Here is a 144,179-nt window from a genome sequence, read left to right on the forward strand (position 1 = left end):
ACGTATTTATACATATACCCATAATGAATTACATAAACAAAGAATGATTAATGAAACAATATATTTACAAGTTTACTCAAACAGTACTGAAATATTAAACACACCACATTCCTCCATGCTTAGCTATGAACTCCAACTCAACAGAGAATGTGTCTCAACTATATACACAGTGTACTACATAATACAACTACTACTGCATTTGTCGTCGTTCAGTCATTTAGTCAAGTCCGACTCTCCACGACCTCGTGGACCACAGGGTCCATCGGGTTTTCATGGCAAGATACAGAAGTAGGTTGCCAGGCCTTTCTTCTACGCAGGTATCGCTGCTGCCCAGGTTGGGACCCTGCTGGGTTTGAACTCAGGACCATCTGCCTTGAAGTCCAGTGCTGATGTCACTACACCACCAGGTGGCTCTACAGCATAATGAATTTTAAATTGTCCCATTCTGCCTAAAGATTTAATTGTTGTGGATGCTTTCTTACTCTTGTGGGACAAAGTCTTTCCTTACAAGGGGGATCACTCTACTTGGCAGGTGAGAACGGTGGCTGTGAAACCATCTAAGGTTCTGGAGTTTCCTCCTTGGTGGTTGTAGGAGTTGACTCTGGGCCTGCAGGAACTGATTCTGATAGTAGTAGCCAACTTTCTTCTCTAACAATTAACTTTGCTCTCCTCAACTGATCAGTGTTGTCTCCAGATGATATCAGACACTATTTCCACTATGTAGGACAGTGGTCCAGTTCTGTCCTTTATCTTTTGAGTACCCACTTTTGATCATCTTTGTAGTCTCTTGCCAGAATTGCTTGCCCAGGAGTGAAACATCGAATCTCCTTGTCTGAGGAACCTTCAATGGGTCTTACATATTCCTTCAGAGATTAAGTTTGAGGTGATGCAAGCATGAGTGCAAGGGACGACCCAGGAACACCATAACTGGTGAGATGTTGGTTGTGGAACGTGTTGCATTGTAATATGCGAGGAGAATATTAGAAAGCTTCTGGTTTAGTGTTAGTGTAGTCTGTTCTGCTGACATTGATAGCAATGGGTTCTTTAGACTCTGGACAAACCTTCTGCCATTGGGTGGTACAGTGCAGATGTAATGTCTTATTCTATTCATTTTTAGGAATGCATGAAACCGTGGCCCATTGTCAGTGACTAAGTGTTCTGGAACACCAATCCTTGAGAAGAGGTTTTTCAACACACTAACAGTGTGCAAGGCTCAGTGAAGGCTATTGGGATCACTTCTGGCCACTTTGATGCTGCATCCACTACTACCAAGAGATTTGTGCCCATGAGTGGTCTGGCAAAATCCACATGAATCCTTTGCCAGGGCAATGCAGGTCAATCCCAGGGTGGAGAGGCACTGCTCTTGGCATCTTCTGGACATGTTGGCATCTCATACAAGCTGCTCGATCTGCTGATCTATCTCAGGCCACCACACAAAGCTTCGAGTAATGCTTTTATTTTCACCACACCTAGATGACCGGCAAATAGCACCTCCAACACTTTAGCTCCCAGCTTGGATGATACAACAACTCTCAATCCCCACATAAGGCAACACCCATCAAGAGCAAGTTCATCCCAGTGCTGGTAGAAATGGGGGAACTGGAGCTTCTATTGCACATTCCAGCTATTTTTGGTGGCCATGTAGACCTGAGATAGTGATGCACCATCAATAACTCACACTGAGACGTAAGGCGAGATATCGGCTTTTATTGACTGGAAGAAGGAACCAGGAGTGAGTGTCCATCATACTATGTCCTGGAGACTGAGGCCGAGCGTCAGGCCTCAGATCGCCTTTATACAGGGGCCTGTGGGAGGAGCCACAGGAGCAGTCAGCAGGGGGCGTGTCCAGACAGGCAGATAGTTCACCACAGATAGTATGGGGTCTTTTCTGGTTTCCATTTAGATAATTTCTGCCACAATAGGGAGACTTTTGATTTGTGTTAGGGAGAATACATCAAGAGGAGTGTCTTTTTTAGTAAATTTTTGGTACTTTCTTTCCCAAGGGTAAACAGGATAATCCTATCCCATTCTCACACAATATTATGTTTTGTTACTTCAAAATATTAAACTAATTCAAAGGAAGACATGTGAGTCCAAAATATGACTCCAACAATGTTTTACTTTAAGCAAGGCACCCATGTATCACATGGTAGTGTGATGATGTATGCAATTCACATGTTTTACATATAGCCATAATGAATTATATAAACAACAAAGAATGCTTAACGAAACTATATATCTACAAGATTACTCAAATATTAAATTATTAAATACACAACTATGTGTCTTGCCAAAGTCCTTTCTATAAAACTTTGAAAGTCAGCTGTGCATGGAAACATTTTCATCTCATCAGCATGCAGACCAGCTGGCAGATGTTTTCACTGACATCTTCAACATCTCCCTGAGCAGCGCCGTCGTTCCAACGTGCTTCAAGGCCACTATCATCGTACCCATGCCGAAGAAGTCCTCAATATCCTGCCTTAACAACTACCATCCCGTTGCACTCACATTCCATTGTCATGACGCTTTTCGAGAGGCTCGTCATGAGGCACACCAAGACCCTGCTGCCCCCCTCACTGGACCCCCTGCAGTTCGCCTATCGTCCAAAATGCTCAACAGACGATGCCATCGCCACCACCCTCCACCTGGACAAAAAAGACATGTACGTTTGAATGCTGTTCATAGATTTTAGTTCAGCATTCAACATAATCATTCCTCAGCACCTGTTTGGAAAGCTGAGCCTTGCTGGGCCTGAACACCTCTCTCTGCAAAATGGATTCTAGACTTCCTGACTGGGAGACCTCAGTCAGTCCGGATTGGGAACAGCATTTCCAACACCATCACACTGAGCATGGGGGCCCCCCAGGGCTGTGTGCTCAGTCCACTGCTGTTCACTCTGCTGACCCACAACTGTGCAGCAATACACAGCTTGAATTACATCATCAAGTTCGCCGATGACACGACCGTGGTGGGTCTCATCTGCAAGAACGACGAGTCAGCATACAGCAGTGGCTAACAGACTGGTGCGGAGCCAACAACCTGTATCTGAATTTGAACAAAACAAAAGAGATGGTTGTTGACTTCAGGAGAGCATGGAGCAACTGCTCTCTGCTGAACATCGACGGCTCCTCCGTAGAGATCGTTAAGAGCACCAAATTTCTTGGTGTTCATCTGGCAGAGAATCTCACCTGGTCCCTCAACACCAGCTCTATAGCCAAGAAAGCCCAGAAGAATCTCTACTTTCTGTGAAGGCTGAGAAAAGTCCATTTCCCACCCCCCTTCCTCACCATATTCTACAGAGGATGTATCAAGAGTATCCTGAGCAGCTGTATTACTGCCTAGTACAGAAATTGCACCGTCTCAGATTGTAAGACCCTGCAGAGTATAGTGATGTCAGCTGAAGGGCTCATCAGGATCTTTCTTCCCACCATTACAGACATTTTACACCACACACTGCATCTGCAAAGCTAACAGTATTGTGAAGGACCCTATGCATCCCTCATACAAACTCTTCTCCCTCCTGCCATCTGGCAAAAGGTACCGAAGCATTTGGGCTCTCAAGACCAGACTGTGCAACAGTTTCTTCCCCCAAGCCATTAGACTCCTGTCACGGAAAAGAGTACTCTGACCCAGAGGGAAGTTACTTCAGAAAATCTTTATTGATGCATGATATCATGGAGAGCCCAGACACCTAAAGCGGAGTTCTGAGAATCTGCTCAACAATGGATTACACTCTTATTTATACCCCAGGCGTACAGGACAAGAAGCACTTAAATCTGAAAAAGGAGAGAACTTTAATAGCGAAGTTGCACTATATGTCCTTGAGCGGTTATACATTTTCTTAAGTGTTAGTTCTCAGGACAGTATATCAGGCTTTCCCAAGCGCAGACATGTGATGATTCTTAGAACAAGGGAGCACAGACATAGTTATTTTCCCATCCCATCTACAAAACACATTTTAGTAACACAGTGTACATTAGTCACAGATAAGCGATTACAGACTTTGAATTCACATACTAGAAGGTCATTAAACCCTTAACTTTCATCACAATGTTTTACTATTTTTCTTCCACAACTCCTCAATTCCCAGAGTCCAGTCTCACACACACACACTCAACTGAACACCACCCTACTCCCTTTGCAATTTTTGTTCATTTCTTTCTCAATTTCTGCAAAAACATTGTTTACATTTACATAATTTATTATTATATTGTAATTTGCCCTTTACTGTGCCTATTGTCTTGTTTATTAGTTACTGTACTGTCTTGCACTGCTTTGTGCACTTTATGTAGTCCTGGGTAGGTCTGAAGTCTAACATAGTTTTGCGTTGTTTCATGTAGCACCATGGTCCTGGAGAAACGTTGCTTCGCTTTTACTGTGCACTGTACCAGCAGTTATGGTTGAAATGATAATAAAAGCGACATGACTTGAAAGCAACTTGATATGATGTAGCATATTTGTGAAGTGAAGGAGCAGTGTGCATTGATCATGGAAACTTCAAAACTGTGACAACGACATTACAGAATGGGGCAGAAAGGGCAAGCATTGATGCAGGAATGATGGACTGTTTAGCCTTATGCACTAATTCTGATGCTTCCACTGTGATTCTATTAATCTACCAATGGCATTTTATTGAAGAAACATTCAATCAGTATGTAATAGAGAGAAACAGCTATCTTTGAAATCTGGAGTCAGAAATGGGCCTTGGATCTACAGTCCTCTGGCTGAGAGACAAGCCACAGTTGACACAAGTATAGGGGATAGCAACAATGAGGATCAATCGCTGGTAAACCCCAATATTATTTTGATCTTCAGAAAAGCTCTCCAACTTAGTGTTTGCACATGATTTACCCGAACATTTAAAAAAACTCTGCCTTTTGTCCCAATCTTCCCAGCACAATAACGCTCTTCATCATTCAATTTACTTTTCTCTGTTTAGTACTAAGTCTATAAGTCCAGAAACATAGGAATAGAATCAGGCCATTCAGCCCATCACTTATGCTCTGCCATTCAATCATGGCTGATTTTTCCTGTCAATCCCATTCTTCTGCCTTCTGCTCATAACCTTTGATGCTCTTACTAATCAAAAACCTATCAACCGCCACTTTAAATATACCCTACAACTTGTCTTACACAACTGTCTCTGGTAATGAATTCCACAGATTCACCACTCGATGGCTAAAGGAATTTCTCTTCATCTCTGCTCTAAAGGGATATCATTTGTATTTTGAGGCTGTGCCCCCTGATTCTAGACTTCCTTGTTATTGGTAACATCCTCTTCACATCCACTCTATCTAGGTCTTTCAATATTCAATAGATTTCAATGAATGAGATGACCTCTCAGTCTTCCACACAGGCCCATAGCTAATCATTGCTCCTCATATATTAACCCTTTCATTCCCAGGATAATTCTCATGAATCTCTTCTGGAACCTTTTCAATGCCAGCACATCCTTTTTCAGATAAAACTGCTCACAATACTCCAAGTGATGTCTGACCATTGCCTTATAAAGGAAGTTGATGGCAATTATATACAGGCCTTCCAACAGTGCCTGGGAGGTGGATCACAGGTTACAACAGGAAATAGAAAAGGTGAGTCAAAAGGACAATGCTATGGTAGTCATGGGAGATTTCAACATACTGGTTGATTGGGAAAATCAGTTTGGTAATGGATCTCAAGGGATTGAATTTGTTGAATGCCTAAGAGATGGTTTTTTTAGAGCAGTTTGCCATTGAGCCTACTGGAGGATCAGCTATACTGGATTGGGTATTATGTAAAGAACCAGAAGCAATTAGGGAGCTTAAGGTCAAGGAACCCTTAGGAATCAATGATCACAATATGATTTTGTTCAACTTGAAATTTGATAGGGAGAAAGTAAAGTCAGATGTAGCAGTATTTCAGAGGAGTAAAGAAAATTACAGTGGTATGAGAGAGGAGTTGGTCAAAGTAAATTGGAAGCAGCTACTGGCAGGGATGTCAGCAGAGCAACAATAGCAAGCATTTTTGGAAAAATGAGGAAGGTGCAGGGCATGTGGATTTCAAAAATGAAGAAATACTCAAATGGTAAAATAGTACAACCATGGCCGACAAGGGAAGACAAAACAAAAGAGAGGGCAGATGACAAAGCAAAAATTGGTGGGAAGATAAAGGATTGAAAAGTTTTTAAAAACCTACTGAAAGCAACTAAAAAAAATCATTAGAAGGGAAAAGATGAAATATGAAAGCAAACTAGCAAATAATATTAAAGTGGAAGGTAAAGCTTTTCTCAAGTATATTAAAAATAAAAAAGAAATAAGTGTGGATATAGGACCACTAGCAAATGAGGCAGGACAGATAATAAAGGGGGTCAAGGAAATGTCTGATGAACTAAACAAGCATTTTGCGTCAGTCTTCACTGTGGAAGACACTAGCAGTATGCCTGATGTTGTAGTGTGTGAAGGAAGAGAAGTGGGTGCAGTTACTGTTACAAGAGAGAAGGTGCTTTAAAAGTTGAAAGACCTAAAGGTACACAAGTCATCTGGACCAGAGGAACTGCACTGAAAGAGGTAGTGTGAGAAACGATCCTTCAAATCTTTCAAAAATCATTGGACTGCAGCATGGTGACAGAGGACTGGAAAGTTGCACTCTTCCACTCTTTAAGAAAGGAGGAAGGTAGCAGAAAGGAAATTATAGACCAGTTAGCCTGATCTCAGTGGTTGGAGGATTAACATCCAACCTCAGTGGTTGGAAGATTGACTCTAACAATTGTTAATGATGAGGTGATGGAGTACTTGGTGACACAGGACAAGATAGTACAAAGTCAGCATGGTTTCCTTCAGGGAAAATCCTGCCTGACAAACCTGTTGGAACTCTTTGAGGAGATTACAGGGATAGATAAAGGGGATGCAGTGGATGTTGTATATTTGGACTTTCAGAAGGCCTTTGACAAGGTGCCATACATGAGGCTACTTATCAAGTTAAGAGCTCATGGTATTACAGGAAAGTTACTAACATGGTTAAAGCATTGGCTGATAGCTAGGAGGCAGTGAGTGGGAATAAAAAGATCCTTTTCTGGTTGGCTGCCAGAGACTAGTGGAGTTTCACAGGGGTCAGTGGTGGGACCACTTCTTTTTTATGCTGCATATTAATGATTTAGATGATGGAATAGGTGGCTTTGTTGCCAAGTTGCAGATAATACGAAGATTGGTGGGGCAGGTAGTGTTGATGAAACAGGTAGGATGCAGAAGGACTTGGACAGATTAGGAGAATGGGCAAGAAAGTGGCAAGTGAAATACGATGTTGCAAAATGGTAGCACTTTGGTAGCAGAAATAAATGTGTGGACTATTTTCTAAATGGGGAGAAAATCCTAAGATCTGAGATGCAAAGGGACTTGGGTAGAACACCCTAAAGGTTAACTTGCATGTAGAGTCAGAGGTGAGGAAGAGGAAGGCAAATGCCATGTTAGCATTCATTTCAAGAAGTCTAGAATACAACAGCAAAGATGTGATGCTGAAGCTTTATAAGGCACTGGTGAGGCCTCACCTTGAGTATTGTGAACAGTTTTGGCCCCCTCATCTTAGAAAAGATGTGCTGGCATTGGAGAGATTCCAGAAGAGGTTCACAAAGATGATTCCAAGAATAAAAGGGTTATCATATGAAGAATGTTTGATCGCTCCAGGTCTATACTCCCTGGAATTCAGAAGGATAAATGAATTTGTAGTGGTCAAAGAGAACTGGCCAGATACTTGAAAATAAATATGAAACAATTGAAATAATCAAAGCTTGAGGGGTCTGAATGGATTGGAAGTGGAGAAGATATTTTCTCCTGTGGAAGGTGTCATTATTAAAAATAAAGGGTTGCCCAAAGAAACTACAGAAGTATGGAAGTATATGTTACTGGCAGACATATAATTTACAAACACATAAATAAACATAATGAAAGCTAAAACTACAAGGACAAACACAAGAAAAACAATCTGGATTCTAATCTAACACTACCTTCCCAAGTGACCATAAATCCTACCCCTCCCCCAAGATTTTTTTCCAATAGTTGCCCTTCTATTGATATCAGTCTCATCAGCCTGTAATTTTCTGCTTCTTCCTACTGCCCTTCTTGTATGAGGAAAAAGCATTATCTACCCTCCAGCCTTCCTGTAGCTAACTCATGACTAAAGATAGTGCAAATATTGCTGTAAGATGCCCTACTATTTCCTCCTTTCTTTCTCATAGCAGGCTAGGTTAGGCTACATTAGGCCCTCAGGATTTGTCCACCTTAATATGTGTCAATATCTCTGACATTTACGCTTTTCGGATACATACATGTTCCAGATGATCAGTGTACTCCTCCCCAACCTTCTTTCAGGTGAATACTGACAGGAAGTATTCATTCAGGGCAGGACATATATCTACAAACTACATTCAAAGACCTCCATTACCACAGGTATCCGAAGTTGAGGTTACACAAGAGAGTGTAACTTGTTGAATCGTTTATTCCTGCTAATTCATAAATAATTGGAAGCATTATTGGGAGAGGGAGGGGGAATGGGATTAGCTTATACAATACTGAGGAAATGACTTTTTTCTATGTAGCAACCGTTCCCATGATTCTGTTGGGCAGTATTTGATTAGCTAATGCTCTGTTTATTCACCATATCTCTTTGCATGACTTGAGCAGGTATCTGACTGGAGCTGGAGAACTCATCATTGAGTGTTGTGGGGAACCTCAACATGGGACATCATGTTCTATGCCATCTGGAGCTTCAAACTTCAAAGTGAGGTGTGGTCCTGGTACATGCCCACTGTTAAGTCTAAAGAGCTAAGAGTAACTAAACTGCAGATGCTGGAAATCTTAATTAAAAACAAAGATGCTGGTAATACTCAGCAGAATCTGTGGAAGGACAGAGAGTTGATATTTCATATCTAAAACCCAGATCTTCTTTCTTGCCCATCAGTTTTGACTGTTGTGTGTGCCTCCTTTCTAGATAACTTTGCACATAAGTGAAGAATCAATGTGGTTGCATCGAGCTGTAAATGGCTCAAGGATCAAACTGAATCTCTGACCTGGATGAATTGATGATATTAAAGTGCAAATATCAGCAAGTGTTGTTGGCCAAATAAAGATGGTGATGAATCAGCATCTAGGACAGAGATTGAAAATCTGTTTGAATGGTGCCTTAACAACAATCTCTCACTCAACATCAGCAAAACCAAAGATTGACTACAGGAGGAAGAACCCAGAGGTCCATGAGGCAGTGCTCATCAGGGGATGGGAGGTGGGGTAGGTCAGTAATTTTAAATTCCTTGGTGTTACCATGTAAGAGGACCAACACAACAACAACTCTTTTAGAAGTTTGGCCTGTCATCTAAAAATTTGACAAATTTCCATAGATGCACAGTGGGAAGTATTCTGACTGGTTACATCATAGAAACACCAATGCCCATGAATAGAAAAATCGACAAGAAGTGGTGGGCCCAGCCCAGTCAATCACAGGTGAAGCCCTCCCCAATATTGAGCATATCAATAAGGAGCGCTGCCACAAGAAAGCAGAATTTCTCATCCAGGACATCTGTCATCCAGACCATGCTCTCTTCTCGCTGCTACCATTGGGAAAGAGGTATATGAGCCTTATGTCCTACAAACAAGTTTAGAAACAGTTATTACTCTTCATACATCAGACTCCTGATTCAGTTTGGATAATTTCACTCACATCAACTGAGCTGATTGCATAACCTTCGGAAATGGAAAGGAAGTGGAAGATGTCAGAATTAAAAGGCAGGGGATGAGGCAGGAGGATTGCAGAAAGTTGATCGGTGAAGCCAGGTGGGTAGGAAAGATCAAGTGCCGGAGAGGAAGGAAGTTGATAGGAGAGGAAAGTGGACCATCAGAGAAAGGGAGAGAGGAGGGACACCAGTAGGAGGTGATCGGCAGCTGAGAAGGGGTAAGGGGATAGAGTGGGGAATAGAAGAAGGGGGAGAGGGAGCGATTTTTTACTGGAAGGAAAAATTGATATTCATGCCATCGGGTTGAAGGCTACTCAATCTGATGGCATGAAGAGATTTGTTTATTTTTTTTCTAAAGTAGTTTAACCTTGTTGCTCTGGTAATATTCTAGGTGATAGTTGGAGAATGATCAAGCTGCACCATCCTTAAACCTTAATTCTGAATCAGTATCTGTCTGCTTTGTATTTCCAACTGTAATGTCTAAGGGATGCAGTAATCATGATGAAAAGTCTCATGGCACCAAAACTGTCAAATATGATTTTTTCTGGAACTCCACACCAGGCAGTTTCTGAAGACATCGTAGGAACTGATGTCTTAATAAGTCCATATTTTGTTCCTGCATTTTCAATTTACCAGGTGACACTGACAGAGCACCTCTCCAGTGAATTGAAACATTTTGTTGCTAGGTAGCATGAAAAATACTGTACATTTTGTCATGATTAGGGGAGATCTTTAGTATTTCAGTCCCTGCTATAGAGATCTGACTGTCACTTCACAGCAGAGATCCATCTACATCAACCAGTTAAATATTCCGCTCAACTTTTTCTCTGTGAAGATTAGACCATGTAAACGTTAGACATCGGAGCAGAATTAGGCCATTTAGCCCATCGAGACTGCTCCACCATTCCACCATGGCTGATCCCAGATCCCACTCAAGCCCACACACCTGCCTTCTCACCATATCCTTTGATGCCCTGATCAATCAGGAAACGATCAACTTGGGCTTTGTATACCCAGGGCCTTCACCGCAGTCTGTGGCAGAGCATTCCACGGATTTATACTCTCTGGCTAAAAATATTTCTCCTTACCTCTGTTCAAAAGGGTCACTCCTCAATTTTGAGGCTGTGCCCTCTAGTTCTAAATACCCCCACCACAGGAAACATCTGCTCCACATCCACCATATCTAGTCCTTTCAACATTCCAGAGGTTTCGATGAGATCCCCCCGCATTCTTCTAAATTCCAGTGAGTACAGGCTGAAAGCTGCCAAATGCTCCTTCATTCCCGTAATCATCTTCGTGAACCTCCTCTGGACACTCTCCAATGACAACAGATCCTTTCTGAGATATGGGGCCCAAAACTATTGGCAATACTTCAAGTGCAGCCTGAGTAGTGACTTATAAAGGCCTAGCATTTTCTCCTTGCTTTTATATTCTATTCCCCTGGAAATAAATGCCAGCATTGCATTTGCCTTCTTTGCCACAGACTCAACCTGTAAATTAACCTCTGGGAGTCTTGAATGAGAATTCCTAAGTCTTTCTGCACCTCTGATGTTTGAACTTTCTCCCCATTTATGTAATAGCCTGCACTATTGTTGCTTTTACCAAAATGGATTATCATACATTTCCCAACACTATTCCATCTGCCACTTTTTTGCCCATTTTTCTAAGTCCTGCTGCAATCACATTGCAATCACAACCTACCCCTCCAACTATCTTGGTAACATCTGCAAATTTTGCCACAAAGCCATCAATTTCGTTATCTAAATTATTGACAAACAATGTGAAAAGTAATGGTCCCAGTACTGACCCCTGAGGAACACTGCTAGTCACCGGCAGCCAACCAGTAAAGGCCCTTTTTATTCCCACTTACTGCTTCCTGCCTGTCAGCCATTCTATCAGGTCAACTCTCATCCTCCTTCGCTCCAAGGAGAAAAGACCAAGTTCGCGCAACCTTTTCTCATAAGGCATGCGCCCCAATAAATCAACACCCTTCTAAATCTCCTCTGCACCTTTTCTTATGGCTTCCACATCCTTCCTGTAGTGAGGCAACCAGAAATGAGCACAGTACTCCAGTCTGACCAGTTTCGCTGCAACATTACCTCTCGGCTCCTGAATTCAATTCCATGATTGATGAAGGCCAATACACCATATGCCTTCTTAACCACAGGGTCAACCTGCAAAGCTGCTTTGTGTTTTATGGACTTGAACCCCAAGATCCCTCTGATCCTCCACACTGCCAAGAGTCTTGCCATTAATACTATTTTCTGCCATCATATTTGACCTACCAAAATGAACCACTTCACACTTATCTGGGTTGAATCCCATCTGCCACTTCTCAGCCCAGTTTTGCATCCTATCAATGTCCCGCTGTAACCTCTGACAGCCCTCCACACTATCCACAACACCTCCAACCTTTGTGTCATCAGCAAACTTACTAACCCATCCCTCCATTTCTTTATCCAGGTCATTTATAAAAATCACGAAGAGTAAGGGTTCCAGAACAGATCCCTAAGGCACTCCATTGGTGACCTACCTCCATGCAGAATATGACCCATCTACAACCACACTTTGCCTTCTGTGGGCAAACCAGTTCTGGATCCACAAAGCAATGTCCCCTTGGATCCCATGCCTCCTTACTTTCTCAATTAGCCTTGCATAGAGTACCTTATCAAATTCTTCGCTGAAATCCATATACACTACATCTACTGTTCTTCCTTCAACAATGTGTTTATTCACATCCTCAAAAAATTCAATCAGGCTCGTAAGGCACGACCTGCCCTTGACAAAGCCATGCTGACTGCTCCTAACCATATTATACCTCTCCAAATGTTCATAAATCCTGCCTCTCAGGATCTTCTCCATCAACTTACCAACCACTGAGGTAAGACTCACTGGTCTATAATTTCCTGGGCTATCTTTACTCCTTTTCTTGAATAAAGGAATAACATCCGCAACCCTCCAATCCTCCGGAACCTCTCCCATCCCCATTGATGATGCAAAGATCATCGCCAGAGGCTCAGCAATCCCCTCCCTCACCTCCCACAGTAGCCTGGGGTACATTTCATCCGGTCCTGGTGACTTATCCAACTTGATGCTTTTCAAAAGCTCCAGCACATCCTCTTTCTTAATATCTACATGCTGAAGCTTTTCAGTCTGCTGCAAGTCATCACTAAGATCCTTTTCCATTTTCCATAGTGAATACTGAAAATGGCTCTTCTCTCTGCTTTGGAGTACCTCCACAACATCAAAACTTAAAAAGGCTGCTGTTTATTAATTATAGATTGAGTTCAATACCATTATTCTCTCACTACTAAATACCAAGCTTCTATGCCTGAGCCTCAGTACCTCCTCCTGCAACTGGATCCTTGAATTAATTACGGGGAAACAATGTACAGAATGGATCAATGATAACATCTCCTCCATGTTGACAATCAACACAGGCACTCCTCAAGGATGCATGTTTAGTCTACTGCTCTACACTCATGACTGTGTGACCAAACACAGCTTAACCACCATCTACAAATTCATTGCTTTTGATAAAATCTCACAGGGCAACAAGGCAGCATACAAGATGATACAGATCAGCTGGTTGAGTGGTGTCTCAACAACAACCACACACTCAGTGTGGCAAGACCAAGGACTTTAGAAAGAGGAAGTTGTGAGAAAATGCACCAGTCCTCATTGAAGGATCAGCAGTGGAAACGGTAAACAGCTTCAGGTTTCTTGGTGACATCATCTCGGAGGATCTGACTTGAGCTCAACATATTGATTGTAATCACAAAGAAGGCACATCAGATACTCTACTTCGTTAAGAGTGCACTCCCTACTTGTACATAGTTTCTCATTTTGCTTGTTCTTTCTTTCCTCTCTTTTCTATAAGTGTATACCTCAGATAAATATTATGTGGAGATTTGTGGCAAATATGACTATATGATATATATGTACAATATCTGAAATACATCTTATGGAAATGTTTGATGAACTTCAATAAAAACCAAATTACAAAAAAAGATTTTGAGGAGATTTGGTATGTCACAAATGCATAGTGGAGAGCATTTTAACTGGTTGCCTTACTGACTGATATTGGCTGCAGGCTGTTGTAGACCTAGCCATGGGCACAAACCTGCCCACCATCGAGGATATCTTCAGGAGGCAATGCCTTAAGAGAGGCAACATCGTTATTTAAGATCCTCGCCACCCAGAACATGCTTTCTTCTCATTACAACTATCAGGGAGGAGGTATAGGAGCCTGAAAAACAACAACCAATAATTCAGAAACAGCTTCTTCCTCTCCATCATTAGATTTCTGAACGGCCCAAAAGCCCATGAACGCCTTATTCCTTTCTTATTTGCACTATTTAATTACAAATTTTATAGTAATTTTGTCTTTACACTGTACTGCTGCTGCAAAACAAATTTCACGTCATGAGACAGTAATGAACCAGATTCTTATCTGACTTCTTAATCTGAAACCGTGCCCCTACTTCTCTTCCTCTCTATACTTGTAGATGCTATTACTGGTTTTATATCATTTGCTCGTTTCCTGTCATACTCTATCTTCTTTCTTTTTTATTGTTTTGTCATCCGTTAGCAGTTTCTACAAGTTTCACAAATCTCTTGCGTGAGAGATGAGTTGCTGTCCTTGATACTGGGGTTAATTCTCCTGCTTTTCTTATTGTAAGCATTTCTACCCTCCTTTCCCCCTTCAGAGTGAATGACTGACCAATCAGCAATTTTAACCTGTGACATCTAGTCCACAAACCGCAGACGGAGGAAACATCCCCGCTTCTGTTCCGCTTTGTAGGATACTAGACTGAGAAGCTTGGACAAGAAGAGCAAGAGTTCGCAGCTGATGCAGAAGAAAGTTGTTGGCCAATCCCGAAAAGATTAGTGGTCAGCGAGAAGAGGACACCCAGTTAACCGTCTGTCTTGCGATAAAAGTCACAGAGATTGCCGGTGACTATCACGTGAGCTACTCGCATAGCGTCACGATTACTCTGCGAGTCAGCTGACTGTTGTTGTGGCGTCACGGGAGGGGGGGAAGTAACTTGCGCAGAGGCGTGCACGCAACTGCGCGTGCCCTAGGTGGGGAGAAGAGAGTGCGCGAGCGCCGGCGCTCGTCACCGTGGAGACAGGAGCGGCAGAGAGGCAGAGCCGGGCGGGGTGAGCTTGACTAGTGGCAGAGAGCGAGGCCTTGGGCTTGTGCCCGCTGCCATGTAGGAGGGGTAGCTAGGAGCGGAGCCATGGGGTGGAAGGGCCGCTGATCGGCCGTAGTGAGGCTCAGGCCGCCGCCAGCGCCGCCCGCTGTTGGGGAGTATGCCCATGGATCCGAGTGTGGCCGACAGCCCGGTGACTCTAGTGATTAGAACGCCGAACCAGAAGTACGATGACCAGACGGTGCGTTGTTTCCTCGATTGGACCGTGGGACGCCTCAAGAGCCACCTGGCGTGTGTGTACCCCAGCCGCCCGGTGAGTACCGGGGTCTTGTGCCGTGCCGATACTAAAGTGTTCCCGTGTGATGATCCCAAGTTGAAGTCGTAGCTTACCGCAGGACACCTACTCTATCCCTCGGTACTGTCTCCACTCCTCCCCTTTGGGTACCGTCCCCTTGCCCCTTAGTTGTTTTTTTCTGTCTCTCTTCCCCCCCCCCCCCTCCAACTTTGGCGTTTATGCCTCCCATAAGTTTGGGTGGTTTCGTTCCACAGTTTTGCCATGGTGGTCCCACTAAGGCATTATTGATGGTTTGTCAGCAGGCAGTCTTAAGATCGATTGTATCATGCTTTCTTTCTGTAGTTTTCTTGCATCGTTCTTTTTTAGCTGTGCTGTGCTCTTTGTGCTGGTACTGATTGTGTTCTCGTAAACTGGACCCAGAGGGCAGATGAGTGGATTACAGGTGATTTAACTGATACTTGTGATCTTCTGTAGTTTGCATCTCTCCCCAATGAGGCTTGATGTGAGCTTGAATACGGATGCGTTGTTTCTTGCTCTGAGTTCATCCTTGTTAGCTTATTTGTTTATTGATGTTTCAGCAAGCAGGAGGTGATTTGTTCTGCTTTCAATAATGTGAGAACCTGAATTCCTTCAGTTTTTTTGGTGTCTGGGATGTCAATGCTGAGAAATTAAAATTGGGAGTTAAAAATAATTGGTTGCTGGAAGGCTGACTTTTTCCAAAGTCAGGTTACATACTTGAAAGAAGTGATTGAGTGGCAATGTGGGGGTAGATTACAAGTAATGAGATCTGTAAACTAGTACAGAGCTGATGAGCTGAAATAGGTTCCATGTATTTATTTAAAGATGCAGCATGGAATAGGCCCTTGGAGGCACACTGCCAGCAACCCACCAATTTAACCCCACCCTAATCACTGGACAGTTTTCTTTAACCTGCTAATTGTTGAGGAAACCGGATCACCCACAGGAAACCCACACCTTCCCCGGGAAGACAAAGGATGCCGGGATTGAACTCCAATTCCCCGAGCTGTAATAGTGTTGTGCTAACGGCACAACTGTGGTGCCGTGGTACATTGTAAGGAAATGTGGTGTATTGTTCTGTTGTTATGACGGGCTTAGCTGCTGTTTTGGTTCAGATTCTGGAAAAGTATCCACTGGTGTTCAGAAGAAAGGTTAAATTGTAAGATGTAAGGGGCTCAGGCGAAGTACAGAGAGGATATTTTCTCAGTAGGATGAATTTTGCTTGAGAGGTGATGGTCTAAAAGAAAATGTCTCGTATTTAAGCAGGAGATGAGGTGTGGACCATATGTACCATGGATATGAAAGTGATTGATGCCCCAGTGACTATTGCATTGAATAAAAGGTACATCGATTAGGCGGCCCACTGGCACTCTGCTGGGGAGGTGGAAGCATATTCTTTGAATATACTAAAGGTAGTTTTCAGTGAAAGTATACCAAGATCCAACATGCTTCATTTGCAAGTTGTATGGTCATGATTAATTTTTATTAGTACTGTATTTTATGGAATTTGCAGTGAATTATTATAATTTCTTGGAGGTGGATTAAATGTGTTGAAGAGCATATTTTAGGATTATCTCATTTCCAATTATGTAAGTAAAACTGTGGTTGTTACACTCTATTCTGGATAACATGTTCATGTCAAGGGAAAAAAAAAACAGTGTTTTATTCTATAATGTTGACTGGTTGTAGTGATTCACAAAAGTTTTGCAATCAAGGCAATGCTATTTTAATAAAACAAAATTGTGGCCATCTTGCGACTTCTGAACCAAGTTTTCCAACTGCCCAAATTTTACTTGGAATAAAATTTGTGCAACTTAAACGTGGTTGAGTATGTCTGACAATGGAAGGATTGTTTGAAGAGAACCTTGTTGCTGTTTTGTTCAGAATCTTTTAAAAACTGACAAGACATGTTCACTTCAAGCCTTGTTCTATGAAGAATGAAGTTTTATAGAAATACCAGTCCAATAGAAGGGTTCCTATTTGATATTTAATTCTTGAAGTATCCTTCTTGAAAGTGTTATCCACAGTGGTTCCGCGAACCACAGGTATCTGACTTAAAAGGCCATGTCCATGATGGTACATGCAAATATTTAGTCTGGTTGAACAAAATGTGGGAATCATTGTTTTTTACAGTGTTCATTATGTTGAAGTCCTCAAACAAAACTTTTCTCAACCTTGGCCTAAAGGCTTAAACCCAGAGAACCTGAAAATATGATCATTCAGTTCTTGATTGGCTCCATGTGCACAATCAAATTACAAATTAACTATTTCATTCAATATTGTTATAATTTGCAACTTATTTTAACACCAAATTGTATCTTGATTTGTTTCAACATTTTCCATGTAATTTCATTATTGCAATGATGGTGTGCTCTGTGGCTAATTTGCTGCCTGCAGCATTATCAGCAGTTTGAACTTGTTTAGATGTACATACAAACAAGCTGGATGAACTCAGCAGGTCAGGCAGCATCCGTTGAAAGAAGCAGTCAACATTTCGGGTCAAGACCCTTTGTCAGGACAAAAGAAGGGGGGGCAGGGGCCCTGTAAAGAAGGTGGGGGGAGGGTGGAAAACCAATCAGAGGAAAGATCAAGGGGTGGGGGAGGGGATAGGCAGGAGAGGTGAAGAAGGAATCTAAGGGGAAAGCACTATGGGTAGTAGAAGAAGGCAGAGTCATGAGAGGTGATTGGCAGCTAGAAGAGGAGACAGAGTGAAGGTGGGATGGGGGAAGGGAGAGGAAGGGAATTTCCGGAAGTTGAAGAATTCGATGTTCATACCAAAGGGCTGGAGACTACCCAGACGGTATATGAGATGGCATGTAGTCTCCAGCCCCTTGGTATGAACATTGAATTCTCCGACTTCCAGTAATTCCATTCCCCCATCCCACCTTCACACTGTCTCCTCTTCTAGCTGCCTGTCGCCTCTCATGACTCTGCCTTCTTCTACTACCCATAGTGCTTTCCCCTTCCATTCCTCCTTCACCTCTCCTGCCTATCCCCTCCCCCACCCCTTGATCTTTCCTCTGATTGGTTTTCCACCCCCCCCCACCTTCTTTACAGGGCTCTTGCCCCCCCTTCTTTAGTCCTGACGAAGGGTCTTGACCCAAAACGTTGACTGCTTCTTTCAATGGATGCTGCCTGACCTGCTGAATTCATCCAGCTTGTTTGTACGTCTTGACTTGACCACAGCATGTGCAGTGCACTTTGTATGAACTTGTTTAGGTATTTAAGTTGCCTGAGTCCTTGTATTTGTTATTAATGGCAGACTTGGCAAAATGTCTGTTCAGCTTTTTGCACCGTGCTATTAATGATGTACAAGTTGTTTTCATTCTATAAGTGTGTTTATATATAAATGTAATGCCCCAGTTCACTACTTTATTGTTATGCTGTAGGTATTTCATTTAGCAGCTCTAAGCTGCTATTCTGCTTTCAGGCTGTTTGGGTTATTGTTTTGAAGATGAAGGATAATGTGGAATGTGTGCCATCCAATTAGTGGGAGGATTTCTTGGTGAGGGGCAATAAGGCTTGAGGGTTTTTTGGTTCAAGAGGAGATGAGCAGAAGACACTGGGGGGAACTGGTCGTAGCATACAATCGGTGGGAGACCCATTTGTTTGAGATGGATTGCGAGCGACGTTCGGAAGGTGGTCTGTGCGTTTATGTGGACCGAGGGCCCAGCGCGTGAATGACAGAACTCCAACTTGTGCACATTTGACAGTCAAGTCACTTTTATTTGTCATTTCGACCATAACTGCTGGTACAGTACAAAGTAAAAACGAGAACGTTTTTCAGGACCATGGTGCTACATGAAACAGTATAAAAACTACACTGAACTACGTAAAAACAACACAGGAAAAAAACCACACGACAGACCTACCCAGGACTGTATAAAGTTCACAAAACAGTGCAAGCTTTACAATAAATAATAAACAAGACAATCACACACAGTAGATAGAGGGCAGTATGTTGGTGTTAGTCCAGGCTCTGGGTATGGAGAGCCTGGACTGTTTAATTGGAATGGGCCCTTTTCTTTTTATTCTTTACTAACCCTTTAGTTAAGATTCATAAATATAATTCCTTTAATTGTATGCAGTGTACTGTCTGTTATTTTGTGGCATTAATTTGTAACAGGGTAGCAAATGACACAGCAAACAGTCAAACAGAGGTTTGGGGTGGGATCAAGCACACCTTAATCTCAGGAGTTTGGCAGAGCTGGAGGTTATCTTCTGTAGACGTGCAGCCAAGGAAACCAGGATGTTTCATTAAAAACATAGTTGTGTCCCTTAGATACCTTGTCTGTATGTTTCTTGTCCAACAATGTTTACCTATCATTTTACAAATCCTGGATAGGCCCAGTATTTCCCTTGTTAAATGTTTCTTCTACATAGAATAATTCTGAAAGCCCACAACCATATCTGACATCATTCTTTGTTACTTTATTCTCAGCAGACTTCCTCAATCTAACTTTTTGTTTAGAACTGTTCTTAGAATTGCATGCTTAAATATATTTATTCTTAGTTGAATAGGTTTTTTTTTGTGTTTACACCAATGTGATGAAGCTGATAATTTCACATAGTGTACCTGTTGGGCTTTTTGAAACTATAGTGAATTCTGTCAGGCAACTCTTATTATTTGTTCTAGTTGAGTTGAATAATTAGTGTTAGAAGTAACTTTTAATCCTGGGCATTATTTGGCCATGTTCCATTACCACAGTTGAAAACCCAGTGGATTTTTCTGGCATCAGTTTAAAAAATCTTGTTTATCATGGGAGAGCAAACATAAATATTAGTCATCTGAAAACAGTGTAAATGAATTATTATTCTGTGCTGTTTGCTAAATCATAGTACAGTACAGCACAATACAGGCCCTTTGGTCCACAATGTTGTGCTGACCTTTTAACTTACTCCAAAATGAATCTAATACTTCCCCCCTGCAGAGCCCTCCATTTTTCTTTCATCCATGTTCCTATCTAAGTCTCTTCCTCCACTACCAGCCCTGGCCACAGCTGTAGCATTACCTCATGGTTCTTGAACTCAATCCTCTGACTAATGAAGCCAAATGCGCCTTCTAGCCACCCTATCAACTTGCATGGCAACTTTGAGGAAATTATGGATGTGGGCCCCAAGATAAGAATCTGCTAAGAATTGTGTTATTAACCATGTACTTTGCCTTTATGTTCAACCTTCCAAGGTGAATCATTTCACACTTTTCCAGATTGAACTCCATCTGCCACTCTTCAGCCCAGTTTTACATCTTATAGGTGTTTTGTAGTAACCTAAGACAACCTTCTACACTATGCACAACACTACCACCTTCATGTCATTTGCAAACTTACTAATCCACCCTTCCACTGTATTCACTCTTCAGGACCACATCCCTTTTCATACTTATGTGATTGATACCAGTATGTACCATGCCTTAAGTCTGATGACCCTCACTCTTAAGAATCATCTGGACTGAGACAACCCTGACCCTGGAATCTGAGAACCAACATATCATCCATCTATCATGTCTACAGAATATCCTCTATGTTCCCTTAACTATTGAATCCATTAACACCACAGCTCTGCTCTCCTCTCTCCTTCTCTTCCCTTGTAAGCACAGAGCCTGACTCTGTCAGAGATCTGGTCACTGTAGTTTTCTCCTGGTAGACAGTACTTCTCACTGTCTGGCTAGTCCCTTTTCCTCTCATGACAGCTACCTGCTTCCTGCAACTTTGGTGTGATTGCCATCCTCTAGCTCCTATCGATGAACTCCTCATTCTCCTGAATGATCTGCTAGTCCACCTTCAGTTCCCTAACAGCTTCTGTAAGAAGCTGCTCTCAGATGCATTTCTTGCAGATTTACTAATCAGGGAGACTAAAGATCTGTCAGATCTTTCACATATTTCAACAAAACATAACACTTTTCTGGGATCCATTCTTGCTACTCCAGCTAGGCACTAATAAACAAAATCTTGCCAAAACTCAACCTAGCCTCTGCTTCTCTCATTGAAGCCTTCAGTGCCAAGACCCTAGTTCCCCACTCTGACTTGGTCCACTCACACTATGGCCATTCTGCTTAAACCTAACTTTTTATTGTGGTATCTTTTGTTGTGACCTTGAGGATATTCAGACTCTGAAGGTTAAATATTGTCACCAAACAAGTGAAGGGGTACATTGTGCAAAATTATACGAGTATATGCTTGTGGAACACACACATCAACTGTTTATTTTGCATAGATGCTGCCTGATCTGCTGAATTTCTCCAGTGTTTTGTGTGTGTTCCTCTATCTCTTATACTTAAGTACAGGAGTCCCCCTCTTTTCGAACGTTTGCTTTACGACAGCTCGCTGTTACGAAAGACCTACATTAGTTACCTGTTTTCACTAACAGAAGGTGTTTTCACTGTTACGAAAAAAGGCAGTGCGTGCGCCGCGCAGCCAAGCTCCTTGCCCAGAACTGCATTCTAGCCGATGTTGCTTAAACATGTGCCCATGAGCATCTGTGCTTCATGTCAATTTATTTTGTGCATCCGTTAGCAAGATGAGTTCTAAGATATCAGAAGAGCCTAAAAGAGCAGGTAAGGGCGTTATACTTAGCGTGAAACTAGACATAATAAAGCGTTTCAATTGTGGTGAACGAAGTAAGGACATAGTGAGTTTGGCTGAGGGTTTGTGGAAGTTGATGAAGATGATGTTGAAGAGGTTTTCGCATCCCATGACCAAGAGCTGATGAAGTGGAAAGGATAACAATTGAAGCCGAACGCAGTAGCGAACAGCCTGAAAGTGAAGTCATCCAGGAACTGAACGGGAAGCAATTGTGTGAGATTTTCGCTGCAATGATTGCAGAAAAGTATGACTTTAATTTTGAAAGGGTGCATAGGTTTAGGGCATATTTGCAAGATGGTTTGAGTGCTTACAAAGAACTATGATAGAAAATCGCGCGAGGCTAAGCAATCAAGCATACTGTAGTTTTTCAAGCCTTCCACATCGGCCACAGCAGACGACGAACCTCGACCTTCGACATCGAGGCAGGCAGACATAGGTGACCTGCCTGCCCTGATGGAAACAGACGACGATGAGATGACACCCCAGTGTCCCACCACCCCAACCTTCCACGACTCAGCCTAACACACCATCAGTGTGCTCACTGTCTTTCCGATTCCAGTAAGTGAAACTACACTGTACCTACATTATTTCTACTTTATATAGGCTGTGTATTATTTTTATGTGTTCTTTGGTAGCTTCGTAGCTTAAAGGTTACTGGAAAGAGTGCTTCTGCCAGGAGTGCTGCTGAGAGTGCTTGCATGAGATTTTCGCTGTGGTGGACAGTACTGCAATAATTGCAGAAAACTATTCCTACATTATATAGGCTGTGTATTTATCAAATCATTCCTGCTTTTACTATATGTTCAGATTCAGTTTATTTGTCATTTAGAAGCCACAAATGCAATGCAGTTTTAAAAAAAAATGAGACAGCATTCCTCCAGAATGATATCACAAAAGCAAATGACAAAACAGACTACAACAGAAAATCCACATAACGTTTGGCAATCCCCAATCCAGAGTCCGGAGAGGCTGCTGCGTATTAATATCGTGCTACCGTCTTAGCGCGTTCCCCGGAAAGGAGCTCCGACCAAAAACTAAAGCTACAAGACCTGCACAAACCACATAGTTACAACAGTGCAAACAATAGCATAATTGATTTTAAAAAAACAGACCATGGGCGCAGTAAAAATAGTCCAAAGATGTTAAAAGACCATATTTTCAAAAGAAATCACTACACAGTTTCCACAAGTCCTTAGGGTCCCGACAGACTCGCCATCCCATGCCGGCGGTAGAAGGGAATACCCCCGCTATGGACTTCCACGGTGCCGCCCAAATCAGCCTCACTGACGCAGCACACAATGAAAGCTCCATCGAACCCAGCCTCGCAGATGCAGCACACACCGGAAGCGACCTGACCACAGCGGACTCCGAGTCCATCGAACCTCCGAGCTGACGACCATCCACTCCGGCACAGCTTCTCCGAGCACCAACCTCTGCCGAGTGTATTAAGACGGCCCCGCCAACGGCCATCGGCAATGCGACCCCGAGGACTGGTGGCACTATTCTTCCCAGCAGAGTCCCGGACCTCACAGCAACAGCAATGAAGGTGGTCTTCCTGGAGATTTCCCGATGTTCCTCCATGCTCCCATGTCCATTTTCAATCGATTATGATTGCGCACGGCACCCCACTTCACAAATAACAGGTAATTAGCTCCGGAGTGGCGGCTGCAAGCTGCGTCGCGCTGCCATCTTGGAATATGTTACTGTTATTTTAGGTTTTATGTGTTATTTGGCATGATTTGGTAGGTTATTTTTTGGATCTGCGAACGCTCACAAATTTTTCCAATATAAATAAATGGTAATTGCTTCTTCACTTTACTACATTCTGGCTTACAAACCATTTCATAGGAACGCTCTACCTTCGAATAGTGGGGGGAGCCTGAATATAAGATGGAAAACTAATGGTGAAATTGTCCGTCATTTGAACTTGACAGTTAGAAGGATGCTGCATTGTCACCTTTTAAAACTTTAATTTGTTCTATAATTCTAAATGTACCTTCAAACCATTTTGTTAAAATTTTTCATCGTAGCTGATGGGCAATGAATCCTATGCAAATAACTGTCATATTCCATCATTATCAACTATCTTTTGTTCATCAGCTACTGTATAAGTAAGTTTGTTCACCGTGTTAAAACCTGGGAAAAGTTTTGTTTAGCAAACAGCTTTTGAAATGTTAACTGTATGACTAGATTACTCCATATTTCTTGTCAATATCTCGGTTCGAACCAAACTATTAAGATTTGAGATCCCAATCTCTCAGACACACTATAATTCCTTTTCCAAATCTGTCTCTACTTTAGACAATCTGCAACTAACAATCTCATTTGTCTTCTTTGATGACAGCAGGATATTAAAGATCTCTGGAGAAGATTCCATGCTTAATTGCCAGAAGGTAAAGGAAATGTGGTCTTTTAAAACTTCCCTCTTTAAAATGCAAATTAAAGGGTGAATTTTAGGAAAAAAAAGTCAATCGAAAATATCAACTCATTTGATTAAATTTTTTTTTCCTAAAACTATATTTGATCTAATTCTGTCGAACTTAAAATGGCTACAAGCAAGAAATCGTCTAAGGAGCCTTTATCTATCGACGCAATTTCTAATCTTCTGGACGTTAAACTGGATACTAAACTTGCAAGTTTGGAAAACAAGCTGGAGAGTAAAATGGAAAGTAAAGCAACAAGTTTGGAAAGTAAATTGGCAAGTTTGGAAAACAAGCTTACCACGAAAATGTCTGAACTTGAAGGAGTTGTTAGATCGCTTGATAATAAGCTTCAATCGCAGGCATCGGATATTCAGCGGCATGAAGATAAGTTGGCGACTCTTGAAAAATTAATTGTTGAAAAAGTACGTACAATTGAAGCGTTGGATAAGAAGATACAATCGACTGTTAAAACTGTAGATCAGTATAAGTTTAAAATTACTGATCTCGAAAACCGATCTCGCAGACAGAACTTGCGAATCATCGGGTTTCCCGCGCACTCGAACGGGCTCACAAATAGCCAGCGCGCAGGCACAAAGGCCAGGTCCGCAACAAAGAGAAAAAGCCTGCGGGGGTTTGTGAGTACGTGTCCCTTGGAGCATTGGCGCCCGGGGAGGGCGGGATGCGGGAGGCTTTAAAGCAAGGCTGTGGAGTTCGAATAAGATAATCTTTAATTGCAGTTTACCGACTCCGTGTCGTTATTTTAGTGCTGCGTGTAGCACACCACTACAAATTGACAATTATGCATCAAGATGTGTAAGGATGGAGCCAGTTAAAAGCAGACTTCTAGTAGTTAAGGGTTCAGGAGCAAAGTTTTGGGTTAAAATGTAAAGGTAGGTGGCAAAAGAGTTGAAAGGCTTGGCCATTCAGTTCCAGGAACAAGACCTGAAACATTTAACAATTTGATTTCTTTAACACTGGATGAGAGAAATGAAAGATGGGCCAATAGGTGCTGGTGCTACAGAAAATGCATCCTAAAACTTCCGGTAATTACATGAATGTAGGTTGATAACTGGTTATTGTATCCCATAGAGTGGTAGGTGTAACAGCGAAACGGCATTGAAACAGTGTGAATAAATAGCCATTTTTCCTCCCAGAGATTAGCACCAAGTTGAGGTTGTGCGTAGATGCAAAGCAGTTCACTTGTTTTTGGCTGACTAGTTTGACAAACTGTCTCAGTATCAAGGTATGTTATAAGTAGATTTATAATGTACATGTGTAAGTTGCAGAATCCAGTTATAACTGAGTTCTCTAAGACAGATAATTAAATTCCTTTTACTTATCCATCTCACTGAGAGTCTTATAGTTGGTTACTTGATCCACGTGCTGAAAAACAGACTCCTGAAAGAGAAGTTGTCAAATTCAAGAATGTGTTCACAGAGGCCTTGGGGGAGGGGGGGGGGAGGAATGCAACATTCCCACTGATTCCTGGAAATCCCCTATCTTAGAAAAGATGTGCTGATGTTGGAGACAGTTCAGAGAAGATTCACTAGGATGATTCCTGGAATGCAAGGACTAACTTATGAGGAGCGTTTGTCGGCTCTTGGATTGTATTCATTAGAGTGTAGAAGAATGAGAGGAGATCTCATAGAAACATTTTGAATGTTGAAAGGGTTGGACAGAGTAGATGTGGAAAGGCTGTTTCCCTTGGTGGGTGAGTCCAGGACAAGAGGTCACAGTCTTAGAATTAGAGGGTACCCATTTAAAACAGATGAGGAGAATTTTTTTTAGCCAGAGGGTCGTGGATTTATGGAATTAGTTGCCACATGCAGCTGTGGAGGCCCAATCATTGACGGTGTTTAAGGAGGAGATTGATAGGTTTCTAATTAGTCAGGGTATCAAGGGATGTGGGGGAAAAGCCGGAAATTGGAACTAGATGGGAGAATAGTTTCGTTCATAGTGGAGTGGTGGACCAGACTCTATGGGCCGAATGGCCTACTTCTCCTTTATCTTGTGACTGCTCAGACTGGAAGAGGATTTCCTGAGATAAAATTGAACACCTGAAGACCATGTCAAGTCTGAAGCCAGTGAAGCGCTACGTAAGTAGCAGAAGGAGCACATCATCTCAGCCTACCAACCTGCTTGTCCAAACCTTGAAATCCATAAAATCGGAGTGAAGCAGGTCATCCTGCTTCCTTGATTTAATGGGTTTTGTATAAGTGCCACACAAGAAGGGTAATCTTGATTTTAGGCACCCTGAACAATTGGATTGCTGTGCTTTATTTCTAAAACTGCAGGTATGTAAACAGTCTGAGAAAATCCTTTGGCATCTGTCAGCTTTAAGGCTCTTGTTTTGCCAATCAGAATAGTATCTCATTTACTCAGTGGAGTAAAAGTTAACTAGTTAGCTGCTTATTAATTGAACCTGAGGGTAAAGGCTTTCACAAGGGAATCCACCTTTTTTTTTTGCTCTGCAATAACCCTACAAACAGATGGATACAGTGATCTGAGCAGAATGAGATTGGGAAGATTGCCAGTGCTCTGTACCGGTAAACATTTGCACTTAAACTACTTGGATTCATCATCTGCTTTGGGTAAATGTGGTGCATCACCATGAGGCAGATAATATGGGTGACTAGATAAGGTTTGTGTTGAGGCAGTTGGCTGTTCATTAACAGAAGTTTAAAATTTAAAATAACTACTTTTGAATTTCTGAGTGGTAAATGGTGTAGTTGAAGTATGTACAACACACACAAAATGCTGGTAGAACACAGCAGGCCAGGCAGCATCTATAAGGAGAAACACTGTCGACGTTTCGGGCCAAGACCCTTTGTCAGGACCTTCGCCTTGGCCCAAAACATCGACAGTGCTTCTCCTTATAGATGCTGCCTGGCCTGCTGTGTTCCACCAGCATATTGTGTGTGTTTGAATTTCCAGCATCTGCAGATTTCCTTGTGTTTGCTAGTTGAAGTATATGGTGTGTTAGCTTTTGTTAGCTGGGGGAAATTAAGTTCAAAAGTCACAACATAATGCTAACTCTTCATAAAAACTGTAGTTGGAACACATTTGCGTTCAGTTCTGGTTGCCTCCTTATAGGAAGGTTGGGGAAGCTGTGGGGAGGGTGCAGGGTGGATTTATCAGGATGCTGTTTGCATTCGAGGGCATGTTTTGTGAGGGAAGGTTGAGCAAACTGGGCTTTCTGTTAGGAGTGAAGGAGGATGAGAGGTGAATAGGATAAGAGCATAAATAGACTGGACAGTCAGCACCTCCTCCCCTCCCCCCCCCACCAAACCGCCGAGTGCCAGTAGCTAATATGAGAGGGCATAATTTCAAGGTGATTGGAGAAAATGATGGAAGGGCTGTTAGAGGTCAGTTCTTTTCACAATCAGAGTGGTAAGTGCATGGAAGTGCGCTGCAAGTTTGGTGGTAAAGATGAATTGGATACATTTAAGAGACTCTTAGATAGGCGTGGGATGGAAGGGTCTAACTGATCTTCGAGTAGGATAAAAGATCAGCACAGCATTGTGGACAAAGGCCCCCTACTGTGTTGTAATGTTCTAACTAATTTTAATTTAACCCTAGGCTGAAATTCTCATATAACTTGATATTACTTTAGTTCTTGATTTTTGGCTGTGCTATGTGAGAAGGCAAAGTTGGTCACTCTGCTCTGTGTGAGGGAACATTCTTGTCCAGCATCTACTCATGTTTTTGTTACTCTCCCAGCCAAGATTTGTGTTTGTGAAATGTCACTTGGGTATCAAAAAGCAAAAAAAGCATAAAGAAAAACGAGTTGCCTGACAAAATGATGGATTCTCCATTTCCTAACTTGGTTAATGGTGTGGGAGGTATTGATAGAGTGCCAGAGCTTGGAGAAATGAGACAATGAGTAAGTACATTTTATGACTGTTTCATAAAAGGGTTTCTTCCTATTCTCCTGTAATATTAATTAAAATATTTTATGTAAGAAAATTAAAACAGGAACTGTTAACATTCGGCAGTGTTTGTGGAGAAATGGCATTGCAGGTTGGCTTTTTCATGGTTAATGTGATTCTTTTTGTGAATTTTGGGCAGCAAGATGTTGGGGAAAGTGGAAAATCTAAGGGGCAAAAGAATACAAGAAAAATTCTGGAAATAATCCATGTCCAGCTGCATATGTGGTCAGATAACATTCCAATCGAAGAGGTTCAAACAGAGCCATGCTGCTGAAAAGCCATCAGCCTGAAACATTAACTCTGTTCTCTTCACAGGTTCTGCCTGATCTGTTGGAAATTCTGCTCATATTTTAGATTCTTATCATTTGCAATGATTGTCTGACAATCGAAAAGATTAAGTGGCAATAGAGAAGGTGCTGTCAAATAAAAAGCGTAGTAATGGGGCAAGTAAAAAAGCTAAAGGATATGTTACTAGGAATAGCAGAAACATGAACAGCTGCTCCCTAACTTAATAAATGGTGACAAGCATTGAAGTTGGAAATCTGTCACATGGTGTGCTGATGCTTAAGCTTTCATTGTGGGTTGAAACAGCACAAGGAAGGAAAGGTCAAACAGGGTGGCGAAGAGGATAATTAAAATAACAAGCAATCAGGAACTTGCTATTTGAAAATATTTCAAAGCATTTCTAGGCTTGTATCAGTAAGCATTGTATGACTTGAATTAAGAAACCAAAGACGTGTTATTCTGTTCGTATCTTCTGCAAACTCTTGCCAGGACATTAGATTTTTATTTAATTATGTGCTTTATTAAAGTAGTGTAAAATCTGCATCTAATATACTGAAGAAAGTCTATGCACCCTTTTAATTGTAACTTGCATGGTATGTGTTTGATTGCAGTGCAATTAATTAACTTAATTCAGAAATGGAAGACTTTCAGATGTCTGGGTAAAGCTCAACATGCCATTGAATTATCCTTTGCCATGAGCTTTGTCTAAATAGAGTGTTTCAGTTTTAGTCCCGTGCACATTATTTCAAATAGACAAAATAATTTATTAAAAAGGAATATTCTTGTAATTGATGCACCAAATGCTGGAGAACTCAGCAGCCCAGGCAGCATCTATGGAAAAGGGTACAGTTGAAGGCCTTTCGTCAGGATGGTCTTGGCGTGAAATGTCAACTGTAATCTTTTCTATAGATGCTGCCTGGCTTGCTGAGTCCCTCCAACATTTTGTGTAAGTTGCTTGGATTTCTAGCATCTGCAGATTTGATTCTTGCAATTGAACAAGATGCTTGGTCTGTCGGGACTGTGATCAACAATGAATCAGAATTGGGTATATTATTGACATGAAGTTTGTTTTTGTGGCAGCAGTACAAGACTTAATAAAATTTACTACACATTGAAATTTAAAATAAAGTACAAAAGGGGAATAATGAAATAGTGTTCATATACTGTTAAGAAATTGATGACAGAGAGGAAAGAGGTTCATAAAATTTGACTGAATTTTCAGGCTCCTCTACTTACTTCCTTCCTGATATTAGTAATGAGGAAAGGGCATGTCCCAGATGGTGAGAGAGTCCTTAATGATGAATGCTGTCTTCTTATGGCACCATCTTTTGAAGATGCCATTGACGATAGGGAGGCTTCTGCCCTTTATGGACCTGGCTGGGTCTACAATCCTCTGCCGCCTCTATCAGTTCTTTGCTTTAGAGCCTCGTAAGCAGGCTGTGAACCAAGCCATCAGAATGCTGTCCATGGTACACCTGCAGAAACTTGCTAGAGTCTTCGGTGACATGTCAGATCTCAAACTCTTAATGAACTATATCTGCTGGCATTCTTTGATTGTATCAATATGTTGGGTCCCTGATAAATCCTGAAATGTTGATATCTAAGAATTGTAAGCTGCTCATCCTTTCCACTGCTACACCCTCTTTCAGGACTGTTGTGTATTCCCTTGACTTCTCCTTGAAGTCCAAAATTAGTTCCTTGGTCTTACTGACATTGAGTACAAGTTTGAGATCAACCAATTAATCTGTCTCACTCCTGTACACCACCTTCTTGGCATCTTAGATTTTGCTGCCAACAGTGGTGTCACGGTGAATTACTGTGGTTCAAATTGGGTTTTCATTTATTTCTGTGAGGATGATTTACAACAAATGTTGCTTGTAAAAATGGATTTGTATGGATCTGAAAATGGTATCCTAGTGATGTATTTATTTTTGTAGGAATCATTTGGATTTTCATTTCTTTCATCATTTCAGAACACCTGAAAATACTCGTCAACCAATGAATTGACAAGTGTAATAGTCTTTGCACATTGTGCACAGTACTGTTGGATAAATGACTGATGGCTGATTTTAATGTTTATGGAAGAAGATTAAATTTTGGCTAGGCTATAGATCTTGTTTATCTTAATGAGATTTTTTATCTGTAATGAATAGTGGATTTGGAAAAGTATGACCTTGTACCTTTATTGTTCACTTACGCTGCAGTTTCTCCGTAGCTGTTGCACTTACTCTGAATCCTGTTGTATCACTTTGTTTTGCCTCATTGTAGGGTGTCATCATTCTGTCTGAATGAACAGTATGCAAGACAAGCTTTTCACTGTATCTTGGTACATATGACAATAATAAACCAATCCCATATTACTGTGCATCTGTGATACAGAAATATTGCCTTAGAATATGTGTTCCAGTCTACTCCAATTATCTGGGTTTCCAGGTGTCTTACAAGGGCCTCACATTCTACAGGCTGTCTCACATTAGGATGGGTGAGATATTTAGCATGTTGAGCATTTTCTTGACTATTTTTGCATGTGTTTGTCTTTTCCTGTGTAAAGGGTATAAGTTACTTAATGCCTTCTTGAATGCATCTTCTCCATTTTAAGGCAAGGAGAACATGACTTTTTTCCAAGACAGCTTTGAGAATGTCCTTGAAGTATTTTGTCTATTGGAGCTCTTGCCCTGACACGCTCTGAGTAGAGACTCTACTTTGTGTGTCTAAAAGTAGACTTTAGGGCTGTTCTGATATGAGTTGGGACTCAATGCAGGAGATGTTGGCCTCCAGGAGAGGACCCTGATATTTATTTCTTTTTCCTTTCCAAACATCGGAGATTTTGTGGCATTGCATTGGTGGTACCTATCCAGCATTGCGATTCATGCTGTAGGTTACAGGAGTCTTGCACTCTCTTTCAAAGATACAGCATTGTTGGTGCATTGGAAGCAATAGCAAATGTCTGTCTTGACTGAGTGATGACATTCAGGTAAATATTTTTAAAGTGTCACTAACTAACCAGAGATTAGTGTGGATGAAGCACTGTTCTTTAATAGGAGCATCTGCCTACTTTTTTGCCAGGGGCAAGAATAAGAGGGAGTGCCTCAATCTTGGGGCCCCCGGATCCCTTGGTTAATGGTAAGGCTCCATGGCATAAAAATAGGTTGGGAGCCTATCTAGAGAGTGAGGAAGTGGATGATAAGTAGATTCAAGAAAAGCAAGAGATATTTTCCTTAATTCTGCCCCTACAAGTACACACGTAGAAATACAATAACCCAATAACCCAATATCACATCCATTCATATTGAGAGTTAATGATGGTGTTGTGGCGGCTCATTTCCTAGCGTATTCGAACCGACTCACAATTAGATAGCCTACGGGGGTTTGCGAGCACAGAGCTTTGGAGCCTCTTCGCCATGGGGGGCCGGTTGACAGAGGCTTAAAAGTGAGGCTGAAGTTTTCGAATAAAGTTTTTTCCTTCGACTGCAGTTACCGACTCCATGTCGTAATTTTAGCGCTGCGTGTAGCACACCGCTACAGTGTTCTAAAAATACTGTGGTTTTCTCTAGCTCAAAGCTGCTTGCACTGCTGTAATTGAGTGCAGCAAATGGTAGTGTTCTCACCAAAAACTTGAATGATTCCTTTTAGTCAGAACAAAAAGTATACCTTTATTGTTTCAGTATAGAATTATGGAAGTTGTGTGCATTGATTTAAGGGCCTCATTAAGAAGCTATGATTCAATTATTGACTGGCTGCTCAGAGGGGAAAGAACAACTCATTTTTGAATTCAGTTTACTCCACACTTAATCTAATGCAATTTCTTTTCTCTCCATTTTTTGTTTTGAATGTTGTACTGACTAGCGCCCATAGAATATTACACTTAATTCTATTGTCTTTCCTAATCTGACAGATTTGCATGAGGAAGCTCTTATGGAGGATTAGTATAAATAGACCAATGCGTTTAAATGCTATTTTTCATATTTCACAATAAATTTATCAGCCTTGGATTATATTTATTTTCCAACTCTGAAGCAATCTGATCTAGTTCAGAATTAGTCATTTAATAATTTGACTAAACCGACATCAACCAATATTATTTATTACTGTTTGTATTAAAAGAATCGAGACTCAAGTCCCCAGGTTCAGCTAATGAGTGTAATATATGAAGTTAATATAGAAGTGAAGTGGGTATGCTGATTTTTTTCCATAATCTTTAAAGTTATTCATGCTATTATTCATCATTGCAGCAATCAAGCATCTGTTATCCTAATTGTAAATCAGATCAGAGCATTGTCAAATCACTTGAGAGTGAATTTGGCTTTACAATAGGGACTTATTTTCTTTCTCTTTGGAGATTTTTTTTAAAATGCATGCAACAAAGGAATTGGTATCTAATTGTTTTTCAGTTGCTCTATTTCTTTTTGGTTACGTGTAATCAAAAACCTGTTATGTAATATCTTTTGGCTGTTATGTAATGACACAAATATTTTAAACTTCAGATTTTTAAAAATAATTCCTTTCTTGTAATAATTTGTACTTGAAGCTATGAGTACCTCATTTGTTTAATTTTAACTATCCTGCATTTCCTGGCAAATTGCTAAATTTCTTACGGAAACTTTGACCACATACAGCAAACATTCACTCCTTCTACAGACTCTAGTGAGAGCTGAGTTCTGTTTGCCTTGTGTTTGAATGGTGAACACTGTGTAATACTGGCATCAATATAAATATTGCTGAGCAGTTTTTTAAATTCAGTTGTTTTTCCTGTAGATTGTAGAATGCAACAACGAAGTACATCTACTCCCAAAACTCATGCATGAATTTAGGGGGTGGAGGGAGGAGAGGTGAATGCAGCACTGATATACAGACATCTGAGCAGCCATCATTAAGTTATGGAAGAATTCAAAATGGTTAGGGTGCCTTGTTTTCTTTGACATTCAGGTCATTTGTATTGTTTACATTGCTGTATCTACTGCAAACTTAAAGGGAATGCTGAAAATGTTCAGAGAGCAGCAAACAGAGCCAGTGATAAAGACTGATCCTCTTTGATCAAGATACAGGCTGGAATTTTTTTTGATTTTCTTTGTTCTGATTTTTTTATAATTCAGCATTGGATTCTAAGTTAGTTACCTGGTTAGAAGGTGAAAGCATGATCTTGAGGGTTTGGTAAAGTGTCAGAGACCAAAGGCTGAGAGTTCACAATGGAAATAGGCTGATGGACTAAAGTGACAGTTAACTGGAAGCTCAGTTATAGCTGCAGACTAGAAGGAGATGTTTACCAAATGGTTATTAACTATCTTTGGTTTCTCTAATGTAGAGGAAAATCACTTCACAAATACTGACATAATGATTCACTTGTACCTTCCAGTTTGCTGTTCACGACTGAATGTTGGTCAGTTGGAGCACCTCCATTCACTTGTATCATACAGTCTCTTATTTTCCTTCCTGACAGTTATTTTTATTCTTCCTACTCCTACCCCTTGTGTGCAAGTTAAAATAAAATTTGTCTTTTTTTCTAGATTTTCCTAGTTCTGATGAAACATCATCAAGCTGAAATGGCTTCTTCCTCTAAGGATGTGCACTTTTCTAGCATTTCCAAATTTCTATTGTAATGAGTTATTAAGGAGGAAAGTGTCTGGACAACACCCAGGAGTTGACTGTTAAACCAGTTCTATGTGAAACCCCTTTTTACTGGGTGTCTCTGGAAATGCGGCTCATTAGCCCCTTGGTAACAGCCACTGGGATCCATGGCAAAAAGCCTATCTTTCTCGGGCTTTGTACGTATACGACTTCGGTCCCACCATATCTGGAAGTTGAGATGTCTTGCCCACCCAAATCCCAGTCTGTGTGATTTACTGCCCCCAGCAATCACTTGTCAGCAAGGAATAACAGATCATACACTGCATATAATTACCAAGAACTGAATAAAAAGAACACCAAAAAAAGACCCAATAACAGTCACATGGGCATAGTGGAGCTAAAATCTTCCAGAAGCTGTTGTTTTTGAAGTACACACTGCACCTTCTGAACGTTGCTCGAAATCCACCTCAAATAAGTAGGCTCTCCCTTGGGCGTATTGGCCCTTCCTCCTTAAGGCCATTCATCTGCACAAGCTACCTTTTGCAACCGGAATGGCATCCTCAACCATCTATCCTCCTGTCTTCTCCCAGCTCCTGCCAGCAAAGACCTCCACCCACACCAGTGTCCCTCATAAAACCTCTCTGCCCAGCATTCTCCAGAACCTTCTTCCAATTCCACCATCCTGACTGGCTGAGACCACATTCCGAAATTTAACAACAAAGTCTTTTATCTCAGCTCAAACCCAAACAGGCTGAAAGCAGAATAGACTGCTCTGACAGAACTGTTAAAATGAAATGCCTACAGCATAGCAGCAAAAGTCTTAACCACAACATTACATGTACCATAAGAATGTCAAACAGCACAATACTCCACATGTTCTCACCATTTCTATGCAGTCAAACAGAGACAGTCACATCTTCTGGAGATACCCCTGACATTGTTCCCTTGCTATTGAGTCTGTCCTTTCCCCAACCCTGCTGGCAGGCAAAATGGGATTGCTTGGAATCTTAGTTTCTCTTTTCCCCAGAGTCTAAAGCCTCACATTGTCAGCAGTTGTTTATTTCTACATCTGTCACAATACCCACGCATTTTTTCCCCAGAACTTGGCCTAACCTGTGTCATTTAGAAAGATGGAAATTAATCCGGGATAGTCCTCATGTTATTCCTGCTGAGAATGTCCCATTGGCTGTAGTATATCCTTAACTCATCAGTGTGGGTGGTCTTAATGATGTTGGTTGCTTGTGCATGTTTTAGATTTCTGTACTGGAAAAGCTAATTTTCCGTGGAACCCAACAAATAAGCCATGCTTCCTAGGCCAATAAGCCTTTATTTTCCAGATGTTATTAACGTCGATCATTAAGCTCTTACAGAAACAATGAGAAAAATATAAAATAATTCACCATCAGTTCATAGTAAACTGATTTCAACTATGGAGGGAAATGAACAGTCAATATTTTGGGCTGTGACCCTTCACCAAATAAAGCTGTTTTCTTGATCAGTTTTTGTTCTTTAAGAGTAATCGCAAATAAGCAGCTGCCCCTTTTAACCAATGGACTAGTTAACTGAAATCCATTGTCTATCTTAATCTGTAGAATGAAAGGAAACTTGGTTGCATTCCATTGTATTTCTCAACCCCAGTTAGAATGGTTGGTCCTTCCAGTATTAAACTTGGAGACTAGAAATTATTGTTCCTTTAAGGAAATTAATCTGCATTCATTTTATTCCTACTAGAAGAATTTTTTTTTCAGTCGGAGCCAGCATAGAAACTTGAGCAATTAATTGAGGCAATGTTATTTTGTTGGAGTTGTAGGCTTCTGAATGAGATGGTAAGCTTTGTCACTGTTCTGAAAGAGAAGGGGTACTCTCCTGATGTTCTGAACAACATTATCTCCATCTGTTTTATCAGAGCTCAAATTGAGAGCTAATTTTGCATGCTTTACTGTAGCGGTTACTTCAGGTAATTCATTGTTTTATGGTGAAGTTGCTATTCTGTAAAATTCCTTTAGAATTTGCAGTGTGTGGTTGCCACAAGTAATGAATGTGTCCTGTTTGTTCTCTCCACAGTCCACCAAGGATCAGAGACTTGTATATTCTGGAAAGCTTCTTCATGATCACTTACAGTTGAAGGACATTTTCAGAAAGGTAATTTTAAACCTCTCCTTGTTGATGACCTTGGCATTGGTTAATATTCGGTGATTGTAATTAATAGATGGTCACCAATTTGGTTTTCAGCAGTTAAAGCTGTAGCAGCCTGCGTTTTTATATTATGCTTACACATTGTGATAGCTAATATGCTGTACAGCATTTCAATGCAAGGGATTGGACAGTTAGAGGAATGGGTTCATATGGTTTCATCTCTATTTAGGCTACGTCCACACTCGACCGGATAAATTTGAAAACGCTGGTTTTGCATAAAAACAATAGGTGTCCACACCAATTTTTTTTGAAAATACCTCCGTCCACATTAAAATGGGTATTTGGGCGAATCTCCTCCTCCTGGGCAAGCGCAGGACACATCTACAGAAAACAAGTGACATGTTTGGTGCGTTTGTGCAGTTACAGACTAGAAACTCCGAAAACAAAATTGCCAAATGACGGACAGCTGTGGCTCTCGCACAGGAGGACTTAAAACTAAAAAAAAAACAGATACTGGAGTGTATGGAGGCAAGCGACATGGACAGTATGACCCGGCTGATGACGAACATTGGAAAAACTGGCCAACTCTGTTGCATTAATAAAGCACCTTGTTAAATGTATAAAACATGTCTGCATCAGTGTTATCTTGTATTTCCATACAATGTTACATTAGGCTGTTACACATCTATTGTCAGAAGTACTTGCATAAATGGGTAAACCACTTTCATACAAGCAAGGACAGAAAACAGGGCAAAGTGAGTATACTTATTCAGTAAGTTTTGGGTCAAAGTATTTGGTGAGTACATTTCTAAACTCTTCTGGCTTCAGTCTCGTTGCTTTCTGTTCTGAAATTGTTAGATTGTATGGGGGTTGCTTTCAAGAAAACAATGAAATGCCGCCATCTGTTCCGGCAGGTCATGACAGCGTTTCTAGAAATCTCCGATTACCCCATCCACACTGCTCCGGCCAATCAGTGTTTTCAAATTTACACACTGGAGGGCATTTTCGAAAAGCTCCATTTTTTGAGGGAGGAAGATGCCGTTTCAGTGTGGACAGAAGGTCAGAATGAAGAGAAAAAGCTTTGGATACGGATTTATCTGGTCTAGTGTGGACGTAGCCTTAGTGGCTGCAGTTCTCAATGTTTGACAACAAACATGTATCTTATTGTTTTTCCTTTCTACCATTCTCCCCTCTCACTTATGTGTGTTTTGCAGCAAGATGAGTATCACATGGTTCATCTAGTCTGTTCTTCAAGGTCTCCTTCAGGATCACCAAAACCCAGTGACAGGAACAATGGAATGACAATAACCAGCAGTGGTACCATGGTAAGGTAGCTGCAACAGCCATTATTGCTTCACTTTTGGCTCATGGTACATGGCTCAGAAATTGGGGTGAGTGTTGTTTTGGTAGTTCACTTTTTGGTTTCCGTGAAGTAAGTAAATATCACTTACGAGAAATCACAGGGTGCAATATTTAACATAGTGAGGCACAGTTGCTAAGGCTCACCTTAAAAACTGTCTTCATGATTAGAGTTTAATCCTGATTTGAGGTGTGCATTTTGGAGGAAACTACAAAATCTTGCATAGCTGAGGCATATTGAGGATCAAAGGTATTCCCGAAGGTTGCATAACAGTTGGGTGAGGTAGTGAGGAAGACATTTAGATATTTCTGTTCATTATCTCTGGCAGAGAAAATAAGAGCAGGAAGCTGTTTTCAGAACCATAAAACAACTGGAGTAGTGTAGACAGTTCTAGTTGTTGCACTATAAAAAGATTTGCTTGTAGTGGAGAGTGTGCACACTGGAATCACTTGGATGGAAAACCTCAGTTATGAGAGGTCAACAAATTTGGATTTGTTTTCCTAGCAGTACAAAAGCCTGAGGCATAACCTAGTTGGTCGACGCATCTAAAAGCGGCATAGGTAGGAAGAAGTGCAGAAATGCAGCGGGTATAGATTTAGGGAAAGGGATAGGGGATCTGAGGAAGAATACTTCACACATTGGATGATTGGAATCTGGAATGCATTGTCCTGAGATGTGGCGGAGGCAGGGACTCTAGAAACATTTAAGATGTTTTTTCTAGAATGCATAGGTTTGGTAAATTTGATTAACAGTCAATGGTTAAATGAGTCTGCTTCTGTGCCGTATGTCTGACTGTGTTTGTACTGATTTTAAAATAAAACAAAAGCTGTTCATACTCGACAGATCAGGCAAACCCTGGGAAGTTGATATTTCAGGTTGATGAACTGTCACCCAAACTATGAAATCTTGAAAAAGAAGCAGAATGCCAGAAAGAATAAAGGTCCTAGTGGTGTTGGTAGCATATGGCAGAAGGTGGTGAAGACCTGTTCATCAGACCTAAACCTTCAGTAAGAGGTGTGAGTAGAGGGTAAGGAATGAGAATTGAGTAGAGCACAAATCGAGGAAGAGTTAACCAACTTCAAGATCCGCATCCAGTCCTCGGTTATAAAAGTCAAATTGTTCCTTTTCCCAATTTTCTTTAATCTTAAATAAATGACTCTTATCCCATTGTTATTATAAGTTCTTCCAATGGAACCCTTCATCAAAGGGTTTTTACTCATAATAGTATCTAATAGGTCGGCCTCTAATATGCAAGGAAAATTACTTAAATATTTGAATCATTGATTCAATTTAAAATTGTACATCGTTGTTATTTGTTGAAGGAGAGATTGTCTAAAATCTTTCCTAATGTTAGTTATTGTGATGTAAAACTGAGACAGCTACACTGACACACATGTTTTGGTCTTGTTCTGTACAGGAACGGTTTTGGAAGTCAGTTTTTTCTACAATTTCTAAAGCACTTAAAATTAATTTACAACCTAACAAATAAACTGTGCTCTTTGGAATAATGCCTCAAAATATTTCTTTGTCTGACCAACATGCTATTGCGTTTGTTACACTGATAGCTAGGAGGGCCATTCTGTTGAAGTGGAAGGATACGTCGGCTCCCACTCTGTCACAATAGTTCTCTCAAGTGATGTTATGTCTTAGTTTGCAGAAAATTAGAAGTCGAGAATTGAGGAGAGAACACAATGTGCTGGATCTATGAGGTATATACACTGTTGGAAATCCAAGATAACTCAAGAAATATCTGGAAGGTCAGGCAGCATCTGGAGTAAAGGGAGAAAAAGTTAACGTGTAAATGACCTTGAATCTGAACTGGCTGATTCTGACACAAATTGAGAAGGCTGGTTATATGAAATTGATAAATTCATTGAGTCTGGGCTGTAATTGCCCAGACAGTAGGTAAGCTGAATAAGATGGATAGAGAACTAAAGTGAAAGATAACTGCAAGTCAAAGTATCCTTGGGTGCTGAGAAAGATTATTTGCAAAATGGTTGCATAGTTTGTTTGATTTCTTCAATGCAGGAAAAGTCACATTGTCAGTACCAAGTTTAGTACACTAAAATGGAAGAAAGATGAGTGTATAGTTGATTTGCTTGTAAAGTGTGTTTGTACCCATGAATTGTGGGAGGAGGAGTAAAAAGAAGAGGCTGCATATCCTGTGATGGCAAGTGAAGGTGCTATGAGAAGTGGATTTTGGTGCAGGTATAAGAGTGAATCAGGGAATTGTGGAGAAACAGACTATTGAAGCTGGCAGAAATGGTAAAGGATGCACTAATTGTGCAGGGGGGTGATGTGAATAGCAAGAACAAGGGAAATCGTATCCCTGCTCAAAGAAGAGGAGTGGATAAAAGCAGAAGTGTGGCAGCTAGAACAGGCATATCTAGGTCCCTGTCAATGGCAGAACAAAGGAAGCCATGGCTGAGGGGGAAAAAATTTCAGAAGCACCACTTTGGGAATTGTTGTCAGTAGAATAGATACAGAAGAGTTGTCTAAAAACTGGGAAAATGAAATGGGTGAGAAGAGATGTTATCAAGATAGTTGTGCAGTTATTTTGGATACTGGCTGCTAACTTGGACTATGATGTGGAAATAGCAAAGAGAAATAGGAAAGGAAGTATCAGATGGAATATGTGAAAGTGAGAACAAGGTAGAAATTGTTCGCAAAAATGAAGTTTTCCATTTCTGGTTGAGAGCAGGGATGTGTAATCAAAACAATATATTAAAATAAGAGTTGGATGCAGGGGCTTGAATTTGATCTGAAACAAGTATTTGTATATCGCCCACAACTGGGCATTTCTCAACAAGTAGAATCTATTGCTGTACATTTCAGCTTGAAGGAAGAGTCTGAGGTTTAAAGAAGTTCTTCATTGTCAGGAGTTCAACCAGTTGAGGGGGCCATCTGGAAGAAAAAATGGCACCTTTATCTGGTGTGAGATGGAGGTGCAGAGTGATTGGATACCTATGCCGTAGTAGAGGGTATCAGAGATGCAAAGTTGTTGGTAAGAATAAATCGGGTAAGGTGTGAAAGGATAGAGTTAAGGTAGGAAGAAATAAGTTCTGTAGGGTTAAAAACAGATTGAAGTGGTAGTATTGCCAGAACAGCCTGCCTGTGGATGTTGGGGAGCAGGTGAAAGTGGATCCTAAGGCAGGAAGCTGTGAAGGAAAATTCGAGGAAATGAAGTCAGTGACCTTCTAGGAGACAGTAATCTGATGTTTAGTGAAAGGTCTCTTCTCTGGCTATCCATCCCATAGGATGATGATGGTCCCTTTCAGTCAGTTAGTGGGGTTTGATTTGTGCATCCTGGAGTGGCTGTACAGGCCGATCCTTGACAGCCACTGCTTGCCACATACTTGGCAGGAGAGGCCCGGAGGGGCAACAGGGGCAGAAGCTCTGTTGTGGCACCTCATGTGTCTTTCCTCTGATGGCTCTGAGCTTGTTCTCAGCAGCGTCCACACCTTTTCTGATGGCGTCCCTCCACTGTGAGCGATCTTGAGCCAGATCCTCTCATGTTGATGAGACGATGTCAGCTTTCTTGAGGCTCCTGTGCAGAACATCCTTGTACTGTAGTCACTGGCCTCCTCATTTTCAGGTACCACTGGACAGTTGGCTGTACAGGATGTCCCTGGGTAGTCTTCCGTCAGGCATTCTGACATGTCCTGCCCAGCGCAGTTGGGCTGACATCACGAAGGTTGAAACTGCTGGCATTCCGGCTCGAGAGAGGACTGCGGCATTGGAGACCTTGTCTCGCCAGGTGATCTTCATCAGAGAACGTAGGTGACACTGCTGCAGTTGGTCAAGCTGGCATAAATGACTCTGATATGGGCATCACGTCTCACATCCGTATAGCAAGGCTGATATGACAACAGCTCTGTATACCTTGCACTTGGTGGCCAACCTGATGTTCTGTGACCAAACTCGATCTTTCAGCTGACCAAAGGCAAAGCAGGCTTTTCTGGTTCTTGACTCAATTTCCACATTCAGAGAAGCTGAGGATGTTATTACGCTGCCCAGGTAGCAGAACTTGTTGACAGCATTGAGACAAGTGTCATCATTGAGGACAGTTGGTTCTTCGTAGCTTGAGCCAGGAACTGGTTGGTACAAAACTTGCGTCTTTTTCAGGCTGATTGTCAGTCCGAAGCTTTTGGCCGCACCGGCAAACCGATAGGTGATCTGTAAGTCTTCGAGAGAGTGGGTAACCAGTGCACAGTCAGCAGCAAACTGTAGCTTATGCACCACAATGTCCCTGACTTTTGTATTTTGCTCCCAGTCTTGCGAGGTTGAGGAGCCCACCATCAACCCTCATTTGTAGGAATACTCCTGACTTCGGGTCTGATGCGGCATCCTGAAGAATAGCTGCAAAGAATAGTCCAAACAGAGTAGGAGCCAAAACACAACCCTGATTTACACTGTTGCTGATGGGAAATGAGTCTTACAACTCACCACACGTGTTGATGCGGCCTTCCATGCTTTCATGGAACTGATGGATGATGTTGGTTAGGCGTGGTGGCAATCGAATTTTGGTAGGAGCTACCACAGGCCACCTCCACCAACAGTGTCAAACGCTTTGGTTAGATCAACAAATGCGACAGAGACTTCTCTGCTGCTCAACACATTTCATTTGGAGCTGCCTCAGTCCAAGATCATGTCCATTGTACTATGGCCTGTTTGAAAACCACACTGTCTTTTTGGAAGGATGTTGTCACTGATGCTGGACACCAAGCATCTAAGGTTGATCTTCGTAAGGCATTTTCCAGCAACTGACAGAAGAGAGCTGCCATGGTAGTTGTTGCAGTCTCTCTTGTCTCCCTTGTTCTTGTAGATGGTCACAACTGATGCATCTTTGAAGTCTTCTGGTAGTTCTGTAGCCCCCCCAGAACTTTGTGAACAGCTGGTGCAGGCATGATGTCAGTATCCATCATACTGATAGATCTTGGCTGCGATACCATCAGGTCCTGGGGCTTTGTTGGGTTTTAGCTGTTTGATTTACTCTGACTTCGTGAAGAGTAGGGGGAGCATCTAGCTCGAACAGTATGGGTCAGTGAAAGGTATCTGTGACTGTCTGAGAGCTGGCTTTAGGTCACTGAAGTTGAAATCAGCTTGCCAAACGATAACTCTGTGCTTGTTTTAGGCTTGATGATGCTGTGTTGGTTCTTATTGAATGGAAGTTTGGAAATGTGGAAATTTTGAGATGGTCAGTGTTGTAGTTGGTAGTTAGTGAAGAAAGGCCCACACGTGGTACCAGGCTAAAAAGAATTCTGAAAGTGGGAGAGAGTCTACAATCTTGGGTGGTGACAACTGGCAAAAAAGAGGGCTAGAGAAGAAGGCGGCAGCAGAAGTGATGGTGATGGTTGTCTCAAAGTACTTCACTGATTTTAGGCTATGTTCTTTGAAATTTCTTGGAATTTACATGGGAAGTGTTGCCAAGTTTTCATTGTGTGAAATACACAGTAGGCTGAACGGTGCTGTGTGTAGGATTTCTGCCTCAGCTCTGGTAACCCAGAATTCAAAACTGATCTCTGGTGCTCTGTGTAGTTGGGCCTATGACCATTTAGATTTGCCCCAGCTGTTGCTATTTCCTCTCAAAACCCAATCTGGTTTGGTAGGTTAGTTGGCTACAAAATGTCAGTTAATGTGTTTTAGTTTGTAGTTTGATTTGTGTGTTTGTGGAGATAAAAGGCACATTTACGTGCTGTGCTTCTGGAAGAGCCTTATCCTTGCAACATTGTTGAGTTTTAAGAACCAGCATAGTGGTGAAGCTGAGCTTTACATGAAATGTCCGTTGTGGTAAGTGAGGAGTGTGGAGACAGTGGTCAGGCTTCCACCATGTAGATTGAAGAAATAGCAGGTGAGATTAATGTTGAGCTTAATGAGTGGCTGACTCATTGTTTCACCTGTCAAAGGTTGACTGGTCTCCAACATTTTCCCCTTATTCTTGTTTTCCAGGAAATATTGCTGTTCGGGAATTGAGAATATTTGTAGTTTATAAAGAAAACATGCAGTTTAAGATTTACAATTTTTTGGCTGAAGACTGAAATATGGATGTAGAATAAAATGAGGATTTTTGGATTCGATCTGGTACATAGGGAGAAAAAAGTTTAATGGACAGCATGCATGAGCCTAGTTCCCAATTTTTATTTATGCCATGGGACCCCTACCATTAACTGAGGAGTCCAGGCCCTGGATGGAATTATTCCTGTTCACTTCTTAGTTTCTGCTAAACAAATGTATTTACAAGTCTTTCTTCTCTCTTCAGAGTTCTGAAAATTCAAGTACCCCAGCACCCACTGCATCTTCAAGTCAAGAATCTGTAAGTGGACACCCAGCTTCCAATCCCACTGATCTGAGGCATCGTAGCCCCTCTCAGGTTACTTTAAACCTTGCACAGAGCCAAAGACTCCAACGTGTGATCCAAGGGTAGGTAGATTGTCAAATGATGATGCCATATCATCCAGATTATTTGCAGGGTGTGACTGATTTTGAAGTGTGTGGGAGGTGTTGCTTTGTTTTCTTCAAAGGTTTTAGTGTTGACGTTCCCACAGTGATCTGGGGGAAGGAATGTTAAATTGATAGTGGAATGTGCATAATGATTGTGTGGGAGTTTGGAAGTATTCCTCTGGTTTTAGCAAATTGTTCACCTTCTGTTCCACTTTTCAATGCTTCAAATCTATATCCTTTCTATCTGAAAAATACTGAATACATTGTACCCAGCTGATCAATCACAAAAACACTTGTACTTTCTTGTTACTACTGTTAGGGAACAGTTCAATCTAGTTGTAGCCACTCCCACACCTTCCATTAGCTATGTAAGAATGCTGATATACATACCTTTATTTACTCCTAAATCAAGATCCTCTGTTTCATTAGATTTGTCATTGGAGTACCTTCTTTAAATGTGCCTTGTGTACCCTAATGCTTTAGTGTAAAGTTTCAATGTTGCAATCTGCACTTGACTCATAAATTATATCTCTGCCCTTTTTTTTGATGGGTTATTTCCCCAGTATCTCTGGCTTAACATGTGCCAAGCCTACCTCTGATACTTGATACTTTCATTACAAATTGTTGACATGCCTCTGGTATTGATCTTGGTAAAGTAATAGGTACGCTTGCAATTGTTTCTGAATGCTGGCATTGCAGAGATTGGGAATGGAGACTTGACTCTGGCTGGATAAGAGCAAAGGTGAAAATTGAACAAAAGTCACAAGGTTCTCTTCTGATGGTGCCTTTGTCCTAATGATTGTGCAAATGATGCTGATTTTACACAAATTTGTAAAATGTGTGCAGAAATGTTAGTGTTATATTTGATTAGATTTCAAAATTAAGGATGGAAGCTAAAGGGAAAATCAATTGGAAAATATAAAATACAACCAACTATTAGAGTATCAGAAGGCCACCTTGCCAATCCTGTGTAGATCAAAGATTCATAATAATCGTACTTTAGTCTCCTTTCTCGGCTAAACTGTGATACCTGATTCATTTCAGACATGGAGGAGGCCAGGTTCCTATGCAACCAGTGATTCCAGTTGGCTTTCCAGTTTATTCCATGTACAGTCCACATGTGCTCTGGTGGCAGCAAATGTATGCTCGACAGTACTACTGGCAGTAGTAAGTACTCTGACCTCAAATAGAATCAGACATATTATCACTGATATACAGAATGTCATGAAATTTGCTTTGTGGCAACAACACAGTGAAAGACCTAAGTTATTAATTATGAAAAATAGTAAAAGAGGTATAGTGGGGTAGTGTTCATGGTCTAGTCCAGGGGTCAGCAACCTTTACCACTGAAAGAGCCACTTGTACCCGTTTCCCACAGAAAAGAAAACACTGGGAGCCGCAAAACCCGTTTGACATTTAAAATGAAATAACACTGCATACAACGTTTTGTTTTGCCTTTATGCTATGTATAAACAAACTATAATGTGTTGCATTTATGAAATTGATGAACTCCTGCAGAGAAAACGAAATTACATTTCTGCATGCAACAAAAACATTTTGACCTCCGAAAAAAAGACGTTGGGTTGAAGGTTACTTTTAAGTAAAATACTCAACGTCTATTTGAGTCCTTCTTGTATTTATGAAAAACGCCAAACTTAAATTTGCCGCCAGCAGCAAACCAAAAATAACGTCAGCCAGCTGTCAACCTGAAAAATAAAAGGACTATTTCACTGAACAATGAAAACATATGAATATACGCAAAATAATAGGCAATTAAAATATTTATCATCCTTGTTCAGATTGACTCACACCTGCCAATGCAGTCGTATTCAGTAGGGATGGATCGATGCTTAGGGGAGTGACCGGGAAGGATAATGTGTTTTTTTTCCTCTCTGAACTCACAGAAGCGTTTCCCAAACGATGTTTGCATTGCGCTGATTGCAGAATGTAAATACTCCGAATTTATCAAGTCGTGACCTTGTTTGAACTCTCTCAAATTGGGGAAGTGAGACAATGTGCCTTTCTGTAAATCTCTGGCAAGCAACGTCAACTTGCGCTCGAATGCCAAAACATCCTCCAACATGTGCAGAGCTGTACGTCCTTACCCCGTTGAAGAGCTGTGTTCAGCGTGTTCAGGTGCGCTGTCATGTCTACCATGAAGTGTAGCTTTTCCAGCCACTCTGGCTGTTCCAGCTCAGGAAAGGTGAGCCCTTTGCTGCCCAGGAAAGTTTTCACTTCTTCCAGACACGCGACAAAGCGTTTCAGCACCTCCCCTCTGGACAGCCAGCGATAAAAACACGTTGTAGCGGTGTGCTTCACGCAGTCAGTAAACTGCAGTCAAAGATAGCTTTATTCGAACTAAACAGCCTTGCTTTTAAGCCTCCCTCAACCCGCCCCCCATGGGCGCGGATGCTGCAAAAGACACGTACTCACAAACCCCCGTAGGCTATCTCCCTTAGCCTGAACGCTGGCTAATTGTGAGCCGGTTCGGATGTGTCAGGAAATGGGTCGCCACAACGTCTTATTTAGATTGTACAAGATCACCATAATCTTCAAATTTAGATTTACATTTCAAAAACTAACAAACTAACATAAAATACATTTTAATTAAATACTGACCATGTAGCGGTGTGCTACACGCAGCGCTAAAATTACGACACGGAGTCGGTAACTGCAGTCGAAGGACAAACTTTATTCGAAATCTTCAGCCTCACTTTTAAGCCTCACTCAACCTGCCCCCATGGCGCAGAGGCTCCAAAGCTCTGTGCTCGCAAACCCCCGTAGGCTATCTAATTGTGAGTCGGTTCGGATGTGCCAGGAAAAGGGTCGCCACAACCAATTATTTCTCAAAGCAACAGGGAGCCGCAGCACAGACGTAAAAGAGCCACATGTGGCTCCAGAGCCGCGGGTTGCCGACCCCCGGTCTAGTCAGAAATATGACAGTAGAGGGGAAGAACCTATTCCTAAAATTTTCAATATTGGTATTCAGGCTCTTGTAAAGGGCATGGACTGGATAGTGAGAGTCTTTAATGATGAATGCCACCTAATTGAAGCACTGCCTTTTGAAGATGTCCTGGATGGTGCAAAGGATTTTGCCTGTGATTGAGGTGGCTGTGTACAACACTCTTCAGCCTCTTTCAATCCAGTACATTGGAGCCTCAGTACCAGGTATTAATGCAGCCAGTCAGCATGCTCTCCACCATACATCTGTAGAAAGTTGCTGGTGTCTTTGGTGACGCACCAAATCTCCTCAAACTCCTGATGAAATATTGCTGCCAGTGTGCCACCTTCAAGGTTGCATTGATGTGTTGGGCCCAGGAGGGATTCTCTAAGCTGTTGACTCCCAGGAACTTGAAGCTACTCACCCTTTTCATCACTGAACCCATCTCATAGAGGACTTGTGTGTATTCTCCCAACTTCCCCTTCCTGAAGTCCACAAGATATAAAGTAGGTTATGCAAAGATGTATCTTTTTCATATTATCAGGAAAATGTAATTAATATCAGCAATGTCATTTCTTATTTCTAATTTTGATATTGTTGGAAGAATGTAAAAGAGTAATGTAACCCAGTTGAAGTTCGAGTATTATCCAGCAGCTACTGATAACTCCTCCAGCAAAAATGGCATTAATCTGAAGCTTTTTAACCATAAACATCGATGGTTACTTTGCTTAAAGTATAATTACTATATAATTTTCAGAGGAGTTGATGGGGGAAAGATTGAACAAGTTCCAATTTGCATTTAGAAAGCAAATACAATTTAGATTTTACTATTTGTATAAGTAAACTCTTCCAAATGTTTTAGAAATGTAATATAGCAAACCTGTGTTTAAACACATTTTGAGACATTTCCACATCTTCCTGTGTTTACTCATTGTAATGCTGAGTGTGGCTCCATGGAGCCGCTTGCTGGATGGAGCTTGTAAATACACGGACAATTCATGCAGTTGTGAAAACCTGGATACTAAGTATCTGCCAGTTGCAAAATCTAGTCTCTACTTAATTTCCACACAGAATCCACAGATCATGGCTCTTCCAAGTACCATTTGAATGTTGTTAAAATAAAAGGCTATCTGCTTCTTACACCTCAGGCAAGTGAGCTCCAGATCCTATTTTATTGTAGGTGAAACTTTTTTCTTCCCCTCAATTTCTAATTTATCTACCAAGTACTTTAAACAACTTTGCTAAGGGAGATGAGTCCCTCTACTTGTCCCTAGCCCCTTCATATTGATCGGCATCTCAGTAGAACCACTCCTCGGCCTCAACGCAACACAGAATGACCCCAGCTTATCTAATCTTTTTATGTCATGGCTGGAAACATTCCTTGTATCTCCAATGTAGTCAGATATTTCTTGTAATGTGATGACCAAAAGAGTACACATTTCTCGAATTGGACTTAATTTGTATTGTACACACATCTGGTATAAATTCTGTTCTATACTAGATGTTATCTAATAAAAGAAAGCGATCCCTGGTTATCAACCTGTCTGCTGTACACTTGGATCTGTGGACTTGCTCTCCAGTGTGCCTCTTACTTCACATTTCTCAACAAGGTATTGCTAACCTTTTTGCACCTCCCCGAGTTCATTTGCCACCTTCTTTCCCAACCAACCAGTTCAACTATAGATTCAATAGGTTCAATTTAATGTCAAAAATGTATATAATATACATCTTGAAATTCTTTTTCTTCGCAAACATCGACGAAAACAGAGGAGCGCCCCAAAGAATGAATGACAGTTAAATGTTATAACCCCAAAACCCTCCTCAAATACTCCCTCCTATGCATAAGCAGCAGCAAAGTGATGATTCCACCCTCCTCCACCAGTAAAAAAACATCAGCACCACCACCGAGGATTCAAGTGTGCAGCAAAGCATCAATAAAGATACAGACTTGCAGTACCCTGAAAACTAGTCGTTCACCCAGTAATTCAACATTCCACAGGCTCTCTCTCCCTAATAAGGGAAAGAGGAGTCCCTGTTTCACAGCGAGAGGAGAGACCTAACAAAACAACTCGCCAATTTATGGTGTTAAGTTTCTTAAATTACTTTTCTCTGAGTTATGTGCCCGAAGATCATGGGTCTCTGGGCACACAGCCAGCTCACTGCTTACGATCTTCTGTCTCCCACGTCAAACCAGTTTTCTGCGGTAGCACCAACCTCTAACCCGCCCTCCTCCAAAGCCACAAAAATACAGCACCCTGAAGGCGCGTCCTTAGCATATGGACAAACGGCTGGTCATGAGGCCCTGTGAGCGAGTCCCATTCCTGCAAAGAACCGAAGAATTACATGAACTATATTTATGTAATTGAAAGCCTTCCTCCACAGGCAATCTGTGTCAATTATTGACTGCTTTATCATGTCCCTTGAATTTGGATCTAAATCAATTGCACCTATTGCAAAATGCAATACTGAGCTCAGTAAACTTCACTGATAACAGCCCTCTCTTCACAAAAATAACTGTCCACTGTTCTCTGTTTCCAGACACTGGAGACTCTTAGTCCCACGGGCTTTTTAACCGCCTTTCCATTTAGAACACTTCAGAAACCTTGCCAAACTCAAGGGCCTTCTCTATCACCTAGAAAGCATTCCATTGTGAATTTATACTGACTGTTTCCGATGAATCTGTAAATTGGGATGGATTCCAGTAATTACTCTGCTGGTATATTTAAACTAACTGCCCTGTCCTTAATTGAGCACCTTGGCCCTGTTCACCAGCAAACTTTTTGGTCCTGCTTTCCTCCACCCTGAAGAGTTCAAAGGCCACACACTGCTAACAAACAAGCCAGCAGTAGCAGTTAGTATCCCTGCTGAAGTTCCAAGCCCCAGCAGACAGCTATCAGCTATGAACTTATCCTCATCTATGCCTGGAAAGAGGATGGTGTAGAGGTCACCATCTTCGGGAAATTCAGTTGCAATGAAAATCGGGTCCCTGCAGGCTGCAGACAGGAAAATCATCACAAAAGTCTTGTAACCAATGACTGCTTGGCTGCTCCCTGTATCAAGCGTAAATTCCATCCCTCTGGTGACGTGATGATCAGGATTTTACCATGTCACCAGCAACAATAAAGTACATTTAAACAGAGTCCAGGCGATGACCCTTTAAAGTTCAAAGTAAATTTATTTTCAAAGAACATGCATGTCACCATATACAACCTTGAGATTAATATTCTCAGGAGCATTCACAGTAAATACAAGAAACACAATAACATTAATGAAAGATGGCCCCAATAAGATGAACAACTACTACTGTGCAAATACAAAATGAGAAAGGAAGAATAACACTAATAAATAAACAATAAATATTTAAAAAATTATTTGTAGAGTCCTTGAAAGTGAGCTTTATAGGTTGTAGGAGCAGTTCAGTGGGGGGTAGGGGTAAGGGAAGGGAGTGAAGTTATTCCCTCTGGTTCAACAGCCTGATGTTTGTGGGGTAATAATGGTGGTGTGGGTCCTGAGGCTTCTGTACCACGTTTGATGGCAGCAGCAAAAAGAAAGCATGACATGAATGGTGGACATCTTTGATAAAGGATGCTGCTTTCTTGCAACAGCACTCTGTGGATGTGCTCAGTGGTGGGGAGGGTTTTTACCTGTGATGGACTGGGCTGTATCCACTACTTTTTGTAGGATTTTCCATTCAAGGACATTGGCGTTTCTATACCAGGCCAAGATGCAACAAATCAATATACTCCCCACAGCACACCTATAGATATTTGTCAAAGTTTTAGCAGACCTGCTGAATTTTTACAGACTTCTAAGAGTATAGGCGTAGCCCTGCTTTCTTCATCATGGCACTTGTGTGATCCTCTGAAATGAATACACTGAGGATTTTGAAGTTGCTGACCCCTTCCACCTTTAATTCCCTGATGAAGACTGGCTCATGACCTCTGGTTTCCTGCTCCTTGGTCTTGCAGTTGTTGTGGCACCACTTCAGCTAGATTTTCAATCTTCCCACCTCTTATACTGATTTGTAACCATCTTTGATTCAGCCAATAACAGTGGAGTCATTAATAAACTTGAATATGGTTTTGGTGCTATGCTTAGGCTCACAGTCAGAAGTATAGAGCAGGGGGTAATCACACAGTCTGGTCGAGATTGTGAAGGTCATATTGTTGCCAATCAAAACTGACCAAGGTCTGCAAATGAGGAAATGGAGGATGTAATTGCACAAGGAGGTATTACAGTCTAGGTCTTAAAACATGTTGATTGGTTCTGAGGATATGATAGCATTGAATGTCGAGTTGCAGTCAACGAAGAGCATCCTGAAGTATATATCTTTGCTGTCCTGATGTTCCAGGGTTGATTGAGTTCACCTGTGGCGACAGTAGCTAAATTGGAGTGGATCATATTCACAACTGTGGCAGGAGTTGGTATTGTTACATACCCCGTAACTAGGTCACTTACCAGCAAAGATAGAGAGGTCCATTGAAATCTGATGATACTAGTTTTAACAGTATTTATTTGTAAAAAATACACAAAAATAATATCAATGCAAACATACAGATAATATACGTCGTCAATACTAAATCTAGAAGTGCGGGTATAATAATAATAAGAAATAGGCTCTATCGTTGTCTAGGGGATAATGTATTGTCCGATGGAAATATAAAGTTCGCTCAGTTCATGCAGGCTGCAGCCTTTGGGGCCATTCACTTGTGGCCTCTCCTTTAGCTAAGCCGTTCTTCCGTGGTGAGCCTGCCGATCCCAGGCAAGGGAAGGACGCACACAAGCCCCGACCGGCTGTCACTATTAAACGCTGTCACGGGATTTCTAGCATTTCTCCTGGTGCGTCTAAAGGGGTTGTTCCCCAGACCCTCTTTTATCCTTACTCACGGGGTCTCAGATGTCAATCAGGTTGGGATGACGCAATCCCTCAACCAGCCCACTCTGGTCATCCCCTGAGGGCTTCAATGAATAGTACAGTACTCAATACACAATTCCGTCTCCAAGAGACAATAGCCATTATCAATGGTTTTGTTTCGCTGAGGCCAGGACACATTCCAAACCTTGTGGATTCTCTCTCATTTCCTGGGTCCCAGACCTGAATTAATAGTGATCTTGCGATTCTCAAAAAGGAGGGGGCGACTTTGTACCCTTCGGCCCCTCAGAGTTGCGGCACATTCGTAACAGTATCTTTCATCACCAACCTCTTAAAGCACTTTATCACAGTGGATGTAAGTCTTACTAGATGAAAGACATTGAGACAGGTTACCACATTTTTCTTGGGCACCGATATCTTTGAAGCCTACTTGAAACAGTAGCTCAGACTGCTGAAGCGAGATGTTAAAGATATCAATGAAAACTCCTGCCAGTTGATGTGCCCAAGTCTTTAGGTCTCAGCCAGGTACCCTGTCTGGGCTGGATGCTTTCTGTGAGTTTGCCCTCCTGAAGGATGCTCTCACATTGGCCTCAGAGACTGAAATCAGGGTTTTCATGGGCTATGGGAGTTCATGTTTTGTTGGTCAAAGCAAGCATGATTGGCATTGACCTCGTCTAGGAGCAAAACCTTATTGTCACTTGGTTTCACTTTGTCGGAGGTGGTGGTATTTAAACAGCTGTTGAGCATCCTTCAGTGGTTCAAAATCGGTCTAGAATTGCCACTTCACACATGAGAAGGCTTTTCAGAGATTGTACCTGGATCTTTTGCATTTTGCTTGGTCGGAAGACCTGAATGCTGCTGATCTGGCTCTTAGCAGATGCAGATATAACCATATAACAATCACAGCACGGAAACAGGCCATCTCGTCCCTCCTAGTCCGTGCCGAACTCTTAATCTCACCTAGTCCCACCTACCCGCCCTCAGCCCATAACCCTCCACTCCTTTCCTGTCCATATACCTATCCAATTTTACCTTAAATGACACAACTGAACTGGCCTCTACTACTTCTACAGGAAGCTTATTCCACACAGCTATCACTCTCTGAGTAAAGTACCCCCTTGTGTTTCCCTTAAAATTCTGCACCCTAACGCTCAAATCATGTCCTCTCGTTTGAATCTCCCCTACTCTCAATGGAAACAGCCTATTCACGTCAACTCTATCTATCCCTCTCAAAATTTTAAATACCTCGATCAAATCCCCCCTCGACCTTCTACACTCCAATGAATAGAGACCTATCTTGTTCAACCTTTCTCTGTAACTTAAGTGCTGAAACCCAGGTAACATCCTAGTAAATCGTCTTTGCACTCTCTCTAATTTATTGATATCTTTCCTATAATTCAGTGACCAGAACTGCACGCAATATTCCAAATTTGGCCTTACCAATGCCTTGTACAATTTTAACATTACATCCCAACTTCTGTACTCAATGCTTTGATTTATAAAGGCCAGCGTTCCAAAAGCCTTCTTCACCACCCTATCTACATGAGACTCCACCTTCAGGGAACTATGCACTGTTATTCCTAGATCTCTCTGTTCCTCTGCATTCCTCAATGCCCTACCATTTACCCTGTATGTTCTATTTGGATTATTCCTGCCAAAATGTAGAACCTCACACTTCTCAGCATTAAACTCCATCTGCCAATGTTCAGCCCATTCTTCTAACCGGCATAAATCTCCCTGCAAGCTTTGAAAATCCACCTCATTATCCACAACACCTCCTACCTTAGTATCATCGGCATACTTACTAATCCAATTTACCACCCCATCATCCAGATCATTTATGTATATTACAAACAACATTGGGCCCAAAACAGATCCCTGAGGCACCCCGCTAGTCACTGGCCTCCATCCCGATAAACAATTATCCACCACTACTCTCTGGCATCTCCCATCTAGCCACTGTTGAATCCATTTTATTACTCCAGTATTAATACTTAACGACTGAACCTTCTTAACTAACCTTCCATGTGGAACTTTGTCAAAGGCTTTGCTGAAGTCCATATGGACTACATCCACTGCCTTACCCTCGTCAACATTCCTCATAACTTCTTCAAAAAATTCAATAAGGTTTGTCAAACATGACCTTCCATGCACAAATCCATGCTGGCTACTCCTAATCAGATCCTGTCTATCCAGATAATTATTAATACTATCTCTAAGAATACTTTCCATTAATTTACCCACCACTGATGTCAAACTGACAGGTCTATAACTACTAGGCTTACTTCTAGAAACCTTTTTAAACAATGGAACCACATGAGCAATACGCCAATCCTCCGGCACAATCCCCGTTTCTAATGACATCTTAAAGATCTCCGTCAGAGCTCCTGCTATTTCTACACAAACTTCCCTCAAGGTCCTGGGGAATATCCTGTCAGGACCGGGAGATTTATCCACTTTTAAATTTCTTAAAAGCGCCAGTACTTCCACCTCTTTAATTGTCATAGGTTCCATAACTTCCTTGTTTCCCATACCTTACACAATTCAATATCCTTCTCCTTAGTGAATACCGAAGAGAAGAAATCGTTCAAAATCCCTCCCATCTCCCTCGGCTCCACACATAGCTGACCCCTCTGATTCTCTAAGGGGCCAATTTTATCCCTCACTATCCTCTTGCTTTTAATATAACTGTAGAAACCTTTCGGATTTATTTTCACCTTATTTGCCAAACCAACCTCATATTTTTTTAGCTTTTCTAATCTCTATCTTAAGATTCCTTTTACATTCTTTATATTCCTCGAGCAATTCCTTTACTTCATGTTGCCTATATCTATTGTAGACATCCCTCTTTTTCCGAACCAAATTTCTAATATCCCTTGAAAACCATGGTGCTTTCAAACCTTTAACCTTTCCTTTCAACCTAACAGGAACATAAAGATTCTGTACCCTCAAAATTTCACCCTTACATAACCTCCATTTCTCTATTACATCCTTCCCATAAAACAACTTGACCCAATCCACTCTCTCTAAATCCCTTCGCATCTCCTCAAAGTTAGCCTTTCTCTAAATCCCTTCGCATCTCCTCAAAGTTAGATCTCAGGGTTTATCCAGGGATTCTGGATGGGGAAGATTCAATGATTTTGTGGAGACACACTCGTCTTCAATTATTTTTAAAAAGTCTGTGACAACTTGGTGTATTCATTCAGATCCTCTGAGTTCTTGAACACAGCCTAGTCCAGCAACTCAAAGCAATCCCATAGCCATTCCTCTGTCTCCCATGACCACCTCTTCATTGTCCTTATTTTGGAGCCTTGTTCTTTAGCCTCTCTGTATGCAAGTAGGAGGAGGAAAGCCATGTGATCAAATTTCCCAAAATGTGGACTAATTGTAGTATAACAGCAGTCGACTGTGTTGGGATTCTTGGTGCTGCAGGTAATATGTCGGTGATAATTGGGGAGAGATTTATTCAAGCAAGCCTGACTGAAATCTTTAGCAATGATTTGAGAGCATCAGGTTAGGCTGTTTCTTGTTTGCTGATGGTGTTATTCTACCTTGAGTATTGACTTAACATCAATATGTAAACTGCAATCAGGATCATGGAGGAGTACTCTTGGTAGGTAGAATGGTCAGCACTCAATCACTGAAATTCCAGATGGGTAACAAAACTGCTACATCCGAGCACCATAAAGAGTTTATCATGAAACACAGACCCCCCCCCCCCCCCAAACTTTCACCACCTTCCAAATTAGCACTCTGGTCCATCCTGTGCATTGAGAAGCCCTCTAGATTTACCAATATCGTGGGTGAGCCATGTCTCTGTGAAACAGAACATAGTTCCTATTTTCTCTCTGATGTAGCAATCTTGTCTTTAAGTCCCGAATCTTGTTTATTTGTTTAGTGTTTAGCATGGGGTAGACCCTTCTGGCCCTTCCAACCTAGCCACCCCCACCCCCCCAACAAACCTGATTAACCCTGAACTAATAATATAACAATTTACTAATTAACCTACCCTGCACGTCTTTTGGACTGTGGAAGGAAATCAGAGGATCTGGGGGGTGGGGGGGGATCCCATGCATTCCATGGGGAGTACATACAGAGACTCCTTGCAGATCGGTGTTGGAATTGAACTCTGAACTCCGGAGCCCCTTGAGCTGTAATAAAGCCGTGCTAACTGCTACACTACAATGGCGCCCAGACAATATTCCTGACACAAATCGAACCTGGGTTGGTGCGGTTAACGTGCCAAATCCTTAATCACTGGACCACCAGGGAACCCAGGGATTAGATTTATTTGTCACACGTACATGATGAAACTTGTGTTAAATCAAATCAGCGAGTATTGTGCTGGGTAGACTGTAAGTGTCACCATGATCCGGCACCAACAGCTCACTAACTCTAACTGTAGGTCTTTGGAACGTGGGAAGAAACCCACGCATTCATGGGCAGAGCATGGACAGTTCAATTCCTGGGGCAGTAATAGCGTTGTGCTAACCACTATGCCACCGTGCTACCCCTCATTTTAAGCACTGAATTTTACCTGACACCGCTGAGTGGAAGTCCCCAAAATAATTGCTGACATGCCTTATCCTATTACAGACTATGTTTAAGATTTGAGGAGTTTTCATTTTATACTACATTGAGTCAGAAGCCTAGAGCTGTACAACACAGAAACAGGCCCAGTGCCTACATTGGGACAGTATTGTTTTATGCCTTGCTGATTTAACTGTCTATACAAGTGCCTCTTAAACATGGTTACTGTGTCTGATTTCACCACTTTATTGGCAACATGTTTCAGATGTCAACCACTGTGCAAAACAGCAACTGAAAGGTGTCCCTAAAGTACTTATTTATTAATACAGTGCAGATTTGGCCCTTCTGGCCCTTTGTCAACCCTGGTTTAACCCAAATCTAATCATAGGCCAGTTTGCACTGACCAATAAACCTGCCTGGTACATCTTTGGATTGTGGGATGAAAATGGAGGGCCCAGAGAAAGCCTATGGCATTCCACAGGGAAAATGTACAGAGACTCCTTACCAAGGACGCTGGGATTGAACTCTGACTTATGATACCCTGAGCTGGAATAGTGTCATACTAACTGCTACACTACAGTGGCACCCATTCTATGGGCTTTAATACAATGCTCATTTAACAAGAGACGTACAACAGTTCTAAGTGAAATTCCCAACTATCACCCTACATAAATTGCTGCCCGTGTTTCATCACTCCAGTGTTTGCCGACCTCACCGACTTCTGCTCCAGCAATGGCCCAGTTTAAAACCTGTAATTTCAAATCAAATTTCACTCCTCCACCCTGTGATGCCTTCAATAGTCCATACCTCGCTTCCTAAAACCCTCTGCTCTTCACCTCTTTCCCATCAATAATATTCCAAATAAATAACTTTTGATCAACATTAATCGTCAACCTGAGAACACTGGTGTTGTAGGACCTAGAACATTTTACTACATTTAAAAGGTGATCGTCGATGCTATTTGGAAATAGCATTAAATTTCTTCCTCGAGCTATGCTTAACTGAAATAATGAGATTTTATTTCTCTTAAACTAAACCAGAAGTTATTCCTTCTTTGGCAACTGTACATTTACTAACAAGACAGGGAAAGATAACTGGGTAAAAAGATTAATGCCCCATTGTTTATCTTGAAAGCCACACTGTGGCACAAACCAAGAGCACAACAGTACAGTAACTCAACTACAACTATTTTACTTGAGCTATTTTATTCATGGTACCTGGGACAATGCAGCTAGTTCCTACCTTATTTCCTAAATGGAGGAAGAAGTTTAGAGTGACCGAGAAAATAATTTGAGTATCTATCCCATGCTCAGGAAACACTTCTGTGTCTACAATCAGCACTTCAGTTCCGTGTCTCTGAGCCTGAATAATTCAGGTTGGAGGCGAATCTGCTGACGTACTTCAAGTACTGCAGTCCAGATCTATACACGTGTTACTCAGCATCTTATGCTAACTTTTTTTAATTTAGTGAATTCTTTACTCAATGAATATTTGTAGTTATACAATGAATTCCAGGTAATTGAGCCATCATTTACATTCGACAACTGTTTATTTGGGACAACTTTTATTTTAAAAAAATAATAATACACACACAAACCAATTGAGAAAATAGCTGAGTTTCCTTCTTTTACTTGGGACACAATGTCATTTAGTTGGGATAGGAGACAGTTGAACAGTTTCTGATTAGCGTCAGATACGTGCACTTATGTAACTGTTACACAACACTGATTAGAGAAAACAGTTTTTAAATAGAGGTAGTTGCATGTGCTTGTGTTCAAAAAGTAGTTTTTTTTATCACTGATAGTTGGTGAGAAATAAGCTGTAAGACAATTCAGAACTGTTTTGCTTACTGGGGTTTCAAGCATTCAGGCTCGGAGATGCCAGATATGGCCGGGAGTGAAAATGAAATGGTTTCGCTACTTCATGTTGGTATCTACGAAGAATTTGAAGGTATCGATAATCATCTTGAATGAAGTGAAGATTTGAAGGATGCAGACACGAAAGCATTGTATATAGGCAGTTTTCACTAAGTGTCTGCACTGATTTTGTTCACTTAGTCAATCAAAAGAACGTAGCAGTGTGTAGGTACACTGGATGAATTCCTCCAATTATTAACTAATACAGTGTTATAGTATTGTAGTAGTATTAAGTGTACTAATTTGTTCTGTATTTCATTTAAGTACCTAATTTGTTATGCAGTTAAATAGTAGTTTATCTTTTTTATACCTTTTTAAAATTTGAAACTTTGGTTAATTAGGCCAAAATGTACCGGTTCTGATATGCCCAAATTAACCAGAATCCAATGTATTTAAATAATCTAAGTCCTTGTCTTGTAATATAAACCACTGTTCATATTTGGAGCAATAAAAAAAACTTGCCGGCCTCCTCCCTATTAAGCTAATTAACAAGGAAATGTATCATCTCTTACTCTATTCCACTAGTGCTCCATGAACTTGGACTCCTAATTTTTGTTGGCCAAAAGATGAGGTGTTTGGGTCTAACTATGTGATTTAATGTTTTCCCTGAGTGCGGAGCTTTCACTTCTGGTTTCTGTCCCCTTTGCTTAATAGCCATGCAGCCGCTAGGCTGTCAGGTCCAGCTGGTGCTCAGACCTCTGGTCCAACAGCCTCAGAGCCAGTGAATCCGGAGCCTCATCAGCCAGATGATGCCCCAGCTGCTCCTGTTGCAGCTGCCCCAGAGAACAGGCCCTTCAACCAGAACATACAGATGAATGCCCAAGGGGGCCCAGTGCTCAACGACGAGGACCTGAATCGTGACTGGTTGGACTGGATGTACACTATGTCTCGTGCGGGCATCTTGCTGAGTATCGTCTACTTCTACTCTTCTTTCAGTCGTTTTGTCATGGTGATGGGAGCGATCCTGCTTGTTTATTTGTAAGTATTATAACAAAAGAGCCCGTAGTATTACAGGAAAGATGCTTGCATTGAAAGAGCATTGGCTGAATGGCAGGAAGCAAAGAGTGGGAATAAAGGGATCCTTTTCTGATTGGCTGCTGCTAACTAGTGGTGCTCCACAGGAGTCAGTTTTATGTCAATGATTTGGATGACAGAATTGATGGCTTTGTGGCAAAGTTGGTGGACAGTACAAAGATGGGTGGAGGAGCAGGTTGTTTTGAGGAAGTAGAGAGACTGCAGAAGGACTTGGACAGATTAGTAGAATAGGCAAGAGATGGCAGATGAAGTAGTGTCAGGAAGTGTATGGCCGTACGCATTGGAAAAGGAATAAAAGGAAAGACTATTTTCTGAACAGAGAAAATTCAGAAACTAAGGTACTAAGGGACTTGGGAGTCCTTGTGCAGGATTCCCTAAAGGTTAATTTGCAGGTTGAGTCTGTGGTGAGGAAGGCATATGCAATATTAGCATTCGTTTTGAGAGGACTAGAATATAAAAGCGGGAATGTAATGCTGAAGCTTTAAGGCATTGGTGAGGCATTAAAACCTGCTGAATATTTAAAGACCAAGATAGAGTGGACGTGGAGAGGCTGTTTGCTGTCGTGAGGGAGTCTAGGACCAGCAGGCACAACTGAATATAGGGACATCCATTGAGGTTACAGATGAGGAGGATCTTCTTTAGCCAAAGGGTGATGAATTTGTGGAATTCGTTGCCACAGGCTGCTGTGGAGCCCAGGTTATTGAGTGTATTTGAAGTGGAGTTAGTTCGATTCTTGAAAAGATGGTGTGGGGAGAAGGCAGGAAGATAGGGTTGAGGGGGAAATGGAATGAAGGAGCAGACTCGATGGGCCAAATGACCTAATTCTGCTCCAATCTCTTATGGTCTTTTAATTGGACTGAATGCCCCACAATTTCAAAAGGATAACAGACTATTCCCAACTTCTGTTTGGTCTTTTTGGTGTGTGGAAGACATGGAGCTGAAAATGAAATTAATTTTTTTTTATAGTGTTAAAAGGCCAAGGGATTTGTTTTTCTTACTAACAAAGCTCTGGTGTTAATCTTCAGTCTAATTTGTGAGAGAAACACAAACTTGCTTTGCTGTAAATATTTCGATTCTTGGTATGGTTCTGACATTTGCTTTCACACTGAACTCCAGGCATGCCAAGTAACCTGTAGTCTGTTGGGCAGTGAGTTAATACAACAGCAGGTTGAATCTTTCGGAAGGTCTGGCTTTTATACTATATTGAGTGTTCTTTTGTAGTATCCAGATGAAGACACTGGTGCTGCTGTCTCCCAAAGAACATAGAAAAGTACAGCATAAAAACAGGCCATTCAGCCCACAGTGTTGTGCCGAACTAGCCAAAAAGTAAAACAAAATCCCTCCTACCTACACCATGTCCATATTCCTCCATCTTCCTTACATCCATGTGCCTATCCAAATGTCTCCTTAAAAAACTCTAATGTATTTGCCTCTAGCACCATACCAGCAGCACATTCCAAGCATCCACATTTCCGAGTTTTAAAAAAAACACTTACCACTCACATCCCCCCCCCCCGAATCTCCCTCGCACATTCGATGCATGCCCTCTGGGTATTAGACATTTCAACCCTGGGAAATAGATACTGTCTGTTCTATCTATACCTTTCATAATCTTGTAAACCTCCCCTCAGCCTATGATACTCCAGAGAAAACTGCCCAAGTTTATCAGATCTTCATGATAGTATATGTGTTCTAAACCAGACAGCATCCTCGTAAATTTCTTCTGCACCCTCTATAAAACTTCAACATCCATCCTGTAGTGGGGTGACCAGAACTGTACTCTGTATTCCAGATGGTCTAGCCAAAGTTTTATAAAGTGCAACATGACCTCCTGACTTGAATTCAATGCCTCGACTAATACAAGCAAGCATTCCATAAGCTTCCTTAACCACCTTATCAACCAGTGTAACCACTTTGAGGGAATATGAACTTGGATCCCAAGATATCTCTGCTCAGCAACACTGTTAAGGATCTTGCCCTTAACAGTGTACTGTCCCATTGCATTTGACTAAGGAGCAACATCTTGTATTCATCTGGGTTAAACTCCAGAGAAAGTCAGGAGGTAATAGAAAGGAGCTTTTGGCAAGCAGTCACACTGGGGGCCTTGAGAGACAGATAAGTGGGTAACAGTCATGAGAGGAAAGGGCAAGAGTTGGATACTAAAGAGTACTCCTGTGGTTCTCCCCCCTTAACAATAAGTACTCCTGTTTGAATACTGTTGGGGGATGACCTACCTGGGGTATGAAACAGTGACCATGCCTCTGGCCCTGTGGCTTAGAAAGTTAGGAAGAGGATGGCAGCAGTGATAAGAGAGCCAGAGAGGCCATGGGAAGGCCTTGGCGAGCAGGATTAAGGAAAACCAAGGCATTCTACAAGTACATGAAGAGCAAGAGGACAAGATGTGTGAAAATGGGACCAGTCAAGTGTGACAGTGGGAAAAATACGTATGGAACTGAAGAAGATAGCAGAGGTACTTAATGAATACTTTGCTTCAGTATTCACTGCAGAAAAGGATCTTGGCGATTGTAGGGATGGCTTACAGCGGACTGAAAAGCTTGAGCATTAAGAAAGAGGGTGTGCTGAAGGTTTTGGAAAGCATCAAGTTGAATAAGTCACCGAGACTGGATGAGATGTACCCCAGGCTATGTGGGAGGCGAGGGAGGAGATTGCTGGGCCTCTGGCAATGATCTTTACATCTTCAATGGGGATAGGAGAGGTTCCAGAGTATTGGAGGGTTGCAAATGCAGTTCCCTTATTCGAGAAAGGGAGTAGAGATCGCCCAAGAAATTATAGACCAGTGTATCTTATTTCAGTGGTTGGTAAGTTGATGGAGAAGATCCTGAGAGGCAGGATTTATGAACATTTGGAAAGGCATAATATGATTAGGAATAGTTAGCATGGCTTTCTCAAAGGCAGGCCATGCCTTATGAGCCTGATTGAATTTTTTGAGGATGTGACTAAACACAGTGATGAAGGTAGAGCAGTAGATGTAGTGTATATGGATTTCAGCAAGGCATTTGATAAGGTACCCCATGCAAGGCTAATTGAGAAAGTAAGGAGGCATGGGATCCAAGGGGACCTTGTTTTGTGGATCCAGAATTGACTTGCTCACAGAAGGCAAAGAGTGGTTGTAGATGGGTTATATTCTGCATGGAGGTTAGTGACCAGTGATATGCCTTGGGTCTGTTCTGGGACCCCTTCTCTTCATGGTTTTTATAAATGACCTGGATGAGGAAGTGGAGGGATGGGTTAGCAAATTTGTTGATGACACAAAGGTTGGGGGTGTCGTGAATAGTGTGGAGAGCTGTCAAGAGGATACAGCGGGTCATTAATAGGATGCAAAACTGGGCTGAGAAGTGGCAGATGGAGTTCAACCCAGATAAGTGTGAGGTAGTTCATTTTGGTAGGATATAGTATTAATGGTAAGACTCTAGGCAGTGTGGATCAGAGGGATCTTGGGGTCCATGTCCATAGGACACCCAAAGCTGCTGTGCAGGTTGACTGTAGTTGAGAAAGCATATGATGCATTGGCCTTCAACAACTGTGGGATTGAGTTCAAGAGCCAAGAGATAATGTTACAGCTGTAAAGGACCCTGGTCAGACCCCACTTGGAGTACTGTGCTCAGTTTTGGTCACCTCACTACAGTAAGGATGTAAAAAACTATAGAAAAGGTACAGAGGAGATTTACAAGGATGATGCCTAGATTGGGGAGCATGCCTTATGAGAATAGTTTGAGTGAATTTGGACTTTTCCGCTTGGAGCGACAGAGGATGGGAGGTGTCCTGGTAGAGGTGTATAAGATGATGAGAGGCATTGATCGTGTGGATAGTCAGAGGCTTTTTCCCCAGGACTGAAATAGTTAGCACAAGAGGGCACAGTTTTAAGGTGCTTGGAAGTAGGTACAGAGGGGATGTCAGGGGTAAGTTTTTTTCCTTTTTTTTTCTTTTTTTTTTACACAGAGTGGTGAGTGCGTGGAATGCGCTGCCGGTTACTGTGGTGGAGGCAGATACAATAGGGTCTTTTGAGATACTCCTGGATAGGTACATGGAGCTTAGAAAAGTAAGTGGGTTATGGGTAACCCTAGGTAACTTCTAAAGTAAGTACATGTTCGGTACAGCATTGTGGGCTGAAGGACCTGTATTGTGCTGTAGGTTTTCTATGTTTCCATCTGCTATTTCTCAGCCCATACCTGCAACTGATCTATATTGTGCGGTATTCTTTCAGTCTTCTGCACTATCCACAACTCCACCAATCTTGGTATCATGCACAAATCTACTAACCCACCCATCTACGTTTCCATCCAGGTCATTTATATACATTATAAACAGCAGAGGAACCAGCACAGATCCCTGTAGAACTCCACTAACTACAGACCTCTAACTGCACAAACCAGTTCTGAAGCCAAACAGCCAATTCACCACAGATCCCTTGCATCTTGATCTTGTAGGTTAGCCTCCCATGAGAGACTTTGTCAAATGCCTTACTAAAATCCATGTAGAGAACATCCACTGCCTTACTCTCATCAATCTCTTGTCTCTACAATTTAGTTGGTGAGGTATGACTTGCCACACACATGCTGGCTCTCCCTAATTAGGTCATGGGTTTCCAAATGTTCATATCCTATCGCAAAGAATTTTCTCCAGCAATTTCCCTACAACTAACGTGTAACTCACTAGTCTGTAGTTCCCAGGATACTCCCTTGTTCCCTTCTTAAATAGAGGTATGACCTTAGTCACTTGCCAGTTCTCCAGGACCTTGCCTGTGGCTATGAAGGACACAGATAAGGGTCAAGAGCCCAACAGTCTTGTCAGTTGCCCCCTTCAATAACCTGGGGTAAATCTCATCAGGCACTGGGGACTTATCCACCTTAATACTCATTAGGAGGTCCAACAGTTCCTCCTCTTTGACCTCTAAATGCCCTAACTTGTACATTTAGCACTGATCTCCTGATCCTCTATATTCTTTTCCTTTCTAAATACTGAAGCAATGTACTCATTAAATACCTCACTCGCATTCTCTACATCCATCCCACCTTTATCCTTAAGTGGTCCCACCCTCTCTTGAGCTATCCTCTACTCCTGATGTCTGTTTAGGATGCTTTGGGATTCACCTTAATCCTACTTGCCCAGGACTTTTAGTGGCCCCTCCTGGCTTTCCTGATTCCTTTCTTTTAGTTCTTTTCTGGCTCATTTATATTCCTGCATGTGCTCCATTTGATCCTAACTTCTGAAGCTTTACATACTTTTCCTTGACTAAATTTATCCTCCCTCTGGGCATCCAAGGTTCTCTTATCTTTCCATCATTGTCTGTCCTTCTAACAGGAATGTACCTTTCCATACTCTGCAATTGATCTGTAAACACCATCTGTATGTCTGATGTGGACTTGGCAGAGAAAGTGTTCACTATTAACTCTTCTTAGTTCCTGCCTAAAGCCCTTGTACTTTCCTGCCTAATGCCCTACTCCAAATTAAAACACTTCCACAAGAATAAAACCTATCCTTAAAGTTAAGGAATTGTGGTCACTGTTCCCTAATTGTTTACTCACTGAAACGTCAGTCACATGGCCAGGCACATTACCCAACCCCAGGTCCAATACAGCCCCTCCTCCATTTGGACCATACACATTAAGAAACTTTCCTGGATACACTTAACAAATTCTGCCCTATCTAAACCCCTTACACTAAGTATGTCCCAGTTTATATTGGGGAAGTTGAAATCTCTCCGTGACAACAAAGGAATTATTTTTACACATTTCCTTAATCTGATTACACATCTGTTTCTCAGTGTCCCAGTGTCTCTTAGGAGGTCTATAGTACAATCCCGTCAGTGTGATTGCACCCTTCCTATTCCTGAGTTCCACCCAAGTTGACTCCGTGCCTGACTGCTCCGATATGTCTCCTCTGAGTGCAGCTGTGATATTGTCCATGGTTAGTAATGCAACTCCAACCCTCTTTTACCACCTCTATCTTTTCTAAAACCTTCAAAAACCTGGTGCATTAATCACCCATTCCTGACCCCCTTTCAAGCAAGTTTCAGAAATAATCCATGCTCTAAATACCCTAGCACTGAAATATACACACTGCTTACCATCCGACTCATCACACCTGTTATTTCAATTTTGCCTTTCAATACATTCGCCGATGTCTACCTTCAGGTCCCAGCCAACCCCCCCCCCCCCGCCCCCCACCAGTAGAACTAGTTTAAACTCTCCCGGGTAGCATCAGCAAACCTCGTGGCCAGGTTATTGGTTTCACTCCAGTTCAGGAGCAACCAGTCTCTCTTGTACAGGTCACCTCTTCCCCAGAAAAGGTTCCAACGATCCAAGAACTCACCCCTGTCTCCTGCACCATCTCCTCGGCCACTCATTCATCTGTGCTGTCACCCCATTCCCACCTGCACTTGCCCATGTGGGGAGTAATCTAGAAATTACAACCTTGGAGATCCTTCTCTTTAACCTTTTTCCTTGAAGGAGGAACTTGTGTAATGCAGTAATGTTCTGAGAATCTGCTATTCCTATTGTTGGGACATCCGAGTCCCAGTTCCTGCACTCCCCTTAACCTCACTAAAGCCCCAATTTCTCTACTCTCCTTAATCTCACTAAGTTTGTTTATAAAAAAAAATAATAATTTAAAAAAAGTAATATACTCCTTTGTAACTTCTTGGGGTTGGGCAGACAACTAAGAGTGTAAGGCTATTAACATCAATAATCCAAAAAATGTGCCGTTCTGGCACCAGTAATGTCAGAGGCCTGCTGGATTAAAATAGTTTTAAATAGGTAGGTTTCATGAAGACTGGAATTCTGTCATTCAGACACCTGATTTATGATTATTTTAGAAATTATCATTGCAAGCTTTCTTTAGGGATTTGTACTTGATGAAAACCTTCTCTTCCTTCAGCTGTTGAAGACGCAGTCAGAATGTTCTCACAAATTAGTATTTTTTGCATCGTAATTATCTTGCAATCAGTTACTACTGCTAATATAAAAGAAAACTTGACTGGATTAACTGGAGCTCTCCGGAATCCAATGTTTTTAAATATTGAGTAGTTTGAAATGTCATTTGTAGACTTCAGCTCTGGTAACTGTGATCTTTGTAAAACTAGGTATCAAGCTGGATGGTTCCCATTCAGGCAGGATGCACCAAATGGACATCCAGCAAATCAACCAGCAGATTTCAACCAGGAAGCACAGGAGGATAATGCCCTTGAAGTACATGAAATGGTGAGTTTGAAACAAATATTTCAGGGTAGCCATTGTAAATCCCAGATACGCCAGTGTGAATTCATACCACATGCAGGTCTCCACTTTACTATTTGTTTAATGTGGAAATGGGGTGCTAGTTTATAAATTTAAGTGCACTGGATACCCAAGATGATGTATGATGGGTATATTATGAAGAATGTATTAAAGCATGACAAATTAGCTGAAATTGATGTCTCACTTCCCCATCTGGATCAGCATGCTGAAAACAGTATCCAGACAAAAACACGAGGAAATCTGCAAGTGTTGGAAACATCAACCAATGCACAGAAAATGCTGGTGGGTGCAACCCAGCAGGCCAGGCAGCATCTATAGGAAGAAGTACAGTCGACGTTTTGGGCCGAGCCCCTTTGTCAGGACAAATTTGTATTTGTGCCATATACTGATGGATTAAAAATCTTCCAAAGTCTGGGCTTAGTGCTGTAATTGAAAACTACAAAAGCGTAGCAGAGAGAGTTGAGAGAAAAAAGGAGTAGGGGTGAATTTGTGGTCCGTATGAAGCTTTTGTTCACGATGTAATGCAGAGAGGCATTTTATAATCACAGCATGAATGGTGAAATCAGCCCAGAGTGTTTAAAGCTGGAAATGGAGTCTCCTAATGACACTTCTGTGGGCATCTCTCACATTTGAATGTTTCTGCTAAACCATCCTTAGAGTTTGTGAATCTACAGGTTGAACCATGTCGTTATAAATCTTTGGAGGTTAGTATTATTGGCCCATTTTGGGATTTCACTGTGAGGGGTAGAATAGCCCAGTGTGTACAACACTTTGAACATTGTGGGTCAGCACCCTCGGTGCAGGCAATACTGCACTCATCATAACCAGCTGTGCTTTGCTTTCCAGGAGCGTCTCATGGACGAAGGTCTGGACGACGATAGCTGGGAGAGTGGTGAGAGCGGTGACAGTGGAGATGACACCACGGAAAGTGCAGGGGGGGCAGAGCCCCCTGGTTTCATGGCTTCAGCGTGGTCGTTCGTCACCACCTTCTTCACCTCTCTCATTCCTGAAGGTCCCCCTCAAGTTGGCAACTAGGACGTGCAGTGGACTTTTCAACATTGCTGCTCCCTACAGTTGTATATTTAAGTGACACTGAAAAGAAACTCCAAACACCTCAGATGTGGAAGTGTGCCCAACCCTTTTTTTTGCATTGTTATTGCTGCTGCAGTCCCCATGGGGTTCAGTTTGTTGAGTTGTTCTCCAGATCAAATCATCCTTTGATTGCGCCCAACATTCAGCACGCACTAATGAAAATTCCTACATGAACTAAAAATGAAATTGAAAGGAAATTGCATATTTTTCTGTTTCTTTTTGTTATAACTGCCATCAGTTGGTATTTTGGTTATGGTGCTGGTGGTGGAGATACATAAATGGAACAGTTCTTGCTGGTTGACACTTGGATAAGGAGGAATCTGTTTGGTTAACATTACATCTTCTGGCTAACTTGTAAGGCTACATGTGCAATCTAAATTTGCTAACATATCAGTCACACATGGAATTACTTTCTTGGCTTCAGCATTTTTCATTAGTTGCCAGCCTAAGACTCTGGAGCAGTTTCCTGGCACAAGGTTGCTGGCAGTTGACTGATTAGTTTGGACTTTGAAGCTTTGCTGGTAGTTTGCGGTTGGCTTCATTTGATTTGTATTTTGATCTGAGTTTGAGGTAATTTCCCCTCCCCCCCCCTCCCCCCCCCCCAATATTTTACCTGATATCTGGGTTTGTGCTTATTGGTAGCAGTAAACAATTTAATCTCAACTTCGATCACTTGACACTCTGGGGCTTACATGAAAAAAGCTGTAGTTTGGGATTTCAGAGACAAATCCAATGTAATTTGTACTTGTTATATACATACTTTTTAAAATTGCTTTTACATTTTAAAAAGTCATTTTAGAATTGTATATTTTACTGCCTTTTAGGCATTGAAGACATAACTGTTCAATCGGCTGTTTTCATTTGGAGATGGTTAGAGATGGTAATGTGACTCGTGCATATGTTACTGATGTAGTGGAAGTGTGAGAGCATAGCAGTGTAAATATGTGATCTGTTTGAGTGTTCCTAGCCTGAACAGCAATAAATGCTACATATAGAATTAGCAGCACTGTTTGGTACTTCAGAAGGCCAAATAAACTCGGTGTCTGCAGCATGCTAACATACTTTTAACAATACTGTCACAGCAAAATACTGTTTGCTAGAGGGAAAGAGCAAATAATGATTATTTGAATAAACATTGACACATGCATATAGTGTCGCATGAAAGGGCCATATACCCTCAGTGTTTTGTTACAACTGAAATTCACAACCTCCCTGAACTCAAAGGAACTTTCTTTTTGTCCAGTTAAGTGTAATAAGAATGGTACGAAGGGCATGTAGGGGTGCCCAGCATTATTGCTGGATTCACAAGCACGCCTGTGTTATTCATTAAAGAACACGCGTTTGGATCACACTGCAGCAGCAGGAGTTTAAGTAAAAGTAAAACTAGAGTAAAGCTGGCAACGTGTGATTATGGTCATGAAACTGTTGAATTATTGTAAAAACACATCTGTCTCACTAATAATCTGAGAAAAGAAAATCTGCCACCCTTGCCTACTTTGGTGAGTTTGCCTGCGTGGTTTAAACGCTTCAATGTAGATCTCTCTCAACTGATCTTAATGTCATCAAGTCCAAGGACTAGGTGTAGGTGGGCAACGATGCCAGTGTCGTGCACATCCTGATGAATAAAAATAAAAGTGTCCTAAATTAATATCTTTGGTCCCTCAGATTTTCTCTGAAGGCTGGGTGCACCTGGCGTGTCTTGGGCAAGTGTTTCTGGTTCCTGTGGCCTATTTCTGCTGTTGCTCAGTGTCAAGGTTCCTCATCCACTTCAGTCTCCTCCTTTGACGAGCAGAAAGCTTTCATTTCACCCCATGTATTTGATCATCAAGTCACGTGGAGGTAAAATCTTAGCCTCTAGTTACAGGAACCAGTTGTGTCTGCTCTACAGTTTTACATTCAGTGGATCAGTGAAATTCCGTTGCTGCTGCAATTTATCATAATCTGTAAATACCACTTTATTTTAGTCCAGTATAGTGTATGACAGTGTAATGGAATTCCATGTCTGGGTTGGGTTTTTTATATATATATATCACTACATCAAGGTTTGTTGGACTGTTCTTGTGCCAAATTTCATTTCTATACATCCGACCAGTTTGAAGAACTGAAGGTGGCAAAAGGCCTCTTTTACATTTGCCAATCATGGCCATTAACTGCTCTGTTCCTGAAATGAGATTGATGAGAATGCATCAACTTTTTTAGGGTAGTATCTTTATGCAGAAGTAAAATAAGCACATGTCTTTTTAACCATATTCCTTTTGTAGCTACAAAAGTAGCTGTGTGATATTTTAGGAAAGCTAAAGGTTTGTATTTCTTTATTTCCATTATTTAGCTAGGAACTTCTGTCTGGAAGCTACAGGTGTATTTTCCCTATGTAATGTATACAGCCAGCTCCCATAGGCAAAAGAAAATAACGACTAGCATTTTGTTACCTTTTACATCAGTGTAGACAGGGATTCAATTCCTCATCCCCTGCTACAGCAGGACACTTTGAGAACTCCACACAAATCCAAGTTGCTGATTTTAGTCTCAGTCTGTCATAAAGATCCTCAGACTAAATTTGACAATAAACCAAAGGAGGCACCAGGACGTGAAAAACAAACACCTCCGATCTCTGTGGGAGAAGAAACTTCTCTTTAAGCCATCCTCCCTTGGTAAGGTCAGGGAAAGGGAAAAAAATAAGCCTGGTATCACAGGCAGTAGCTCTACTAGTCATGCCACTCACCATCATTATCAGACCTAGGTTCATTCCTAACTTCAGAGCTGTCTAGAGTTTGCACGTTCTCCTTGTGACTGCATGTGTTTCTCCTGGGTGCTCAGTTTCCACGCACATCCCAAAGGCACGTGGTTTGCTATTGTAAATTGCTTCCAAGTGTGTGAGGGGTAGAATGTGGGGAGAATTAAATGAAATTGGTATAAATAAATGGCTTCTGGTAAGCATGGACTTGAAGGGCCAAAGGGCTTTTTTCTGTGTTGTATATTTGTCTGTTAAATTTAGTTAAAGATTTGGTGATAATTAATTAGGTATGGCCAGGGTCACTGTTTTATTGTCATTTCAACCATAACTGCTGGTACAGTTGAGGCATGATTGCCAATGGGTGGATAATAGACTGATTTGATTGCTTTGTGGCCAAGTTTGCAGATAATACAAAGTTAGATGGAGAAGCAGGTAGTGTGGAGGAGGCAGAGAGTTTGCAGAAGGACTTGGACAGATTTGAAGAATGGACAATTAGGTAGCAGATGCAATAGAGTGCAGGGAAGTGTATAATCATGCACTTTCATGAAAAGGAATAAAGAAATTCTAAATAAGCAACACATTCAGAAATAAGAGGTGCAAGGGGACGAATCATCATGCAGGATTCTCTAAAGGTTAATTTGCAGTTTGCCTTGATAGTAAGGAAGGCAAATGCAATGTTAGCATTCAGTTTGAGAGTAGAATATAATACTGAGGCTTTAAGGTCATACTGCACTTAGAGTATTGACAGCAGTTTTGGGCCTGTTATCATGCTGCCATAGGAGAGGCCAGAGATTGTTTGAGACTGATCCAAGGAATGAAAGAATTAATGTATGGGGAATGTGTGATAGCTCTGGGCCTGTACTTGACTGAAGTACATTTAAAGAATGTGGGGAGGTCTCACTGAAACCTTTTGAAAATTGAAGGGCCTAGACAGAATGGATGTGGAGAGGATGTTTCCTATAGTGGAGAAGTCTCGGACCAGAAATCCTGGAGGACGTCCCTTTAGATAAGAGATGAGGAATTTCTTTAGCTGGAGAGTGGTGAATCTTTAATTCATTCAGACAAATGACTGTGGAGACCAGGTACTGGACATAGTTAAAGTGAATGGGGTTAAGATAAATAATAAATCTGGCATGGTGGAGCAGATTTGATGGGTTGAAGGTCTTAATTCTGCTCCTATGGTCTTGTCATAGATCCAACACTTGTTCCAACCAGCCCCTTGAGCCTCTGAGGTTGCACCTCATCTACTTTCCTGTGTGTTACACTTGCAGATTTATGTGTCTACAGAACCTTCTGGTGCAATGAGTTCCAAAGGCCCACAACACTCCAAAGAATAAATTCTTCCTCATCCCCATTCTTAAATGGAGCTAACTTGTTCTGAAATAATGACCTCTGCTCTTGGACACCCATGAAAATGTCTGCACAACATTTACTGTAAAGCCCCCCAAGACCCATGTTTCAATACTGGAAGGTTTCAGATGCCACAAAGGTTGGTAGTGTGAAAGGTGTCATAGGTTATAACAGGGCATTCATAGGATGCAGAGATGGGCCGAGAATTGGAAGATGGAGTTTAATCTGTAAAAATTTGGAAGGTCAATCTTGGAGGCAGATTACAGGGTTTAATGACAGGATTACTAGCAGTCTGGGTGGAAGAGCAGAAAGATTTAGGGCTCTATGTCCATCGATCCCTCAAAGTTGCTATACAAGTTGATATAGTGATCAAGTTGTCCTTCATCATTTGGGGGGGGTTTGCGTTTATACGCCAAGTGGTAATGTTGCAGCTCTATAAAACTGTCATTACACCAAGAGTATTGTTCAGTTCTGGTTGCATCATTATAGGAAGGAATTGGAAGTTTTGGAGAGGGTGCAGAGGAGATTTGCCAGGTTGTTGCTTGGGTTCGAAAGCATAGCTTGAGAGGGAAGGTTTAGTGAGCAAGAGTATTTCTCTTTGGAGCGAATGAGGGTGATAAATAATGTAACCCAGGTTAATTAAACCCGAAATTGTAATATAAAGTTCTACCTGCGGGGGGGGGGGGGGGAGATGAAAGCGAGGTTTAACGCCATGCGAAGGAGGGGCGGGCTGGACATAGGACGGACAAGGAGAGAAACGCAGCATCGAATAGAAGCTGAAGACATGAACCGTTAAGAGTAGAATTGGTAGTGCGTATTTTAATCCCACTAGCTTGAAACCCCTGGAGGAGAGACAACAGCGATAAGACGTTTATTGAAGCTACAGCTATATGAAACAATGTCAGCAGTGCCCAAAATCCTTACCGTGTAGTCGGGAATTAGTTCAGCAAAATCATACCAAGGCATTTGGTCAAATTTTGTGCAAGTTTGTGAATTGACTTACTGTGGATCAACTATTTTATCTAACGAACCAAGAGGGCAAGCCACACAGGTGACGAACCAGTGTGGGAACGGAATGTGTAATGATGCAGGGGATATAAAATGGTTGGATGTTTAAGTTTATTTTCATACGAAGATTCCGAAGTTGATTTTCTGCGAGAACTGATTATTTTTGCACCGACTTTGATAAGTTACTGAATGAGATTTATTTTGTTTAAGAGTTGTGATGTTGGAGAATTGTGAAAGGAGTTTGTTAAACTGTGTATGTATAATTTTTGAATTTGAATTTAAGCTTGCAGATATACTGCCTGAAACTGGGACTGAAGTTAACTATATTACTTGAGAATAGGAATTGTATTTGGTTTTCTAACTAATTAGTGATAAGTAAAAAAGAAAGTTTAGTCTGTAAGCTCTTAAATAGGGAATAACACTAGATCTAATTAGAGAAATTGAAGTGACAAAGGCTATTCCAATGAATATCACTGATTCTAATTAAAAAGGAATTTGTTGTGGTTTGATATCTAAGATTTGGAAAGTAAACAGAATTTTTGAATTGTTCTTCCTCATGTAAATATTTTGTGCATATTGTTTTTCTTATAAACAAAACCTTATTTCCAGAAGTGTGTGGTTGCTATTCACTGCGTCCTTCCGATACCTGGATTCTTCTGACGGCCTATTAGCACTTAGTGTAATTTGATCCTCTCTAAAGAGTACAACGACTGGTCACTCAGGACAAGACTAGTGCTACATAGGGGTTACAATGAGGATAGAGGTGTCTAAGATGAAAAGAAGCATAGATAGTGGACAGGTGAAGCCCTTTTCCCCAGGACAGAAATGGCCATTATGACTATGTGACTTTAAGGAAGGTAAGGTGGAATGCCAGGGATAATGTTTTACACAGTGGCTGCTGCATGGAACGTCCTGCCAGTATTGGTGGTAGAGGCAGATATGTTAGGGACAGTTTAAAAACTCTTAGCACTCCATTTTTCTGCATCTATGTGAGAGGAAAGGGTTAAGTTGATCTTTAGTTTAAAAGTTTGGCACAACATCATGGGGCAAAGGATCTGTACCCTTCTCACACCTTTAACCCAACTTAGAAATTGCTTTTACAGGGCAAGTTGACTATCTGCCTAGGATCAGTCTTGTTAACCTTCCCTGAATTGAATCTATTGATAATAAAGATATCTTTAAATACAGGGATAAAGCTGTGGAAGTGTCTCCCTAATAACTTGAGTGTGATTCTCTACTCACACTCCAAATCTTTTCATAATTTAAGATTGTCATTCTTTAGTACGGGTGTAAAGGAGAACAAAATTCTTGTTCTAAATTCAGTATGGCAGAAAAATACAATAAATACTTTAAAAAACTATTACTGTTCTGCTTAAATATTGGCTTTCTGAAGTAAAAGCCAGTATTCCATTATCTTACCCAATTTGCGCTGCACCATACACTGGTTACTTGACTTCCGTAGAATGCAAGTTGCAACTCTGCCATAGAAGATTAGGTGTGCAGCTATGGGTGAGGGAGTTAGGGCTGGGCATAATGGCATGAATGACAACATGGTGGAACTAGGAAGTACTAGGGATTTAATGTTGGAAACTTGTGCAGGACAATGAGCTTCAATTTGATGAACTAACCTTGTGAGAGTTAGATAGGAGTACCAGAGGTTTCATTAAAGACCAACCTTTAATCTGGAGGTACCTGTTTCTGCAGCAGACATATTAGTAAGGAGGCAGTTTGTAATGGAGCTGAAATAATGTCTTTCTGACAGAAAGAACCAGGCCTGATGGTACAGATGCTGCTTGATCCTCTGATTGCTCCAGCAGTTTGGTTTTGTTTGCTTCCGATTCCACATCCACATTGTTTGGTTCTTCAGAGAGAATCATCTTTCTGTAGCAACTACTGCTCCCAGTGGAGGGCAGTGTGGTCATAAGAAACAGGCTCCTGGTTTGTGTTGTGTTGAGCACCATTAATGAAAGCAGCCCAGCCACTGAGGGATGAAAATAAGGTATAGAGCAGTACAACATGGATCCAGGCCCTTCAGCCCAATAAGTACATGCTGACCATCCAGTCCATCCGGTTGGTCCGGGTTTCCTCTGTTAGGCCAATAACCCTCTAAGCCCTACCCTTTCATGTACCTATCCAGCACTTCTTAAATAATCCTACTGTGCCTGCCTCAATCATTTCCCGTAGCAGCTCATTTCATATACTCACCATCCTCTGCATGGAAAAAGTTGCTTCTCTGGTCCCTTTTAAATCTTTCACTCTAAATCTATGTCCCCTTCTTTTGGACTCCCTTGCCCTGGGGAAAAACACTGTTACTGTCCAGCTTATGTATTCTTCTGAGGGAAAAAATACAGAAACGTGTTAAATTGGTAAATTTAAACTGCTGAATTTGTTTATTGTCATGCGTACGGAGGTACAGAGGAAAAAAATGTATGAACAGTATACAAGGCAAATGTTTCACTACCTTGATGCACATGACAATAAGTCAATTTAAATGTATCAATTTTAAACAGTTTTCCTCATCTGTTATGTTCCAAGGAATAAAGATCCAACTTTGCCAATTTCTCATAACTTAAGCCCTTTCATCCTGCCAACATCTTCACAAATCTTTTCTGCATTCTTTCCATTTTAACTACATCTTTCCTATAGGAAGGTGACCAAAATTGTAGGTAGAATTCCAATTGTGGTTTCAACAGAAACTTGTAAAACTGCAACATAATGCCCTATCTCCTATCTCAATGCCCGAACTGATGAAAGTCAGGATTGTAGATGTCTTTTTTACCACCATGTTTACCTCTGGCACTTTCAACAAACTATACACTTGTACTCCTTTTTCTCTCTGTTTCATTACACTGGCAAGTGCCCTACCATTCATGGTATAAATCCTTGGATGTTTGATTTTCCAAAATGCATCACCTCACACTTATCTGTATTGAAATCCATTTGCCACTCCATGGACCAGTTCAAGTGATCAAGATCCCTTTGTAATCTACAATAACCTTCACTATCAATAACACCTAATTTTGTGCCATCCACAAACATACTGATCAAACCTCGTGTATTTGCATCCAAATCATTTATGGATAATGATTAACAAAGGTCCCAACACCAACCCTTGTGGTACACCACTAGCCACCGGCCTCCTTTCTCAGAAATGGCCTTTAGCTGCTTCCCTCTGCTTCCTACCACTGAGCCAATTTTGAGCGCAGCTAACTCATTCTCCCTGGACTCTATGGAACATTCTTCCAGACTAGCCTACCATTTAGGGCTTTGAATTAGGCATTGCTAAAGTCCAAATAGACAAGATCCACTGCCCTCCCCTCATCTACATTTTTTTTTACTCTTCCAAAAAAAATCTAAAAGGTTCATCAAGCATGGTTTTTCGCAAACAACTATGCTGACTCCTCTTAATCTAGGTCTGTCTGTCCAAATGCTGGTAGATCCTGTCTCTCATAATTTCCTGCAGTAACTTCTCCACTAATGGTGTCACACTGATTGGCTTGTAGTTACCTGGCTTGTCCTTGCTATCCTTCTTAAATAACATTAGCTACATTCCAGTCTTTAGAAGCTTCACCAGTATTTAATGATGAAACAACTATTTCTGCAAGGGCCTTCATAATTTCTTCTCCAACATGTCACAAATTCCAAGGATACACTTGATCAGGCCACTTAATATGACATAAAGCTGCAAATTCCTCCTTTCTGGTAATAGGAATATCCTCTAAATATCCACTTGTTTCCCTTATGTCTTGAGCAACCATGATGTTTTCCTCAGTAAATACCAAGGAGAAATACTCAATAAATATCCTACCCATTTCTTGGCAGCCCTGCTTATCTCTAAGGGGACCTACTCACTCTCTGGCCGCCTTTTTTTTAATCTTAATATAGCTATAAACCCTCTTGAAATTTTCCTTAACTCTACCTGCCATATCCATCTTAAATTCCCTCCTAAGAGTATTCTTAATCTTTTTGTAGTCATCAAGGGATTCGGTCATTCCTGACCTAAACCTAATATATACTTGTTTGCTTTATCTTGACCAGAACCTCAGTATCCATTGTCAGCCAAGATTCATCTTGCTTGTTTGTACATGTTGATCTCTTTCAAGTACGGTTTGCAGATTTCAAAGTCGCGCTTATAATTCAATGCCCAGATGTTGAACGCGTGCATCCCAACCTCATCACAGTTGGCAGAGGAAAGAGAGCTACTAATGAAACTACTGTTGATGGACTTCAATAAAAAATAACTAATAAGGAAAGTGGATATCTGAAATAGTAACTAATAGTTACAGTTCAGATGGTTATAAATCTTCATGACTGGAGAAGCAGGACTGAAATTCATTTTAAAATGTAATAAAATGATAAAGTTGTTGAATAGAGTGGGTCAGATGGTGACATATTCCTGTTTCCAATATGTCTAGAAATGATGATTGAGAAGCCTAAGCTTTGAGTTTGCAGCCACCCACTGATTTCACTTCGTCATCTGGAAGCGATAACTTCTGTGGAGGAATAGGGTCAAGAAGTTATGTTTCCTGGTGCAGTGATTTCTGGATGAAACTTCAGAACTTGGATCCTATGTGACACGTGGAAAGCAAGAAGAACTATATTTGTTTCTGCAAAGTTTCAAAGGCTATGTATGACATGAACTGTGGCTTTTGGATGGCAGTAATGTGGGTGTTTGTAAAGAGAAGAATCCATAAATAGAGAAACAAAAGTCAGGGAGAAAAGAGGATAAGGAGAGAGCCAAAAAATGAATGTTGGAGCAGTGAAGGAGGGATTAAAATGAGATGAAAGAGCAGAGAGATAAAGTAAGGAGAGCAATGGAGGTGTGTTATCACAAGTAAGGTTTCGTGAAAGAAGTTACAGGCAGAGAGTTCTTCTGAAATGGGAAAAGAGCCAACGTGAGAGGCTACAGCCATAATCTGGAGGGGTGCTAGCTAGGTCATTACAGTGAGTTCGTCTGGTGCCACTTGTATTAACCTTCAACGGAGTTCAGTCAGCTGGCAGGATGAAAGGTCAAAGCTGCTGCTTACAATCACACTGAACTATAAAACCTTCACTTTCAGAGTTTTCCTGTTAGACACAATGTAAATAAACTATCCATGGAGCTAACTGGTTATGTGTGATTGCACAGACCATTTGAACCTGTTTTGAGTTTAGTATATGAGTCTTAATCTGCTTAAATTTAGATGACTGGGCATGAATTCTTGCTCCATGTACACACCGTGTATAGATATACAGTATAGATATATAGATCGGATAGAGCCTGTGCAAGTGCTCTTTCCTCTAGTGTCTGGGAGAGTGGTTACACCACTAGAAGTCTACACTTAGTAACTGGCCAGAGAAAACAGGTACTTCCATTTATCCAAAAGACGGTTGGTGAAATATCTTGGATTGTGGTTCTGGAACGCATCATGCTGTGGCTGGGTTTTCTGATAGGAAGGAACTTATAGCACTAATGTCTGCAACACTAATTTGATTTATGCTCAGGTAACTATGATTAGATTAGATATTAAAATCAGGCTCTGATGTTGCAGCAGTTGGATCATTCGGTCAAAAGAAGACACTGACTATTACTAATACCAAGACAGCCACACACAAACACTGAACAAGGCACAGATGGAACTGTTACCTGCAGAGGCTTATTGTAAGCTGGAAGTTGCCTACACTGTGCAGTCACGATGCAGAAGTTGCAGCATTAAGTTGGAAAGTTCCCAAAGCACAGGGCTGGAAATTAACCAACATGGCTGCAGGAGTTTGTTTTTAAACTTATGACTTTGTTTTGATGGTTCTGCCTTTGGAGCAGAGGGCAGTGATTAATACTGAGCAGAAGGGAAATGGGTAAAGGGTAGGGGAGAGACCATTGGATACCATGACTTTCTTGCCTTCTCTAAAAGACCAAGAAGGCACCTCCAGTTCCACCTTGGTCCACAGACCCCAGGAGTTTGTGTTGATAAGATCCCTGTCTTTAGTAAGAAGTAAAACTCTGACATTCTGCCCAGCATAAACAACAGGGCAGCTGGAGCACAGGATGAGTGAATTCTGTTAAAACCATAACCCTCCCATGGTCTACGTAATGCAGTCACATCTGTATCCATCGATCTAGGTGGGTAGAAGGATACGTTCCATTTTACTTTCTCTGAAAAGAAGCCCAGATTATTCAAAGCTATTCTCCTTACTTAGCGAGGTCTGGTAACATGGTTAAGTTACTCGGCAAACTTTCAGAGGACTTTGTACCTGTGTCAGGAAATTAAATCCTACAGAGGCACAAGTAACTGAATAATTAATAATGTGAAAGGTGATCATAGAAACACCAGACTGTTGTAAGAACCCTTCTGAATCATGTGCTGGTGGTGGACTAGAGGACTGGGAAGTTTTTGGAATTCAGCAGCAGTGAACTAAAAAAGTTCCAGGGAAAAAATGAGAGAACCTGCATGTTATCTAAAGCAAACTGTAAAAATTTCTGTGGGTATATACCTCTAAATATAGCGGGGAGAGTTTACAGAGGGGTACCTGTAGATGTCATACATTTAGATTTCCAAAAGGCATTTGACAAAGTGCCACAAAACAGACTGGTACATTCATGAAATGCCCATGGTATCCGAGGTGTGGCTGTCTCACAGAGTTGGAATAAATGGGTCCTTTTCATTCTGGAAGGAGGTGACTAGTGGAGTGGCCCAAGTATCAGTTCTTGGCCTGCAGATGTTCACTGATTGCATTAATAACTTGAAGGAAAAGAAACAAATATATCAGTGCATGAAAGTATGTGAAAGGGCATGTAGTGAAAAGGATTGTACTGCAATTCTGTGATTTGATACAGACTCTGCAACACCACTTCATCATGGCTGATCCAATTTCCCTCTCAGCCCAATCTCCTGCCTCTCCCAATCTCACCCCCCCCCCCCCCGTATATCCCTTCATGCCTTGACCAATCAAGAATCTATCAACATCTGCCTTAAATATGCATGAAGTCTTGGCTTCCAAAGCTGCCTGCGGCAATGAATTCCTCAGACGCACCACTCTCTGGCTGAAGAAATTCCTCTTTATCTTCATTCTAAAAGGACGCCCCTCTCTTCTGAGGCCACGTTCTCTGGTCTTAGACTCTCCCACCATAGGAAACATCTTTTCCACATCTACTCTATCAAGGCCTTCCACCATTTGATAGGTTTCAATTAGGTCACCCCTTATTCTTCTAAATTCTAGGGAATACAGGTCCAGAGCCATCAAACACTCTTCATATGACAAGCCATTCAATCCTGGAATCCTTTTCCTGAACCTCCTTTCAACCCTCTCCAGCTTCAGAATATCCCTTCTAAGATAAGGGGCCCAAAACTACTCACAATTCTCCATGTGAGGAGTGCTTTATTAAGTCTCAACATTACATCCTTGCTTTTGTATTCTAGTCCTCTTGAAATGGATGTTAGCATTGCATTTGCCTTCCTCACCACAGACTCAACCTGCAAATTAGACTTCAGGGAATCTTGCACAAGAACTCCAAAGTCATTTTTTGCCTCAGCTTTATGAATTTTCTCTCCATTTAGAAAATAGTCAACCTTTTCATTTCTACTACCAATGTGTATGACTATACACTTCTCAACACTGTATTCCATCTGCCATTTCTTAGCCTATTCTCATAATTCACCTAAGTCCTTTTGTAGCCTCTCCCTCAAAACTATCTACCCCTCCACCTATCTTCATATCATCTGCAAACTTTGCAACAAAGCGATCAATTCTATCATCTAAATCATTGACATCTAATGTAAAGAGCATCAATCCCAACACAGACTCCTGTGGAACACCTCTAGTCACCAGCAGCCAACCAGAAAAATCTCCCTTTTTTTCCCCCTCTCTTTATCTCTTGCCAGTCAGCCACTGCTTTAGCTTTGCTGGAATCATTCCAAAATACCATGGGCTCATAGCTTGTTAAGCAGCCTCATATGTGACACCTTGTAAAAGATCTTCTGAAAGTCCCAAGACCCAATATCAACTGATTCTCTTTTGTCTATACTGCTTGTTATTTCTTCAAAGTATTCCAACACATTTGTCAGGCAAGATTTTCCCATGCTGACTATGGCCTGTTTTATCATGTGCCTCCAAGTATCCCAAAACTACATCCTTCCCAATTGACTCCAACATCTTCTCAACCACTGAGGTCAGACTAAGTAACCTATAGTTTCCTCTCTTCTGCCTCTCTCCCTTCTTGAAGAATGGAGTGGCATTTGAAATTTTCCAGTCTTCCAAAACCATTCCAGAATCTAGTGATTCTTGAAAGATCATTACTAATTCTTCCAAGATCTCTTCAGCCATGTCTTTCAAAACCCTGGGATGTACACCTTCTGGTCCAGATGACTTATTTACCTTTAGACCTTTCAGTTTCCCAAGATCCTTCTCTCTAGTTATGGTAACTTTACAAACTTCATGACCCCTGACACCTGGAACAAAAACCATGCCACAGCCACAGTGAAGGCTGGTGTAAAATACTTATTCACTCCATCCACCATTTTGTTGTCCCCCATTACTACCTCTCCAGCATTATTTTCCAGCAGTCTGATATCCACTCTTGTCTCTCTTTCACACTTTATATATAGGAAGAAACTTTTGATATCTTCTTTAATATTATTGATTAGCTTACTTTCATATTCTATCTTTACCTTCATAATTACTTTTTAGTTGCCTTGTGTTGGTTTTTAAAAGCTTTCCAGTCCTCTAACTAACCACTAATTTTTGCTCTATTATATGCCCTCTCCTTAGCTGTTAAGTTGGCTTTGATTTATCTCATTGGCCATGGTTTTGTTATCTTTCCTTTAGAATACCTTTTCCTTTTTGGGGTGTGTATACCCTGTGCCTTCTGAATAGCTTCCAGAAATTGCAGCCTTTGCTGCTCTGCCATCATCCCTGCCAGTGATCTTTTCCAATCAATTCTGGCAAACTTCTCTCTCATGTCTCTGTAGTTCCCTTTACTGATAAATCTGACTTTAGCTTCTCCTTCGTAAAGTTCAGGGTGAATTTGATCATGTTATGAGCATTTCCTCTAAGGGTACTTTTACCTTAAGCTCCCTAATTAATTCCAGTTCATTGCACAACACCCAATCCACAATAGCTGATCCTCTAGTGGGCTCAAACATGAGCTGCTCTAAAAAACCACCTTGTAGGCACTCCAGAAACTCCCCATCCTGGAATCCAGCACCAATGTGATTTTCCCAATTTATCTGCATATTGAAATCCCGCATGACTATTGTAACATTGCTCTCTGGCCTGCATTTTCTATCTCCCATTGTAATTTGTAGGCCACATCCTTACCACTATTTGGAGATCTCACATCAACTCCCATCAGGGTGTTTTTACCCTTGCAGTTCCTTAACTCTAAGCACAATGATTCAAAAACGTCCAACACTATGTTACCTCTTTCTAATGATACAATTTTGTTTTTTCCCAACAGAGCAATGCCGCCCCCTCTGCCCTCCTGCCCGTCCTTTCGCTACAATGTGTTTCCTTGGATATTAAGCTCCCAGTTTAATTTCAGCCAGGATTCAGTGATGCCTATAACATCATGCCTGCCAATCTGTAACTGTGCTACAAACTCATCTACCTTATTCCATATACTGCGCGCATTCAAATATAACACCTTCAGTCCTGTATTCATCCTCTTCAATTTTGTCCGACTTTTACACTGCAGCTCCTCTTGTTGACTGCAAATTTGCCCTATCAATAGCCTCTCCTCACTACACATTGCCTCTGTTTGTAAACCAGCTACCTCCTCTTCAGCACTATCATCCACCCTTCCTATGACACTCCTCGCAGTAAAACATGGGCAGCTCAGGCCACACCATGCTGATTTCTAACTTTGTCTGAGGTCCTACCAACATCTGCCTCCACTACCTCTCTGATAACTGTTCTGCCTCTTTGGTTCCCATCCTTCTGCAGCTCTAGTTGTGACACCACTCAGCCAGGTTTTCAGTCCCCCTTTTGTGTGCTGATTCATCACCACCTTTGATATGGCCTAAGACAGTGCTGTCATCAGCAAACATGAATACGGCACTGGAGCTGCGTTTACCCACCCAGTCATAAGCTAAGTCAACATTAGTCCCTTGGCCAATACCTGAAGCCATACAGCTGGTGATGGGCTTTTTCTGAGCCACACTCAGTCGCAGTGACAGATTTCTTGCGACACGCTGGTTGAGTGGGCAGGACACACCGGCTACAGCCGGAACCCACTGCACGGATCTGTGTGGCCTCCCGGTTATTTTCAGACAGACAGCAACAGCTCGTGGTTAAAGGATGGAACAAAGGCCATTTGTTTCAGTGTATGTGAGGATGTGCTGACTGATTTACTGGGCTCCTGGCCTGACTCTATAGTTAGGATGACTGCAGTCGATAAAGGAAGATTTGGAGATGTCTGTGGTTTTGTCTGAAAGATTGAGCAGAAGGTAACAGTTTGCCAGAACCTGGACTTCCATCATGTGGCTCAGGACTAATACAGCCCAGTAAATACACTGAAACACTACCCCTGTCATAATGCACACAACACAGGGCTCCTGAAACTCCTTTCCTGATATCTTGCGTCTGATACGCTGTCCCTGATACACTAAACTGATGCACTGTCCCTGATACACTGACCCAGATACACAGTCCCTGATACACCACCTCTGATACACTGACCCAGGTACACTGGCCCTGATACACCAACCATGATACACTGTCCCTGTTACACTGATCATGTTACACTGACGATCACTGATACAGATCAAACACGAGGAAATCTGCAGATGCTGGAAATTCAAACAACAACACACACAAAATGCTGGTGGAACACAGCAGGCCAGGCAGCATTTATAGGAGAAACACTGTCAACGTTTCGGGCTGAAACCCTTCGTCAGGACTAACTGAAAGGAAAGATAGTAAGAGATGAAAGTAGTGGGGGGAGGGGGAAATGCGAAATGATAGGAGAAGACCGGAGGGGGTGGGATGCTCTGATACACTATCTTTGATACACTTCTGCTTGGATGCAGCTTAAGTGGGACCAGAAGATGGTGGAGGTCAGCAGCTAACCACTTCGCCTCTTCTTTCTGATCTGAAACCTCCAAACCTGAATACAGTGCTGTTCCTAATCATGCAAATTGTCTGATCTTTCACAATATTTTCTGCTTGACTTTGCTACTGCCAGAACAGGATAGAAGATGATTAAAAGGCCTTACAGAAGATGCATCATGTCACTTTGACCAGTTCTCTGTGGCCTCTCTGGCACAGCCCTCACAGGGGATTAGAAGAATTTTATACTCACAAGGGTGAATCAGGAAACACGAGAGACAGGGAGAATGTTAAAAGGCCCATAATGAACTCAGCATACAGAGATGCTCTAATCTAATGAGGATAGATCCTTCGCCTTGCATACACAAGTAATCATTCATGGCAGCAACATCAATCGGTTTTCATTTTGTTTTAAGGTCAGTAAGTAACTAAGAAAAATTGATTAATGCTTAAGTGTTGTAAGTAGTATCTAATTTGTTGAGACATCTCGTAAAATGGCCCAAAAATAGTACAATTCAGACAAAGGATAGCTTTAGTCCACCTTCCTATTCAAAACCAAAGAAGAATGTTGTCCGTAGAGAACAGAATGAGATTCTAGTAGCATCTTTCACCACCCGGACTATCCTGCCAAACAGCCCTGGGAAGGAACTCTGCCCTTTCAATGTGTCAGCAGAGGCCAAGTGCTTCACCAGCCCTGGTGTCAGACTGGGAGTAGAGGAACCCCTGTCTGGCACTGGGTAAAATCCAGACAGCACACTTAGACAGAAGTTATTCAAGATAAAAAAGAAAACAAAGTTTCACAATATGTAAGGCCTGGCTCCACTGTCTACTCTGGCTTCCAGAGCAGGAAACACGTCCATCAACATTTGCAAATGATACCATTTGGAGGGCAGAGGTGCATAGCTCACACAGGAAGAAATTAGAAAACATGTAAAAGGGTGGGCAAGTAAAAATGGATAATTAAATTAAAAATCACCTTTGATATTGATAATTGAGGAGTGAAAGACTTTAATAGGAAAATAATCTAAAAGAAACAATGACAGGCAGGACCAAAGGGACAGGGGGATATCATGAACCTACTTGTGGCAGCAATGTTATGACAACGTGATCCCAGCATAACTTCTGGAGGTAAACTATTTGAAACTGAACTTATGGTTGAGAACTATGACTAATAAGCTGTCCAGGATACAAAGTGCTTGCCTGCCTACAATTTAAATAAAGCCTCAGAAACACTGAAGAAATATACTCTGCTGACATTGAAATTGTTGGGAAAACGAAACTGAAAAAAGATTTGTTGGAAATCTAAAAGGGGCCATAAAATATTCACCAACACTGACAGGGTAGATGCAATGAGGTAGAATATTTTGTCTACGTGAGGAGGAATGGTCCATGTGACCTCAAGCCTGCCCACCATTCAATAAGACAGATACCACTGGTCTGCCCAATGTGTAACGTTGTCCTTGCCACCCTAAATCCTAGTGACTGAACAACAGCAGCTTTGTGGGAGGAGTTGGGGTGGGGGAGAATTCTAACCTGCCAACCTCTTATCCCAAGGCCCAGTTCACAGCATCCATCTGCTCAGCCCTCCAACAATCTCTGTTGTCCCTTTGAGAATGCATCGGATGTTGAATAGGTTTACTATCTGCCCTCTTTTGACCAACTCAGTCAGCAAATCCAGGCTGCAGGGAGATCAGAAGGACAGTGGTGCTGCACTGTGGACTGGCCAAAGTCCCATCTGGTTCCAACAAGGCATCTCACTCTGATCACAGACCAACATCTCCTCCCCTTCCCAGTTATTTCTCGAATCTGTGTGGAAACTCCCTGTACACTCTGAACCCATTCCCTTCCCTCCACCCATACACCAATGGTGTCTATTTATTTCTTGATTAAACAAAGTTTCCCGATACGTGTTTGATACAAGGAGCTCCATTTTTGCGCATCTCCTCTTCTGCTCTGTGCCCCACTCCTCGGTTGCAAATGTGACAGTCTTTGCTCATTGAGGTAGGGAGTGAAGAACTGAGGCACATCTTTTTTGTGCACCACACTCTCCCCACCTTCCCCCACCCCCCCCCCATAACATTTGGCCAAACAACCTTGGGAAGGAACTCTGCTACTCTCCCCACCCTGGACTGTACATCCAGTATAGTCTACTTCACCCAGTATATATTGGGCACCTCCTGTACCCAATAAGGTGCCCACAGAATGTATCTGTGTGGTCTTCTGCTGCTGTAGCCAATCCACCTCATGTTTCAACATGCTGTCTGTTCAGAGTTGCTGTTCTGGACACCACTGATGTAGCACGTGGTTATTTGAGTTATGGTCGCCTTCCAGTCAACTTGAACCATTCTCCTCTGACCTCTCATTGACAAGGCGTTTTCACCCACAGAACTGCTACACGCTGATTTTTAAATTTGTTTTTTGTATCATTCTCTGTGAACTCTGGAGGCTGTTGTGCGTGAAAATCCCAGGAGATCAGCAGTTTCTGAGATACTCAAACCACCAACAATCATTCCACAGGCAAAGTCACTCAGTTCACATTTCTTCCCCATTCTGATGTTTGTTCTAAACAACAGCTGGACCTTTTGACCATGTCTGCATGCTCTTATACATTGAGTTGCTGCCATATGACTGTCGGATTGGATATTTGTATTATAGGAACATTTAATAAAGTGGCCACTGCGTGTATATATTTGTTCACACGCCCCTTGCACATACTCTGAACATTTTTACACAGTCCAGACTCAATTCAGAGTATGATTTACATGACACGAAAGGTGTTGGTTTGCGATAGCAGTACAGTGCAAAGACAAAAATATTATAATTACAAGAATAAATAAATAGGGCTAGGGTTCTAGATAGCCGGTGGACGGAAAGACAGTGTTAAACATTTGCACGTTTGCTGATGCTACAACTCGGGGAGGCGGGGAGGGGGGAGCAAACGGCGAACAATGAGCATGATACAGGGAGGCTTCGGAGGGATTTATACAGGTTCATTGTGGCGACAAAAAGAGTAAAGCACAATGCTCGTTAAATGGTCGGAAACCAGTTGCTGTCGGTGTACAGAGGGGAGAACGCGATGCGCCGGTACGACAGGCGGTTGGTTGGCCTCCGCTGCACAAAGTGAGGAAGCCTTGAGTTGGCAGATTTAGTAAACCGGTCTGTGGGACGAGGAGCTGCTCTTCAGGGAGAGACTGGGCGAAGCTCAATGGGGTTTGAAGAGTGACAGGAGTTCGAGACTGTGAGATGGCGCTGAGAGTGTCTCCGTGGCTCTGCTTCCACCCGGGTCTCTTTCTTTTCGTTGCTGGGTCTGGTTCTCACGATTCGACCTTTCAAAACCCCGCAGAAGAAGCCTGGTGCAAATGCAGTTTTCAACGTCAAACGTAGTTAAAAGGGAACTCTCTGTAACTTAAAAAAAGTAATCATTTTAATAATTGGTTTTCTACAGCGCACAGCAGATTGCCTAAGAGCTGTCTTGAGGACTAGTCCAATCATGTGGACTTTAGGCCACTCGTAGAGGAACGAGGATAGGACACGGGGAGAAGCAATAGAGTCGGGTTGTCCAGTACTTTTATAGCTGTCATGTTGCTGGAGAACTGGCCAAGGAAATGTCTCTAATCGGCACCGATCACATCTGGTAACAGAGGTTCCCAACCAGGAAAAGCAAAGGAAAGGAAAATCTGTTCAGAACTTCCTTTTGTCTTTAATTTATCGATCTGGAATGAAAGCATCTGGTCTCTAAATAATTTGACTCCGATACACGTGTTTTCTTTCTGATGTTTACGCTGAAATCTCATTCTGGATCGCAGTTGCTTCGAAGTATGTGAGACTGAATTAAACTATCAAAGATGACCACAACAGCCACATCATATTAAAACGGGGATACCAGGGCATCCCTGATACTGACGGACCGAGTGTTGTTCCCACCCAGCCACGCCCATGGCCCTGCTGTTCCCAGGGTGTTCAGTCACTCCCCGCTTGCTGGAGCTAGAATGAATTATAAAACTGAACCATTTGACACTGCCAACCCAGCTCAGCACTGGCGCTCCCGCAGCTCGTTACAGTATGATAGCATAGTGACTAAGCTGCATTTGCATTTGCACCAGGCTTCTTCTGCGGGGTTTTGAAAGGTCGAATCGTGAGAACCAGACCCAGCAACGAAAAGAAAGAGACCCGGGTGGAAGCAGAGCCACGGAGACACTCTCAGCGCCATCTCACAGTCTCGAACTCCTGTCACTCTTCAAACCCCATTGAGCTTCGCCCAGTCTCTCCCTGAAGAGCAGCTCCTCGTCCCACAGACCGGTTTACTAAATCTGCCAACTCAAGGCTTCCTCACTTTGTGCAGCGGAGGCCAACCAACCGCCTGTCGTACCGGCGCATCGCGTTCTCCCCTCTGTACACCGACAGCAACTGGTTTCCGACCATTTAACGAGCATTGTGCTTTACTCTTTTTGTCGCCACAATGAACCTGTATAAATCCCTCCGAAGCCTCCCTGTATCATGCTCATTGTTCGCCGTTTGCTCCCCCCTCCCCGCCTCCCCGAGTTGTAGCATCAGCAAACGTGCAAATGTTTAACACTGTCTTTCCGTCCACCGGCTATCTCGAACCCTAGCCCTATTTATCCGAATCGGGTTTATTGTCACTGTCATATATGATACATACCTTGTTGCTTTGCGGCAGAGAAACAGTGCAAAGTTACGAAAGGACTATAGGTTACAAGTAAATCAGGCAAACAAAAGGATTAAGGGGGTTGTTTACATTGATTCGTGGACCGTCAGGAAATCTGCCGGCGGAGCGGAGGAAGCGCTAGCTGAATCGTCGAGTGTAGGTCTTTGGGCTCCTGTACCTTCTCCATGATGGTAGGAATGAGGAGAGGACGTGACCAGACGGTGAGGTGACACCTCCTCGATGTACCACTTCTTGAAGATGCCCTCAGTGGCGTGGAGGGTTGTAACCGTGATGGAGCTGGCTGAGTCAACAGTCCTCCGTGAAGCGGAGCCTCCATACGAGGCCGTGACGCCACCAGTCAGAACGCTCTCACGTACATATATAGAAATTTTCAAGAGGCTTTGGCGTCCTACCAAATCTATTCAATTTTCTTAATGAACTAGAGTCACTGTATGCCTTCTTCGTGGCTAAAGCAATGGGTTGGGACCGGGATACATCCTCTGAGACATCAACATCAAGGACCTGAAAGCTGCTCACCTTTTCCGGTGTTGTCTCCTCAGTGAGGCTGGTGTGTCTTCTGCCGACCTCCCCTTCCTGAAGTCCACAGTCAATTCCTTGGTCTTGTTGACGTTCAGTCCGAGGTTATTGTTGCAACACCGCTCAGACCTCGACGCCTCTTCCTCGCCATTTCAGCTTTAACCAACAGGGCCATGTCCATGATCTTGTGTGTGGATGTGTTCCTGAAACCGGTGCCATAAATCCGTGTGAAGAGGAGAGGGGGTGTGGGGGATGGAGTTGGGATTCACTCCACACTTGGCTCCTTAAAGCAGTGTACTTTTTGTACGAGGGTTTCTGGGTAAGAGCTTAACAAAATGTGGATAAAATGTTTTGTTTAATACAAAACCAGGTAGATTGTCACGTCTTAATTAATTGTGAGTAAATTTGATAACAATGATTTTTATGGTCAATCATCAATTAGTAAAAATATCCTCAGTGCCTTCGATCTAACTCAGGCACATAACTTGTAAAAGGTAGTGGCCCAGCACCAATCCTTATGATTCACTGCTCGTTACACATTGCCATCTAGATAGAGAGCCGCGTACGTCCCCGTCTGCTTCCAGTTAGTCCGCCAATCTTCTCTCCACACCAACACGTAAACGCGTCACCTCCCGCACCGTGAGCTTTTACTTCCTCAATCACGACCCTTTGATGCAGTTATATCACAGTCCTCTGGGAATCAAAGTCCAGAAATCCCCCAGTGTCTTTCATCCACGGCACAGGTGACTTCTTCAAACGTTTCCCTTTCACATAGCCAGAATGACATAGCCCGGGTACTTTGAATTATTACTGAGTAATGTCTTTAATGGCAGCCTCTCATTCTCCGTTCATATACGTTGTGCTAACTGTAATTTCATGCACTCCGTCTCCCTCTCTGTTACATTTGTTATTTTCCAGTTTAATGGACCTTACCTGAACTGAATTTCGGGGACTTCAGGGCTGTTAAACCCAACGCATCAAGGATCTCACCAGTTACTTCGGTTCAGACCCAGGGATAAAGTCCAGCAGGATCCACAGCTCGTACACTTTGCTCAGTCCCACTGCCCTCGGTGATTGGAGTTCCCCCCTCCCGCCAATTCCCAATTTACGGCTATATCCGGGATGATGGTTCCCTGCTAAACTCCGCGGAGCTAAAACGGCCAGGTCAGCGGGGTCGAACGGCCAGGTTTATGTTGCTGTGAGAGCCCCACCCTGGCCCTGACAGTCAAGCGTTCAGGTTCTTAAGTCAGCACGGTAAATGTCGAGTCCCCATCGGAAAGAGGCGGAGGCGCGTTAACGGTCTTGCGGGGGCACGCTGAAACGGTAGAAATGGATCGCGGATCCGTCTCGCACAACCGGGTAGATCTCTCGGTTAATTTCTGTACGAGTTCGATGAATGACTCTACAGATTTTGCCTTTTACAAACTCTCAATTTTAATCTTAAGTTTCAAATATTACATTGAAATCAGTTCCTGCAGAAATAAATATATTGCACTTTTAGAAAACAATTCTTCATAGCTGTAACTCCACAATTTCTTTTGAATATAATCTAGTACAGGAAAAAACACTGAACGGGAATTCATTACTAACTGTTTTAAAATGAGTGAACATGCTCACAAAATGGTACGACATTAAATGGATACTTGTAAAGATATGGTGAGTTATTTTACCTGCTACTGGGAGACACACAACCAAATAGCCCGCTTTTACACACACACACACACACACGCACACACACGCACACACACACACACACACACACACACACACGCACACACACACACACACACACATACACAGTGACCATGAGACGCTTTGGTCCATTGTAAGAAAGGTTCCCCGTCCCAATCGGTAACCTCGTGGCCGTCAGACCGCCCTCACTGTCAGACTCGGGTCAATGGGCTGTGCAGAAGGGCAGGTTGGGAGCGGCCTCGGGTCTGTACACCTGAAGCTGATGAGGTGAAGCTGCAGCAGGACCGCACGCTGCTCAACATCGCCAACAGCGAGTGACGTCACAGGGGATCGGATCCGAGCTCTGCAGTCTGCCTCATCTGGTTGTGGATGGGGGTGAACAAATAAGCAGGAACGGGAGCAGGGGGCTCCAGGGTCGACCCCTACCCTCCGTGAGGGTGGAGTGACCTATATATATAAAACCATGTTCAGGGTGATCGGTCTCTGTCCCTCCTGAGATCCCACTGGTTCAGAAACCTGTCTCCAGACAATTCCATTCACCCCATCCATGACAAATAGCACTGGACACAGATCCTGTGGTGTCGTGTCTGTCCCTGTCATGTGCGCACACTTACACATGGTCACAAGCGTGCACACGGCGTCTAACACAGACATAAAAACATGAGCACACAGGCACATGCACTCTCTCTGTCTCTCTCTCTCTCTCACACACACACACACTCACACAGTGGTACACATGCGCACACTCGCACATTCTTTTCACCCATACACATTTGTACAGACTGTCAAATTCACAAGCGATTTGTATCCGAGATGTGACTGCAGGTCCAGACCCGCTGAGAGTCCTCAGTATGTCTGCTGCAGTGCACCCTCTGACAGTACCGGTCGGCCAGTGCCGCTGGTGCAAAACAAAAGTCCCTCGGCTGCCTGGCTCAGCCTTTGCCTATTTCCCAGACAGTCCAGTAACTCAGTCCGACTGGCAGCTCACTGCAGTGCCAGCACTCCCGGCACATGAGGGCGCTTCAGCTGCCTTCGCGGCAACCCGACTGTCAACGGTGCATTCTGGGAGTTGTGGTCCAGCTGTGGCAAATCCTGTGGTGCATTCTGGGGTTTGTAGTTTCTGCTCTTGTCCATGCAGGAGCTGCTGCTTGCTGCGCCGCTCAGCTGTTGGTGTGGAGCATGCCCCCGATTCTCTGAGCGGCTTTCACAAGCGTCACGGTCCCTGGGTGAAATGCAGCCCCGATGTCAATCACACAAAGTGAGTCATCACAGCCGACGAGTGCCGCAGGCCTTGGATAGCGGCGTAGGGACCTTGCTGAAAGTAGTGGTGGTAGCGGGGCATGTGGAAGGTGGGGAAGGTGGGTCCGCTGCCTTGCATGGAGCTGGCGATGGCCGACGGTGTCAGGGGCATCCCAAGGCGGCTGTACTGTGTCAGAGAACCCTGGATGGGGTGAGGGACGGGGGCAGCGAGCGAAGCGGTGGTAGTGGCGATTGCCAGCGACTGTGGATGCTGAAACCCCGGGAAACTGCAGGAAGAGGCAACCCAGGTGCTGAGGGACAAGTTATCTGAGGCTGTGAAGGCGGAACCTGCAAAAGAAAATAGCGCGGAGGTATGAGGCGGTGCCGGAAAACACTGATCGGTCGGTGCGGAGAAACGGTGAGATTGCTGCAATGCAACGGGGGGGAGGGGGAACTCAGCGGTTAGGCGTAATCTATGGAGCGAAATAGACAGCCGACATTTCCGCTCATCAAACCGGCATGCAAGAGGAAATATTACATCATTCACTCTCTTCCTACCTCCCTCACCTGCCTATGACCTTCCTCTCACCTGGATCCACCCACCACCCGCCAGCTACGCCTTCTCCCCACCCCATCCCAGCTTTTTAAAAATCTTTTTTTGAATTTTCAGTGAGTTCCTCCAGCGCTTTGTTTGTTGCTACAAACTTCCTGCATCTTCAGTCTCTTGTGTCCCTTGGATCTAATCGGGACTTGACATCAGAAAATGCCGGATGAACTCAGCCAAACGAGCAGTATCCATGGAAAGGGAAACGAATAGTGTTTCGGGCCGGGGGTCCTTCCCCAGAACCGCTATAAATCAGACTGTTTATTCCGATAATAAGAACAATCTGTCACGGCATTACCTGTTACAGTGGGTAGTTAATGAAAAATCTGCCTTTCATCATCAGGGACTGATCTTTGTACGGAGCGCCGACCAGATCTGCGGATGGTTGATGGCCCGGCGCTGCTAAGCGGGTTGTCACTCTTTATCTCGGCAAAGCAACGAAGTGCTAGCTCTTTGGCACTTCAGTGCTGTTAGCTTCAGATCCATCCGTGTTTGCCTTCCCCCTGTGCCGAACCCATCTCTCTCCTGAGCCGGAAGTTGATCCAGTCCAGTGAATGAGTAAAACTGGCCCAGAGGGAGCAGGGTTTAATGAGTCTTTCCTCATCAGATCCTCTGATTAAACAATATTCTTCCCTGTCATTACTTCAGACATTCGGGATATATTAGAATGTTAGTTTGACACAATTCTCACAACAAAGGTTCAGTAGTAAACTGCCGTCCTTGGCCCCTTGGTGCTCAGTCAGCCCCTCGCTCAACTGCAGCCGGCGCAGTTTTCAAAACTAGAAACGGTATCGGTTCTAAGGAGTACTTTCATTACTGCTCCTGGCGAACAGCAACCGAGAGGGAAGATGATGTCTAGTACCACAACAAAAACCGGAGAGATGGACAGATGGACAGCCCTGTGTTTGGGTCGGCAGGGCAGAGTAAATCAAGCGCCCGTTGTTGCTCCGGATATCTTATTTTCGCCTGAAGTTAAGACTTTCGTTTATTTTTTGAGTGTGGGTGGACTTTGCCACAGATTCAGGAGAATGCTGTTGCCTGAGGGTATTGTCAGTAGAAGCGGCACCTCCCGATCAACTAAATAGATTGGAATGGGACGGCATGGCGGGACAAGTGGGGTGGGGGATGTCTAATCCAGCGTCGTTGGTGATAGGAGGGGACAGAATCTTTGGTGCCACCACGCTCTCCCACCATCCGGACCATGCCATCAGGAAGGTGGGATAGGATCCTCAAGTCCCACGCCACCGGGTTCGGGAACAGTTATTACCTCTCAACCATCGGGCAGGGGATAACTTCACTCGCCCAATCTCAGGGCAGAAGATGGTGACATATACGTGCTTCGGTAATAACTTTACTTTGAGCTTTAAATTTCTTTTTTAAACTCAGTAGGGTAAATTCAGGAACATGGGGGAGACCTGGACCTCTCTAATTTTCAGTGAGATCAGGGCCAACCCACCACCGTTCTGCATGTGGGTCCATGTCCAAACTTTATTCCCCCTTCTCATTCTTACATCCCGCCCACGTTTCTCTTCAGACTTTGAGGAAAGCTGAGGCTAATCTGAGAGTAGTGCACAGGGGGTATGCCATGCGTTGGGAAGAAGTGGGTATCCGTAGGGTGGTAAAGAGGGCGCATAGCATGCTTACCTTTATTAGTTAGGGGCAACTGAGCTCAAGGGTCAGGAAGCTGTGCTACAGCTTTAAAAATCTCTGATCAGGCCGCGTCTGGACTATTGCATTCAATTCTGATCATCCATTATTGGAAGGATTTCGAGACTTTATGGAAGAAACAGAAGAGGCTTTCCAGGATATTGCCCCGATTAGAGCGCATGTTGTATAGGAAAGTTTGGACAAGCTTGGGTTATTTTCTCTGGAGCGGCAGCGATTTCAGGAAACCTGATATAAGTTAACAATATTACAAGAAGCATAGAGGAGACAGAGGGTCGAAAGTCTAACACTAGAGGGCGGGCATTTAAGGTGAGAGGGGTAAGTCTAAGAGGGGTGTGAGGGTTTTTTTTTACTCAGAGAATGGCGGATTCCTGGAATGCTCTGCCAGGGATGGTGGTGGTGGCCTGTACGTCAGAAGGCTCTTGGATAGGCACATGAGCCTACAGACAATGAGGGGTATGAACCGAGTGCATGCAGAAAGCATTACGTTTAATTAGCTATAGGTTAATTAGTTTGATTCAACATTGTATGCCGAAACGCCTGTTCTCCAGCTGTTCCGTTATATGGTCTACGTTCTGTGGGCAAAGTTTTCTGCGTCATGTTCCAAAGTACAGTAAAGAGGTGACGCAGACTGTGACTAACCCAGCCGGCAATTAAATGAAAGGCACTCTGGTATGTGCATCACAGGAGAGTGGACAAACTCAAACTTCGGTCAGTGAGGATCAGAGGGCTAACAGTCCTGACCAAACCACGGCGGATTCCCTCCTTCCTTCATTTACTTCCATGGCGGAGGGAAGCGGTTAGTTACAAGGAGTGTGTGGCAATGTTTTTTTTTCCCAAATCTATCAACAAGAAAATTACTAATTTATTGAATTTAAAATAAATACTTCATTTGGATTACAACAAATCTCAAATGAATGTCAAGCAGAATACATTACTGCAGAATATTTTGTTAACTAGTTGAGAGCAGGTTTTCTTCTAAAATTCTTTAAATAGTTCGCGGCGGGACTGATACTTCTGCGATACATGCGGCTCCTTGTAGAAAACTGGATAGTAACAAATGTTTCAGTTTGAACTTATGGCCGAATTTATGTTGCTATTCTGAAGCAAAGGTAATGCCTCAGAACGGGAATATGAATTTGGGTGCTACATTCGGAGGGTTTTATCTCGGCTCTGTGGAAATATTTCTTTAAAGGAAGTAGGGGAGTGTTGAGACTTTGCTGTCAACCAGTGTTTCTGTATTCCGGGTTGAGGATGTAAATCTGAGAAGTTCCCAATCACTCTGCGCAGGAGTGGTCCTGGACTGACGGTACGGGGTGGAGGGTGCTGCTTGGCCCAGTCAGCTGTACGTCAAACCGGCATCTTGAGGAAGCCCACCAGCGCCGCCACGAGCCTCTGACTCCGTACCGGCGTTATGTTACTGGGAATACGCAGTCAATGGGTTGGAAGAGTAATGTCCAGTACAGCTTTGCCATCTGAGTGGAGAAGGCATTTGCCTTTCGACTTTCGCGGCAGACATTTGCATTGAAGTAATCTGCCGGAAACTCCTCGGGTTGAGCAGCATCGGAGCAAGAGAAGGGTTTGGGTGGGGCGGTTAACGTTCTGGGGTGTTCAGGGCAACCAGTCTGCATTAAAGTCATTGGACTTAGGGGAACACTGGAACCACGTGCTAGCAATAGGATAGTGATCAGTACGAAGGGGTTAGCATGGACGTGATGGCCCGAAGGCCCTGCTCTGTGCTGGATAACTCGGTGACCCGAATGTGCGATCTGAATTCAATCCGGGTCCCGACACCCCAGCTAGTGCGAAGGTGAATTTATCCGCAGCGAGCAGCACAGCCAATTTTCCAGGGAGTACGGTTAACCAGTCAATGTCTGGGCCTCCTGGAAGTGCCGCAGTTGACACTATATCCGTGGTACTGACTCACCCCCCCCCCCCCCCCCCCGCGGTCTGTTATCTGTCAGCGCGCTGGGTCCTGTAAAACTGCGGGTTCCTGGATTAATTTTTTTCGTAAACGGTTCCAAGTGCAATCAGCCTACACTATAATTGGCGTGGACTGATTAGGCCAGACGACATTTTATGTATAACGGTTCTATTTATATATAATCAATTATATTAATCAACCCTACGTTTCAAGAATATGGAAAATCACTAAAATCGCATCTCATTCTAGATACAACGTTGTTGACATCACAGTTTTCATTAACCTTTGGATATATAATTGTTTACCTTTCTGCTTGTTTCACACCCCGACATATTCCAATTAACTAGTTCTAGCGGCGGACGGGTCCCTCCCCCGTATTTTTCAGGTAATTTCTGGGACCTTACACCAGTATCGAAGGACGGAATGACCTACTCCTTGGATTTTTCTCGGAAGGGAACCGTGGTCACAGTACAAGCGATATCAACAAGTACCTGAACGGGTAATCACCTCGGGAAGTCAACAGACACAACCCAAAAAATCTAAAGTGATGGAGGGTCTTGGCCCGGAGCATTGAAAATCCCGCTGTCTCTGTACATGTCAACCCGAAACCTTGACCACGGCCCTCTGAGCTCCTACAGCCGTTTGATTTGTGTTTGAAATTACATTTGTACCACTTTACAGAGAATGATACAACGAATAGGATTTACATGGGGCTTCACAAGCTTTACTTTGGAATCCATGGAACTTAAACATTTTTATTCCGAAGAGTTTAACTCAACCTGACGGGCGAGTGGGAGAAATTTTTCAGCTGCAGTTACAGCGCCAGTTGTCCAATTCAATGAGGCATTAAGTGTTTAGTGGCGTTACAGGAGGCATGGGCCTGATATCGATTGTGTTTGGGGAAGATTGCCATGGGCAATAATGAGCGGTGTACCGGTGAATCATCGGCAGCTACTGCCTGAATGGACGTGTGCACAGCAGAAACGGCAGACACTGCGGCAGGAATTGCAGGGCCATTGTCACCGAGCTACTGCGTGTAAAGAATGGCTCTTCATTTCCCACATTACAGCAATGGCTACACATCAACAATGCTGCACTTATCAGGATGTCCTGGGCTGACGAGGAATGCGCTGGCAAGCATTCTTCCTCCTACCTCTGTTCTGTGTTGTTTGGCTTTCTTCGCTGAGGGCCTCGTCATCTCCCCCGTAGGTCCGGATCGGTGACCGTGCGTAAGTGTGCTTCTGGATGAGATTCTCCACACTTTCCCTGCAGCACAAGAGAGGCAGGGTTAAGATAAGAAGAAAAATAAGCTTTCTGTGACCGTTCGTCCCCTCGTGCCTGCTGCACCATTCAAGAGAATACAAGGAATCTTTAATCCCGGCGCCACTAATCCTCGATCCTCTGAATGAGAATCTCAGCAGGTGCCTGGCGTCGGCGAGGTGTAATTCTGAGCAAAACGGTTTCAGCCGTGATGAAGTGAAAAGCAGTTACGGTCATGGGCCACGGCCAGATATCGCTCCTATCTGCGCTGTGGTACATGACCTTAACTGCTTTTCACTTCATCACAGCTGAAGCCGTGCTGCTCAAACAAAAAAACATCTCGCTTTGTTTAGCGAAACAAAACCAACCAGTGATCAGAGCAATTGGTTTAAGCTAAGTGTCGATTTGGGCCCGTTTCTATTCAGTGTTCCAATATTTACTGCAGCTGCCCAATTACATTTCACATCTGTCCACTTACATTCCGCGAGTGGATTATAGCAAGAATATGAAAGTCTTATTGTCCTAAGGCTAATAATCACTTAATCTCCAAAGTCAGAACAAGCAGGTTAAAATATCACGCCATAGTTAATTCCTATGATATGATGTCGAAATAAAAAGAAATAGATTGATCGGCACAGCCCACTGGACTGGTTCCCTCTTTGCAATATTTCCCTTTGCTTTTCGAAAGTCACTGCGTATCCGATCCCAGTGACAAATTGTTAAAAGGACATGGCTGGAAAGCGAACCGCCAGACCCTGAAAAAATAAAATGCGCCACGTAATGTGAGTTCCTGTCGTTCCGCCAAACACGCTTGACCTTTCAGTCGCAGTCGGACGTGAATCTCCTGCACGGGAGCCGAAAGAGACAGTTCCGGCGATGGCCCGGCGCCTCCGCCCCAGGCAGGGCCCAGGGAAGGGAAGAGCCACCACGGTGTGGGTTCTGCCGTACGGGGGGGGGGGGGTGATCTATTTCACAAGTAAACCTTGAGCGGGGTGGACAAAGTGCATCGGAAATCAGACTTTCAGCTCGGAAGGTCAACCACTCCTCCAAACAAATCCAAGGTACGTCTACCCTCATGGAACGTGAACCTTCGGGAAAAGGAAAAACTCGGGGGGTCTGGAACCAGTGAAATTGGAAAGAAGGAAAAGCCCCACCAATTCACGTTGACTAGAGAGGTCGGCGATCGGGGGGGGGGGGGGCGGCACCTTTATGTTGTAGAGTGGGTACTAACGGGCTCGGGTAGGATCGGTGAACGGTATGAGGGTTCACTAACAGTACAGGAGGTGGGGGCGAGGAGTCAAAGTCCGCAATTACATCGGAAAGAAGTGACTGGTTTGGGGAAATATACGAGATTCGAGGGGCAGCAGATTTGCCGCCAGTATGGTTACAGGAGGAATTGTCGGCCCGGGAAAGGCTGTACACCGTTAGCAGTGTCCCGCCACCCTCTTGCCGTGATTCCATAGCGATGGATGAAATAGTTCTCGGGACAGAGTACTGTGCCGCCGTTACAAAATTAAAACCAATAACATGCGCAGAGAAATTTCATATGGTGTGAATCACCAAACATCAACCTACATTCGTTTCTATTAAATATTTTGTGTTTAACATTTTCTAAACCGCGACTTTTACATCACATTGAATTGAGAAGAAAGGGTCTTACTGCGGGAGACAGTACCTCTCCATATCGGTGAGTCGGGACGAGTCTCGGAATCCTTTGGCGAAAGGATTACTATCGATTTTTAGTTTGGTGATCTGCAGGACAGAGAGGAATCATGAGGAATCTCCCTGTGCATGGAGGGGTGAACACACTCGGGATGAAACAAAACAATGTGCTGGGAATCTGAAACAAAAACGGGAAATGCTGGAAACACTCAGCGAGTCAGGCCGCAAACTGGTAGCGGCGCGGACCAGTTTTGGCGAAGGCCATTCATCCGACAACATCCTCTTACTTCTCTCTGCACACATGCGGCCTGACCTGAGCGTTAACAGGGGTTTTCTGATTCTACTTCAGGTTGTTAACGTTGGCAGCTTTGTCGATTTTCACCAGGACCTTTCCCTCAGGGAGCGCTCACGCTTCTCTCCCCTGGTAGTGAGACAACAGAATCATCACCCCGATCAGCCAAGTGCCGTTTAGAATATGCCCAGCGACCTCAGTACAACTAACCTCTGTCTCGGTGACCACTGTCCCAATAACATTTGTTCTCGTGCCCGCTATCCCACCACTGAGGACATTTACAAGGATCACTGTCGCAGGAAAGCAGCATCCATCATCAAGGACCCCAACATCCAGGCCGTACCTGCCATCAGGAAGTAGGCGCTGGAGCCTTAGGATGAACATCACCAGGTTGTGGAACAGTTATTACCCCTCAACTCTGAAGTAGATTGGATGACTTCACTCACCCCAACGCTGAACAGATTCCACAACCCAGGAACTTACTTTAAAGAGCTCCGCTCTTCCTGTCCTGGATACTTATTGCCTACTTATTTATTTTTATATAATTGCACAATTTCTTGTCGTATTTATTTTATATAATTGCACAATTTATTGTCTTTTGCGCACTGGTTCTTCGTCCGTCTCTGTCTTGTGCGGTTTTGCATTGATTCTATTATGTTTCTTTCTAATTACTACGAATGCCCGCAAGAATGTTCCAGTGGCCACTGTCCAGTCAGCCATACCAGTGACCTGCACCAGTGACCTCTGCCCGGTCACCTTTGTGTCATTGACCTCTGTCCTTTTGACATCTATTCTGATAGTCTGAAATTATTATAGGTATAACGACCTCGGGCTAATTGCAACGTGGCGCCCAGGCGGATAGACCTCAGCAACGGCGGCGGCTGCGGATCTGAGCCGATGGTCTGCGGCGGGGCAGCGGGACTCACCAGTTGGTTCTGGTAGGCGGTCACTGCAGTGAAAACAGTCTCCGGGAAGATGAAGGTGCGGAACTCCTCAGATTTGAGGTTGACCAGAGAAGCAGTGTGGTCTTTCTTCCTGATAATGTGAACCCGGGGCTGGTACTTGTGCATGGAGTTCAGAATTATCTGTGGAACGAATTTACCTCCGTTATCTACGGCTCCTTCCCCATTCCGATCCCCAGCCCACCCCAGCAGTCTGATCCCAGCCCGGGTTGGTACGGCATGGGACTGGACGGAGAGAGTGAGGACGTGGGCCCGGTCAAGGTGGCATCATCCCCGGCTGCCTCACAAAATTACCCCTAACTCCAATCTCACGCAACACTATCATGGAGGGGGTGGGGGGCACAGGATTCTGACAACAAACCCAGGAAAGTGGCAAGACCTCGGTGATAAAACAGCTCTTCAGACAGCAGACTGCTCCAAACCGGCTGATATCCGTGCTGTTGATAACCTTTGGCATGTTCCGTTTTAATGGTCATTTAATTAGAAGCGATAGAGGAAATTCACATGCTTCCGAATTACACACAACGATCTTACCCTGGCTGACCTGTAGACACACACGGGTGTACACACGTACTCATATATCTGTATATACACATCTGTACAGATATGCACACTTGTGTATACACAGCTGTAGACACACATCGGTACATATACACACTTGAAGATACGTATCTGTACACATATCTCATTCACTACTGCACAAACCCATGCCAGTAAGTGAGAGGAGGTATTTCAGCCAAGTGGATGTCGCAAGGGCTGTCTACCTGTCCGTGACGTCAGAGCGGGTTCAGAATTAAGTGAGGATGCGAGAGGAAGCTGACAATTAGCCAGTGAAGCCGCAGGAACAAACTGGAGCGAATCCCTGGCAGCGGCTCCTGGTACAGGAATAGGAGGGCTGTACGGCGACTGGATTAGTGTCCATGGTTCGGAACCCTGCGGCCAATTTGCGGATTCCTACTTCTGCACAGACTGGGTTGTCAAGGAGCACCGAGAACCCCAGGCCATCGTTTCCAGGACGGAAACGCGTCATGAATTAAATGAACAAAAATATTGTTCGGTTCCGGCGCCCGGGATTTCCCGAATCAAATTAAATGCAACTCACGTGGCCGTGTTGATCCAACTCGTTGTTGGTGAGTTTCACCTTCTCGAAGGAGACCATCTGTTTCGATAGCTGCTCCCCCGTGAACGGACAGTCAGGGTGTACATAGAGCCTGAAACAGGAGATCGAGGTCAAACATCCGGCAGGTGAACGTGCTGTCTGGAGTGTTAGGTAAGTGACCGGCCAGGTGAACGTGCTGTCTGGAGTGTTAGGTAAGTGACCGGCCAGGTGAACGTGGTGTCTGGAGTGTTAGGTAAGTGACCGGCCAGGTGAACGTGGTGTCTGGAGTGTTAGGTAAGTGACCGGCCAGGTGAATTTGCTGTCTGGAGTGTTAAGTAAGTGACCGGCCAGGTGAACGTGGTGTCTGGAGTGTTAGGTAAGTGACCGGCCAGGTGAACGTGCTGTCTGGAGTGTTAGGTAAGTGACCGGCCAGGTGAACGTGGTGTCTGGAGTGTTAGGTAAGTGACCGGCCAGGTGAATGTGCTGTCTGGAGTGTTAAGTAAGTGACCGGCCAGGTGAACGTGGTGTCTGGAGTGTTAGGTAAGTGACCGGCCAGGTGAATGTGCTGTCTGGAGTGTTAAGTAAGTGACCGGCCAGGTGAACGTGGTGTCTGGAGTGTTAGGTAAGTGACCGGCCAGGTGAACGTGCTGTCTGGAGTGTTAAGTAAGTGACCGGCCAGGTGAACGTGGTGTCTGGAGTGTTAGGTAAGTGACCGGCCAGGTGAATGTGCTGTCTGGAGTGTTAAGTAAGTGACCGGCCAGGTGAACGTGGTGTCTGGAGTGTTAGGTAAGTGACCGGCCAGGTGAACGTGGTGTCTGGAGTGTTAGGTAAGTGACCGGCCAGGTGAATGTGCTGTCTGGAGTGTTAAGTAAGTGACCGGCCAGGTGAACGTGGTGTCTGGAGTGTTAGGTAAGTGACCGGCCAGGTGAACGTGGTGTCTGGAGTGTTAGGTAAGTGACCGGCCAGATGAATTTGCTGTCTGGAGTGTTAAGTAAGTGACCGGCCAGGTGAACGTGCTGTCTGGAGTGTTAAGTAAGTGACCGGCCAGGTGAACGTGGTGTCTGGAGTGTTAAGTAAGTGACCGGCCAGGTGAACGTGCTGTCTGGAGTGGTACGTATGGGTCCAAAAATTGTTGAGTGGTGGGAAAAGATCCGAACAAGGGCAGAACGGTCAGGGCCAGCATCAGATTCTGGATCAGCCGATCCTGAGATCAGTGCGTTCTGGATCAATGGATTCCGGATCAGTGGGTTCTGGATCAGTAACTTTGGGAATCAGCGGATGCCATATTAGTTAATTCTGGGTTAGTAGATTCGGGGTTAGTTGATTTGAGATCAAATAACTGAGATCGGTGGATTCGGGATAAAACAATTTGGAGTGAGTAGGTTCTAGATCTGTGGATCTCCAGGCCAATGGATTTGCACTGTTTCCACAAAGCCTCGTAGTTTTGCGTTCTCTCCCTCTCAGCTTTATTCGATTAAAGATAATACACTGCTTACATATGGATGACGGATCTTTTTCGTGGGCGATCTCTTGTGTTACCACAGCCCAAGTGCTCGGTCGGCTCCGGGAGTTCCGCGGTGACAAGGTTCCCCACGAGCAACGCCGGCCAGTTGTGATCCAGGGTTGGAATCGGGGTGAGCGGGGCTTGGGATAAGGACGTTGGGGTTAGGGTCAGAGTTACAGTGATTGAGGCCGCTCAGGGCGACGTGACTGTATTTAAAGTTAGGGTGGGTGGGGCGTTTGGATAATCTGTGGATTGGTTCAGAGTGATTGCAGTCAGGGTAGATTGATTCCATTTATAGGTTGAGTGATTAGGATACGGATTAACGGAGTGTATCAGTGTAGTCTGACTAGGCCAGACTGGATGGTATTAAAGCGATTGGCTTAGAGATATTTGGGGTTCTGTTAATGGTGGTGAGGGTGGCTAGGAGTGAAAACATTAGGGTCGGCATCGGGAAAGGGTTGGGGTGACTGAATTGTCACCTCGATGTCCTTATCGCAGTGTTGATCCCCCAACCCCGTTTAGAGCATTATAAAGCTGGCAGTGGTGTTCCCTCCAACGTGTAAGTTTTGGACCTTGTCTTTTGGTTGCCGAGAGGTAGCTTCTCAGCAAACCAAGGCGGGAAGAAATTCGCTCTGACTTTCCTCCGCAAGGAAACTTGTCCCTAGTGCACCGCTCAGGCCTCACGGAACCAATTTCGGATGTTTCTCGATTTCTGCCGGACGAGAAACAAAAACAGAAAATGCTGGAAACACTCAGCGGGTCAGGCAGCGTCTGCGGAGAGAAACCGCCAATGGTCCAGATGTAAGACCCTTTGATTCTTTATTTCCGGCATTTTCTGTATTTTTTGTAGGTGTCCAGTTCGACAAGTCCATTCAGTGCAGTGTTTGTGGGAGTGTGTGTATCTGGGAATATCAGGGAGCAGTTCCAGAGACAGCCCCCAGTTAAGGCCGCACCTTGCTGGGAGCGGCGGGTCGGCTTTGCCCGCCACCAGCCAAGAGGATCGATGATAGGCGTAGCGATAACGCTTATTGTCCACCGCCACGATGTCCATCAACACGATATACTTGGCCTCGGAATCCACTCCAGACAGCGAGACCCGAATAGTTGGGAACATCCTCCTGAAACAGGCCAGAAGGAGGAAGCATCTCTTTAATCTTAACCATCCCACTACCCAACACATTCTTAGAATGCAAGCATTCGCGGCTGGAGAAACGGCGAGTGAATCAGCGTCAGAACGAGTGTGATTCTCAAGAGAGGATAACAAATCCGTCCGGCCTAACTGATCCGAGCGAACCCATAAGGCAGCTCCCTCGTCCCTCTACCGCCGGCCGGCGTACCAACCTCCCCCTTCCCCCGCAAGAACTTTCCGTCAACGTTCTGTCCGCTGACAGTGGCTGTCTTGAACCCGCAATGTTTGCAGATTTATTCTGGCTTTCAGTTTTGGCGAGAGGGGGCAATGAATGAGTTTAACACCCCCTCCCCCCAGCTTCGCTTTCACCACAATCAGATCTGAACAACTCTCTCTCCGCTCTCGAGTCGGCTCCATTCCGTTACACCGTGCGTTTCGTCGCTGCGACGCCGCTCAGATCCTGCGATCTAACGGGGTCGCAGCCGATCCGAGCCCCAGGGGCATTCTTACCCAGTTGAATGAGAGTATACCAAGGAAAGCCTTGTGATTTAACAATTACCCGTTAAATGGTACAGGATTGCCCTCGATGCGAGGGGTTATAATTGTCATGACTATAAAATAATTACACCACTAATTAATTTAATTCGGATATACTTGAGAGATCACCATCGACCGCCGCATCGAAAAGAATTACTATTTGATTCCACACAATTCCTGATATAAACTGTCTGTTCCTTTTCCCGATTAATGCATGAATCAAACCGCTTTCGTTTTGAGTCTCTGTTAAAGGGCTAACTGTCACTCCCCAAATGCCAGAGCAAGGGAACCCGTCCAGAACGCGGGATCCGTTACAAAACTAACCCTCCCGGCCTCGCTTCTGTTCCAAGCTGTTTCGTTTAGGAATGTCTCGAAATGGAAAACATCAAACCAGGCAGCGGAATTAAACGAAACGTGGAGGTTCGTTGTCCCGCGCCCACTTCTAATAATTTCCCTCAAGACGTTACCCTCCCGTTCAAAATTAATTAGTTGCCCGCTGCCGTGTTTGATCAAAATATTCCCGCACGTTTATATGAATCCAAGAACCGCGTCGGGGTCGAAATTAAAACTGAGCGTCTCTGTAACGCCGCCGAGCCGCTTCTTAAGCGACTGCGACAGCTGAGGGGCGCCTTCCTTACCTGCCGGATTTTGTGATGATCATCTCGGTGCCCAGCTCGTGGAACTTGTCCCACAGATCTTTGGTTTCCAGGTTACAGGTGATCTTGGCCATTTCGGCGCTGGGCACGCTGGGGGTGGTGGGTATCAGGGGCTCCGTACACGCCGGAGACGCACCGCTGCTGTAATCTCCAAGCTCCAGGCCGCCCAGATCACCCAGGGGCTGAGAACAGGAAGACTTCTCCACGAACTGTTCTGCTCAGTGGAAGAAAAGGTGCGCGAAGGCGGTTGTCAATCGAAAGCAATGTCAGGCCGCCGATGACCGCGGATTTCGTTCTCTTGCAGTGAAGTTAATTACCGTCATTTACCGACAGTGTTACAAACCAGCTACACTTCAGGGCGCGCAGCCGTTACACTTGCATCCCGACTTGGCATAGAGCAAAACTTTATCTACTGAAGTAACATTTCCTTCAACCCAAATGCTCCCCATCAAAGTATACTGCATTTACCCTGGCGATTCTCCGACCCCGTGACTCCCCGGCAACAACTTCAACCGTTAACCATTGCAGGTGAATGGCGAGGCCCAGGCAGCGCAGGGCCCGACTTACCCAGGGGTTTAATGGTGTTCTCCTGAAGTCCCTTGTCCTTGGAGTTTCCAGTTGACATGAGCGCCGCGATGGAGAAGGCGTTAGCCCGGGATGAGAGCTGTGGTTTGGTATTGTTGTATTCCATGCCGGGAGTGCGGGGTTCTGGAATCCAGGAGCAGGACGACTGAGTGTCCTGGGGACTGGGGCTCTTTCTTGGATAACCAGGGGACAGGTTCCGCTCACTCCGGCACCAGTTGCTCCCCGCTGCCTTTTCCGAGCACCTCCCGTCTGCCTGCAAACCGCCTCCTGCAATGACAATTATTTTTTTGCCTCCCGCACCCCGTACCCCAGACTCGGGGTAGAGAGCCAATCAGCGGCTTCTGACGTCACTCCCCTCGCTTCCCACCAGATAAGGTGGATCACACCTATTGCGCCTGTGCAATGCCGGCCGATCTACTCGGGTGGGGGGAGTGAGGGGTGAGCGTGTGCACCATGGTCTGTAGATGAAGGGTGCTACCGTGCACCATCACGGTTGGGGGCAGGTCCCCTTGGCGGAGTTGTTGGATGCGAAGGAGGCGGAGCTGCGGTGATTAACCCTTTGTGGGTCACGGAGCACCGCGCCCGCTTACCGTGACAGCGGAACGGAAGGCAGGGCAAGTCACGGCCCAGTTCGCAAATTGCTGCTGTACAAACACAGCCCGGAGTTTGACCGTGTGTGATGTTTGTCAGGAGTGAGAATCGGTTTCGCTGTGCCCAGAATGTCTGCAGTACCCTGCGTGTTTCACATTCCTAATGTCTTGTTTACTGACATTTCCCCTCACGCAGATATCTCAGAGTTCTGTTCGAATTAGAATTCGTTTAGACTGTAAGAGAGACGGCAGTGATCTCCGACTAATTCTAGTCGAGCCTTCCAAAATCTCGAGTGTTGTTTGGAGTGTTTCGTTTGGGTTTTGTCGAAATGGCTTGTTGGCCAAAATCTTTGTTGAACCGTTTTTTTTCCCCTTTTCCAGCACAACCGCTGTTTTTCAGATAAGGGAATGAGCTTTGTCTTCTCTAGACCGACGTGAATCTGCAGCCAGGTCTGAGTAATTAATTAGCGAGAACTGAAGTATGTCTCCCATTTTCTCATGCACTCATTTATTTCACAGACTAGACGACATCCCTCCCTGATACCCCAAACAGATCAAATAGTTAACCGACATTATTCTGGAACGGATTCCCTTCCAGTTCTGCGTTCAACGCGAGTTTTAGGCCATTTAATCGTGTCCGTTCGGTGGGTAAACTGTCGAGTGTAACACCCAGGCTCCTTTCCGCGCGCTGCCTGATCCCCCAACATTTTCGACTTAATTTTGTTTCAAGGACAACCTTCAACCGTGGGCCGCGCACACCACAGACAGCAGGAGCTTCTGGGAACAATGTTGTCAGTTTTACAATTCGGGCCTTCACCCATTCCTGACGCGGAACATTGACATGAGTAAATTAATGGAAGCGACCAAACCATTCCTCTATGTGTAACTCGGAGAATGTGGCACTTTCTTCTGGGATCGCTGCATTTCACAAAAGTTTTATGGCTTTGAACAGAGCACGACATATACCGGGCTGGCTTTTGAAGAGTCACCCTTCAAAATCCGTTTAACTCCATTCTCATTTCTGCTTGAATTTATTTTCGTAGACAACGGTAATATATATTTTTTAAAACAGCCTTTATATTCATGGGATCACACGGAATATAAACAATCCCTGAATGATTCCCCGACTAAACACTGCATTTTATTTGCGTCCTTTGACTAGGCCCCATAAAGTATTTGATGCTCAGCAACATTTCCCTCGCCACACCTGCCGTGATAGTTTGAAACATGTCGTGACTGGAAATATTTTCATGTACCGTTTAATGCAATCAATGATTGTCCATATTCTGATTGCGAAGAATTTTAATGCTCATTCGTATAGAATTGTCGAAAAATCGATTCGTTCGCATAATGATTCCATTTTTATGCATTCTAAACAGGCGCGGCGAACATGGGGTCCGGTTCATTTGTAAAGCCGATAATCTCTTTGAAGTGGCTTTATCTTTTTAAATAAAAAAAACGATTCTTATTTTGACGACAAATAATAGCTTTTAATAAAAATCATTACACGTTGAAAATAACGATGGAAACGAGTAAATAAAAGACGCAGAGCGGATTTAAAAGCATCACAAGTCGAAGTGCAAGGATATACGGTTTTCAATATAAACCTATCACCCTGCCGTGAGGGAGAATCTAACAAAGTTGGTGAGAAGGTAAATGTGGGAACGGGTGTGAAACATAAGGGTGGTCTCGGAGACAGAAGGAGACGGTGGGATGTACACCCGCTGTAAAGCAGCGAATATAATGTTCCAGATATTATATAATCGGGTTATTTCCAATAATATTGTCGATCCACTCGCATATCTTTCGGTATTTTGTCAGCATCGGACGCAGCGAACGAATTATTGCTGCCCGAGCCCGTGAGGAGTAGGGGCGCGGGTCCCGACCCCTACTTTGTGTATACTCCCGGCAAACATACTCCCGGCCTTTGTGTGAAATTGAATTTCATCTTTGGCGTGGGGGGGGGGGCAGGTCTTCACTTATTTTTATTCGCCAGTGCACTTTCAAATGCCGAGGATTCGGCGGAAGGGGCGAAAAAAAAACGCCCAATGTCATTTGAAGTGAAAACCCGCGCGGTTAGTACTGTGAATGGAGCTGGAATCAGCGTTTTTTTTAATTCCATTAGACACCGCGCACCCTGCAAATGTAAATGCAGTGCGGGAGGTTTAATCAGCCCACTTGACAATTAGATTATCTTCAAATTGCCATCGGATAATGTGCTAAAAGCTTTGGCAGCGAGTGTAACTCCGGGCCGAGAGTTATTCGCACATTGAGGCCTCTCGCGTCCCCTGATAGTGCGGCGATCCGCCTGACACAGACACCGCAATCGATCCGTTTTCTCATAAACTTATTTGATAAAGTAAAGAAATGCTAATAACTGTTCCACGTTCGGTTCACATCATCCGCCAGCCACTGAACCTTAACTCACTACATTCCACGCGTTACAAAAAAAAGAGAACTTAAACAACACTGTCGAAATGGTTTAACTTGAATAAAGAACAGTAAAAAATAAAAACAGAATATAAGATGCTGGAAACGCTCCTCAAATTCTGCTCGGGAGATTTCAACGCCCCAGAAGCCCTGGTATATTTTCTCTCCCTCACTGTGGGCAGAACGTGTTCAAATTGGAGAGTGGGGATGTGGAAACGAGGCGCAAACACAAGGGCAAAATTCCCAGTTTAGTTCAAGTCGCCGGCCATTCTTCGTCTCCGGTTTAGGAACTGTGGGGACACGAGTAAGACCCAACATGAATTGTTGTTTGCTCGTGTAAATCATTGGTGAGAGTGCTGGTGAGTAAGGGCGCCATATAACTGAATCGAATTTTTCGAAATTTGCACGAGTTGCAAGATGTTTTGCCATTTCCCCACCTTCATGCAGCCCACGCATGGCGACTCTTTCTGAGTCGGATGCTTTGAGTGGAGCTGCAGTGTGTTGTCCGACCGTTGGGAAGGAGGCTGTTGCTGGGTGCTGTTGTTGTCATGGTAGAGGCGGTTGTGTTGACATGGAGTGATTGCGCTGAGTGTGTGATGGTTGGGGTGTAGTATTGAACTGGGGTGGTGGTGTTGGGCTGGGTGAAGTTTTGAGTCGAGCTGTAGTTTTTGGTTGAGGTATGGTGTTCTTGGGTTGAGTGTAGTATTGTCGGGTTGGGACGCAGTGTAGAGCTGGGGTTAGGGTGTTGATGTTCTGTGTGTTTATAGACACTCAACGGGTCGGGCAGCATCTGTGGAGAGAGAAACGAGCTGATACTTCAGGTGTAAGGGGAATTATTTGCCCTGGATCTATCCGAGCACCTACCCATTTCCATCCCCCACAGGCATGGACTGGGGTGGGGTGGGAGGAGAAATCCGTTGCAGATTCCCATCCGGGTAGGTACTGTGTGGGCAAGTCTTGGAGAAATGTGGTGCAGGAGGCAGCTCAGGAAAGGTCAACTCCATTCTGATGCATCCTGAAAAGTTAGTTACCCATCTTCTCTGCGTCACCAAGGGCCCCGGCTGGCGACCGAGAAACCGGGTGAAGAAGCAAATTGAAATATTAAACGGAAGGCTTTCCCGGGAGTACCGGTGAGGGGCGGGGGGGCGAGAGGCCATCCGACACTCGAATCAAATAGCGAGCTGAGATGTTGTGTGGCGGGAAGAGAGCTGTGCCGGGGCGCTCTTCGGGTTTTAATGTCTATTTTAAACCAATTCCGTCATCCTAATCCACGATTCAGCCGCCCTTCAGCGTTCTGTGCTGATCATTCCAAGCCGTGTATTAACTTGTCTTTAGATTATTTGGCAGCCTGGGAGGTTAATTTAGATGTAAATTAATAATGTAGAACTTTCAACGCGTCTCTCTGCTTTGCATGTGAGCGCAGTGTCGGCTCCTAATGACTGTAATTGGAAACAGGCAGGCCCGGTCGCTGCAATCTCTCCAAACTACTGAGCGGTAGTCAGTGAAAACATATTTAAGAGTGGATGAGTGATACCCTGAGTGCAGTATGTGCGCTAATGCCTCTCCCTGTGTCTCAATAAATCAGTGTACAAGACCTTGATTTAATTCGGGTCCTGCTAATGAAATGGCTGCAATATCATCGCGACGCCCGCTCACCTTTCAAAGCCAGACTTTATCGAATTATGGGGAATCGAGAACTCAGATCGTCTTATTGGATTAGCTGCTTTCATTTTATCTCTCTCTTAAAAAAAGCCCCGGCAGTTGTCTGCTTCGAGTTCCGTTAGCCCCGCTCGATATGAGGAGGAGGTGCTTCGCCCGGTTTCCCTACAAATACATTACAACTTTGCTGTTGACATTGGGATGGATGCCTCAGACGAGTCTTGGGTTGGTGGCGGAAAATAGTCAAATGGGAAACGGTCCTTAAGGACCGCGATAATTTTCCGAGTCAGGCCGGTTTTTGCGACTTTCTGGGGAAAGTGCCGGGGGTGGTGTTCCTGTCTCCTTGCTTCTCCCAGCAAACCCCTTTCCTCCTTGGAGGTGGAGATGGTGGGTTTAGCGCTACGGGGTGAGTCGCAGCAGTGCCCCTCCTTCCACCCCTAACGCCAGCCCCTTCTCATTGGGCAGGCTGCCTGTCCATCATCAGTGCAGCATGACCAGTAGTTTTCCCGGCCGCTGTAGGATGCGGAACGGGATGTTTTGCAACCCAACAGTCTAATTCTTGTGATATTCTAACCACGTATTCCAATCACTCAGAATCAACCTCCCTTTCGTCGACCCACTTTTTCACTCCCCCTCACTGTCTTAACCCCCCCCCCCAACTCCCCCAACCTCAACCCATCTGAGGATGGAAACCTCACCCGGACACCTGTGACTCTCAGTTGGATTATTCCCGCGCTCTACTGTCTGACATTTCATCCCACCCACCGCCCCCTTCCATAAACCTGCCGTTCATTTGCAAACTCGCCATCTCCGAATTTGGATGAATTCAAGGTGCCAAGCAAGAGAGCAAATAGAAGAGAGTCCGAGAGGCTCCTGTGCCACCCCACTGGCCAGAGGGATGGATGATCAGCGATTGTGGAAGCGACATGAGACGGTGACTTTACCACACAAACTAGCACAGTTTGTCCTGGACAAATATTTCCTTTTACAAGACTCCTGGGTCTGTACGTGGTGGATAGATTACTCTACACAAAAGGTGTGTTGGCAGACGGTGACACACTGACTGAGAGTGAGCCAGAGTGTACTGACGTACTGTAACAGAATGGAGTCTATCCCGAATATGAGGGGAAAGTAATGCAACAGATATAAAGCGTTAGCCAGGCATCACTTGAAGCACTGCCGTCTGTTTGGGCTCCTCGGAGAATCTGTTTTAGGCATCTTCCAATATAAATTAAGACTCTCGTGATCTCCTTGACAGGGCGTGACCCGTCACCAGCCGATCACAGCAGGATTCCCTTACTTTCCCATCACCTCTCATTTCATCACCTTTCCCGAAAGTTTATGTATTTTCACCTCTCCAAGGTAAAGGTTAATTAGGTTGGTGTTTTTGTTATAATAATAACATCACGTAGCCGGCTGGTAACCGTGACCGGGTTATTATAAAAACACTTTGTTGACGGATGCCCTTCACAGGAGGATATCATTCCTTCACTCTCTGAGTTATAGACCATAGAACACAAAAGGTTACAGCACAGGAATAGAACCTTCCGCCCACAACATCGTGTCGAGCTAATTAAGATAATGACACAATTAAATTAGCTCCTTCTGCCTGCTGGCCAATGGCTCTCTATTCCTGCCCATTCATGTGCCCATCTAACAGCGTCCTAAACGCCTCTGTCGTGTCAATATCTACCACCTCCATCTGAAGTGTATTCAAGGCGTTCACTCTCTGTGTGAAAAGAGAACTTGCCCCGCAATCTCCTTTGAAATTTCTCCCGATTACGTTAATTGCATATCCTACAGTATTATAAATTTTGACCTTTCTATGCCTCTCATAATTTTATAAACTTTTATTAGGTCTCTCCACACCCACGCCAGAGAAAACAGAACACGTTTGTCCAATCTTTCCTGTATGCGTTCATGTCCCTTCTGATCCAGATAACATCCTGGTGAATTTCTGCAATCTCTCCAAAGCCTCCACACCCTTCCCACAAAGGGGCAACTAGAACTGAATGCATTACCCCTGATGAGGACTAACCAGAAATGTATAAACTCGTGTTTTACGGAACTTCAGACCATCTACAAGGCTGGCTGCGAACCGCCCTTTCATCTATGCTGGGCAAACAGGTATGAGAGCCTTGTTGAAAACCCAAACAAGGAAGCACAAGATCAGGACTTACGTCAGCAAAGACATTAGGGAACTCCCTCTCCAAAACACCAGGGTCAAGAGGTGGTGGGGGTTGGGGTGGAGGGGCAAGATATTGAAATCTAGAAGGGGGGCGGGTTTGGGATAGACCTATGTCCTTGAAGGTAAAAGATACTGGAGTTTCTAAACTCTGTGTTTAGCGAGCCGGGCGAACACATGATTGTAATTCTGCAGTGGCAGAGAGTTGCAACCAGGGAGATGTGCACTGCTCGAGGGATAACCTTTGAATGAGATGTTAAACCGATGTGTGCTCTCAAACTGTTCTCCTTCAATTGACATCACTAAAGTTGATGATCCAAACTATTGTCTGTGGGGGTGGGGGTGAGGGGTCTTGCTGTGCTACGGTATTCCCTACATTGCAACATTACTTCCAGTTTAGCAGACCTTCTTTGGCTGTGAAACCCCTGGGAACGAGATGGAGTTGTGAAAGGCGCTGCAATGCAGCACAGATTGTCAGTGGGGTTTAGTTTTAACAGGAAAGGTGCCTCTTCTTCCTCTCGCCCAACATCTTAGCGAGGCCCATGAGTTTTTTGAGTGAACGATGTTTTTAAAGATCGTTGGAACAGTTTCCAGAAAATAATCCGACTAGCGTTCAATAATTTATATATATATTTTTTCTTGCCTCGATTAGTTCCCCCAGTCGGTGCAAAGGAAAGTGACCATGATGCCAATAAGAACTAATTCCACCCACCTGGTCATGACCTACGCCCCTTCATGCCCTGTCTATCTAATTGTCTCTTAAAAGTTGCTACTGTACCTGCTTCGGCCACATCCGCCAGCTGCACCTCCTTCCTTTGATTCCACGCTTTAGTTATCTGGTTTCAGGTGATTTTCTGCCTACAGTAGGGGTACAAAAGTGCTATAGAGCAGCTGGTTGAATGGTGTCGAAACAACAACATCAGTAAGACTAATGAATTAATTGTGGACCAGGAAGGAGAAGTCAAGGGAGCACATGTCTGTCCTCATTGAGGGATTGGCAGTGGAAGGGGTGAGCAGTTTCAAGCTCCTGGGTATCAGTATCTCTGAAGATCTATCCTGGGCCCCAGATACTGATGCAATTACAGAGAAGGCAGAACAACGGCTATATTTCATTAGGAGTTTGCGGATACCTGGTATGTCACCAAAGGCTCTCGGAAATTTCTACAGAAGTACTGTGGAGAACTTTTAATTGGTTGCATCACCGTAGGGTATGGAGAGGGCACCGCCAGGATCGGAAAAAGATGCAGAAAGTTGCCCACTCCATCATTAGCAATATCTTCTCCAGTGCCGCGGACATCTTCAAAAGGCAATACCTGAAAAAGTCGGTTTCCGTCATTAAGGACTCCACCACCCAAGGCATGCCATCTTCTCATTGCTACCATCAAGGACGAGGTACAGGAGCCTGAAGAAACACATTCAACGTTTCAGGAACAGCTTCTTCCCGGCGTCATCAGATTTCTGAATGGACAATGAACCCATGAAAACTACCTCACTATATTTTCCTTTTCTCTCTTTTTGCACCAATTAAATTACATATAGTTAAATGTGCACTGCAATGTACTGCTGCTGCAAAACAAGATATTTCACGTCATGTGCCAGTGATATTAAACCTGTCTGGCAGCACTTGCTGTACACAAGTGACTGTTTTCGATATCACAATGACAGCACCTCAGAGACACTCCATGGGCTTTGTGGCATTTTGAGATGTCCTGAGGTTGTGAACGCATTGTTTGACGTGAGACTGGACACGATGCAGTGAGGTTTCGAACTCAATGCTTCATCTTCCTGATCCCAGAGTCCAGTAAAGTGGTGTCCGCCCGACTCGACTGACCCCCATCTCCATCTCTTTTCACGGCTGCCAATAGCCCGATCCTAAATATTGAGCTCATTATCATTCACTGCCGAGGGCTCGAGGTTCCGGGACTTCCTTGGACAGATTCTGAGTCCCGCCGGTGAACCTGCCCACAGGAGGTTAGTGCTTGGTGGGCCCAGGAAGAATTCTACGGCTCGTTATGGACCTGTCCCAAGGTGAAATGAGAGTTATAAAGGTCCTGAACGGTCAGACGCAGTAATTCAGGCGGAACTCCGTGTTCATTAGACCTTTCCCTAGTCCTTCATTTTGTAGACGTTACACTGATCTCCCTGCTCCGGGAGAGTGGAAGACAGCAAGACACAAGAGGCTGCAGATGTTGGGATCTGGAGCAAACAAAAATAAACAAATCGCCTATAGAAATATAGTGGGTCAGGCAGCATCTGTATTTAACTCCTCATACTTCGCCTCCACACTACCCCGCTGGTCTAGTCCCCTCCCTCTTACAATTAGGGCACATCCCACACACTCCACCAGTTTAAAAGCTTCCAGTTCCTTGTCCCCAGAGACTCATTGATGTCCAGTAGCGGAACACTACCGTCTCCTAATCGGCAGGCCTAAAATTTCCTCCTAGAACTCAGAAATCAGTGGGGCTGCCCGCTTAATAATAAGAACGGCATTGAGCCATGCAGACTTTGATCCAAATCTCGGCGGGCTGAAATCAGCGCGAAAGGTCGTTCATTGGTAATGCAGTGCGAGGTTTAAAATGAGCCCCGGTTCTTCCAGCTCTTTTCGGCGGGCTGAAATCAGCGCGGGGCTAGTAAGAAGAAGCGAGGCATAAACGGAGCTGCCATTGTGGGAATGGTCAGGCTTTGGCTCAGCAGGCTTATGTAAGAACAGGCACAGGAGGGGGGTTTAAGTAAGTAATAATGTTTCTGGTGCCAAGCTGTATGGGTCCTAATACCCTTCCCTTGGACAACATCGGTGGCTTGGATAGGGGAGACTTGCAGCTTGGGCAACTGCCGGTCTTCCATAAAAAAACCTTGCGCCTTGGAAACTTTCCAAGGTGCAAATCCATGGTCTATCGAGACTAACGGAGGCCTACACTACACAATGTTTGTACTAAGTTTATTTCCTCTTAGTACATAGCTAGTGCGCTGAGAATGGATCTGGAGGTAATGGTATGTTCTTTGTGTGAGAGTTGGGAACGCTGGGAGACATCGATTCACCCCGATAGCTACATCAGTATGAAGTGCACCGAGTTGTAGCTCCTTAGAGACCGTGTTAAGGGACTGGAGCTTCAGCTAGTTGACCTTCGGCTCGTACGGGAAAATGAGGAGGTGATAGAGTTACAGGGAGTCCTCCCCAGGAGGCAGGCACCTCGAGGTTTATGATAAAACAGGATAAAGTCAGCATGGTCAGACAAGGTGCTGCACATGAGAGTGCTCAGCAAGATAAGAGCCCATGATATTACGGGAAGGTACTAGCATCAATAGAAGGTTGGCTGATTGGCAGGAGGAAAAGAATGGGTATAAAGGGGGCCTTTTCTGGTTTACAGCCGGTGACTAGTGGTGTTCCTCAGAGGTCGGTGTTGTGATCAGCTCTTTTCAAGAAAAATTGATGGCTTTGTGCCAGGTTTGCAGACGATACGAAGATGGTTGGACGGGCAGATGGTGTTGAGGAAGCAAGGACTTAGACAGATTGGGAGAATGGGAAAAGAAGTGGCAGATGAAATACAGTGTCAGGAAGTGCATGGTCATGCACTTTGGCAGAAAAAATGAAGGTGTGGACTATTTTATAAATGGAGAGAAAATTCAAAAATCAGAGGAGCTTAACTTGCAGGTTGAATCGGTGGTAAGGAAGGCAAATGGTAAGAACTCGAATGCAAAAGCAAGTATGTAATCCTGAGGCTTTATAAAGCATTGATCAGGCCTCACTTGGAATATTGTGAGCAATTTTGGACCCCTTATCTAGAAAAAGATGTGCTGGTGTTGGAGAGGATCCAGTGGAGAATTACAAGGATGATTCTGGGAATGAAAGTGTTTACATATGAGGAGCATTTGATGGCTCTGGGCCTGTACTCGCTGGAGTTTAGAAGAATGAGGGGGATTTCATGGGAAGTCGAATATTCAAAGGCCTAGATAGAGTGGGTGTGGAAGATTACTTTTCATGTATTGGGGGAGTCTATGACCAGACGACACAGCCTCAGAATTGAGGGACGTTCATTTAGAACAGAGATGAGGAAAAAATTCTTTAGCCAGCTGGTGATGAATCTGTGGAACTCATTGCCACTGCCAACTGTACAGATCAAGTAATTGGGTATAGTTAAATTGGAAGTTGATAAGTTCCTGATTAATCAGGGCGTCAAAGGTTACGGGGAGAAGGGAAGAGAATGGGGGTTGAGAGGGATAATAAATCAGCCATGATGGAATGGTGGAGCAGACTCGATGGAATTAATGACCTAATTCTGCTCCTATGTCTTATGGTCAAATCAGAGCAGAAAGTGAGAAAAGAAGATGGAAATTGGGTAGAGAAATTCAGGAAATACTCTTCTGTTTTGGGATTCCCAAACTTTTTGTATGCCATGGACCAATACCTTTAAGCAAGGGGTCTATGGACCACAGGTTGGGAACATCTGGATTCCGAAAATATCTACTTGAAATGTAAAATCCAGAAGGGGGTCCATAGATGACGTCGCCACTCCAGAGAGGGACAAGGTTTCTTCAGCCTGAATATTTCTGGAGCCAAAGGGGCATGGATGCTCTCTAGCTGAGTATATTCGACATAGAAATTTATGGAGTGTGGAGTGCCTAGTGAATCGAGGTCATTGTGGTGAGAGCGGAAAGTGATGCTGAAATTCCGAAGTAAAAATCGCCACAGACGTATTGAGCGGCAGAGCAGGGTCAAACACTGCCACCGCCGGTCCCAAACCAGGCTGTGGAGGAGGAGTGTTGGATACGGGGCCCGCAGTCCTACCCGTAAAAACTCTGAGGTACAGAAACACCAGCAGAAGCTCCAAAAAACTCATCTCTGGGGAAGAAAGGATCGTACATGGGCTACGCCTGTGGAGAATTTGGAAGACTGACCAGGACAGGCGAGCAGTTTAGTCGCGGGGTGGGGCGGGGGGCTTAAGTAAGCAGGATCGATTTCTGCTTCAATTACCTGTGATCAAGGGGCAAAACAAGTAGAAAAGAGTTCTATGTTTAGAGCTTTAAAAATTTCTGAAATGATTTGCGAACTGTAAGGAAGTGGCCCTTAATGGAAGTTTGTTCTGTCCAGGACCCAAATACCTTCACTAACAGGATCCCCGGAAGAGCAAACCGGGAGCTTCAGCTACTCGTTCAGTATTATTGCTCGAATCCACAGATTTGAGGAAAACGGGCGGGGGGGGGGGGGATAAAGGGCTCAAATCACCCGCCACTGGCGCCTCGGAATGCTGGACACCCCCCCCCCCACCCCCCCCCGTTGCTTCAATAGGCCGTGAACTTGGCAACGAACCCCGAGAACTTGTAGGCAGAACACTAAACTTAAGATGGGGGCGGAAGAAGGTATCAGTGAAGCTGCAGTGGTCCGCTTTCAGCTCCCTATGTAACAGGTCAGGGCAACTGAAAGTGGTGTCACACGGTGGTGAAGAAGACATTTCTCACGCTGCCCTTCACCATTCAGGGCAATGGGCGTGGAAATCGGGACGTGATTTCGCAATTGTATATGAAGACATTCTCCAAAACTTGGAGAATTGTGTTCCGCTTTAGTCACCATATTTTTCAATGATGTTACTGAGCTGGAAAGATTTGCAGAAAATATTTACAAGCATGAAGCAAGCACCGAGTTATAGAGCGGGGATGAACAAGCTAGGACTTTATTCTTGGGGCACCGGAGAATGAGGCCTGAGTTTGTATTGAAACACGATGGGCGTGGATAGCGTGAACGCATAGTCTTTTCCCCAGTGTTGGGGAATCAAGAACTAGAAGGTATAAGTTTGAGATGAGTGGTGCGAGTTCTTTTTTTCACCCAGAGGGTGGTCAATATATGGAATGAGCTGCCAGGGTAAGTGATTGACACCGTTTAAAAGATACTTGATAGCTACATGGATAGGTGTCGAGCCGAACATACCGGACTTACTTCGGTGGCAGATCTTGGACGACGTGGACGAGTTGGGCCGAAGGGATAGTTTCTGTAAGACTCTGTAACTCGAGACTAAATTGAATGCTGACCCTTTTCTCGGAAGGCAAACTCAGCGTTAAAGAAATGGACTGGCTGTAAAGGGCAGTAATCTGCGGGATCGCGTGGCCGGGAATCCGTGCTGAGAATGATTTAATGCTGATGCACCGACAGCCCATGCCGAAATTTCCGGGGAATGGTCAGCTGATAGGACTAATTAGGCGGCCACAAGCTGGGCCCTGCTTTTGATGTGTCCCGCTCGCTAATTGTCTGTCGGTCGGCGACGCGCACGAGGTTCAGGTGAAATGTAACGGGGGTCGCTGCTCGATGCTGATGTGAGATGGCAGGCAGCGGACGGGCGGTGTGTTAATTTAACTGATTAAGAATGTAATATTTAGCCCGAGTTTTGGCTGCTTGTTAATCCGCTCAAACACTGTGAAGCGCACGAGGCAACGTCGCTGGGAGGATTTACACAGAGTGTGGACGGCAGTAGCGAGGGGGGAGGGGAAGAAGCGAAATGAAACGTGCGGAATAGGGAGAGAGGAGATAGAAATAGAAAGTCATTCGGCCCCTAGCATCTGCTCTGCTGGTCGTTGGCGCCATTGGTCCTTTCCACCGACTGTACTGCATCATGATGGATATCTTGGTTGATTTGGATGGGTATTTCCAATGCCAAGGAAAGCACGGTAGCGTAGTGCTTAGCACAACGCTTTATAGTACCAGCGACCTGGGTTCAATTCTCGCCGCTGTCCTGTACGTTCTCCCCGTGACCACATGGGTTTCCTACGGGCACTCCGGTAATTGGTCACTGTAAATTGTCCCGTGATTAGGCTAGGGTTAGATTGGGGCTTGATCACAGTATCAACATCCATATCCACATCTCCTCGGCCAGGCCATCTTCTGGCAGGAGCCTGCATTCCCACAGCACCAGGTTCGAGAATAGCTACTTCCCTTCAACCATTCAATTCTTGTACGAATTGGTTAAACCCAAATCATTACAGTTCCACAACGCCATGAATACAGGTACTTCGATCATTTACCACTAAAATGGGCATTTTTCTAACTGTATTCTTCTGAAATTATGTGTAATTTATGTTTTCTTGTGAGTGCTGTTTATACGGGAGTGATGCAACGTTGCTGTAATGCTGCTGTAAATACGCCTTTCGTTGTTCCGGTACATGCATGAACATGTGCATATGACAACAAAGTCGATATTGACTTTAGTGCTGCCCGGCCTGTTGAGCATCTCCAGCGTCCGCCAGGACACCGCAGGTTGGAAACAACGCAGTTTGTGCAAAAGACAATCCAAAAATAACACCGAGATAAACAATCATGGAGTGTGATGGGATTATTCCGAGGCTCAGGATGTGTCTGCTCCTGAGAGAAGACCAGGGAAACTTTCCGGTGCTTCATGTGGACTCATTTGTTTGAGGTTTTAGGGAGACGTCTAAGTGTGTTGGTAAGTGTAGTTGATGTAGTTTAAATGAGCTTCGATGAGGTCACTGACAATCCCATATGGGACACTGGTCCTAAGGTCAGAACCTATCCGATCCAAAGCAGTTTTGCAACTCAGATTCTTAAATTATCTTGTGGTGGTAGAAGGATGTCTTTGAGATTGGAAGCCTATAACCAGTGATGTATCACAGGTCAATACTGGGACTCACTGATCGTTATGTACACCAATAAGACCCTGTGACATAGGCACAGAATTCGGCCATTCAGCCCACTGAGTCTGACCATAAGAACATAAGAGATTGGAGTAGGCCATTCAATAAGATCATGGCTGTTCTGGCCATGGACTCATTTCCACCTACCTGCCTTCCCTCCCCCTCCTCCCCAATAACCCTTAATTCCCCTACTATGCAAAAATCTATCCAACCTTGTCTTAAATATATTTACTGAGGTAGTCCCCACTGCTTCATTGGGCAGAGATTCACCACTCTCTGGGAGAAGTAGTTCCTCCCCATCTCCTCTGAATCTTGAGGCTGTCTCCTAGGTCTAGTCTCACCGACCAGTGAAAACAACTTTCCTGCCTCTAATCTTTCCCTTTTATAATTGTACATAAGATCTCCTCTCATTATTCTGAATTCCAGTGGGTACAGTCCCAGGCAACTCAATCTCTCCTCATAGTCTAACCCCCTCATCTCTGGAATCAACCTGGTGAACCTCCTCTGCATTGCCTCCAAAGCCAGGACATCCTTCCTCAAGTAAAGAGACCGGAACTGCTCCACCATTTCATCGTGGCTGATTTATTAACCCATTCAATCCCATTCTCCTGCCTTCTACAAATAACCTTTGATGCGTTGACTAATCAAGAAACCAGCAACCTCCACTTTAAATATGCCCAATGATTTGGGCTCCATAGCCAGCTGGTGTAATGAATTCTGCATATTCGCCACCTTCTGGCTAGAGAAATTCCTCCTCAAATCTGTTCTAAATGGCTGCTCCTCCATTCTGAGGCTGTGACCTCTGGTTCTAGACTCCCCCCACTTCTCTCAACATTCACTCTATCTACGCCTTTCAATATTCAATACATTTCAATGGGATTCTACTGCTGCCCCCTCCCCCTACTGCCAGAGCAATTAAATGCTCCTCATGCGTTAAGCTTTTCATTGCTAGGATCAGTCTTGTGAACCTCCTCTGGACCCTCTCCAAAACCAGCACATCCTTTCTTTGATAAGGGGCACAAAACTGCTCAGAATACTCTGTTGGCCTGGATGTAAATGTAGGAGATATGATCAGTAAGTTTGCAGATGAGGATTGGTCACATTGTTAATAGTGGGAAGGGCAGTCTTCAGTTTATTAATTGGAGCACAGACTTCCAAACCTATAAGAAAGCACCACACTCTCATCATTAGACCGAGAGAAGGAGGTCATTACTTTCTCTTTACACTGACCTCAGGCAAAAGATCATTCCTGGGCTGTCCAAGTTTGGGTGCTTGTGCAGAAAGACATCAATCAATTCAGAGAATGAACACATATCTATCAAATTAATTTCAGATGGAGACATACTAGATGATGAGTGGTTGTGTAGGGAGTAGGAAGACATCATATGATTGGATGAAATGTTGAAGTGGCTGAGAGGTGGAAAGGTGGTTCATTCAATTAATTGGAAACTGGGTAGTGGTACACTTCTTTGAGTCATAGAACAAAAAAGTGCACCAAGTCAGTGCTGACCATCAACCACCCATTTTACACATTTGACACTAATTCACTTTATTCTCTTCAACTTGTTATTTGTACCCTCTCCCCACCATGTCTATCAGCTTCCTCGTAAACCCCTTGACTCTACCCAGTGGGATTGAGTTCCATACGCCATCTGCAGTCTGAGTAAGGAATGCCTCTGAATTACTAATTAGATTTATTAAAGATTGTCCCACATTTATTGTCCCCAGTTATGGTCTCCTCCACAGGTGGAAACACATTTTCTTCTGTTTATTCGATCAATATATTCCAAAATCTTAGTTATCAGAATTGGGTCATCCTTCAACCTTATCTCTCTCCTGGAGATTATGTTCCACCTGGTTAGATTAACCTTCATGAGGACTAAGATACCAGGCAGACATCAGATCCTGAAAGTGGTTAAAAGGGAATATTTGGAGTCCCCCTGCCCCAGATGAACATAGATGCTCAGTGGTTAAGCTGATTGTAGGATGAGACTGATAGACTTTTGGACAATGAGGAAGTGAAGAGAGACTGGGATCAGGCAGCAAAGGATTGAGGCAGAGACTCAGGATTGAGAGTGCCTCATAGCCCTCATATACGTAGTTCTGAGGAAGTTTGGTGAAAGAGAAACAAAGTTTGCTTCTCAGTTTGTGGGTACATCACAAAACCTCCAGTTAGGCATCAGCTGCAATATCAGTCTGAGGTCAGAACGTGTAGAGCAACTAAAGAGGAACTGCTTCACTGAGCATTTCAAGTGTTGTGTGAGAAGGCCAGAACTCCCACAGTAGCTGGTGCTCTGATTAATGGAGTAACCTTTATGTACAGTAGTTGTGAAGTGTTTCAGTTTCACAGTATTGTTAAATGTGTGGTATGATCCCTGCTGCAAAGTGTGATTCCTGTCCCATGCGTCAGGCTATTTTGAAGAGTTTGTCTGTCACTTTTTTTAGATTTTCACAGACTAAAACATCACACCCAAGGCGACTGCAAAGTTAACTTAAGAGAAAAAAGAAGCCTCCCAATGTTGAGGTATTGTAGCACTTGCTGGGTGGCAGTGGGAAATGCTGATATAGAGGCAGGAAAAGTTCCAATTTTACCCCATTCCACATAATGTCCATTAGCGCAGAGGGTTTGTAGTTGAATTTGCCACAGCAAATTGCCCCCGGTGTGTAATTGAGTGGTAGAATCTGGCAGGAGATGACAAAAATGTGGGGAGGTAGCTTTCGTATAGAATTGGTGTAAATGGTCAGTGTAGAGTCAGTGGGATGAAGGGCCTGAACCACGTTGTTATGCCTCTATTAGAGACAACAGGAGCTACTGTGATTGGAGCCAGGAGGTATTGTTGAGGTCGCAAATGAATACTTTTTAACAACATCCACAAAGGAAGTAGATCTAGTAGCTAGAGAACTCGGTGAAGGAGAAGCTGAAAGTTTGGTGCTGCTCTCCATAGATAAAGAAGAGCACATTTAAAGATAGATAAATCCTCAGGACTGGATGGGTTTATCCCAGGCTGCTGCAGGAGGCAAGGGAAAAGATTGCTGGAGCTTTGGATGAGATTTTCTAAATGCAAAAAGCAAGTTTCTAAAGGAATTCCATGAGTGAGACTGCATCTGTTGAGGCAAAGGGATAGTCATTGTTTTGGGTCAAGATCCTGTTCTTTCTTTGACTCTACAGCTGCTGCCTGACCTGCTGAGCTCCATCAACAACTTGTTTCTTTGCTTCAGATAAGTCTTTGCTGGATGCAGGTGAGGTAGCAGATGTCTGGAGGACTACAAATGTAGTCCCTATTTTCAAGAAAGCATGGAGGGAAAAGGCTGGTAACTAGAGACACAAGCAATTGTGCAGATTCTGGAAATCCACAGCAACACACATAAAACTCAGGTCAGGAAGCACGTATGGAAAAGAATAATCATTTGACATTTTGGGCCAAGACCCTTCCTCAGGTCTGGAAAGGAAGGGGAGGACACCAAAATAAAATGCTAGGAGGAGGGGAAGGAAGATTAGCTCGAAGGTGATAGATGAAGCCAGATGGGTGGGAAAGGTAAAGGGCTGGAAAACTGAATCTGATAGGAGAGGAAAATGGATCATGTGGGAAAGGGAAGAAGAAATACTGTAGACCTATGAGCCTAACATCAGTGGCTCCATGGGAATATGCTTGAAAAAAAATCTGTAGGAGAGGATTAATGATTATTTGGAAAGACAAGAACTAATTAGAGATAACTAACATGGCTTTGTCCTGTCTGGCTAATTTAATTGGCCAGATCTTGAAGTGGTAACAAATTATATTAATGAGGGCAGGGCAGTAGATGTGATTTACATGGACTTTGACAAGGTCCCATACAGATAAACTGGATTTAAAATTAGCTTGGTAATAGGAGACAAAGCAGAGTGTTGTTTTTGCAATTGGATACCTGTGATTAGTGTTGCCCTACAAGGATGTACTGGAATCCTTGTTGTTTATAACATATGTGAAAGATCTGATGTGTGTGTGAAAGGCCTGATCAAGTTCAAGGAAGACTTGGACTGGTGGAGTTGTTGATAGTATGGAGGTTGCCTTGGGCTGTGAAACCACTGAGATTTGGACAACATGATAGCATAGCAGTTAGTGGAATGCTTTTAAGCACCAGTGATTCCAAATTGGGATTCAATTCCTGCCTCCATCCGTAAGGAGTTTGTGAGTTTGCCCCATTTCCTCTGGGTGCTCCGTTTCCCCCCCCCCCCCCACTCGAAAGACATACAGGTTAGTCAGTTAATTGGTCACATGGGTGTAATTGGGCAGCACAGGCTTGTTGAGCTAGAAGGGCCTGTTACTGTGCTCTACCTGCAAAATCATATCAGCATGTTTGTGCAATAAGCTGGGAAATGACAGATAGAGTTTAATCCAGAAAGTGTGACATGACACATTTTGGAAGACTAATGTGGCTAGGACATCCATAATGAATGGTATGGTCTTGGGTGGTATTGGGGAAGAGTTGGACCTTGGAGTACAAATTTCTAGATTGTTGAAGTGCAATACAGGCAGATTACTCAGTCTGGAAGGCATATAGGTACCAGTTTCATTGATCAGGCACTGAATACAGATGTAGGGAGATTATGCTGCAACATTATAAAACTTTGATCAGACTTCATATGTATGCAGTTCTGTTCACCAAGGAATTGGAAGGATGTGATAGCACAGAGAGGGTGCAGTGGAGATTCTTCAGGATATTGACTGGGACACAGCAGTTCAGTCATGATGAGAGACTGGATTTGTCCTCCCCTGGAGTGGAGAAGTTAAGAGAGGCATTGACTGAGATAAATAGAATAACAAGGATTCTAGAAAAGGTAGACTGCAGGAAACATCTCCCCATCTCAGATGGTGGATAAAAAATAAGTTTAGGGTAAAAATTAAAGTTTTAATATTAGCTTTATTGTCACATATACATTGAAACATCAATACATACAGTGAAATGCATTTCTTGTGCCAGGATGTGCTGGGGGGCAGCCCGTGCCACATCCCCAATGAAAGGGAGAAGAGATTCAGGATAACTGAGGGGAAGCTCCTTCACCCAGACAGTGTTGAGTACTTGAGAGTTGTTGAAGCTGGTTCACTGATAGCATTTAAGAGGTGTCTAGATGAATGCTGGTATCAATTAGGCACAGTGAGCTATGGACCAACTTCTGGGCAATGGGGTTAATTTGGAAGGGCAATTGCTGCGGCAAGTTGGGTTAAATAGCTTGTTTCCATGCTGCATGATTGTATAATGATAGCATATCATGGAGAGATGAAAGCAGGAATTTGTGAGCAGACAGCCTGGCACAGCTGAAGTGGGACTCCTGCGTGGGGAAGGAAGAGATTATGTGAAAGGAATGAAGTCTCCACCAAAAGCTGAAGTGGCTGAAGAAGGGCTTGGACTTGTCTCACACATCTCTCAGTGTCAGCTACCAAAGCCCTTCAAAGCCAGTAGTTGGTCCCTGTTTCTAATAACAGGATTACAAGACCATTTGTGACTTTGAGTTGGAAGGCTTCCTGAAGACTCCCAGATAATCTACAAGGGAAGCATGGACTGAGTAAACTGCACAGCCTGTCTGTTGTGCTTTTATCTCTTTCTCTTCTTAGATTAAACATCTCTCCTGTGGTTGAGTGTTTCTGTCTCTTTGTTTGGAACTGTGAAAGTTCATGAATACATTTATAACAACTAACATCTCAATAAACATTAAATTGCAGAGTTTTTGAAGTTCTAATTCTTGGTAGAGCTTCAGTTTTTAAAGTCATCCCCTTTAAGTGAACACTAAGGTATTGAATATATTGAGCAAGATATCAAGCTGTCCTCTGTCATTTAGCTGTGTGTCTTTGGCTGAGGAGTGGTCTGACCAAGGGTTTTATATTTTCAATTCTGCTGGTGATGTTATTGTGAGGCCTCCAGTCTTGCTCTCACCTTGTTCACAATCTCTATCAGCACTGGTGGACCACAGGGATGTCTACTTGCTTTACACCTATGACTGTGCGGCTAAGCACAGCTCCAATGCCATATTCAAGTTTGCTGATAACACCACTGTTGTGGGCCAAATCAAAGGTGATGATGAGTCACCATACTGGAGGGAGATTAAAAATTTGGCGGAGTGGTGTCACAACAACAACCTATTTCTCAACGTCAGCAAGACAAAGTAATTGATTGTAGACCATGAGAGGGAAACTAGAGATCCCTGAGCCAGTCCTCATTGGAGGATCAGAGGTAGAGAGGGTCAGCAATTTTAAATTCTTGGGTGTTACTGTTTCAGAGGACCTGTAAGTGCAATTGCAAAGAAATCACAGCAGCACCTCTACTTCCATGGGAGTCTACAGAGATTCAGCATGACATCTAAAACATTTAAAATTTCTGTAGATGTGTTGTGACATGTATATTATCTGGCTGCATCATGGCCTGGTACAGAAACACCAATGGCTTTGAATGGAAAATCCTACAATAGATGGTGGATTTGGCATGGTACATCATGGATACAGTCTTCCCAAGCACTGAGCACATCTATATGAAACATTGTTGTAGGAAAGCAGCATCCATCATCAGAGATCCCCATCACCCAGGCCATGCTCTCTTCTCACTGCTACTATCAGGTAGAAAGTACAAGAGCCTCAGGCCTTGCACCACCAGGTTCAAAAACTGTTACTACCCCTCAACCATCAGTCTCTTGAATAAAAGGGGATAACTACACTCACTTGTTGCATCACTGAAATGTTCCTACAAACAATTATTTCATTTTAGGGACTCATTATCTCACATTCTCAATATTTATTGCAACTTATTTATATTTTCATTTGCACAAATTGTTGTCTTTTGCACTCCAGTTGATCTTTCATTGATCCTGTTACAGCCACTATTATATAGCTTTGCAGACTATGGCCACAGGAAAATGAGTCTCAAAATTATATATAGGGACATATATACATGTTGATAATAAAATTTACTTTGAACTTTGAAAATCTTTTAAGATTCAAGATTCATTTATTATCAAAGAATGTATAAATTATATAACCTTGAGATTTGCTTGTTCACAGGTAGCCACAAAATAAACTCGAAAGAACCCAATTAAAGAAAAAAGATCTCCCTCCCCCCTCCCCCTTCTCTCTCTCTCTCCCTCCCTTCCCCCTTTAACTACTTCATCAATGCCCTCCTTCGATTAGGTTGGAAGTGGAGATGTTCCCAGATGACTGCACAATGTTCAGTTCCATTTGCAACTCTTTACAAATGAAGCAGTCCGTTCCTGCAAGCACCAAGACCTGGACTCCATTCAGGGATAGGCTGTTAAATGTTAAGTAATCTTTGTGTTACAGAAGTGCCAGACAATCACCATCTCAAACAAGGGAGAGTCTAGCATTCAATAGTAGTTCCAACACTCAGGCCCCCACCTTCACAAATGTTCAGAGACTCAGTCAGACCAGTGGCTGCATGAGCAGCTCAGAGACTGGGGATACTGTGCATGTTAATGGCCGGACCCTTAACAGTATTGATGTACTGAAGGATCTTGAAATCCAAGGCCATACATTTCTGAAAGTGGTTGCACAGGTTGATATGGTGATAAAGAAGATGCATGGCATACTGGCCTTCAATAGTCAAGGCACTGAATTCAAGAGACAGAAGGTATGCTGTAGCTCTGGTGAGGTCACATTTGGAGTATTGTATTCAGTTCTGGTCCTAGAATAGAAGATGTGTACTATGTACATATAGGTTAGTCAAAGTAAAAGTTGAGTTTATTCTCATATGAACAAGTATATATATGCACAAGAGCAGTGAAAAAGTTACTTGCAGCAACATTACAAGAACATAGCATAATTCATAAGAAAAATATACATTATATTTTTACAATAAAACAACAAAATTAGAGAAAAAAACGTCCATTTTAGTGCAAAATGATCAGAGTGATCATAGTGTTACTAAACTGTAGATGTGATTAGGGTTGTGACAGTTGTTTCAGCTACCAAATGGTTGAAGGAAAGTAGTTGTCCTTGAACTGGTGTTGAGAATCTTCAGGTTTCTGTACCTCTTGCTTGATGGTGGCTGCAAGAAGGTGGCTTGACACAGATGGTAGAGATCTATGATGACAGATGTTGTCTTCTTGCAGCAGTGCCTCCTGCAGATACTACCAAAGGGAGTGAGGGTTGTGTCCATGATGTGTGTTTGAATTACCATGCAATAACATGATGCAGCTTTTAACAGAACATATGTACTGTAGAAGTTTGTTAGAGTGCTCAGTGACATGTCAAACCCCCTTAACCTTCTAAGAAAGTAGACACTGGGTGCTTTCCTTGTGATTGCATCTATGTGTTGGGGCCAGGACAGGTCATCCAATATGTTAATTACCAGGAACTTAAAGGTGCTGACTCTCTCCATCAAGGGCACATGTTTCCCCTTCCTCCCATGCCTGAAGTTAACAACGATCTCCAAAGCTCTGTTGATGCTGAGTGAAAGGTTATTGTTCCAGCATCACTCAACCACTATCTTGTTCCAGTAAGTTGACTTATTGCCACTTCTGATTCATCTAACATCGGTCAATTTGAAGATAGCATTGGAGCTGTGGTTAACTGCATAGTCATGTGTGCACACGAGCAAAAACCTAGGCACACGACCTTGAGGTGCAACTGTGTTGATGATCAGTGAGGAAGAGATATTGCTACCAATCCTCACTAAATGAGGTCTACTGATGAGGAGGTCAGGTATCCAGTTGCAGAGGTAGGTACAGAGGCCCATGTCTTGAAGCTTGATGATGACTGTTGGTGGAATGATTGTGCTGAATGCTGAGCCGTAGTCAATGTACAGCAGCTGATATATCAGCTCCTGTTGTCCAGGTAATCCAGACCAGAGTGAAGATCCAGAGAAATCACATCGGTGTTGACCTGTTGTGGCAGTAGGCAGACTGAAACAGATTCTAGACTCTTGACATCACAATCCACCTTGTTATGATCTTACACCTTATTGTTTACCAATACTGCACTTTCTCCGTAGCTGTTGCATTTTATTCTGCTTTCTATTATTGTTTTACCTTGTTTGTCTCAATGCACTGTGATTGATGTATTTTCACTATATCTCAGCATACGTGACAATAGTAAACCAATTCTGATTCCAAATCCCAAATCCAGATCATGTCTTTGACAAGAGTTGATTTGCACCATTGCCAGCCTCTCAAAGCTCTTCATTATGTTGATGTAAGTGCTGCTGGATGGTAGTCATTGAGGCAGGTTGCTACATACTTTTTGGACACCTTTTTGAAGCAGACAGGAACTTCAGATTGCAGAATTGAGAGGTTATGCCTATAAATACTCAAGGTGGTTAGCTTGCACAAACCTTTTATACCTGGCTAGGTACACCATCTCGACTAGCCACCAACCAAAAAAGAGGGGTCTGATCTACTTCGAATTGGATCATTCTCCTTTTGTGGATTCACCCTCTTGAAGGATGCCCAGACCGTGGCCTTAGAGACATCTGGAGATGTGTGGGCTCATGCGGGTGGGCCTTACCCTTCCTGATCAAAGTGAGCAATCATCTGGGAGTAGCAGACTGTTGCCACTTATGCTATCTTATCTCACCTTGTAGGGAGTTATATTGTGCAAACTGAACCAAAGCTGTCGAGCATCCACTTGTGAATCTAGTTTAGTCCACAATTGTCTCTTTGCACTTGCAATGACCTTCCAGAAATCATACTTGGACTTCTAATATGGCTGTGAATTGCCAGTCCTAAACACCACAGATCTAGCTCTCGGCAAATTACAAATCTCCTGTTACTTGCAGGGTTCCTGATTTGGGAAGACTCAAAATGTTCATATGGAGAAAATTGGGCTGTTTGCTCTGAAGCTATGGAGGCTGAGGGGAAACCTGATAGCAGGTTAAAGTTCATAAGACATAGCAGCAGGATTGGGCCATTCAGCCCAGCGAGTCCGTACTACCATTCCATCGTGGCTGATTTATTATCCCTCTCAACCACATTCTCCTGCCCCCTCCCCACAACCTCTGATGCCTTGACTAATCAAGAACCTCCACTTTAAATATACCCAAATGACTTGGCCTCCACGCCTCTCTGTGGCAATGAATCCCACAGTTCCATCCTCTAGATAAAGAAATTCCTCCCTGTTTATAGACTGAAATACAGCGTGGTTAAGCCCCACCGCCCAGCAACCCCCGATTTAACCCTAGCCTAATCACGGGATAATTTGCGATGATCAGTTAACCTACTAATTGGCACATCTCTGGACTGTGGGAGAAACCCAGGGCATACGGAGAAAAGCCACGCTTCCCAGAGGAGGGCGTACAAATGGCGTCGAAATTGAATTCCGAACTCTGATGCCCGGAGTTGTAAGAGCTGCGCTACGGGGGCTATTCATCTACCACCTATAGTGGTCCCGCACTACAGGGACAACCTCTCCACATCCACTCTATCTAGGTCTTTCAATATTTGATAGGTTATGATAAGCATAGATAGAGTAGACAGCTGGTATCGTGCTATGCTCGAAATTCCAGAGGGCATGCATTTAAGGTGAGAGGCGGCAAACTGAACGGAAACGTGCGGACTGAGCGCTGCGTGCTGGAATAAGCTGTCAGGAGTGGTACTGGAGGCAGGTACAACAGATATGTGTAAGACGCTCTTACGGCCATCGCTGTGTAGCGAGATACATTGACCTTATGTAGGCAGAAGGTTTGCGTGTAATTAGTAGCGTTTACCGAAGAGTCTGATGCTGTGTTACACGGTTACGTGTTCCATGAGAGTGAAACCGCAATCCTGGAATTCAGAGGCCATGAACATTTCATCCATTTCCTTCAAAAGGAGTCCGTGTAGCTCTGGAGACACCGAGGTGGTGAGAACGGCAATGTTCTCCCCAAAGGACAACAGTGGTCTGGGGTGATCCAGAGGCCTTGATGAAGAGCCTTCCCCCACAAGCGAGGAACCTGGCTTCACGGCGAGTGAACAGACAAGGAATAGGGTTGGAGGAGGGATGATGCATGCGGCGGGAGGCCGAGCGGCCGGTTTCGCGATGCACATATAATCTAGTGAGATTTTCACTGCAGGTTATGTTTTATTGTGGCTTTAACAGATTCACATTCTGAGAGAGTAGAATTTGAAGGACGTTCACTGGACATGAGTGCCTCTTGTACGGAGTTGGTTCCTGGAGCCAGGGCAAGAGAGGCGAGGGCTGTTTATTGTCAGCCGTCCTGCAGGCGCTTCGCGCCGTGGAAGGGCCTGGCGTTAATCCCCAATGGTAGGAATCAAGGTGACAGGTGAAGTGTTGGCGATGTTATCTGTACAGCTCAGTCACGACTGGCGAGGTGTAAAGAGCTGTTCGGACAAACAGTGAGTGCATCTCTCCAAACACATTCACTGCTCGGCAGCACTATCGCTGTTCCCGAGTTTAACATTTCTCCGACCTTAATCACTCTGAACTCCAAAGACAGTAATTGTTTGGTTCCGAGGGTCCTGTTCACTGACGATGGAATTAGCAGCGCGCTCAGATAACAAGCCAGAATCCGACTAATGCCTTTATCAGCTGTTTGTGTTGAGCACTGAGCAGACAGGATCTGAAGGGGCCACGTCACTGTTATTCCTCCATAAGTGACGCCGGCCTTTGATTCTTTATATTACAAAATTTAACCTGGGCGATTTGCTTGTATAAACTTGTGTAAGTGTCACTATTGTTCACTTTTATCATTTGATAACTTTGTTACTGAAACCAATCACATTCCTCCGGGTGTGAGGGTACTTTGGGGAATGTGTTGGTTGATGGGGACTGTGTAGTGTAAAAATATAAAACATAAACAGCCAACAGTGCACGAGTGTCTGCTGAATGTGCGACTGGTTTCAAAGCCAGCCCGGTCCCGCTTACACGCAACCCCGCGGTTGAAATTCCCGATCAGTGAAAACTCGTGGTGCCTTTTTTTTAAATTACAAAATCCTTTATTACAAATATCGGTGCTATACAATATTTACAAAACAGTGGCAAACACAATTACTGCACTACGAATAGACAATAGACATTACACCAGAATGTTGCCATCCCTATCCACGATGGCATTTACACCCCGCGGAGCCCAACGATCTCGAAACTCCTCCAAGGCCGCTGTGGACTGCGCGTGTTCCTTTTCAATAGTTACTCGGGCACGAACATACCCCCTAAACATTGCCAGGCAGTCTGCCCGGGGAGATCCTCCCGCCACCCGTTTCCAAGACCCACGGATGGCGGATTTCGCCAGCCCCAGGAGCAAGTTGACTAGGACATCCTCATCCCTCCATGCCCCCTTCCTTACTGGATGACCATATATAAACAGGGTGGGACTAAAATGCAGCCAGAAGGCGAGAAGCAGCCCACGCAAATATGCAAAAAGAGGCTGTAGCCTCACACACTCCATGTACATGTGGAGGATCAACTAACACCAGCAAATCCGACATTGTGGCTGCTGGGATCTTGCTGTGCAGAGTGGCGAGTATCTCCGCCTCTGGCAGCTCCACTGTTACCGCACTTGTAAGAAGTTGCATGATGGTCCCGGTGGGAGTTGGGCCTCTCCGGTAGCCTCGGGCTTTCTGCCTCAGTGGCCACCATCAATTAGCTCTACCTTGCTCCTGGACCTGCCCTCGCCTCTCTGTCTTCTCCCCTGGCACTTGGGTCCTGTCCGGGACTGGTGATGTGACGAATCACTGTTGCTGACTTCAGAAGCACTTGGTCCGTAATAAAATTCTCCGTAAATGGTCCTTACTAATTTCCGCTGTTCGGGAAACTGAACGGTCTGTTCACATCCACTGATCTGAATCAGAAGCAATGTTTGTGATTCATTGTTCAGAAATCTGATGGCAGAGGGGAAGAAACTGCTCCAAAAAGGTTGAGTGTGTGTCTTCAGGCTCCTGTACCTCCTGTCTGATGGTACTAATAAGAAGAGAACATGTCCTGGGTGATGGGGGGGGGGTGGTCTTTAATAATAGATGCTGCGTTTTTGAGGTATCACCTTTTGAAGACATCTTCTATGTTGGGGAGGCTAGTGTCCAAGCAGAAGCTGGCTGTTTGCAACCCTCTGTAGCAATTTCCAATCCTGTTCAGTGGCCCTCGGTAACAGATGGTGATGTAAGCAGCTAGAGTGCTTTCCATGGTACATCTGTACAGATTTGCTATAGTCTTTGCTGTCATTCCAAATCTCCTCAAACTCCTAATGAAATATAGCCATTGGCATGCCTTCATCATAATTTACATCAATATGGAAACGTGCTATATGGTTACAGGTTGAGTCTGTGGTAAGGAAAGCAAATGCAATGTTGGCATTTATCTCAAGGGGAATAGAACATAAAAGCAAGGAGATAATGTTGAGGCTTTATAAAACACTAGTCAGGCCGCACTTGGAGTCTTGTCAGTAGTCTTGGGCTCCATATCTCAGAAAGAATGTGTTCTCATCAGAGAGAGTACAGTGGAGGTTCCCGAGGATGATTCTGGGAATGAAGGGGTTAACACATGAAGAATGGCAGCTTTGGGCCTGTATTCACTGGAATTTAGAAGAATTCAGAGGGATCTCATTGAAACTTACCGAATGTGGAAAGGATTAGGTCAGGTGGATGTGGAGAGGATGTTTCCTATGGTGGGGGTATCTAGAACTAGAGGACACAGCCTCAAAACAGTGAGGTGATCTTATAGAACAGAGGTAAGGAGGAAGTTTTTAAGCCAGAGAATCTGTGGAATGCGCTGCCACGGACTGCAGTAGAGGCCAAGTCTGTGGGTATATTTAAGGAGGAATTTGATAGTTTCCTGATCAATCAGGGCAATAAAGGATATGGTGAGAAGGCAGGTCAATGGGGTTGAGTGGGAACTGGGATCAGCCATGATGGAATGGCAGAGCAGACTTGATGGGCTGAATGGCCTGATTCTGCTCCTATGTCTCATGATCTTATGGTCCAATACGTTGGGCCCAGGATAGATTTTCAGAGATGTTGACACACAGGAAAATGAAACTGTTCACTCTTTCCACTGCTGCCTTCTCATGAGGACTGCTGTGTGTTCCCTCATTTCCCCTTCCCAAATCCACAATCAAAACTTTGGTCTTACTGACATTATGTGCAAGGTTGTTGATGCACCACCACTCAACCAACTAATGCTCATCTCAGAAATGTGTCCCTTGACCCCTCACCTGTCTTCCTAATGGATGAATGGGGGTCAATTCCAACCCAAGGGAGGCAGAAAGTGTCATGAGGGAGAGGCGCAGAGGAGTGAGGACAATGGTTACCTAAGCCCACGGATGGAACAACATTCACAGCTTTTTCAATGGGACAATGGGGGTCTATTCCTCTGAGAATACTGAGAGATAATTAGCTGCATTAAACAAGCCCAATGGATTGAATGACTTCCTCCCATTTCTGTGTCCTTCGAGTGGTTTCTGATGCCATATCTCTAAGATTCATGCATCTGATCAGAAATGTCCCTCTGGCCTAGATTCTGAAAGTGCACTGCCTCATGGACACCCTCTCTAACTTACAAATGCATTGAGTTGGATGCTGTGGTAGACCTCAAAAACTTGCAAATTACACACCATTGCAGTACCATTCATCACCCTGTTGACATAGTGCAAGACCATAGCATATGCTGTTCGAGATTTTTGAAGAGGTGATCAATAGAATTGATGAGGATAGAGTGGTAGAAGTAGTCTACATGGACTTTAGGAAGGCATTTGACATAAATAAGGACATCATGTTACAACCGTACAAAACTCTGAGAGGCTTGTGTACATTTCTGGTCACCATACTATAGGAAGGTGATTAGGCCAAAGAGAGTGCAAAAATGTTTCACAAGGATGTTGTCTCGACTAGAAGGTGAGTTATAAAGAGAGAATGAATAGGCTAGGTCCTTTTCTCCCTGGAGTGAAGGAGGTTGATAAATTATGAGGCATAGATAACGTTGTCTGTTTCCCATAGAAGGGGTGTCTATCATGAGAAGGCAGAAGCTTGAGGTGAGAAGAAAGAGGTTTAAAGGGATTCTGAAGAGTGAATTTCTTTTCTCACAAAAAGTAATTGTTATCTGGATTGAGCTATCCAAGGAGGTAGCGGAAGCAGGGCAGTAAAAGGTCTGGATAAGCATAGCATTAGAATCAGGTTTATTATCACTAACTTCATTGAGGTAAAATTTTTGTTTTGGGGCAGTATTACAGGGCAAAGATATAAAAAATCACCACAAATTACAGGAATAAATAAATAATGCAGAAAATGAATTATGAGGTCGTATTCATCGGTTTGAGGACCAATCAGAAATCTAATGGAAGTGGGCAAGAATTTGTTACTGAATTGTTGGGTGTGGGTCATCCTCCCTTATACAAGTAATGAGAAGCGAGCAAGTCCTGGATGGTGATGGATGCCACCTCTTGACAGTATCCTCAGTGATGGGATGATTGTGGCCAGGATGGAGCTGGCTGAGTCGATAACCCTCTGCTGCATTTAGTAATCCTGTGTACTGGTGCCTCCATACCAGGTTGCAATGCAGCCAATCAGAACGATCTCCATGACATACCTATAGAAACTTGCAAGAGTATTTGGTGACATCTCCTCAAACTCCTAATGAAGTCGACCTGATGGCATGCTTTCTTCATAATTGCATTAATGAGTTGCCACAAGATAGATTCTCTGAGATGTTGGGGGCCAGGAAGGATGTGGAATTGATGCATGCAAGTGGAATTAGAAAGGCATGATGTTCAGCATAGATGGAATTGGTTGAGTTCTAAGACTCTACTCCAGGCTTCTTGAGGCAATGATTGCAGTCTTTAAATTGCTTACAAATCACATAGCTTACCAACATTTCAGTCAGCTCAGATCACAGATTCTGTTCCTCTCCTTTGCTCCCTCGCTCACCTTACCATTCCTTTTGTATGGGATGCGCGTATGTGAAGGAATGTTCATTGATATTAGGGTCTCACAATTTACCACAAGCACCATTCCTGTCCCGGGAACGGGGTTGCTGCACTGATCCATGCCATCACCTCTCCAACCTCAAACCCGGGAATGAGTGCCCTCTTCCTGGGACTGGGACAGTCGCCTTTATTACCCCTGCAAGTGGAAATTGTTGATGTTGTCACTAACAGTAGGATATTGTTGATTTTCCTGGTGATGGGAACATACTAACGATTTCCCTGGGAATTGTACAGTGGAATTTGAGATAATTTCAGTGGGAATGATATGTGTCAGTGTAACCTATTAATCAAGGGATGGGTACGATCATTCCTCGGGGAACAGAGCAATTTTGATTATTCCGCCAGAAATGGGACCATGTTCAATACACGTGGGAGTGGAATAGGTATTGGGAATGTGATGCATTATTTTCCCACGAAATGTTAAAGCACCGATTTCCCATGCAACGGGGTGGTGTTCGTTGTCTCGCCGAGAACTGGAGGGTGTGACCTATGTCTTGGTAACCGGACCTTGGAAGGGAAGAGTGGCCTCATCTCTTGGGGAGGGTCGGCGAAATTTACTTCCCTGGGAATGGGATGGTGTCTCCTATCTTCTCAGGAATGTGGCAGGACGAACTGTTCATTGCGAGTGGGGCAACATGGTCAATGACGCCACAGGGTGGTCTTTTCCTTTGCGATTACCCTGCGTGTTCCATCACCCGAAACTCTGAGGTGATGCTGGGCGCGGGGCTGGTGGCGACGGAGTCAATCGGTTTGTTGTGAACGGGCGTGCGGGTGCTCAGGCAGTCCTGTGCGCACACGCGTGGACCAGCTGGGTCAGGGGGCGAGGGCGCGGGTGGACCGCGGCGGCCGGCGGGGATTCACAGCTCAATTACAGTGCAGCAGGGCCGGGACCGGAGCCGGCGACTGGGATTCCACAAACACTCTGCCTTATCAATGGCCAGGCCCAGAGACAGGCCGCTTCCTGTGCTCTCTGGAGCCACTGAAGGAGCTGATAAGCCGCGGGGAAGATTGTTTAGGAGCCTGGAGCCTGCGTATCTGCGGCCAACGGACAGTTTCCACAGTTGTCCTGACAGATACGGCGGCAAAGCGACGATAAGGGTAGAGGGGAGGAGGAGGGGTGAGTGGTGGGGAGGGAACGCCCCTAGTGAATCCCTTCAGCTTTCCCCACACTCCCCCGGAACCGTCCCGGGGTACAGGAGGCTTTCCCTGACTGACTCGGACCCTGCTTCATGTGAACATTGATCCGCAGTGACTCCTGTTCCCGTCTAGCGCCGGGGAGCAGGCATCAGTTCCCACATCTCTCAGCCTTGGCTCCTGGTCAGCGGGTGGGGAGGGGGAGGTGGGTAACAACTTGTAGCCGGCGGACAATGTGGACGCGAGAGGATAAACCATCTACTTCACTGCAGAGAGACAGACGTTTTGAGTTTAACGCGACCTTGTACACAAGCAGAGCAGCCCAACAATTAGGCATGTGGAGTCATAAGGTCACAGCGTCATACCGCTCGGAAATAGGCGCTTCGGCCTAACAGGTCCTGGCCGACCAAAATGCCCATCTGAACCGATCCCATTTGCCTGTGCATTTGGCCCGTAACCCTCTAAGCATTTCGTTTTCACATACTTGGGGGGCGGGGGAGGCAATGCAGCCATACTGATCCCAGGGATGGGGAGTCTGTCGGGTGAGTTTGAGTGGATTGGAGTTGAGGTAACCTCACTAAAACCGGGTTTCTGCTGGTCTGGATAGGATAGGTACAAAGAGGAGAGAGACCAGTTGCACATAATGGAAATCCTCGGGTCAGGCTGTGTGTGTGTGTGTGTGTGTGTGTGTGTGTGTGTGTGTGTGTGTGTGTGTGTGTGTGTGTGTGTGTGTGTGTATGTAACTGAGAGTCAATGTTTCAGGTTAAGTTCCTTTATCAGAGTATATGGCAGGATACTTGGTAGTGTGGAGGAGCAGAGGGATCTGGGGGTACATATCCACAGATCCCTGAAAGTTGCCTCACAGGTAGATAGGGTATTTAAGAAAGCTTATGGGGTGTTAGCTTTCATAAGTCGAGGGATAGAGTTCAAGAGGTGCGATGTAATGATGCAGCTCTATAAAACTCTAGTTAGGCCACACTTGGAGTACTGTGTCCAGTTCTGGTTGCCTCACTATAGGAAGGATGTGGAAGTATTGGAAAGGATACAGAGGAGATATACCAGAATGCTGCCTGGTTTAGAGAGTATGGATTATGATCAGAGATTAAGGGAGCTAGGGCTTTACTCTTTGGAGAGAAGGAGGATGAGAGGAGACATGATAGAGGTGTACAAGATATTAAGAGGAATAGATAGAATGGATAGCCAGTGCCTCTTCCCCAGGGCACCACTGCTCAGTACAAGAGGACATTGCTTTAAGGTAAGGGGAGGGAAGTTCAAGGGGGATATTAGAGGAAGGTTTTTCACTCAGAGAGTGGTTGGTGTAGAATGCACTGCTTGAGTCAGTGGTGGAGGCAGATACACTAATGAAGTTTAAGAGACTACTAGACAGGTATATGGAGGAATTTAAGGTGGGGGGTTATATGGGAGACAGGGTTTGAGGGTCAGCACAACATTGTGGACCGAAGGGCCTGTAATGTGCTGTACTATTCTATGTTCTATCTGGTCTAAGAGATAGAGGGAAGATAGCCATTATCCCTCTCCCTCATCACATAATACTGAGCAAGTGCAGCAACGACTCTCAGAAGGTTTACTGCCACTGAGGAGGAGGAAGTCTCCTTGCTCAGCACCTCACCATTGCCCCTGAACATTCATTCCCTTCCATCACCACACAATGATGGCAGTGTGTGCCATTAACAAAATGCACTTGCCCACACTCCTCCAGCAGCACCTTTCAAACCTGTAGTCACGGTGACCAAGAAGGACAAGGGCAGTGGGCACAGAAGCACACACCACCGTACAAAGGTTCCCCTCCAAGCTGCATGCTATCTTGGAATAATATCAGCATCCCTTCACCCCTGGAACTCCATCCCCTGCAGCACCATGGGAGCACATTCAGCAGAGAGACTTGACAAGAGCTCACCTCCACACTCTCAAGGGCACATACGGATGTGTATTGAACACTGGACTTTACAGTGACACACAGAACATGAAAACCATCAGAAGTGTATTCCAGAATACCATTAATCTTTGCCTTGAATGTATTCAATGTCTTGGTCTCTAGGGCACTGCAGGTCAGAGAATTACAAAGATTCATGGTTCTCCGAGAGAAGAATTCCTCTAAATGTGAAACCCTGCCTTCTAGTTCTAGATGCCCCAACTAAGGAAAATATCATCTTGGAATCCACTCAGTCAATTCCCCTCCAAATCCTGTACATTTCCAAAAAAAAAAATCACACCCCCGTTCCACTAAATACATTGAGTCTTGTTCCAGTCTGCTCAAACTTTCTTGAAAATTCAATTACCTCATTTCAGAAATCATTTCTATGAAACAGCTCTACACTGCTTCCAATGCAAGTACATTTGTCTGGGTAGAAGGTAGCCAGGACTATGCAGCGTATTCCAGGTGCAATCTTGCTGGTGCCTTGTACAGATTCTGCAAGTCTCCCTGCATTCACACCCCATCTCCTTTGCTACAAAAACCGACACTTCAGTTGCCTTTCTAATTACATCGTTTTTATCATTCCAAGTTGACTCTTATTAAACATCTTGTGATTTTCTAAGTGTTCTTTTGTTACATCCTTAATAGTGCACTTTTACCATTTTTCTCACCAGAACGTATCAGACTAATTGTCCATAAGACCATAAGGTATAGGAGCAGAACTAGGCAATTCACCCCATCAAGTCTGTTCTGCCATTCAATTATGGCTAATTTATTTTCCCTGTGCCTTATCCATATTCAGTCTCCCTCCATTTCTACTCTCCAGAATACTAACTCCCACTCCTGAATCCACAGAGATAACACCACTCAGCCTGAAGAGTGAAATGTCTGAATCCTATTCCCGAAGTACTCGGGCTACTGAAATCACATTCCATGCAATTCTTCAAAAGAAGGCAAAACTGAGAGTAGACCAAAATCTGTGGTGTCTGAGGCTTGGGGTAAAGGTAGGATTGTGGGATTCCTGGTCCATGGGATACAGCCAGAAATGCTGATCATTAATCACTGTCACAGCACCCACCAGATATTGACAAAATCTTTGTTCACTCTGGACAATGACTCTGGTCTGAGAACACCGCTTTCTGGAACCCATAATCAGAGGCCGTTCTACCTATCTTGTTGTGCTGCTTCTTGCTCTTTGTACATGGCAGGGTTAATTAATGACCTCATAGTCTGCTTCGTGAAGTTTTTAAGTACTATAAAACTTTGTCTCACCATGCTGGCAGAGTGGAGGATTTGTAACACAGCTGAGGAAGCAGTGAGATTACATCGTTAAATCATTTTAACACAAAGCCCCCCAATGGAAAATGAGGGCAGTGTGGTGATGTGTTAACGCAGTGAGTTTTGTAATCTCCATTGGCAGCATGCTGAGCAGGGTTCCATGGTGCCAACACTCTCTCTCTCTCTCACTTTCTCTCTCTTTCTCCCTCTCCTTCTTCTCCTCCCTCTCCCCTCCTACTCCCTCTCCCCCCTCTCTCATTCTGCCTTTCTCCCTCTCCCCTCTCCTTCTCCTCCCTCTCCCCCCTTTCTCTCTCTTCCTCCCTCTCTTTCTCTCATTCTGCCTCTTTCTCTCCCTCCCTCTCTCTCCCTCTCACTCTCTCTTTCTCATTCTGCCTCTCTCTCTCTTCCTCCCTCTCCCCTTCTCCCCCTTCTCCTTCTCCCTCTCCCCCTCTCTTTCCTCTCCCTCTCTCCCCCTCCCCCCCCCTCTCTCTCTCTCTCTCTCTCATTGTCCCCCCCCATCTCTCTTTCTCTGTCTCTCCACCCCCCCCCCCCCTTCCCACTGCTCAGTCTTTGTGTGACTGTGGTTTTGTTAATTACTCCAGTGTCTGGACAGTCTGACAGGCTCCCACTTAGAGCCAGAAATTGGCAACTGATTAGGAGAATGTTGGGGGTGGGGTGGGGTTGCTGGGACAGGGCCTCTGCAGCAGCCTCACAGATAGCCTACGTGAAGAGCCCTCTCTGAGCTGGAGCGCACTGGCATACAGAGAGGGAGCCAGAAGATAAGAGAGGCCAGAGGGGAGTGTTTTGTTGATTGAAGAGAAATACAGCCTCTGACTGACTCTAGTGGCTGTGATGTTTTAATTTGTCTCAGGGTCAAGTCTCACCAGTGACCCTTGAATCATTAACAAGAGGCAGGGTGCATTCGACAAACTCACTCATAACATTAGCTGCACAGAGTCAGAGCGAAAGACCGTGCAGGCACTGGGAGAACAGTGGCAGTCGTCTCTGAACCAGCAGTGGGGAGCTTGAAAATGTCATTCAAACTGCTCCATTGCTGCCAACACAATTTGTCTTCTGCACTGTTCAGAGTCTGCTTTAAGTGATCACTGTGACCTGCTCGGGAGCTCCTGACAGCCCAGGTCAGCCCCGCTCACCACTCACCTTTAGTGTCTGTGGTGTACCCGTTCTGAACGTTGCCCCAATCTCTGTCACATAGGAGGGAGCACACACAACATGCATTTTTGTTCCACCCCAGTTTTGCAAAAAAAAAACCCCTTCTGAATGAAACCTCAAAACTTGATAAATTAACAAAAACTGCAGTTTAAAATCTCAGCAGCCACTTCCATTTTCTGCAGCTCCCTTAACCCCGCAGATGCTTCATGCAACAGTAAACAATGAAAATCCAACAACAACCCCCAAGAGGATATATCAGGAGGAACATCAGAACCTTTGGTTTTAGAAACATCTGGTTTTAGAAAGTGTATTCAAGGAGAGGTTTGGAAGGGAGAACTCACCTCTCTGTCACCCCCGGCTGTGGAGACATACTTGGCGACGTTCTGTGGAAACAAGCATTGCTGTTGTACGTGGCTTCTGCTGGTCAATAGCTGTCCTGTGACAGGAGTCCATTTATAGGAGTGCCCCAGTCACTAAAGGTAAATGAGGAAATAGTTATTTTAGTGTGGCCGGTTAGGAGACGTAAAGTTGCTTTAAGTTACAGGAATCAGGTGTACCACGTGAGATCAGAGTGATTGACTGTTTGAGAGAAGTTGAGTTCAAAGTGATTTGGACTGTTTTTTGTTGAAAGATTGTGGGTGGATTTGGAGAGTGACAGATAGTACAGGAAGGAGAGAAGCAGGAACAATATCAGCTGATGTGGGATGGGGAGGCATAGATTGTGGTCAGGGGTTCAGTAGGCAAAGGGGACTGAGAGGTTTGGGTGGGTCTGAAGTAAAGTCTGATCTATGAGGCTCTGACGGGAGAAGGGAGACGAACCGGAGACAGATACAGTTTAGGGTGTGGCTGCAGCCATGACTGGTGGGTTGGAAAGTAGAGGAGGACAGAGGCAGGGACAGCTGAGGGTATTGTCATTAAGTCACAAGAATTGTTAAAGGTAAGATGTAGAGCAGGGGAGGGTAGAGGCAGGTGATTTGCAGAACAGAGAAGAGCAGATAGTTTGTGGTGATGAAATGCAGAGCTGTTAAATGATTAAACTGGTTATAGGTTATGATAGTGTGGGTTATGGTGGGAATTGAGTGTGGGTTGTGGTGAGACAAAGGTATGGGTTATGGTGGGATAGCGGCATAGTTAATAATGGGACAGGGGTGTGGTTTTATGTAGTTATGGCCTTATAGTGGAGCAGGGGTGTGGGTTATGGTGGGCTACAGTGGAACAGAGTTATGGTTTTTGATGGGACAGGGGTGTGGGTTATGGTGGGCTACAGTGGAACAGAGTTATGGGTTTTGATGGGACAGGGATGTGGGTTATAGTGGGACTGGTATGCGGGTAATATTGGGAGTGGGCTGTGAGCTTAACATGGGTCAGGTATTTTCTCAAGGGCATACTCAATCAATCCATAATTGAATCAATGGAAGACCACACTAATTTGGGCATTCAACCAGTGTGCAAAAGGCGCAAAATTTGCAAATACAAAAAGAAGGACATAATAATCATAAGTAAATTAGCAATGAACATAGAAAACCTACAGCACAATACAGGCCCTTCGGCCCAAAAAGCTGTGCTGAACTTGTCCTTACGTTAGAAATTACCTAGGGTTACCCATAGCTCTCTATTTTTCTAAGCTACATGTACTTATCCAGGAGTCACAGTTGCCGGCAGCACATTCCACACATTCACCACTCTCTGCGTAAAAAACTTACCCCTGACATCTCCTCTGTATCTACTTCCAAGCACCTTAAAACTATGCCCTTGTGCTAGCCATTTCAGCCCTGGGATAAAGCCTCTGACAATCCATACGATCAATGTCTCTCATCATCTTTTACACCCCTATCAGGTCACCTCTCATCCTCTGTCACTCCAAAGGAGAAAAGGCTGAGTTCACTCAACCTATTCTCATAAGACGTGCTCCCCAATCCAGGCAACATCCTTGTAAATCTCCTCTGCACCCTTTCTATGGCTTCCACATCCTTCCTATAGTGAGGCGACCAGAACTGAGCATATTACTCCAAGTGGGGTTTGACCAGGGTCCTATAAAGCTGTAACATTACCTCTCAGCTCCTAAATTCAATCCCATGATTGATGAAGGTCAATGCACCGTTTACCTTCTTAAGAACGTGAATATCAAGAACATGAGATGAAGAGTCTGAAAGTGAGCCCATAGGTTATGGGAAGAGTTCAGTGATAGGGCAAGTGAAGTTGACTGAAGTTATCCCCTTTGGTTCAAGAGCTTGATGGTTGAGGGGTAATAACTGTTCCTGAACCTGGTGGTGTGAATCCTAAGGCTCCTGTGCCCTTTTCATGATGGCAGCAATGAGAAGACAGCATGTCTTGGGTGGTGGTGATTCCTGATGATGGAAGCTACTTTCCTGCAACAATGTTTTGTGAAGATGGTGTGACAAGGGTGCTGATTATGTTGGGAGCAGTGAGTGGGGTTTTGGTTACAGTGGGACAGGGTTATGGGTTACAGTGGGATAGACATATGGTTATGGTGGTAACAGGGTGTTGCTATAGTATTAAGGTAGGCAACGTTGTGGTTATGGAGTCATTGTGGGAGAGAGGTGTGGGACAGAGGGATGGGTTATGGTGGGACAGAGGTATGA

General features: G+C 43.9%; 2 protein-coding genes across 3 annotated transcripts; one reads left to right on the forward strand and one right to left on the reverse strand.

Annotated features, from left to right (window-relative positions):
- The first annotated feature begins 14,744 nt into the window (after positions 1 to 14,744).
- Positions 14,745 to 73,238, forward strand: herpud2 (HERPUD family member 2). Its single transcript, XM_059973448.1, has 8 exons — positions 14,745 to 15,169; positions 36,020 to 36,097; positions 37,306 to 37,416; positions 43,711 to 43,871; positions 44,937 to 45,059; positions 58,807 to 59,130; positions 66,290 to 66,407; positions 67,290 to 73,238. Exons 1-8 carry the CDS (start codon positions 15,017 to 15,019, stop codon positions 67,476 to 67,478), a joined length of 1,257 nt encoding a protein of 418 aa, XP_059829431.1. The 5' UTR covers positions 14,745 to 15,016; the 3' UTR covers positions 67,479 to 73,238.
- Positions 73,239 to 91,577: 18,339 nt separating this feature from the next.
- Positions 91,578 to 105,920, reverse strand: tbx20 (T-box transcription factor 20). 2 transcript variants are annotated; one of them, XM_059943782.1, is made up of 8 exons: positions 105,645 to 105,920; positions 105,060 to 105,291; positions 103,709 to 103,873; positions 101,255 to 101,363; positions 100,117 to 100,275; positions 98,912 to 98,988; positions 97,130 to 97,242; positions 91,578 to 92,131 (listed from the first exon to the last, which is right to left on the reverse strand). In XM_059943782.1, exons 1-8 carry the CDS (start codon positions 105,766 to 105,768, stop codon positions 91,794 to 91,796), a joined length of 1,317 nt encoding a protein of 438 aa, XP_059799765.1. In that variant the 5' UTR covers positions 105,769 to 105,920; the 3' UTR covers positions 91,578 to 91,793. The 2 variants fall into 2 exon arrangements, with proteins under 2 accessions (XP_059799765.1, XP_059799712.1); XM_059943729.1 differs by having other exon boundaries at positions 98,897 to 98,988.
- Positions 105,921 to 144,179: the final 38,259 nt, after the last annotated feature.

The sequence above is a fragment of the Hypanus sabinus genome, chromosome 1 (assembly GCF_030144855.1).
Source record: "Hypanus sabinus isolate sHypSab1 chromosome 1, sHypSab1.hap1, whole genome shotgun sequence".
Lineage (NCBI taxonomy): Eukaryota > Metazoa > Chordata > Chondrichthyes > Myliobatiformes > Dasyatidae > Hypanus > Hypanus sabinus.

Bases quoted from the DNA above. Each gene is read 5' to 3' on its own strand.
- herpud2 (XM_059973448.1), top strand. From the start codon at position 15,017: ATGCCCATGGATCCGAGTGTGGCCGACAGCCCGGTGACTCTAGTGATT. The intron at 36,098-37,305 runs GTAATTTTAAAC...TGTGTTTTGCAG, and splicing joins TGAAGGACATTTTCAGAAAG to CAAGATGAGTATCACATGGT. The intron at 43,872-44,936 runs GTAGGTAGATTG...GATTCATTTCAG, and splicing joins CTCCAACGTGTGATCCAAGG to ACATGGAGGAGGCCAGGTTC.
- tbx20 (XM_059943729.1), bottom strand. From the start codon at position 105,768: ATGGAATACAACAATACCAAACCACAGCTCTCATCCCGGGCTAACGCC. The intron at 98,989-100,116 runs GTGAGTCCCGCT...TCTGTCCTGCAG, and splicing joins CCGCCTACCAGAACCAACTG to ATCACCAAACTAAAAATCGA. The intron at 92,132-97,129 runs GTAGGAGGAAGA...TTTCTTTTGCAG, and splicing joins CCAAACAACACAGAACAGAG to GTTCCGCCTTCACAGCCTCA.